At 42.1% G+C, this 144,179-nt stretch overlaps 2 protein-coding genes across 3 annotated transcripts in view; one reads left to right on the top strand and one right to left on the bottom strand.

The window, feature by feature from the left end:
• Window positions 1-35,309: 35,309 nt before the first annotated feature.
• Window positions 35,310-118,624, top strand: afap1 (actin filament associated protein 1). 2 transcript variants are annotated; one of them, XM_078275616.1, is made up of 17 exons: window positions 35,310-35,618; window positions 55,505-55,633; window positions 57,018-57,100; window positions 80,135-80,243; window positions 80,418-80,629; window positions 81,172-81,351; window positions 87,940-88,026; window positions 91,478-91,550; window positions 97,032-97,184; window positions 103,465-103,676; window positions 104,792-104,937; window positions 105,227-105,341; window positions 112,707-112,836; window positions 114,852-115,016; window positions 115,102-115,292; window positions 115,698-115,865; window positions 117,067-118,624. In XM_078275616.1, the coding sequence occupies exons 1-17, from the start codon at window positions 35,582-35,584 to the stop codon at window positions 117,091-117,093; spliced, it is 2,217 nt and encodes a 738-aa protein (XP_078131742.1). In that variant the 5' UTR covers window positions 35,310-35,581; the 3' UTR covers window positions 117,094-118,624. The 2 variants fall into 2 exon arrangements, with proteins under 2 accessions (XP_078131742.1, XP_078131741.1); XM_078275615.1 differs by having other exon boundaries at window positions 35,311-35,618; window positions 91,475-91,550.
• A 22,900-nt stretch (window positions 118,625-141,524) lies between these two features.
• c19h4orf54 (chromosome 19 C4orf54 homolog) overlaps window positions 141,525-144,179 on the bottom strand; it is a 4,617-nt gene continuing 1,962 nt past the window's right edge. The window contains exon 1 of the mRNA XM_078275546.1: window positions 141,525-144,179. This exon is cut by the window's right edge and continues 1,962 nt beyond it. Within this exon, the coding sequence (XP_078131672.1) occupies window positions 141,525-144,179 (2,655 nt within the window).

Here is a 144,179-nt window from a genome sequence, read left to right as displayed (position 1 = left end):
TCCTCTAGTGACTATGAATTTCATACCAAATGAGCTACAGTCACTAGCACGTTGTTCACCAGAACAAAGTGGACGGTTTGATGGACATTTCCCTCCCTAATGTCCTGCAAAACTGAAAATGATTGGCTCGTCCTCATTTTTTAAGTGTGACTATAGTTGCATCTTCACCCCCTTCCTTAGTCCCTTCCACCGAGGAGGAACGGGAGAGACGCGAGGAAATCATGGGAGGAGAGAGGAACCAAGGAAATGTGTTTTAGAGGGAGGAGACGTCCTTTCCTCTGAAGCATCGCATGAATTCGTCAGCTGTATGGGCTGAGTTAGCAACTCTTTCAGCTGCACGGCTTCCAGGAAGGCTACTCAGGGCAGAAATATGAGCTTTGAGACGGCCTTCACCGAGGAGGGACAGAACAACTTCTGCGTCAGCCGAGGACCGAGGAGTCGAGGAGCTATCAAATAAGGGACATGAGATGCAGCTTATGTATTTGACACTTTTACACTTGGGGCAGTAGCAGCGCTACAAGTAGCAGTATTTTCAGTAGCTTTGCTCTTTTATTAAGTCATGCAGTAGTGTCCACACAGGTCAGCTTAAGTTTACTTGATGGAAAGATGGCAAACTTAAATCAATTAACAATACAGTACATATCGGAGGGAAGAGGTGGGGGGAAATGAGGGAACCGAGGAAACATTTTTTCTTTCTTTTAAAACTGCTCTTCGAACCGAATACTTATGCCTGGAGGGAGATAATAACTGGTAGCTTAGCTCAATACATTTTCCAAATATCTAGCCCAACACTGCTCGTGCTACAATTTTGTGGCCTGTGCTACAAACCCTCCAACCTTTGTAGCAGTTCAAATATGACTAATGGCTATAATGCTAGCCCTTGTGTCGTCTTTTTTTTTTTTTTTTTATAATTTTTTCTCTCTGGTGGCTTGAAAAAACACAACACAGAAATGGGATTGGGATGGGAGAGAACCTTTTGGTTGGAGTGGGATGTGACAGGATTTAGATTTTCTCCTTCGTCACCCTCTGCTTGGCTGGTTTGTGTTCACTCAGCAACATTCAAGAGCTGTCTAAACGTTGGAAACAAATGCCATGAGCAGGCAAGCTGATCTCATTGGTCAGAAATGTTACCGTGAGGATTTGCCTCAAAACCCTTCTCCTCTTTCTTTCTTCTTAACTATGCAGCACCAGGAGCATGTATTGCGTAATGTTTTCATTGCGTTTATGTATTTATTAGGGCTGTCAGCGTTAACGCGTTAATCGCGATGCGATTAAGGGCCGACACAATGCGATACATTTTTTTTAATCACATGCCGGCATTTATTAATTTATTTTACACTTCACTCGGCTTCGTGTCGTGCCTAACAGGCTACTATTTTGACCCTTTGCTGCACCGTTACTTATCATCAAGCTGCCATACTTCCTCGTAACACATCCTGCTGCTGCAGGCTGCAGGCATGATGGAGAAACACCGGAGCAACACACTCTGAATGGCGCTTTTTATTTTCCAAAACTCCCAGACAGCTCGTAGACAAGTCGAAAGCCATACGCACATTGCGTAAAGCCGAATTAAAAATCCCCAAAAATTACTACAGCTCTTGCGAAATGGGTGGCAACTAACTGCAGACCTGTCAGCATTGTAGAGGACTCGGGTCTTAAAGACGTACTACAGTTGGCATGTTCTGACCTGTCTCGTTGCCGTCGAGGGGGGGCAGTAGTTTCACAATACACAGCCTGTACAACACGGAGAAAGCAGCCAAACTGGAACAGCTGCAAGGTGCTGCAAACGCTGTCTCATTAACCGGTGATCACTGGACGTCAGTGAGTAATCAACATTATTTAGGAGTTACTAAACACTATATTGACTCTAGTAAGGATAGGGAGTTTTAGTTTTTTTAGTTAGGTACTTGGAGGAATTGTGCAATATTGACAGATTCACACATTTTTCTTTTGTTTACAGTAAATAAATAATTATAAATCTTAAAATCAAGTTCATAAAGTAACTTTCTTTGCATTCATTTGATTCCCAATCAAGATCCACTGGTAAAAATTGCTTTCAATTGTTAATATATACTTAAAAACAGTTCTGAAATGCAAAATAATAGAATTTTATCATGTGATAAAATATGCGATTAATCGCGATTAACTATAGAAATTCAGCGATTAATCGTGATTAAAAATGTTTAATCGTTTGACAGCCCTAGTATTTAGTATTTAGAAGGTTTGATGCAAACAAACAGTACAAACAGAGTTCAGAAGAGGAGCCCTCACGGCTCCCGGGCCACTTGTTTCAATCCCTCCAGGATTTCGCTGCCTTTTTTTGAGATTGTTGCTGCCTAAAATGCCTGATTTTGCGGGAGCTTTTGTAAAAAAAAAAATGAGATAAAAGTTGTGTTGTCTTTTGTATTTTAGTTGCAATGAAGTTGCGAGAGACAATGAAAATTGCAAAAAAAAAGTTTTTTTTGTATACTTCTTTAAAAATAAAAAGGAAACTTGTTTCGGGGAGAATAGATCTAATCTGGGCTGAGTTTTCCTAGTAACCTTACCAAAAAGGCTCAAGATTCTGCAAATGTTGGTATAATATGAAAATGGCTCGTGTTAGTTACACTCAGAAATGGAGTAAGAATGGTTTTGATTGGACGCACACACAAACACAGCGTCACTGCAGGGGGTGAACACAGGGTCAATCAGTGCTGCAATGGCTTGTTCATTTCCTGTGTGCTGATTCATAACAGCCTTAAACCCAAGATCTCTCACACACACACACACACACACACACACACACACACACACACACACACACTGACGGCTCCAAATCCCCCTGTGCTGCCTGAACCTGAGACACCTTATACTGTCTGTTTTCACCATTAGCTACAACAAGCTATACAGTGATTTGTTAGCAGCTCAGCTACCAACCAAGATTTACTCCGAGGGGTCTGTTTAGACGAGAGAGAGTTGTTTTCAGTCAGGTGCGGGGGGAATTGAAGGTTAAAGTTTACTTAAGGTAGCAGTTTGTGAGGGTGTAGCAAGCTGTTGGCTGTTTGAGGAAGAAGAGGGAGATGTAGAGTTGTTTTGGAGGAGCTGAAGGCTACTCTGACAGGTTAGTTAGAGGTGCAGGTTGTTTTAAGCTGAGGTTTAGAGTTACAAGGAATTCTTTAGGTCAGGGTCAAAAGTTTTAAGATTATTTCGAGGCCCAGAGCAGTTTTAAGGAGGATTTAAAGGGTTTTTTGACAGTGTAGATTTAGTTTAAGAGCTAATTATCTGGGCTGTATGGAAGGTTAAGGTTATCTGAGGGAAAGTTAAGGCTATTTTGAAAGGTGTTTATTTTATTGAAGGACTCTTTGAGAGAAAAGAAGCCTCTGAGTCAGATTATTTACTCAGTTTGAGATGCAGGAGGGCTTGCAGGGTAAAGGCTAGTATTTTGTGCTTTTAAAGCGATCTACAACGGGGGTGGGGTGACTGGAGCCAGTGACCTTTAACCTCAAACGCACGCTTCCGACATCCACGCTTGACCTCTCCACACTCACTCCCAGCACCACTTCCAGCTGTGCTGGGACTATGGGTGTAGTTACGGAAGAAACAGACAGAAACAAACAACAGCAAAATACTATATTATATGTATGTAATAATATAAGAGTCCACCAATAACAAAGATAGGGATATTGGATGGCAGACAAAAGGGGATGGAAACTGAATGAAGTCAAACTGTAGGCCTACTATTTACATTTCCCTCTTTTCAGCAGGCTGACACTCATCTCTCCTCACATCTCTGTTTCACGTTTGATCAGGTAATTGTTTTCTATGCGGGGCCCCTCACTGTCACCTAGTAATTACAGGTGGATGCCACACAGCACTGTGATCCTGTCTTGGATTCCTGTTATTTCTAACCCTCACTACTTGACAGACAGACAGAGTGTGGAGAGATAGCTGGCTCCTGACAGTGTCGTTAGATGTGTAGGTGGTTGTAAATATTGTCTAGATCTTTGGTGTAAGGGAGAGAACTTCTAGGCTGTTCTCATAAACCATTCATACAAAAAATTAAGGAGAAAACGCAAGACTTTCACCCAGGAAACAGGTCCTGGAAGAAGTTAAACGTACAATATATAACTTTCTGCAGCTAGGGGTCTCTCAACCAAAACAATGGATTGTAAACACAGACTTTTGATGACGTTGGGAAGTTGCGTGGAATTATGGGAGTTGTAGTTTTAATTGTTAAACACCTTCGCTGGTTAGAATGCATCTGTTCACTGACAAGTTTACCCATTCAAGTTTATTCATGTCATTCTAATAAAATAGCTGCATTTTCCCCAACATAATTATGTTTTTCTTGTTTGGGTCTGTATTGGTAGCTGACCAGTTAGCTAGTGAGCCAGCAAACTAACATTAGCCAGCAGCTAAAACCACAGTGACTATCACAATATATTTCACATGTCAATTTCACCTTTTGGATGGTTTCAACACCGGGCGGACGGAGTTTGTTGTAACGCTAGCTAGCTACTCAACAAGGCTGATAGACGGATGTGGGTCGGAATTGCCAGAGGAATCTCCGGCCGGGACGGCGAGGACGGTCAATGGCCGTTGTGCAGCAGCAGAACATCTTTGAGCTGCCCGGAACAATCTCCCCCTTCACTTTTCTTTAATCTTAAAGGGATACTTCACCGATTTAGCATCAAGCTTTGTCTCAGTAGAAACACGGTAGTATTTTTGAATGACTGTGCTTCCCTCCCTCATGTCCCCCTGAGAGGAGAGATCTCTGTATTGTGGGTCTGGAAAAAATCTTCCAATGACGTAAAACGACGATTTTTGCATCATCGAAAGATTTTTTTGCCCAGAGGCAATGGACTACAGCCCTACTTCCGCATATTTCCAACCCGCCCATAGGGGCATGCTCTCAAATTTCACAAACCAAAACAAGAGTCGGCCATCTTGAATCCTCGTGTAGCTTAGTGGCTTCTCAGCATCAAAACGTTAGATTTATTCATCCCAAAGGAAATTTTAGAACAACAATTATGTGCATTCAAACTACCGCACACGTGTACCACCGGGATACATTGGTACAGATTGGAGAATATGCAGGACACTTTATTACAGACGGAACACTCGACACAGCTTCGCCCGCCTGCTATGGCGACCAGCGGTGTTGCTTGATGCCTCTGGCTGATAAAGGGACATCATCAGCGGGGAACGCTGAACGAGTTTGCCGGTGGAAAACTAACGCTAGTCGGCCACCTGTTCCATCAATCCTACTTGCAAGTGTCCACTCATTAGACAACAAACTGGACTACATCCAACTTCAACGAAACTCCCAATGCAAGTTCAGAGACTGCTGTGTTTTTGTTGTTGTGGAAACAGTTGCTGAATCAGACTATCCAGCTACCAGGCCGGCTGCTCTACGCCGGGTAAGGCTAGCTGGTGGAGGTGGGCTGTGTTAACATGGGCTGCCTGGTGCAGAAATGGGGGTGCTTGTATCCAACTAACTGCTAACTGCTGGTGGAGTTTGTGACTGTTAAATGCAGACCAATCATTCCACGCAGAATTTTATACTCGGTGATACAGCCCACCAAGCGCTAATGCTAGTAGCTATGTGTTAGCTGAACTTTATGGAGCATATCATCTGTGTGCACTAAATGTAGACTGTTTCGTATGTCGTTTTTATATAATGTCGTTTTTATATATTTTAATTGTGTAACCAATTGAGCCACAGTGAAACGTTGTTTCGTGTATATGGTTGAAATGACAATAAAACACACTAAAGTTAAGTTGACTGTCTCACTGTCTGTCTGTAAATGGTAGGCGTGGCTTGGGAGTAGACGCTAAAGCAGCGAAGCAAGTGCATTCTGGGATTTGGTGTCTTTCATCCACATGAGCAAAAAACACATTTTCTGGCTTTTCTCGGCCTAGAAGCCACCAATTTCTAAAAAAAAAATCACATTTCTACTACATAAGTGACTCAATTTAAAGATATATTCATCTTTCCAACGGTGAAATATCCCTTTAACTAACTCGTTTTGGTGCTTAACCCACCTTTTGTCGGGTTAATTGAGCTAACTGTAAAGACAGCTAAACGTGAAGGGGGGAGAAATTCGGCAGGGAGGAGATTTTCTAGGGGATACTTATTTTCGTACTTAGCACGCTGTTGGTTGGATGCTGTCCTCCTCTCCTACTTCAATGCCTAATTAATCTATCTCTTTCTCTCCCTTATCCTGTCTTTCACTGGTTTCAGACTGATACCTCCAGTTCAGGCTGGTCCTCATCCTCAACACGTGCCTTTTTCAGTCGCGAAAAATACTTTTCAATACTCATCTGGATTGAAGCAGCAAACATTCAGTGTAAGAGTAAAAAATGATATAACATTATTTATAATACGTTTATTTGATTCACAGCAGCTACATATAGTGTTTTGACTTCGACAACCCAACTGCATTTTACCGCAAACTTGCGATTAGTTAACTTTCTGAAGCAGGCGCAATCGGTTGTTTGCTAAGAGTCGGGTCGGGAATTTCGCCAGCCGTCTTCTCTCCTTATGGAGACAGATGCTGTGTGCACGGTCGGAGGAGCTGTGTGTGTGTGTATGTGAGCGAGACGCAAGTGACAGAGAGACGGAGGAGAGCAGGGAGAGGAAATCCAGCTGAACGTGTTTTTAAATACCGTTTTAAAAAAAAATAATAATATACACAGCAGACGATATTACAACTCTCCAAATCTCGAAGAACACAGATGGGAGGAGTTATATTTTGAATGTGCACAAAGTTGTAAACATGAGCAGAAGTCTTGCTGAAACACATCTGAACTATTGAAGTTCTAAATTAATTAAAATGAATTAATGTATGATTCACATGAATAAGTGCCACATGCACATGATGACAAAGATACTTCGCCAACAAAAGACGCAAAAGAGGAGGGAAGAGTAAATTAGGCCTACATGTTTGTTGACTCAGCAGAGATAACATTAAATTAGAAAAAGTTGAAAGTAATACAGAATGCCTGAGGGCCTTATTTTTCTATATTTTCAATTGTTTCCAGCATAAATTGATGTAGAAATAGGTGCATAAAAATTCAGTGTTTAATGCTCAAAATGATGTCTCCTCACAAAGTCTGGAAACAAAACTTATGCCATTGGGTTGCCAGGCCATGCAGCTGTGGCTGGTTCAGATGTTTGTGCCAGCTCACCAGGGGGGCAGATGCTGGGAAACATTGGGCCACTATTGTGCTTCTCTAACCTCTGTGCATCTCTAAATGTAACTGTAAATAATTCATTAAATGTTTCATAAAATGAACAAATAGTCTCTCTCTTTTCCAAAAAAATTACACAAGTGGGGCACAGAGGATGAGGGCCAAACATTACTGGGCCTTGGCACAAAAAAGGTTTGAGAAAGGCTGTGATATAACACATGCACAAAATGAGCCATGCTGTGTCTTTTGTCTTGCTGTTGGTATTTTTTTTGGGGGGGAAAGGCCTTGATTGAAGAATGAATTTCCCTCACTGCCTAACCTAATGAGGTTTGGTCTTTGGCCACCAGTGTGTGTATATATAGTGTGCTGTCAATCGATTAAAAAAATTAATCTAATTAATTACATACTCTGTGATTAATTAATCAAAATTAATTGCATACATAATTAACGGTGCCTGAACCTTTTTAAGAAAGTAAAAAAAGAAAAGAAAAAAAAGGGTACTAAACAACAGTTGGTGACATTAAAGAACGGCTTGTTTATTGCTAAGGCCATATAGTCAAAATTAAATGATTTAATAATAATGTATAACAATAACAATAACTTATTTCACTAGTAAATTCCTGTTGAACGATAAAAACAACAACCAGATAGGAAAAGGACATTTGAAATAACTTAAAATGCACCACGAGGCTGTAAATTACCAGTTTCATTGAACGCACCGTCTGTGTTTTTCCGACAACAGCAGCTGCAGATTGTTACATCCCGGTGTTGAATCCTCTACAGTAAAACACAGTCAAACTTTACACCGTTTAGCGTGAGCTGTCAGCATTTTAACCATGTTTAATCCAGCTACTAGCTAGCGGTAGGCTAACGTTAGCTGCTGTCGAGTATAGTGTTAACTAGCTAGCAGTAGGCTAACGTTAGCTGCTGTCGAGTATAGTGTTAACTAGCTAGCAGTAGGCTAACGTTAGCTGCTGTCGAGTATAGTGTTAACTAGCGTCACATGCAGCGGGGTTTGTGTTTCCTGTAACGTCTGTTTCAGAGCAGCAGAGAGAAGAGCAGACATATCAGTGGCACCAGATTTTCGTCGTATGCAAACGTCAATATGGAATGGATTAATCTGCGTTAATTTTTTTAATGCGATATTTTTTCTCAGATTAATTAATAAGCATTATTTTGACAGCCCTAAAGGGTGAAAGGTTATATGACGCCACTGACAGGCGACTGTGTCTGAAAATAAAATAACAGATTTCTCTGGGTTTGACATTTGGTGGAAACATTTGGGATAGTGTAACTACACAACTCAAAAAATATATAACATAGGTATGGTCATTTTTAGACATTTTAATGCAGATATGTTATATTGTACCTTTTAAGGAGAAAACATAAGACTTTCACCCAGGAAACGGGTGTTCATGTCCTGAAGAAGATAAGGAGAAAACACAAGACTTTCACCAGGAAACAGGTGGTTCATGTCCCAGGAGTAGGCTACTCTTTAAGGCAACCGGTGTTTTAATCCAAACCACAATGTGTTTTTCTACTCTTAACTAGTTGTTTTGGTGTCTAAACTTAACTGTGGTCGCTGCATGGGGGCCTCCCTTTGTCGGTTTAAATTCAACTGTGAAGGCACCCACCACCGTGACATCGTGGTGCTCTGTAGCCGGCCCACAGTCACCTTTTGTCGGCTAATCTCAACTGCAATGGCCTTTAAATCGACCGGCACCTCACATTGCAGGGCTTGTCAGTGAACTACTGTAGTAGAACGAACTGCTAATATGCTAGCAAGCCAGGAACATGCTAGCACTAGTTGATCACAATAGCTCTTCACCTTTGGCGTTTTCTTAATAACAAATTATTATAATTGCTTGGATTTTATAGCGCATTACAAGGGACTCAAGGACGCTTCATGAAGGCAGAACAAAACGATAATAAATAAATTTGTTGTGGCAACGTTAGCCAGGAATAACTTAGGATTTACTGAGTCAGTGGGCTGTAATGAACAGGTGGGTTTTGAGGAGTTTTTTGAATATATATATATATATATATATATATATCTATGGCAAAATGGGTTTCTCTTCTCCGGGAACCATCACCTTATCGTGGTGGAGAGGTTTGTGTGTCCCTATGAACCTGAGGGCTGTGTTGTCTGGAGCTTTGTGCTCCTGGTAGGGTCTCCCAAGGCAAAGTGGTCTCAGGTGAGGGGCCAGACAAAGAATGGTTCAAAAATCCTATGAAAAATCGAGGAAGGGATGAAGTGACCCTGCCCGGAGGAAGCCCGGGGCCCCCGTCTGGAGCCAGGCCCAGATGGAGGGCTCGTCAGCGAGCGTCTGGTGGCCGGGTTTGCCACGGAGCCCGGTCGGGCACAGCCCGAAAAAAGCTACGTGGCGGACATCCCTCCATCCCATGGGCCCACCACCTGTGGGAGGAACCGCTGGGGTCGGGTGCGCTGCCACATGGGTGGCAGTGAAGGTCAGGGGCCTCGACGGACCAGACCCGGGCAGCAGAGGCTGGCTCTGGGGGACGTGGAATGTCACCTCTCTGTGGGGGAAGGAGCCGGAACTTCAGCGGGAGGTGGAGCGCCACCGGTTAGATCTGGTGGGGCTTACCTCACGCACAGTCTTGGTTCTGGAACCATACTCCTGGATAGGGGTTGGACTCTTTTCTTCTCCGGAGTTGCCCAGGGTGTGAGGCGCCGGGCGGGTGTGGGGATACTCACAAGCCCCCGGCTGAGCGCCGCTACGTTGGAGTTTAACCCGGTGGACGAGAGGGTCGCCTCCCTACGCCTGCGGGTTGTGGGGGGGGAAAAACTCTGACTGTTGTTTGTGCATATGCACCAAACAAGAGTTCAGAGTATTCGGCCTTCTTGGAGACCTTGAGTGGAGTCCTGCATGGGGCTCCAGTTGGGGACTCCATAGTTCTGCTGGGGGGACTTCAACGCGCACGTGGGTAATGATGGAGACACATGGAGAGGCGTGATTGGGAGGAACGGCCTCCCTGATCTAAAACCAGAGTGGTTGTTTGTTGTTGGACTTCTGTGCTAGTCATGGATTGTCTATAACGAACACCATGTTCGAACATAGGGATGCTCATAAGTGTACTTGGTACCAGAGCACCCTAGGCCAAAGGTCAATGATCGATTTTATAATCGTTTCATCTGATCTGAGGCCATATGTTTTGGACACTCGGGTGAAGAGAGGGGCGGAGCTGTCAACCGATCACCATCTGGTGGTGAGTTGGGTCAGGGGTGGGGGAAGACTCTGGACAGACCTGGTAAGCCCAAACGGGTAGTGCGGGTAAATTGGGAACGTCTGAGGAGGCCCCTGTCCGACAGACTTTCAACTCACACCTCCGGGCGGAGCTTTTCGTGCATCCCTGTGGAGGCTGGGGGCATTGAACCCGAGTGGACAATGTTCAAAGTTTCCATTGCTGAAGCTGCGGTGAGGAGCTGTGGTCTTAGGGTCTTAGGTGCCTCAAGGGGCGGTAACCCACGAACACCGTGGTGGACACCGGTGGTCAGGGAAGCCGTCCGACTGAAGAAGGAGTCTTTCCGGGATATGTTATCCCAGACGACTCCGGAGGCAGTTGCAAGGTACCGAAGGGGCTCGAAGGGCTGCAGCCTCTGCCGTGAAAGAGGCAAAGCAGCGTGTGTGGGAGAAGTTCGGAGAAGACATGGAGAAGGACTTTCGGTCGGCACCAAGGTGCTTCTGGAAAACCGTTCGCCACCTCAGGAGGGGGAAGCGGGGAACCATCCAAGCTGTGTACAGTAAGGATGGGACGCTGTTGACCTCAACTGAGGAGGTAATAGGGCGGTGGAAGGAGCACTTTGAGGAACTCCTAAATCCGACTAATACGCCCTCTATGGTAGAGGCAGAGCTGGAGGATGAGGGGGGGATTGGCATCAATTTCCCTGGTGGAGGTTGCTGAGGTAGTTAAACAACTCCACAGTGGCAAAGCCCCAGGAATTGATGAGATCCGTCCAGAAATGCTTAAAGCTCTGGGTGTGGAGGGGTTGTCTTGGTTGACACGCCTCTTCAACATTGCGTGGAAGTCTGGGACGGTGCCTAAGGAGTGGCAGACCGGGGTGGTGGTTCCCCTTTTTTAAAAAGGGGGGACCAGAGGGTGTGTGCCAATTACAGGGGTATCACACTTCTCAGCCTCCCGGTAAAGTCTACTCCAAGGTGCTGGAAAGGAGGGTTCGGTCGATAGTCGAATCTCAGGTTGAAGAGGAACAATGCGGATTCCGTCCCTGGTCGTGGAACAACGGACCAGATCTTTACTCTCGCAAGGATCCTGGAGGGAGCCTGGGAGTATGCCCAACCAGTCTACATGTGTTTTGTGGATCTGGAGAAGGCGTATGACCGGGTGCCCCGGGAGATACTGTGGGAGGTGCTGCGGGAGTACGGGGTGAGGGGGTCCCTTCTCAGGGCCATCCAATCTCTGTACGACCAAAGCGAGAGCTGTGTCCGGGTTCTCGGCAGTAAGTCGGACTCGTTTCAGGTGAGAGTTGGCCTCCGCCAGGGCTGCGCTTTGTCACCAATCCTGTTTGTAGTATTTATGGACAGGATATCGAGGCGTAGTCGGGGTGGAGAGGGGTTGCAGTTCGGTGGGCTGGGGATCTCATCGCTGCTTTTTGCAGATGATGTGGTCCTGATGGCATCATCGGCCTGTGACCTTCAGCACTCACTGGATCGGTTCGCAGCCGAGTGTGAAGCGGCTGGGATGAGGATCAGCACCTCTAAATCGGAGGCCATGGTTCTCAGCAGGAAACCGATGGAGTGCCTTCTCCAGGTAGGGAATGAGTCCTTACCCCAAGTGAAGGAGTTCAAGTACCTTGGGGGTCTTGTTCGCGAGTGAGGGGACAATGGAGCGGGAGATTGGTCGGAGAATCGGCACAGCAGGTGCGGTATTACATTCAATTTATCGCACCGTTAGACGAAAAGAGAGCTGAGCCAGAAGGCAAAGCTCTCAATCTACCGGTCAGTTTTTGTTCCTACCCTCACCTATGGTCATGAAGGCTGGGTCATGACCGAAAGAACAAGATCCAGGGTACAAGCGGCCGAAATGGGTTTCCTCAGGAGGGTAGCTGGCGTCTCCCTTAGAGATAGGGTGAGAAGCTCAGTTATCCGTGAGGAGCTCGAGTAGAGCCGCTGCTCCTTTGCGTCGAAAGGAGCCAGTTGAGGTGGTTCGGGCATCTGGTAAGGATGCCCCCTGGGCGCCTCCCCTAGGGAGGTGTTCCAGGCACGTCCAGCTGGGAGGAGGCCTCGGGGGAGACCCAGGACTAGGTGGAGGGATTATATCTCTAACCTGGCCTGGGAACGCCTCGGGATCCCCCAGTCGGAGCTGGTTAATGTGGCCCGGGAAAGGGAAGTTTGGGGTCCCCTGCTGAGCTGCTACCCCCGCGACCCGACCCCGGATAAGCGGATGAAGATGGATGGATGAAAATGGGTTTCTGCCGGGAGAGAGTTCCAGAGGCTGGGTGCTGCCACACTGATGGCTCTGTCCCTGAAGGTCTGCAAGTTGGTGTATGGAAGGGTGAGCAGATCCATGTCAACGGGGAAAGAAAAGACTTATTTAAGAGAGGGAAAAGGCTTTCTGAGTATAGTTAGCTTGGACGCTAAGGAGACAAACATTTCACACAGTTTATTCAAGTGACATTTGTAGTATCGACTCCTGTCTCATAACTCTGTTATTTAACTTTCTTTTAATTTGCACAGAATTTTAAATAAAGTATGTGTGAATACACTGGAGAATATTGTTAGAACATTGGCTACCGCTCTGCAAAAGTTGACTTTAGGAGACAGGTGAATATCCGGGCACTTTTGCTGCCATCAGCAGACTTCGCTCATACCTAGGGCTGCGCAATTTTATCGAAATCGTAATATGGACTAGTGCAATATCCAAATCACAGGGAGTGCAAAATCCTATCCTACAGACTAAAGAAAAATCTTTGTTTTGGTACAGATCCTCCCAAAAACCACACTATCATTTTTTATTTTTGAAATGTTATTATTTTTTGATGAGCATGAGAATAATGATACAAAAATGATCATTGCCTCCAATATAGTGAACCATATTGCATAAACATATATAAATTAGCGTGTCCACCTGGGTGGCATGTTTCCATCACTGCCGATTGCAGCTGAAGCCGATAGATACCCACGAATGCATGCCGATTGTAAATTTTCCCACTAAAGACAAAAGCCAGATGTTAGTGGAGGTTTTAGCCAGTGGGAAAGGGGTGTAACATTGCTACCAGCACAGAGCTGCTATGTAAATGGGGTTGGGTATCGTTTGGATTTTAACGGTTTTAACCATTCAGTTTGTTGCAATCTGCAACCTGACGGCTAGATGCCACTAAATTCTACACACTGCTGCTTTAAGACAGGTTTCTATTGTGGAGAAATCACATGTTAAATGATATGCAAGAGTTGAGGAGTTTATACACAAACAACTAATAGCTTAAAGACAGCTAACGTAAGGTATACTTACTTATTTATTATTATTTTTTATTGAACAAGCTGCATATTGTCGCTTTACTTCATGGTGTTAAATAGGTCAACAGTACTGTCTGGTGTTTTCTTATCACCATATAATACTATAATTTCAAACACACACACACACACACACACACACACAGCTCACTCTGATGATGATGATGGGACTTCCAGGCCTGGACATAAGAGCTGGCTCGCTTTTCAGCTGTGACGCTGTGTGACTTGAGATTTATAATAGCTTGACGTCAGCAGCATTCCTCATCCACTTCCCGTTATGAAAGGTGAGCCTGCAGTGTGTGTGTGTGTGTGTGTGTGTGTGTGTGTGTGTGTGTGAAAAAATTATACTATGATACACTGCTATCCCAGTGATTTGAAGCCCAGTTGAGACAGAATTCCCTGCATCTCCCTGATCTTTGTTTTGTTTCCTAGCATTTCTGAGCCTTACAAAAGTTATTATTACTGGGTTGTGTTTGCTGATCCTCTACCATATGCAAAATAGGCTCAAGCCAGAATTAAAAGCGATAATGATTATGCTTGCGACTGAATGTGTTAGGAAAGCAACACACGTTTGATTTCTGTTGATTTCATCAACAGACAAAATATTTACCAAAAACTGTCTCAAACAAAGCCCAAAATGGTTCATCTCTGTAAATTATAGTGTGGTCTAGACCTACTCTATCTGTAAAGTGTCCTGAGATAACGTCTGTTACGATTTGACACTATAAATAAAATTTAATTAAAATGAATTGAATGACTCATTCAGTCCCATTTGTTTACATGTGAAAGTAAGACGGGTCCAGAGAGCCCCCCAGAGCCCAGCTTGGTGTGCACCACTGTCACTTTGTTTGTAGAAGTTACTACAGGAGGACCATGTCTTCATAAATGCAAAAGTAGACCCGCTGTACTATTTTACCACAAAATGCATCTGTTGGTAAGCTTTCATTGAAGTAGGGCTGCATTTAACTCTTGTTTTCATTGTCTGTTAATCTATCCATTATTTGCTCGATTAATCCATTAGTTGGTAGGGCGCTATTTTAAATAGTGTTTTATTATAGTAGTGAAATTATACTTACAACTTTTTATACAGACTGATATGAATTTTATTATTTTTAATGTTATAAGAATTTAGAACAATATCTGAAAAACAACAGTGATGCAAAAACTGATGCAAACAATGGGAGGAAAAAAATACAAAGTGGGGTCATTAAATACACACATACTGTGTCACAGACTCAGACTCAGGACACAGAATACCATCCGAATATCTTTAATGGAGGTCTTGGACAGGGTACAAAAAGTAACAATTACAGAAAAACTCTGGAAACTTCCACCCAGAAATCTAGGGAAAAAAACTCAGGAAACTTCAATTCAAAAATACAGAAAAGCTCAGGAAACTTCCAGTCAAAAACACAGGCTAGGAGATAAACTTAACTTCTCAGAAGATAAACACAGGAAGATCTGGCACAGCAATCAAAGTGGGCAAGTCCATATGACATGTGGAGTCCTATAGTGATGAGACCAGACAACAACTGAGCCATGGAGAGGGTTCTTGTAGATGAGATAACAAGTTCAAACAGGCAACAGGTGAGGAGTGCTAATAGGCTGGGGATAGTGAACGATGATACTGATTGAGAGGAGACTGTGTAGTGGGCGTGGCTGAGGGAGAGCCCAGTGCTGGTGTGACATACTGTCTGTCATATGTCTTTCATATCTAGGTTATATGCTAGCGCCATATGCTATGTGCTTAATTTATGTTACTCACCCTCGTAGTTGTGGACGTAACTGGATATGTCCCATTTCAAACCTTTTCTCCCGTTTCCTGATGGGTGCAGGTGAAAGTGCATCGACCATTCTGTGCACATTGTTGACATATACTAATAATAAAGCAATGGACGGCGGGGGTAAATGAACTCGGTTACAACGCAACGGACGTTCTAACGTAAAGCGAATGCACCCTCAACGGGGCAGGGATCATTTAATTGATGATCACCATTTAATTGATACACCTGGCATTCTATTGGTTGGGGGATTTTGACAGGATTGTAACAGAAAAAATCTGAGAGCACAGGAGAAATCTGAGAGAAGATTTGCAAGTGCGCAGAAACAGCCTGAGTGTGAGGAGAAGGGCCAAAGCTGAGAATAGGAAATCTGTCCAAGCAACAACATATCTGAGTCCAAGCAGAAAGTTTGAGCAGAAGCAGAACAAATCCAAGCGCAAGCAGTGGCTATTTGAGTGTGAGAGCAAGGTTTTGAGGGAAATTATTACTAAATCTGCACACGTAAAATGCTCTCAAATTGAAATAATGCGCTCTTGAATAAAGATCTGAATAAAACTCCATACGGCGCCGGGTTAGCTCACCTGGTTGAGCATGCGCCCCATGTACAGAGGCTCAGTCCTTGCCGCGGCGTCCGTGGGTTCGATTCTGACCTGCATGTTATTATGCACTCTCTCCCACTTTCCTGACTTAACCTGTCCTATCAATAAAAGCCAAAGAAATAATCTTAAAAAAATAAAAAATAAAGTTGCTCGGTGTTACCCAATGCTCAAGATGACGTCCTCAAATGTTTTGTTTTGTCCACAACTCAAAGATATTCAGTAGTAAATATCACAGAGGAGAGAAGAAACTAGAAAATATTTACATTTTACAAGCTGCAATAACAGAAGTTGTACTTTGTTTTTCTTAAAAAATTACTCAAATGTATTAACCGCAGTGGCAGTTTCGATCACGTGATTTCAACATTCAAAAAAATGAACCAGATGGTTGCCAGGTTGGGTGAAAATGACAACCTATGTAGCTACTGGGAGCAACACTCTCAACTTGAAAATAGTTATGGTTGCCAGGTTGGGTTAACGTCCCTCCCTCCTAGCGTGGGGAGCAGTCTTAAAGCACACACAAAGGGAATGAGTTACCCTCTGTAAATATAGAGAGGAATCAGTGGGGATTGCCAGTTTGGTAAGCATAAAAAAGTTTGACTTTGCAGCTCAGTGGCTTACCTTTACAGCATCTAGACAGACACAGTTAGTGGGAAAGCTGTCACTGCAACACTTCACCTTTGTATAACCTCAAACTGCAACAAGAAGACACACACACACACACACACACACACACACATGCACACACACACACACACACACACACACACATACCTGTGCAGTCATATTCACAATATTATTATTGTAGTATTACACAACAAAATTCAGAACAGCATGAGTCTCTCCACTCTTTTTGGCTTGACAGAGCTGTGTGTGTGTGTGTGTGTGTGTGTGTGTGTGTGTGTGTGTGTGTGTGTGTGTGTGTGTGTGTGCGTGTGCTGAGAGGTGTGCAGGTTGGCTGCTGTTTTGTCAGGCATGCCTTGAATACCAGCCTTTTTCTGGGAAGAGGGAAACACTCTGAATCCAAACATGCTGGCTAGCTCACACACACACACACACACACACACACACACACACACACACACAGTCATGCCTTTTCATTCCCTTTTTGTGTTGTGGCTCAAACACACACTGATGGCCTTGGTCCAGGAAAGTAAGTCCATTGACACTGATGAGGTTTAGGTGGTAGTGCTTTTGATGTATTAGATATCCCACAATGCATTGCTCTGCTATCTAGCCCTTCATAGGTGAATGTGTTTTTGTCCTTAAGACAAATACTCTTTGATATATGCACACACATCTGTTTAAATGGAATCTGGGGCCTGTTGCACATAAGTAGAATGAAGAAATCCAGGATAACTGAAAAAGCGCAGCTTGACTTAGTGTGGTCCGCTCATCACAGCTTAATCGGTTGCACGTTTGCCGAGCCAGGATGAGAAGGTGAAGCTGTGTCAGCCAGGATGAGAAGGTGAAGCTATGTCAAGCCAGGTGTAGATAGCTGGGATAAGTGCACGTTCACGGCTTTCTTAAATAGACCACGGTATCCATCACAGATTTACTGATGCAGAAATGGAGAAGACGCGTGCGGCATATGTTTCACCCACTGAGCAGCAGCTGTTAATGGAAAATTACGAGGTGGTGAAACATATAATATGCAAAAAGGGAAATAGGCTACGGCTCTTGTTATCAGACAGAGAGAAAAAGTCCAACAGACAAAACAATGCGTAAGGATTTAAAAAGATCTACTTAGGGCCTACTAGTCACTCCACATTTTTACAAAGTTTTAATGTTTTATTATTTAGCCTACTTTGCCTTAAAAGTGAGCAGAGGGAATTAATGTTCCTCGGGAAATTTACCCTAAGGACTAGGCTTAATTTCAAACCCTCCCACATATTCTCTCATTCATAATGAGAGAATATGTTTTACAACCATATCCACAAATCACTATAAGCTATAATTCTAAATATCTTTCTACAATTAATGTTCATACAGAACAAACATGACTTCAATACACACTGTAAGCATATCTGTAAAACAATATAGCCTATTATTCAGGGTTTTTTTCTCACTCCCAGATGCGTGACAGCACCAAAATAAAAAGATTAAGAAGCTTTGTGGCATTCCAACACATTCTCACTCCCATCTCGTAAAATACGGACGTTTGGTCAGGTGCCATTGTCGTCGTTATTGACGCTAAAAGTCTCCTTTAGAGTCCGCTGCACGGTGTGGGAGGACCCCCCTGCCTCCCCCCGCCTCTCCACGTTGCACGGGGCATATTCACGGGGAGAGCAGCGGAGGAAAAGCCCCTTTCCTCCGCATTGTCCCACTTTATCTCCGGTGCATGTGCAACAATTTCTTACCATCCAAACAACTGCAATAGTAGGATTTAAATCAAACTTGTGACCGCAATAGTGACAAGTAATGCATGTTAATAAAAATAAAGCAGAACACATTCAGAAGACAACGGAACAACTGTTAAACACGTTTATTTCGGATCAGAGCAGCAGCTGACTTAACACATCAGACTCCAGGATTAATGTTAGCCCCGGCTGTTAGCCCCGGCTGTTAGCCCCGGCTGTTAGCCCCGGCTGTTAGCCCCGGCTGTTAGCCCCGGCTGTTAGCCCCGGCTGTTAGCCCCGGCTGTTAGCCCCGGCTGTTAGCCCCGGCTGTTAGCCCCGGCTGTTAGCCTGCTCTGGAGCAGGCTAGCTGCAAAGAACAAATCTCCATGGTTACTTGGCTGGGTTTAATTCAACCTGCTTTTGTGCAACCAAATCAAAGCTAAATTCATCCAGGATAACTTGAATATCCCAGCTTAATCCTTTATCCTGGTTTTGTGCAACAGGCCCCAGGTCTTGTTCTGTTGAGTCTCGTCCCTTTGTTCCTACTTTATCTCTGCATCTACATTACAGGACAAAATATGAAGGGCACTCACTGTGTGTGTGTGTGTGTGTGTGTGTGTGTGTGTGTGTGTGTGCGCGCATATGCGTGTCTCTCTCTCTCTCTGTCCGTTCGTCGGTCGGTCTCTCTCGCCGTGTCTCGCTGTGAGAAATGTTTGAAATGTGTTTATTTTAGGGCTGTCAAATAATTAATGTAAAATAATTTTTAAAAACGCAGATTAATCCATTCCATATTGACGTTTGCATACAGACGAAAATCTGGTGCCACTGATATGTCTGCACTTTTCTCTGATGCTCTGAAACAGACGTTACAGGAAACACAAACCCCGCTGCATGTGACGCTAGTTAACACTATACTCAACAGCAGCTAACGTTAGCCTACTGCTAGCTAGTTAACACTATACTCGACAGCAGCTAACGTTAGCCTACTGCTAGCTAGTTAACACTATACTCGACAGCAGCTAACGTTAGCCTACTGCTAGCTAGTTAACACTATACTCAACAGCAGCTAACGTTAGCCTACCGCTAGCTAGTAGCTGGATTAAACACGGTTAAAATGCGGACAGCTAACGCTAAACGGTGTAAAGTGTGACTGTGTTTTACTGTAGAGGATTCAACACCGGGATGTAACATTCTGCAGCTGCCGTCGGAGAAACAACACAGACGGTGCGTTCAATGAAACTGGTAAACTACAGCCTCGTGGTGCATTTGAAGTTATTGTAAATGTCCTTTTCCTATCTGGTTGTTGTTTTTTTTTGTCGTTCAACAGAAATTTACTAGTGAAATAAGTTATTGTTATACATTATTATTAAATCATTTAATTTTGACCATATGGCCTTAGCAATAAACAAGCCGTTCTTTAATGACACCAACTGTTGTTTAGTACCCTTTTTTTTTTCTTTTCTTTTTTTACTTTCTTAAAAAGCATCGGTTCAGGCAATGTTAATTATGTATGCGATTAATTTCGATTAATTAATCACAGAGTATGTTATTTATTAGATACATTTTTTTAATCGATTGACAGGCCTAGTTTATTTTGGTAAAATATCCGGCTGCACTGTGGTCTTCCTGTATGTTATTAGCAGCCTGGCTTGACACATTCGCTCGCGTATCACACAAGAAATAGAGGAGACGCCGAAATTATCGCTGCAGCGACCGTACCTACGCGGGACGCTACGTGCCTGGTGTGGCCGAACATAGGCGCAGCGAAATAAAAATAGCTGTTTACATGTGCAGTGTGTTCCAGCTGTGATATACTATTCACAGCGCTGTGGAGATAGGTCTGGATATGGAGTCCGTGTTAACCCGCTGGCAAAACTCCTCTGAATGACTCGCTTTAGCTGGTTTAAGGTCGGAAAGTTTCACTCTTTAGCATTGAAACCATAGACAACAATGGCTTAGCCCGTCACCCCTCCCAGGTCCACCCTCTTGTCCAAATATGGTCACATCCGGTTTCAAAAAACCAAGATGGCAACACACCAACCAATGGGTGACGTCACTGAAGCTACATCCAGTATTTTCTACAGTGTAAACGACCGAGTAACGGGCTGTGATCATTGGGATCATTTGGACCTGGCTCTGCACTCTCTTGACTGTTCTTTGTTTTTAAGTGCCCTGAACTGATGGCCCCTTACATTACTTTTGTAGCAGTAATAACATTAATTCTAGGGTTGGGTTTTCCCTATATCGTCATGCTAAAATACAGTAAATCCACATTTTAAAAATAGTATTTAAAAAAAAAATCTTGATGAGTTTGCAACCCTGGAAGAAACACATATATATACACATATATATATATACACAAATAGGAAACACTCTGTGAAGATTATTCATTTATTAGAAATTGGTCACGGTTTTGGATAGAACCGAGCCCAACTAAGAGACATTTGAATTGTTTTGTGTAAACATTAAGTCAGTGCATTGCTATGCAACAATAATTAACTGTATCTACCAATTGATTTTCATATCATACCTAAATTAATGGAAACCTGTGGCTTCATGGAAAGCGCTGAAAAAATTAGACACAAATTAAACACCATAACCTGATTTGCTAATTGTTTAAAGGGATATTTCACCGCTAGAAAGATGAATATGTATTTAAATTGGGTCATTTATGTAGTAGAAATGGGAATTTTCAACTCCCAGAATGCACTTGCTTCGCTTCCCTACGAGGCCACTCGCAGTCAAGTCAAGTGGGTTTTATTGTCATTTCAACCACTGTATATAGTGAAACGAAACAACATTTCACCATGGCTCAGGTGGTGTTACACATTTAAAATATATAAAAACAACATTTTATAAAAACGACATTATATAAAAACGACATACGAGACAGGCTACATTTAGTGCACACACACATTACAGACTATACATAAAGTGCAATTGCTACTTAAAGTAGAGCATTTAAGACAGACAGGGGACAGGTCAGACAACAAAAGACAGGGCATAAGTAGACTTGTAACAGAGCACTGATTGTTATAAGTTAGGTTCACCGTGAGGTGAAGGTAGAATATAAGAACTTTCTTGAGATTTGCATGGTTGAAATCACCAGCAACAATAAATAGTCCATTCGGATGTGCGCTTTGGAGCTCACTGATAGCTCCGTAAAGTTCAGCTAACACATTGGTAGCATTAGCACTTGGTGGGATGTAAACACTGAGTATAAACACAGCCGTGAATTCACGTGGAATGTAGAATGGTCAGCATTTAACAGTCACAAACTCTGCCAGCGGTGAGCAGTAGTTGGATACAAGCACCGCATTTCTGCACCAGTCCATGTTAACATATATGCACAGCCCACTTCTACGAGTCTTACCCGACAGAGCGGCATCTCTATCTGCTCGGAAGGCTAGCAGGCCTGGTAGCTGGATAGCGGAGTCCGGTACACTGTTGTTCAGCCATGTTTCTACAAAAACAAAAACACAGCAGTCTCTGAACTCGCGTTTGGAGTTTTGTTGAAGTTGGATGTAGTCCAGTTTGTTGTCTAATGAGCAGACATTTGCAAGCAGGATGGATGGGACAGGTGGCCGGCTAGCGTTCGCTTTCCACCTAGCTCGAACTCCTGCCCTCATTCCGCATTCCCGCTTTCACGCACACGCTTTCGATGTCCCCTTCCCCAGCTAGCGGCACCAAGCGACACCGCAGGCTGAGGTGCTGGTCTGCGTCGCGTAATGTGTCGAGTATTCTGTCTTTAATAAAGTTTTCTCCGATCTGTACCAGTATCCCGTTGGTACACGTGCGGTAGTTTGAATGCACAAAATTGCAAGGTTGCTGCTGGAAAAAGTCTTTGCCAGACAAACATTTTATTATTATTTATTACATACTACTGCAGCAGCTGCTCTGGCCACCTCTGTATTGCGGCTCGTACAGGTAGCCACGAGTATCGTATTCTCGCACCAGATCTTCAAAATCCCCTTCTGCCATATCATCTTCAAAACTATCTTTTGCCATCGTGGTTAGCCTACTAAAGTATGAATTAATTACTCAGCTTTCTCCACGGAGCAATAGCTTGTTAGCTTAGCTTCAAGATGGCTGACACTATTTGGAAATTCTGGGTGTGAGGTCCCACCCCCTATGGGCAGGTTGAAAACATGCGGAACTAGCTCTGGTTGTAGTCTACCAAAAACAAAAAAGCCTCCGATAACGCAAAATGACGATTTTTGTGTCATCAGAGTTTTTTTCCAGACGCACAATACAGACATTTCTCGTCTCAGGGGGACATGAGGGAGGGAAGCACATTCAAAAATAGTACCGGGTTTCTACTGATAGAAAGCTTAATGCTAATCGGTGAAGTATCCCTTTAAATGTGATGTCATTTGTCAAGATATTTAAGTAAGGATTTGGTCAGGACTTGTTACTGTTTTGTAAAAAGCCATCCTGGATGAGTCCAGCTGGTTGGAAGGTTATATAGGCATTTGTTTTTCATGATTTGTTTCAATTAATGCTTTCAGTTAATCTCAATGCAGTGGCATAACATCATATTTTAGACATAGTATAATAGTGTTGGCAACAGTTTCCTGTTTCAACATTACAATCAGGGTTGTAGCCAGAAAACAAGGTCACAAGTCCTCATTCCCCAAGCTAAACTCCACTCAAAAAGACTTCAGTCCCACAACTCACGTTGGAAATGTTTATTGTAACTGCAGAACATAGTGTTTGATGGCCAGACTCCGACCTCATCACTCCCTGCAGATATGTTTCCATGAGATATTGAGGAGTGATGATAAAATTGCTATATTGACAAGGATAATTTCCGGGATTGTTTAGGTGCGGCCGGACGTCCCTCACCTTCTGCTTCTTTTGTGTTGGCATTCTAAACTCCGGTCAATTCGGGAAACGTCCTTTGAGCTAGAACCGACAATCAAATTATATTTATCTTTTTTTTGAGTAAAATTCTCATCACAAACTCAACAGCCATTTTGATTGCAGAGCACGCCTCCACACGTTCCACCAAAACAAGTTCCTTCATGATTTAGCAGAGGTACCGTGGCTCCGTCCGGCGCTTAGCACCGCCCAAAACGATTGTGATTGGTTTAAAGAAATGCCAATAAACCAGAGCACGTTTTTCTCCCGTCCAGGAATGTTGTGTGGACTAGCCAGACCATCCTTTGCAGCGCTGTGGAGGAAGGTCTGGCTATAAGAGACTACCAAGGCGATAATGCCCCTGTTCAGAGGTTGTCATGGACAGGATATAAAATATATTCAAGCATGTTGAATATGCAAAGCATAATGTGTTAACATGGATAATTGAGAAACAAAAAAACATGAAAAAGAAAAAAGGGATGGGGTACAGTATTATTAATTCAAATTAGTTTTGGGCAATAGTTTGCTCAGTGGGGTGTCTGAACAACATGACAGGTTGATAGCTGACCGGGGAAGGGAGGGTCCAAGTTATTACACTATCTTAATCTCTATTCCATTTCATCTCAGTCAGGGAGCCAAACGCTGATGTCACTGTTGACTTTATACAACAGAGCCAAACATCTATCCAGGATGAGATTTCACTGTGATCACACACACACACACACACACACACACACACACGCACATGCTTTTTCTCTGCAATGCATCCATTCTTTCATTGCTTATCATGTCGCCACACACTCCCTCTCCATCATCATATCTCACCCTGATAAGAGTCTCATAGCTCAGGCAGAAATCCTCCCACTATGATTAGCTGGCTGTAGGGTCATCTGGCCTGCATACTGCCTCACAGTGCAATACAATGAACATGGCTGTGAGGAATGTTACCGTCTTCTGACCATGAAAACAGCCCAAACCCAACCAGCCTCTTGTGTTTTAAGCTCAGGGCGTTTTTCCTGTCCTATTGTTTTCACATCGGCAAAGTGAGTTTTAATGGCTGAAGCAATTGTCTGTGACCACAATCCTTGTGCCACCCTTTGCTAGCCTGACATTGCCGGAACCAAATCACAAATGCAAGTTTGTCTGGAACCTCTGTTTATTTTTTAATTCCAAGGGGCATTATCAACAGGTTATCAACGTGAGGTAGTGCTGAGCGACCAGTGAAGTGGGGCCTCATTTATAAAACTGTGCGGCAAATTTGCGTCAGAAGTGGCGTACAGATGAAACATAGGATGTGAGTATGCACAGAAATATTCGGCTTTGGACTCTAAATGTGGTGCCGCTTTGGCGGCTTCATGTCACGCCCATAGTTTCCCTTAAATAGTCAGTGAAACGCCCCAAATTAATATTCATCCGTACCGACATCATGCGCACAGAGGAAAACAAAACAAAGGACTTGTACTCAATGTGAAGTTGTAGTTCTTGTTAGAGAGGTGGAAAAGAGGAAAATATGTTTGGAAGGCACAGTGTGGGCATTACTAACGCCAAAAAAACTGTAGAGTGACAACATGTTGCAGACGCAGTTAATGCCACAGCCTAAAATTAAAAAGAAATGGTCCGATATTAAAGTTGATGCAACAAAATGCCTTGCGCTACCCCGGGGGACACCAGAGCTGAACCATCTTGAAGTGGGACAGGCACGGCATGGTTTCTCCGAGTGCTTCTCTGTAACGCTGGGCCCAAAACAGCACAGAGATCCAACAGGACAGCTCCAGGCAGTCAGAACCGGCTCTGAGGCCACTCGTCCTCGTTTGCCAGCAAGTCTTCTTGCTGTCGGCCTCCATTTGCCACATCTCCCAACAGTGCAAAGCCAGCCATTGTGCGTCATTACGCATGGCATGCCTTTTTCTACCCATCAATTTGATTGTATCTAAAAAGCTAAGTGTGTGGGAAGTTATTTAATTGTAAATGACACATAGTTCTGCGCAAGGAGCATGTAATTAGTAAAACTTTATTTCTATTGCACCTTTCACAATGGTTAAAACTTGCTTTAGAACTACCATAAAAAGAAACATTTAAAACATAAATTAAACTATCTAAAGCCATAAAAATGAACACTGTATAAAACACTAAGATACTGTATATGATGACTATATTAAAACGACGTGCATACCCAGACGGAGGCATCAAACAGTAGTGTAAACATTATTTGTCCTGTTTATCATATTATTCATGAGATAAATTTCATAACATGCCAATATAATTACAGAACACATCTGCCAGAGCAAATAATAGCTGAGCTGGCAGATTGGTCTGGTTCCCAGACAACCCTCTGCTGTGCTGAACTCAAGCTCTTTGTTGCTGAGGAAATAGCAAGGCCATTGGCTGCCATATCGTCAGCTACAGTAAAGATGCATTCAAAAGCGCTAAATTATAGCTGCTCTATGGCTGGGCGATATGGAGAAAAACCTTTTGACCTGAAGTACCTCGATATCAATATTGCGACGATATTGTAGGCTTGACAATTGGTGCTTTTCACAAAATATCTTCACAATTAGATTTTAGATAAATAATAATCTGTAATGAGGATATACTAGTCCTGCATGTCCAGACAGCATTCCTGGATGCGCGAAACACGTGCTCTGGTTTATTGGCATTTCTTTAAAACATTCACAATCGTCTTGGCCGGTTGGAGCCACGGTGCCGCTGCTAAATAGCCTTGGGAAGAAACTTGTTTTGGTGGAACATGTGTATGTTCAAAAGTAGTTTTAGTCGTGCAACATAAAAATCTGATTGGACAGATAGTCTAGCTAGCTGTCTGGATTTACTCTGCAGAGATCTGAGGAGCAGGATCATGAATCCACCAATCCCAGAAGTGAGTGGTCGTTGATATAGACTATGGATATACCGTATTTTCCGGACTATAAGTCGCACTTTTTTTCATACTTTGGCTGGTCCTGCGACTTATAGTCAGGTGCGACTTATATATCAAAATATATATAATTTAACATGTTTTTAAATGTTATTTCATGCTGAAAACATTACCGTCTACAACCGCTCTAGGCGCTCTAGGCTTGTGACGACTATATGCTGCTCCTAAAGACAACCGAGAAAGAAAAGAAACTGCAGGTAGTGAAATACGCAGCCGAAAATGGTAATCGAGCAGCAGAACTAAAGTTTGGAGTGAGTGAGAAACTTGTGAGGGACTGGAGAAAAGGTTAGTTTTACTGCAATGAAGAAAACAAAGAAAGCTAGTCGCGCGCTGAAATCCAGATGGCCAGAGCTGGAGGAAGGAGTCCACAGATGGGTGCTTGAACAACGTGCTGCTGGGAGAGGCTCGTCAACAGTGCAGTTACGTTACGTTAACATAGCGGACACCTACCGTATTCAGCCCCTTGTTCTGGGGGCTGTTGGGGAGTTTAATAACTGTTAATGTGTTACGTTAACATAGAGGACACCTACCGTATTCAGCCCCTTGTTCTGTGTGCTATTGTGTAGTTTAATAACTTGCCTTTCCAGATTAAATGTCTGTTCTTGGTCTTAGATTTTGTGAAATAAATTTCTAAATAAATGCGATTTATAGTCCATTGCGACTTATATATGTTTTTTTTCCTCTTCATGACACATTTTTTGACTGATGCGACTTATAGTCCGGAAAATATGGTAATGACTAAGTGGGTAAAGGCAAATAAGAACAGTTAGAACAGTCTGTTGAGTTCAGAAAATGACATCACTTTACTAAACTTAAGCCATATTACATAATCTAAAATCTAAGACGATATATAGTCTCATATCGCGATAACAATATAATATTGATATATTGCCCAGCCCTAAGCTGCAGCAATCAATACTTTTATTTTAACCATGGCCTAAATGACTGTGTGTAATGTGAAAGCTCAACTTTGCTTATATTTATCAGATGGACAGAGACAACCTATAAATGAAGGTTAATGTTGCTCTGCGTCTGCTAGATGTCCACACAGGAAGCGATGAAAGAACACGACAAGCTTCTTCTAGCATAGGTGTGCAGTGTTCTCTAACCAGAGAAACTGGAAACACTATAGGTCCAACAGCTACTTGAGAGGTCAAGATAAAGCAGGTTTGCTATTGGTTAAGAAGCAGCCTGTGAAAATGCTGTAAAGTTCAATAAAGAATGGCGTGAACGAATAAGTTGATGGGAGCCTATCCACTGTAAGGAAGACTTTTCCAAAAGTTTCACCAACCCAAGCTATGAAACAGGTTGTTTGCCATTGTCTTCCAAAATAACTAATTTGGCTCCACTATTGGTCGCATGATCCTTTTTGTCAGAGCCTTCCAAAAACAATATGACCATATGAATGTTTTTCTGTTCTGCTGTCACTCTGGATAAAGTTTGGTTAAGGAAAGGCAACTAAAAGTATGTGGTTAGGGTTTGACATAGATTGGTAAAAGGAACCGGTGTTAACTGGTAGGAGGCGGGATAGAAGCACTTGTCCAATCAGCCCCGACCTCTTCCCCCACACTCCACATGTTGATGTCACAATTGTTAGTTTGCACTCAGAAGAAGGCAATAGGCATCACCAAGGTATTTTCTATCCATCTGGGAATTGCCCAGTTTTGATGGAAGATTAATAAGGTTAACTGTTGACTCTAAACTGCCTGGGTGTGAATGTGAGCATGAATGGTTGTCTGTCTCTATGTGTCAGCTCTGTGTCAGCCCTGTGTCACCCCCCCCACGTCTGCGACCCTACAGGATAAGCTGTTGTTTTTTTCTGTATGAATGGAAAATGACATAAGAAACTAGAATGTGCCTTAATAAACATAAACGGTTTGTCTTGTTTTAATGGGTAAAGACTAGGGCTGCATCTATCGATTATTTTAGTAATCGAGTATTCTACCGATTATTCCATCGATTAATCGAGTAATCGGATAAGAAATACTTTTGTTTTATTGAAGAGCAATAATAAACAATAGTGTGGTTAAATATACTCAATCTATTTTAATTTATATATTTGATTACAATGCTACACAGCTCTGTTACACTTATGCTAGTAGATCGTTGATCAGCTGTTCCTCCGTGAAGAGAGAGAGTGAGAGAAAATGGTGCGCAACAGTCAGCTGTTTCTCCGAAGGGATAGTCAACAAGTCGGCTCTTTAGATCAGACTGTGGTCACCGCTACGTATTTTCTTGTCTTTGTTTTTGGTAGTGGTTGTGTTTGGTGTAGTTTCATCGTCCATACGACTCTGTGATTTACTTTTGTCGGGTCCGCTTTGTGGAATTGTCGCTGTTGAGATGCTGAAGCATTGACGTTGTGCTATTATTGTGGTAAGCTAGTTCGGTTTTTCAGTAGACACACTGTACAGAGTTCTCGTTTTAATTACGTTTGAACTGATTCCAAACTTTGGACACTTTCTGTCGTTTTCTCCAGCCTGTCTCTTCTCTTAGCCCCTTACTATTTACGCTCTGGCATGTGTCGCCAGCAGACTGAGCAGCGTCTGGTGTGCGACAATAATAATGATCTGTGTGGAAACACCGTCGGTCAGCAATACAACGTTGGTAACATAGATTTAATGAAGCTTCGAGGCAAATCATTTTGCATCAAGGATTTTTTGTAATCTAATTATTTGAGTTATTCGAGGAATCGTTTCAGCCCTAGTAAAGACCCATGTGACTACTACGGCCGGAGCCACTATCCACAACATGCTAATTTCAACTTTACAAACCCCAAACTGAAAAATAAGCTCTTTGTCGAGTGAATCACAAAATGATGGTAACACACAAAATCTCTGTATTTTCATGGCATTGAGCATATCTTTCTACCAAGAGGATGAAATATGAGAGAATTTTTTTTTCAGAGGAAGCTTGTGTTGGATTCATTCTTAACCTACATGTAACAAACCAACGTTAATATGAGGATGATCCAGTGGGACAGTAAAAAGCTATAAGAGCCCTGATGCCCTGCAACATACCACAGAAAATGCATAATTAATACATTACTAGCAAAACAGAATGTCAGAAACGAAAATAGAGTTTCAAAAAAGTCGTTAGTGAGCACCACACACACACACACACACACACACACACAAACACACATACACACACACACACACAGGAGGTCAGTTACAGGAACATAATGGTGATTATCCTTGAGGGAAACCACTTTAAGAAACTCTGCCAGCCTGTGGTTCTACTGGTGGAACTGAAAGGTGAGCCAGGACATTATTCTCTTTCTCCACACTGTTCCCTCCCTCAGTCTCAGCTTCCTCGCTAAAAAGTGCAGTCCAGAGGAAAAAAGCCCTTCACTCTGCTCCTCCCTTGGTGGCAGATGGGATATTGAACTCTGACTGGCTCCTGTCCCTGGGGATGCTGGGAATCTGCAGCTTATGGTAATTGGGTGTAATTAGGAAAGCTAGCCTCTTACTCACTTGTATTGTTTCTTTCCTTCTATCCTGTATGTGTGTGTCCAAAGTGTGACTACAGCTGGTTAAGACCAATGTGAAGGAGTTTTAAAAGTTACAGGGTTAGAATTCTTGTTGATAGAACAAACTCCTGCAACAGTGCAGGAGGTTTATAGAAGCAGAATCATTCACATGCTTTTCTCCAGAGCAACATCCAAGCAGTGAAGGAGAAACTAAGCTTCAATGTGTAGATAGTAGGCCTTAGTGCAGTTACAATATCAATTAAAGAGGTCTCCTATAGCTAAAAAGACAGTGTTTAAGACTATTACTAAGGACACATTAAGACCACTGGAGTTTTGAAGTCCCAGCTCTCTGATATTTTGCAAAAGTCCTTTAAAAGTCCCGCTCACTCACCATCCATCCATCTTTGACCGCATCCCCGTGTGGCGGTCCGTCCCGTTGTCGCGGGCGTGTGGCGTTTAATTTCCCCGTTGTGGCCGCGTGTGGCGGTCCGGTGGTCCGTCCTGTTGTTGTCGCCGGCGTGCGTGTTTAATTTCCCCGTGGCAGTTTGTGAAATGGTAACGGTCAAAATTCGTGACCTGTACACGAAATAAACGAGAAAATCATGACCTGTACACGTATTAATAAACAAAAATAACGTGACTATTTACGAACTGGCATGAGACCGGGTTGCAGGACCATAGGTGAGGGTAGGAACGAAAACTGACCGGTAGATCGAGAGCTTTGCCTTCTGGCTCAGCTCTCTTTTCGTCACAACGGTGCGATAAATTGAATGTAATACCGCACCTGCTGCGCCGATTCTCCGACCAATCTCCCGCTCCCCTCACTCGTGAACAAGACCCCAAGGTATTTACTCTCCTTCACTTGGGGTAAGGACTCATTCCCTACCTGGAGAAGGCCCTCCATCGGTTTCCTGCTGAGAACCATGGCCTCAGATTTAGAGGTGCTGATCCTCATCCCAGCCGCTTCACACTCGGCTGCGAACCTATCCAGCGAGTGCTGAAGATCACAGGCCGATGATGCCATCAGGACCACATCATCTGCAAAAAGCAGCGATGAGATCCCCAGCCCACCGAACTGCAACCCCTCCCCACCCCAACTACGCCTCGATATCCTGTCCATAAGTACTACAAACAGGATTGGTGACAAAGTGCAGCCCTGGCGGAGGCCACTTCCACACAATGTTGAAGAGGCATGTCAACCAAGACAACCCCTCCACACCCAGAGCTTTAAGCATTTCTGGATGGAGCTCATCAATCCCTGGGGCTTTGCCACTGTGGAGTTGTTTAACTACCTCAGCGACTTCCACCAGGGAAATTGACGACAATCCCCCATCATCCTCCAGCTCTGCCTCTACCATAGAGGGCGTATTAGCTGGATTTAGGAGTTCCTCAAAGTGCTCCTTCCACCGTCCTATTACCTCCTCAGTTGAGGTCAGCAGCGTCCCATCCTTACTGTACACAGCTTAGATGATTCCCCGCTTCCCCCTCCTGAGGTGGCAAACGGTTTTCCAGAAGCACCTTGGTGCCGACCAAAAGTCCTTCTCCATGTCTTCTCCGAACTTCTCCCACACCCGCTGCTTTGCCTCTTTCACGGGAAGTACCTTGCAACTGCCTCTGGAGTCCTCTGGGATAACATATCCCGGAAAGATTCTTTCTTCAGTCGGACGGCTTCCCTGACCACCAGTGTCCACCATGGTGTTCGTGGGTTACCGCCCTTTGAGGCACCTAAGACCCTAAGACCACAGCTTCCCGCCGCAGCTTCAGCAATGGAAACTTTGAACATTGTCCACTCAGGTTCAATGCCCCCAGCCTGCACAGGGAGGCACAAAAAGCTCTACCAGATGGTGATCGGTTGACAGCTCCGGCCCTCTCTTCACCCGAGGAGTCAAAAACATACGGCCTCAGATCAGATGAAACGATTATAAAATTGATCATTGACCTTCGGCCTAGGGTGCTCTGGTACCAAGTCCACTTATGAGCATCCCTATGTTCGAACATGGTGTTTGCTATAGACAATCCATGACTAGCACAGAAGTCCAACAACAGACAACCACTCTGTTTTAGATCAAGGAGGCCGTTCCTCCCAATCATGCCTCTCCATGTATCTCCATCATTGCCCACATGCGCGTTGAAGTCCCCCAGCAGAACTATGGAGTCCCCGACTGGAGCCCCATACAGGACTCCATTCAAAGTCTCCAAGAAGACCGAATACTCCGAACTCTTGTTTGGTGCATATGCACAAACAACAGTCAGAGTTTTCCCCCCCACAACCCGCAGGCGTAAGGAGGTGACCCTCTCGTCCAGCGGGGTAAACTCCAACGTAGCGGAGCTCAGCCGGGGGTTTGTGAGTATCCCCACACCCGCATGGCGCCTCACACCCTGGGCAACTCCTGAGAAGAAAAGAGTCCAACCCTTATCCAGGAGTATGGTTCCAGAACCGAGACTGTGCGTAGAGGTAAGCCCCACCAGATCCAACTGGTAGCGCTCCACCTCCCGCACAATTTCCGGCTCCTTCCCCTACAGAGAGGTGACATTCCACGTCCCCAGAGCCAGCCTCTGCCGCCCGTGTCTGGTCCGTCGAGGCCCCTGACCTTCACTGCCACCCATGTGGCAGCGCACCCGACTGCAGCGGTTCCTCCCACAGGTGGTGAGCCCATAGGATGGAGAGAGAGGTGTCACGTAGCTTTTTCGGGCTGTGCCCGGCCGGGCTCCATGGCAAACCCGGCCACCAGGCGCTCGCTGACGGGCCCTCCATCTGGGCCCTCCAGACGGGCGCCCGGGCTTCCTCCGGGCAGGATCACTCTATCTCTTCCTCGTTCACTCATAGGGTTTTTGAACCATTCTTTGTCTGGCCCCTCACCTGAGACCACTTTGCCATGGGAGACCCTACCAGGAGCACAAAGCTCCAGACAACACAGCCCTCAGGTTCATAGGGACACACAAACCTCTCCACCACGATAAGGTGATGGTTCCCGGAGAGGCCGCTCACTCACCAATAATGGAAATTGAAAGACAAGACTCATTCTCATTCTTATCAGTTCAATTTTCTAAGCACAAACGGACATTTGGAAAAACAGAAAAATGGGTTCAAATATCCAATTTTTCATTTTTTTCCGCCTTGACAAATTAAAAAATTGGATCTTTAAACAGTTTTTCCAATTTTCAGTTTTTATTCAGAGGATCAGAAATTTATTATTCAATACTGCAATGTTATTCTCTCCCTCGTTCCGCCTAGCTACGCCCCGACCCCCACTCAAAACCATCAGTTGAGAGCACCTCTGTAACCCCAAAGTCTATCAGTTTTTCATTTTGGTCCTTATGCAGTTTATGACCTGCATACTCCGCATAGTACACATGAGGGTTAATCTGCCTCGCTAGCCTTCTCTCCTCATTTCAGTGTACACTGGGGTCATCTGTGCAAGTGCATGTCTGACACTTCTCTCACCTAACCGGAACCCTGCCGCTCTCAGTAAACCGGTCGTTATCCTGCGCCCATACACAGGACCACTTGAGGCTGCCGCAGACGCGACAAGTTGATGTGTCCCTTCCCTTCATAGTCTTGCATAATCAAGGCTGTGTATGTTGCGCTCTGTGCAAAACTTGTATAATGACGAGATGCTTGCCCCCCTGTTCAGTCCAAAGTTCGTCTGTAAGAAGTTTTGCACTTGCCCACAAGTATAACCTAAATTCTCAACAAGATTCAGAATTATATTCTCGTAATTATCCAGCGTCGACATGACTGCCCCAAGTTTTCTTGAATGCCTGCCTAAACACATACAGACACACCCACAATAATAGCCAACCAATCGTTGGTAACTAGGTGGAACGAGGAAGAGAATACCATTGCAGTATTGAGCCCAGAAGCAATTTTGTAATTTTCAAAATTTCTGATCCTCTGAATAAAAACAGAAAATTGGAAACAGGTTAAAGATCGAATTTTTTAATTTGTCAAGGCAGAAAATTTGAACCCATTTTTCTGTTTTTCCAAATGAACGTTTGTGCTTAGAAAATGTAACTGATAAGCGTTACACTGACCATTCTCAACAGTATTTGTCATTTAATTCTAAATATTTCTTTACATATTTGTGTGTTGCTATACTTGTGTTTCATCCTCTGGTCATGGTTTACATAGTCCATATCCACGACGTTCCACGTCCGGAATTGCTCCGTTGCCGCCGGATTTCACTCTTTTCGGCTGGATGTCCGTCCACTTCCTCTTTCTTTGTGTTGGCGTTCTAACCTCTGGTGGATTTATGAGGACTATGGTTAACTGCTCCTCAGATCTCTGCAGGGTAAATCCAGACAGCTAGCTAGACTATCTGTCCAATCTGAGGTTTCTGTTGCACGACTAAAACTACCTTTGAACATACACATGTTCCACCAAAACAAGTTCCTTCCCAAGGCTATTTTGCAGCGGCACCATGGCTCCGTCCGCCACTTAGCGCCACCCAAGACGATTGTGATTGTGCCAATAAACCAGAGCACGTTTTTCTCCCATCCAGGAATGCTGTGTGGACTAGCCAGACCTTCCTATGCAGCGCTGTGGAGGAAGGTCTGGAAATGCCAGACTATGGTTTACTGTACATAACACTGTCAGCTAATCAAATTTCCCTTAACGGTGCTGTAGGTAGGATTGCGAAGATCCAGGACTTTGCCAAAAAATTTGAACATTGACAACTTCTCAGTCCCTCCCTCTCCGCTAAAGCTCAAAACGGTCTCCTAAACCCCTCCCCCCACAAGGGAGAATGAATGTTTGTGCATGAGCAGTGATTAACACGCAGTTAGACACCCCCTTTGGCCCTGATTGGTGCATCTGAAAAGGGAGCTGTGGATTTTTGCAAATCGCACTACAGGCTGTAGGTGGTGCCAGAGGAGCCAGATTTTTTTTTTTACCTGCTTTATGTAGTTCTACTCGAACATAGGGTCAGTTTCAGCAAATATGACAGAAATTTAGTTGTATAAGTCTTACCTACTGCACCTTTAAAGTATATTCAATAAATGTTTCTAAATTATATTTTGAAAAATGAGCATAAACAAATGAAGATAGACTATCCACGAAGACAGAGAGGAGGAGAAGGAGGGAAGGGATAACAAAAGAGGAGGAAAAAGCTGCCTTCAGGTGCACTCAGGTAAATATAACTTAATCTGCCTTAGCCTGATATAGCCTGTAACAAAGAGGACCGTGTATTTTCTTGTTCAATATTGAAAATGAAGAAGAATGAATTAAAACCATGTAATATCAGATTTATTATTAATAGCGTTATTAATATTATTTTAATATTAATTCACATAACTTTGTATTAAAATATATTGTCTGTCTCACTGTCTTCACCCTAAACTACATTATTTTGACAGTAGGCTACGGCCATTGCTAGTACTTAATATAGTAATAAAACATGAAAAGAAATAACATTTCAAAAAACAAAAGCCTCCTTGTACTAATAAATTAGCCTATGTATTTGTATTTAATAGAATTTTAGCAGTTTAGGTATATATGTTAGGTATATTATTATAAAGACTTAATCAAACCAAATCGTTTTTTAATCCGCTAGTCCAACCTGTGATAAAGGGATAAATCCATATCCAGGCAGGGAGTTGTTTTATTTCCGAAGGTCTTTAAATGCAGCATTGGTGTCCATGTAAGCATTTAGCGAGAGAGAGAGCGAGAGGGAGAGACTTTTGAAGAACCAGAGGGGAGGAGGAGAGAAGGGAAAGGGAGGAGGAAGATCCGGAGAAAAAGTTTGAAAGGAAGAGAGAGACGTTTCAGTGGCTCGGGAGGAAAGAATAAGTGGAGGTTGAAACTGAAGGCACAAACGGCTCAAAGTGTCTCTGTCTCTCTGTGTGTGTGGATTGTACTGGTACCGGGTAGCCGCTCGCCTCGCCTTGCCTCGCGCCCGCTGCTGAGCGTTGTCGGGCGGGTTAGATGAGTTGGACTTCACGATGAGGAGCGACCCTGTTCTGTTCTCTTCCAGCAGGGGTGAGTGGCTCCACCTGGGGCGGGTTTTTCTGACCACAGAATCACTGGGCCGTTTGTTTCATTTAGCGCATTAGGAGTTTGCAGTGACTTAATTAGCCTAACCTTACTCTGTTTCTCACGTAGCATTGCCACATAGCCATATTCGAAAACAAACCTACGAAATCAGTTTTTTTCATGAGCCGCTAGCATCTAACGTTCCAGTTGAGTTCGCAGTGACTATTTGAACCTTGTATTCCCACCTATAGTGGGCTATTAGTCGATAACCGGTTTGGTTCGGTAACCCTGTGGTCGACTGTGGTAACGTTATTTCATAGCATAGCGTATAGTAGGTATTTTGAATACCTACTAGGCCTACTTGTAATTTTTTCCCATGTTCTAAAATATTTAGGCTAATAGTCTTATTTAAAGTGATTTGTGTAGGCCAATGATTTTAATTGCTAGAGCTAATTTATTTGACAATATGCGTGGATTAACATCAATAGGCTTCTGTATCTGAGATTTGTGCTGCATCGCTCAAAGCACGCACGCAAGCACACGCACACACACACACACCCACCCACCCACGCTCGCTCGCTCGCTGGAAATGCCCCATTAGGATGGAACTTTAGAGCACATCCACGCGACTCCCAGATTATGTTTTGTCAGCACTGTGTTTATAGAACAGCAAGTTGTCCCTTTTTTATTTCAGAAATCTGAAGAGCCAGTGGTGACTACACATCAAAATAAATTCTGGCTAACTGGCATGAGCTCAGAAATGTTACTAATATGCACTGTCATATAAAGTAATAAACCAAACAAATTTTCAGCTGACAAAGTTTCAAATGGGCAATGTTTATAAAAAAAACAAACATTTTCTCTACCACAATGGGAGGGAGTCTCTGTGGAGAGACAGTTGGCTCCTGACAGTGTCATTAGGGTTGTGGTCGGTATCAAGACGCCTGTATGTAGTATGAACTTCACGCCAAACTCCATTCAATCATCTGGTAATTTAATGTGGCCTTTCTGCACCAATGCACACCTCAGAAATGTGAGGTAGGAACATTTGTCTTCAGGAGTTAAGACCTTTTCCTTGCTTTATAAGCTGTGCATTCCATGTAGCACTGAGGGCGCTTTCACACCTATAGTTCGGGGGACTGCGATTGGGGGCTGAAGTTTCAACATTGTTGCATTTCTCATTTGGTTTGGTTTACTTTCACACTGCAGTTTGTCAAACACACCAAACACTGTAAACACACGTCACACGGTCGAGACGGTCGCTCGTTTATTGGACAGAATATCCAAAACTCGCCGACGCTTCTGCTCTCAGAAAAAGTGGAGCAACACCACATTTATAACGTCTTGGGTTTTCTGGTTCTGCTTTAGTTTAGGGCTGAAACGATTCCTCGAATAATTTGATTACTAAAAATCCTCGATGCAAAATAATTTGCCTCGAAGCTTTGTTTAATTAATGTTACCAACGTTGTATCGCTCACGGTGTTTCTGCACGTAGGATTATTACTGTCGCACACCGGGCTGACGCTTCTTGCGACACGTCATGAAGACCGATTTACAAAATGAGAGAGCGTAAGGGGCTAAGAGAAGAGACAGGCTGGAGAAAACGACAGTGTCCAAAGTTTGGAATCAGTTCAAACGTAATTAAAAATGAAAACTCTGTACAATGTGTCTACTGCAAAATTGAACTATCTTACCACAATAACAGCACAACGTCAGTGCTTCAGCATCTCAACAGAAAACATTGAGTCTATCTTAATCATCCATTCCACGAAGCGGACCCGACAAAAGTAAATCACAGAGTCATATGGACGATGAAACTACACCAAACACAACCACTACCAAAAACGAAGACAAGAAAATACATAGTGGTGACCACAATTTGATCTAAAGATCCGGAAAAACAGCTGATTGTTGCGCATAATTTTCTCACTCTCTCTCTCTTCACGGATAAACAGCTGATCAACGATCTTCTAGCATAAGTGTAACAGAGCTGTGTAGCATTGTAATCAAATATATAAATGAAAATAGGTTGAGTATAACTAATATTTACATATAGGCCTATATACAGATCAGTCTCAGGTTGAAACTTGTAGTTCTGAAAGTTAAGTTGCACAACTTAAGGTAATGTTTATGTATCTTTAATGTATGCCTTAGTTTGAGGTTGTTATTGTATTTCTGAAAATGTTTTCTTTAAAAACAATGTAATATGGTACTTAAATGTACTTAATATGTATAGTATTTTTAGATGATATGGTAAGCAATATGCAATAAAAATGTTGCAATAAAAATGTTGCTTTTTCCAAAAATTAAACCAAACTATTGTATAATATTGCTCTTCAGTAAGTAAGTATTTCTTTTCCGATTAATCGATTACTAAAATAATCGATAGCTGCAGCCCTACTTCAGTGTTTCTAATGTTTCAGAAGAAGGCGAGCAATGAGCAGCTGACAGACAGCGAGGGAAGGAGAGAGAGAGATGATGATGATGTCATGCAGATTGGTGATGTCACACAGACGACCAGCGATGTGTACTCAGAATAAGTTATGGATCTTAAAGTTATCAACCCTTAAATCACATATAAGTCAGTAAATTGTGTGCAAGGTTGAAATTGCAGGCTAGTAAATGCTCTGTTGTTGGTTCACTTCCTGTATTTGGGCTGGATCACGTTCTCACCTGAAGCAAACCGAACTCTAGTTAACTTGGAAGCTAGTCTTGCTTTGCCAGACCTTCCTCCACAGCTCTGCGGAGGAAGGTCTGGCTAGTCCACACAGCATTCTGGTATGAGAGAAGAATGTGCTCTGGTTTATTGGCATTTCTTTAAACCAATCACAATCGTCTTGGGCGGTGCTAAGCACGGGGAAAAAACGCTGAAAAAACACCTCTGCAAAATAGCCTCGGGAAGGAACTTGTTTTGGTGGAACATGTACGTTCAAAAGTAGTTTTAGTCGTGCAACAGAAAACTCCGATTGGACAGATAGTCTAGCTAGCTGTCTGGATTTACCCTGCAGAGATCTGAGGAGCAGTTAACCATAGTCCTCACAAATCCACCGGAGTTTAAAATGCCAACACAAAGGAAGCCCAAGGCAACGGATATCCGGCCTAAATGAGTGAAATCCGGCGGAATTTCCGGTGGCACCGGAGCAATCCCGGAAGTTGAACGGTGAGGATATAGACTACTTTGAAATGAACCGAAATTCCCGTTTTTAAGCGAACCAGAGTTTGGTTGTTTGATCCGCACCAGAGTTCATTTAAGCTTTCACACCAGCCCCAAACCAACCAGACTATTAGACCAAACGCTCCAGGGTTCGTTTTAAACGGACCAATCAAGGTAGGTGTGACACTTTAAGGCTAGTTCAGGCTGCTCATTGCTGCTACCTAGCACAGTGGAGTGTGGTGATATAGCCTAATCATTGGATTAACAAGGGGCAACATAAAGTTGCAAGTGTAGATGTTCTCTTGAACGATGATGGTACCACCCAAGACAGATTTCATTTCGGAATTCCACTTCAAAACAACAGAAATAGCGACATCTTTTGACTGAATGGATGGAAAAGATCCCCCTTTACCTTCACTGACCCCCAAGCGTAAAGTAATGTTTTCTATTTCCGGTGTTCAAGTTGTAATAATCTTGTATCCAGACATACTCCCTTATCACATATTGCAGAGCAACTCACTTTAAAAGCATGTAGCTGGTCCTTATATTAGTGCTAGGTATTAGTTTATCATTCCAGCTTTCTGACATAGCACTGTTCTGTAACTTAATTCTAGCATTGTGACCTTAAAACAAGTCTGGTTTTCATTACCTCATTGTTGCTAGACGACAGATCCAAATACGTCAACAACACATACAATATTATGTTGCATGCTTCACTGAAACATAAAATAAGGGTTCAGTAGGATTCTTAAAATTACTGTAAATAATGGTAAAAACTGCTGCAAGCTTCTGCTGGAGCTCCACTCTTTACAGTATAGCTTTGGCTGACGGTAAGGTATAAACATGGGGGTTCTGTCCTGTGAAATGATAAAAACTTGCTGACTTGGTAGTACCCAACAACAGGAGAAAGGTAGACTTATGCCTGGCCCACACTAATAGATTTTTCAAATCTTGTGTTGTTGAAAATGGGAGAGTCCCATGTATTGATACATGAAACAGTTGTGTTCCTATAGCAGGGGTCTTCAACGTTTTTTAAGCCAAGGACCCCTTAGCTTAAAGAGTCGGAGCAGGGGCCCCCACCACATATTGTATAAAATTGAGTTGCGTATTAAACTGGGCCTACAATAACGTGTAGTGTGGCCTAAAGCCTATACACATACCTTTTTTATGGTGCCCTACAATACTAAGCTATTAAAACAATATTATTTGCATATTCATATATCATCATGTTTAAATGTCAAACACACAGTGAATCCATAAGCTTGACTGATGGCTACCGTAGTGGCTACCATACAGGCCAGTAAGCCTATCATCAGTGTTGTTGAGGTTGTTGTTTTTTACGAATAGGCCGATTTATCTTTGCTAATAATATGTTGGATTCATGGTAATACTTTGACATATTTTAATTTTTTGGGGAAAACACTTTCAAATAGGGCTGCACGACATGAGGAAAATATCTAATTGCGATTATTTTGACTGATATTGCAATTAGGATATGATTCACGATATTGGAGGGATTGATCATTTTTGTATCTTTATCCTAATTTTCATTGAAAACTATATAAAAAATATATATATATTATAGTGTGTGAGGATCTGTACCAAACAAAAATGTTTTCTTTAGTCTGTAGGATAGGATTTTTAGGCTGGGACGTCTCTGCAGCACCACAATACTTCATTCAGAATGCTTTGACACACATTTTACATTCTTTTGTTGTGTGTACCCGGCATTAGTCAGTCTAACTCAGTCTGACCACCTTTTGGGTTTGGGATTAGACTTTTAGGCTGACTTCAATGCTAATTGAATGGAATTATTTTATTTTCAGGTCCATAGTCCATCCACCTCAACAGTCATATTAACAATAATGCTTAGTCACACATTACAAAGTCCAGGTCAACATTGACTCCACACCACAGCCAGAGGTTTCCTAACATGATCCTGGAATGACAACACAAATGCTCCTCCATATCTCTAATTTCCTCTGCCTGTAGCAGTGAATGGAGTCTTACAATAACAGGACCTGTGCTAGCAGCTGCAGGGTATCAGGTCGCCCAGCGGCGCTCCTCTGCCTGGCATTTGGTGTGCTTCTGACAGACATCCATTGTGAGAGGGGTTGTAATCACATCTCAGCAGCACACGAGAATGTAGCAGATCATGTGTTGGTTTTGGATTTGAACGAGGATTTAACCAATGTGAGTTTATGACAACCAATATGCAGGAATGTAATAGATGGTAACCCCAGCTAGTTTACCCAGTTTCCCAACACATTTTCTCAGAGGTACATTTATAGGAATCAGAAGAATCACTTTTAGGGTGAAAGCCATTTGTTAATGCTTTAGTGGTTGCCTAGTAAGGACTGAGGCCTTGAAGTTATAGTTTTAGGTAGGCTTGTGCTCCAATATGGGTGTAATACTACACAGAAGTCATGCCCCAGCTTTGGAGTCATGGTTCAGTGCAAGACAGTAGAGCAAGTGTCAAAGACACAAAATCCTCTTGCTGGAGACTGAGGTAACATATTGCCCACTGGTAACTTATTAAACTATTTTCATTATAAAACCATAAGTAACATGTCAAACACTTTTGTATTAAACTGTACAAACACTTAAAGGGATAGTTCACCGTTGGAAAGATGAATATATCTTTAAATTGGGGTCACTTATGTAATACAAATGTGAATTTTTTTTTTTTAATTAGTGGCTTCTAGGCTGAGAAAAGCCAGAAAATCAGTTTTTGGCTCATGTGGATTAGAATTGATGTTCTAAAATTTCCTTCGGGATGAATAAATCTATCTATCGATCTATCTATCGATCGATCGATCTAAAAGTTTTCTGCTGAGAAGCCAGTAAGCGACGATTCAAGATGGCTGACGCTCGTTTTGCCTCGGCAATCTTCGGAGAAAGACGACCTATGGGCTGGTTGAAAACATGCGGAAGTAGCTCCTACTACTGGCTGTAGTCCATTGCCTCTGGGCAAAAATGCCTCCGATGACGGAAAACAACGATTTTTGATCATCGGAGGCTTTTTCCAGACCCACAATACCGCGATCTCTCGTCTCGGGGACATGAGGGAGGGAAGCACGGTCTTTCAAAAATACTACCGTGTTTCTACTGATACAAAGCTTAATGCTAAATCGGTGAAGTATCCCTTTAACACTTGGAAAAAAAGGCAACAGGTCACAACAGACTGAAAAGCATCTGTCATACCAATATACATAGCATAATACGTGTTGATTGGCACATCTGGGTGATGCCTTCAAATGTGCGTTAGCCAAAGTGTGACTGACTTGCATGCCAATTGGCTTGTTGTGATAAATGTTGCTAACTGTGAACGGCTAAAAGTTCCCAGGCAGAACTCGTTCTTGAGACTTTTGGTTCCGCATTATGTCATTAATCACCATACTGTGTATTGCGTATTACTGTCTGTGCCACTGTTTGCGCAATGTAAAACCATCATATGTGTAAATTGGACTGGCAAAAAAATGGCCCATCAATACTTCTCTACTAACAAGGCCAATTAATGTAGCCTACTGGTCTATTGGACTCTGACATGCTTTTCTCTCCCCTTTGACTTGAGCTGGTGGTGTAAACACAGCAAGCTGCTTTGGCAAGTCAAGGATCCCATTCAGCAAGTCCATGCTCAAAAGCCCTCCCACTTATGGGGTGCCATGTTTTGGGGGCAAAAATGGCCAAGTGTTTAAGTGTTTATTGCCATTATTATTGCAGCTTTCCTCACGGAAACCCTGAGTCAGGAGCAATTAATTGGGGTGTGTGTGATGTGGGCAGAATGGGTACATGGTTTCACCGTTCTGGCCCACTTGGCCCATTTGGTTCTGCTTTAGAGTTGGGGGTCTGTTCGTCCCAATGATGATTTGAAGTTCAAAAGCTTTCACGTGCGAGCCCCTCCTTTCTGGTGGTGGAGGGGAAGACGGATCCCAGGAGAGGAGAGATGAGGAGAAATGAGTTTGTAATCTCTCTCGTGGTCCTTCCAAAAGCCAGCTAGTCAGTAAGCTGGCTTGTGGGAACAGAGACTTTAATTTTGAGCTGACTAATCATAGCCCTGCCGGCCTTCCCCCTGTGTCAATATTCATCTGGAAAAACGCAGGGGCAAGGAGGGGTATCTCTGGCCTAGCTCGAGCACAATTCAGAAAACCGGATTAATGCCAAATAGGACACTCTCAGTAGCCTACTGATTTAATCACCATCATCATCAACCTAGCATTTACCTTTGGACTCCTGCCTCAAAATGTAAAACTAACAGTTGAAATAGTTCTATTTAGTCTTAATGGTTACCTTGGTAATTTGGGTCTATTAGGAGAGGATCATTTAATAGGCTTAGAGTTGTAATAGGATGAGCCTATTAGCTTGTTAGTCTGTCTGTCTGTCTCTGTGTGTGTGTGTGTGTGTGTGTCTCTCTCTCTCTCTCTCTCTCTCTCTCTCTCTCTCTCTGTGTCTGGGACAAAGCTTTTTGGCTTACATGACCAAATCTGCATTGTAGCTAAGTGGTAGTGGGGGTAATGTGGAGTTTTTTTTTTTTCTTTTGGGGGGGGGGGTTAACACAGCAAGAGGTCTTTCAGGTTAAGGGAGGTCTTCCCACAACAACAAGAACATAGGAAGGGCCTGGGGTCTGGACAAATGGACTTGTGAGCACATAATATATTTATGTGTAATTTCCGTGTGTTTCTGTGAATTAGTTTATGTGGTGTTCTGACTTGTGTTTGGATCTGCCTGTCTAGCCACTGTCATTTAGCCACACAGGCTTACAATACACTCGCACACATGCAGATGAACCAACATGACATCATGACTTCGCGTAAACATACACGCTACACTTTCTAAAGTGTTATCTGTACGCATTTTGAGCTATCCGCGTGTATGTCTACGCCGTATACAGCGGACAGGTTGGGTTTAGGAAAAGAAGGGTCCAGGTATCGTTCGTTCGTTTGTTTTTGCTTTCACGTATGAAAACGAGAAAACTATTCCTTTTTCCGTTTTTTTTAGAAAAACGAAAACTAAATTATGACTTGATTTTTGGTTTTCCCGTTCTTGCACGGAAATCCGAAAAAACACTTGATATTCCGATTTTCCCCTGTGGGTGGTGCTAAATCTGATTGGCAGGATATGCATTCATTGTTTTTCAAATTAAGAGTTTACCCACACTGTATTTGTTAGCCTGTAAAATTAATAGTCTATATGCAACTTTGAAGGTAATTTGCTAACGCTAGCTAGCCTGAGCTAGAAGCCTTACTTTGGTGTTACAAGTCATGATCCGTCCTGCTTCAGGTTAGCCATGCTTTAAATAAAGTTTAAGCATGTGTATATACCTCTCACTTCATGTGTTTGTACTTTTATGAAAGCATCAGGTAAAAACAGGGCTACAAATGAGATCTCTGTGAGAGACCAGCACGTCGACGAATCGTCCCAGCCCTAATACGAATTGGCGTGTCATACATACGCCACTTATTGAGATCAGTCTGGATAAACGGCGCCCAGTTCCTCTCCATAACCAGTTATACTCTTAAGGTGCTAAGATTGACTCAACCCATCTGACAGCTCACTGTGGCTGCTCCTGACTGTTTCACATGGATCCGCTGTCAAAATATCCCGAAAATGTTGTCTTGTTCTGTAGACACATTTTTGATGGAGGTCAGTGTCAAGTTCACTGACAAACATTGCATGTCCTGTGACTCCTTCATAATAAAAGTCATATGGTGTTTGGACAGTTAAATGCTTTTAATGTGAAGCTGAAGCAGTAGGAAATGTTTGATGAGGACTTTGCAGGCCTCCATAACTGCAGAGCGCTGTCATCTCATGGCATCTCAAATGTTCACTGGACATTATGAGCAGAGATATTTAAATATGTTGGACTGATTATATGTATGTCTTAAAGTGAATAAAGGTTAATACCACATAAGGGACACCCTGAGCTAAGAAGGTCTGTCACATTGTACAGAAGTGTTTTATTAGTGAGTTATGGAAGTTGCATTCTTTTCTCACACCCAGGCAGCTACCATTTCCAGCCCAATCAAGGAAACCACGTCCTCTCTTCCCAGCAGAGGATAGAATCCCAGAGCTGGAGCTTCTATATAGTTCCTTTTCTCCCCTTTACCCATCTCCCTTTAGTTGGCCTGTGGTTTTAGCTGAGCATCCTCTAATTATCTTTTTAAAAGAGATACCAAAGGGGAGCATCATAGCTCTACACTAGCTGTCTTTAGCTTGCTATTGAAGGGCCTCTCCTCTTTCTCCCAAACTATTCCTTCCTCTTCTCTCATCTTCTGTAAACCCCTGTCAGCGCTGCCCTATCCTTTCTACCCGTGACCCTTCTCTCCCCCCTCTTCCTTCAGATCAAGGTTTTGCAGATGTGTATTTGCTGTCAGGGAAACATCTGCTTGCACGGTAAACCACCTGTACTGTTCAATAGCAGTGAGTCCTGCTCTGTGATGTTGGCGTTGCGTGTCCAATGGGAAGAAGAAAACACACAAACCTCATAATTACAGAGCAGAGAAATGGGGAGAGAGCAAGACGGCTTGTCTTTCATCATAAACTAATGCAGCATCGCCCGTCTTCTGATGTGTTCACAACTCTCCCTCTCTCCGCCAAGTGGAGGCTTTGCTAACCCTTTATGAAAAATTTCTGACTGGTAATATTGCATGTCTTTCACAGCTTTTCACCAGCAGTGCAGACCAAATGTGCCAGTACAAGGCCTTTTTGGATCGTAGAGTTATGTCGACTGAAAATTAAAATGTCTGAAAATATACATTAATATCAATCCAACATAGTTAAAGGCAGCTGCTATGGCAGCCATACAGTTAAGCTTAAAGATTCACTGTATGTTTAATGTTTAAAACATCATGTATAAATAATAACCATTTATTTTCATCCATTCGGCCCAGTTTAATATGCAACTCAATTGTATACAATATATGCAGTACACTCTAAGCAATATCTGTGTATTAACAGCAGTATGATTGTATATTTTAACAGAAATTGTCCATATAGAACATGATTCACAGTTGTATTTTAGTTTTATATAAATTTCAAATTGCATAATTTGTGCTTCTGGAACTTTTGTCGGCCACGGAGGTTGTTTTCCACGTTGTTGCTTTTTTTCCTGAAGTTTGTCGCTTTTTACGACATTTTTGAAGTTTTTTTTTAATTTATTTTTAATTTTTATTTTTTATTATTTCTTGTCACTTTCAACATGTTGGGCGTTTTTTTTAGACATTTTTGTCGTGTTTTAAAACTGTAGGTACACACATCATTTCCGTTTTTTATTTATGTGGCAAAAGTCCGGGTAATTAACCTTTTCTGTTATTTTAGGGATTTACTTCTTAGACTGTTACTACTTCTACTCAGTTTCTCTTTCAGCTAAGGGGTCCCTGGCCTAAAAAACATTGAAGACCCCTGCTTCAAAGTCATCTTGAAAATGCAAATGAGGAGCACTTCTTATCATGAATTGAGGTTCCAAGTTTCCTCTTGAGCTTGGAAAGCAGCTTGGAAGCAGTTGAAATTGGAACTTGGAACTTTCACATCGGAGATATTCAGTATACAGTACAATTATATCATTGTACTGTATATTGAATATCTCCGATGATATCTCATTGTACTGTATATTATTGATATATCATTGTACTGTATATTGAATATCTCCGAAAACAGAAAAGCAGCACATCCTCACATTTGAGAAGCTGGAACTAGGGAGTGTGTGGCATTTTTGCTCCATTAAACAACTGAAACAATTGGTTGATTAAAACAATTAGGGATGCCCTTATATGAACATTTTGGCTGATATGGATAACCAATAATAACATTGCTGTTATGGCCGATAAGCGATATATACCGATGTCTACATGATCAGAAACAAGTATCTATGATAATCATATTTTATACATACTGAAAACACATGTGAACACTGAATTTGAAAAAAGTAATGTCTTTCTTTATGTCTTTCTAACATTTGGAAAAGCCCATGAATTATAGCTTTAACGCATTGTTTTCTTCTCAAGTTACAGGGCCGCCATGTAAACAACAAGTTTAACTCGCACTGTGAAAAAGTTTAATGGATATCAATAAATCAATAACTAATGAACATAAAATTAAATATCCTGTTTAGGTTTTATGACTAATCAGGGTTTTCCCTGGGTTGGCGAGGGAGAGATCACTAAAGCAGAACTTTAATGAGAATAGCTGGTCCACCTTAAAACCAGCTCACCTTAAGTTAGTGAGCCTGAGCTGTATAGCAAAATATAGAACTAACTGTATGAAATGGTACACACTTCCTGTCACCTAAAGGGGCGGGGCCTCATTTGAAAATCTTGTGACCGTCCTGTGGATGGATGAAAAGTTATATTTGTATAATTTATTAATATTTTCTCTTGCTGACATTAGATATTTAATTTTAATATTTTTCAGTGAAAATTGGAATAATGATACAAAAATGATCATTCCCTCAAATTTCGTGAATCCTATCGCAATCGCAAGATCAGTCAAAAATAATCCCAATTACATATTTTCCTCATCGTGCAGCCCTAGTCCTAAAACAGAAATAGCTCTCAAACTAAGTAAATTTTCTCCTGATGTGTCCGTCTAAGAAATGTCATGTTAGTGTCAGAATGTTCTGGAGATATGTGGCTTGTTGAAGAATGGCTCCAGTATTTACTTTGGTGACTACGGGGCGAAAGTAATAATCTGTGTTCACTTTCACTTCTCCTGTTGGAATTAACACACTCGGGACCTGCTGCTAGTCTCCTAAAGAGGCGTGGACAAACCCACGGGACACAGAGACAGGAAACTACTCTGAGTTGGAGCGTCTCGGATCTAAACTGTACCCAGACTGTGCTGCTACATTCACAACTATAGCGTTACTGCTAACTTCCTACTCACCGACACACATCCCTCTCTTTCTCCCTCCCTCTCTCCCTCTGCACACTGGCTAATGTGTGTTCTGCCGCTGCCGCTGTGGGCCTTCAGGCTGCTTGCTAGAAGCTTGCTCCTGATATTGTGAAGTGGCAGTGGTGGAATGTAACTAAGTACATTTACTCCAGTACTGTACTTAAGTCCAAATGTTGAGGTACTTGTACTTCACTGGAGTCTTTTCTTTTCATGCCACTTTCTACTTCTACTCCGCTACATTTCAGAGAGAAATGTTGTACTTTTTACTCCACTACATTCATCTGACAGCTTTAGTGTAAAGTAACACATTAAGATTTCTGTACTGTAGTTTATAAAATCTAATGTTTTATTCTAAATGAAACTGTACAGCTGTAATGATTATCCGATTAAACACTTAGTTGACTGACACAACTGTTTGGATCGTTTCCAGTTTCTAAAATGGGAGGGTTTTTCTGCATTGAGTTACTTTTAATACTTTAAGAACATTTTCCTGATGATACTTACAGACTTTTACTTAAGTAAAATTTTTAATGCTGGTCTTTTGCTTGTAACAAAGTATTTTTACAGTGTGGTATTAGTACTTTTACTGAAGTACAGAATGTGAATACTTCTGTGACCACTGACTTCTGGATGGCGGTTCTTCATATGAGTGGTGTTGAGGGATTTGACACGGCATCCCTCAGGCATTACTCTGACTTTAGTATAAGTAACTGATTAAGTATTGCATACTGCACGTGTGTCTTACGTTTTCTTGAAAAACGTCCCCACTTACATTGCTTCGTCTTCAGCATTTAAATCCTGTGCGTCACTGTGTCAAAAACTTTGTGTGACCACACTAAAGAAAGTAAAGCACAAAGTGACTCTCTGGGTGTTTTTCAGCTGATATTCATTAGATGTTTTCACTGATAAACGTGTGTGTGTGTGTGTGATCACGTGTCTATTGCCCAAATGAATGCTTTCCAGCAATGCCCTGCTGTGTTTTGGGGGCTCATTGGAGGTAGTAACCATGACGATGCCAGACCATAAACCAACCTCAATTAACAACAACCACCATCTTACTGTAACTGTCAGCCCACGATGCAATTAAGCTTCCCAGAAGCACAGAAAGTGCTCAGCGAAGATGATTGGGCGGTTGGCTCATTAAACGCTTTGGGCTTCTCATGCATCTCTTTGCTACGTCAGCAGGCTGTTACACTTGGGTGGGGGGTCAATCACCTGCAACAGAGAAGGACAATACAGCTAAAGCTTAGAATAAGAAATAGAAAAGGTATTTGTACCTGGACATTTAATTTTGGCTGGATGTTTCCCGAATAGATTTGATGTCAGATTTTAATTTGATCTGGCATGGCATGCAATAGAGATGACATGCCATCTGCTGATCTGGTTCTGTAGCTTTACTGTAACAAAGAATATAACTACCTGAACAGGCCGTTTGGCAGAGGACTGTATTTTGTTAGTATGAAAACAGGAAAACTGAAGAATCGAGAGGATTTCCTGTATTTGTCACCCAAACCAGATTGACTTGTTTATTGTTTTTGCACAGGTTTTGCTGTCTGTATGCTTACAGTCATGTGAACAAATTAGGACACCCATGCTAAAGTTGACTAAAAAGAGGAATAAAAAAAATCATCTTTAGGAAATTGATCTTAATGCCTTAATTTAAAAAAATGAGGAAAAATCCAATCTTTAAGGCCACCAATTTTCTCAATTTTCTTTGTGAATGAATAATGGTAATAGTGTGGCTATTTTAATTCCAAAGGCCAAGGGAACTTCATCAGGATGCATAGTATCCTGGATCCATGAAATAACTGGCCTTTAAAAACAAAAATCTGCCTGCCTCTATGGGAATTTAACATAGAGGTGTACTGACTTATGCCCCCTGTATTTTATGGAAGAACATTTATTTATTTACGATACATTATTCATTCACAACGAAAATTGGTGTCCTTAAAGATTGGATTTTTCCTCATTTTTTTTTAATTAAGGCATTAAGATCAATTTCCAAAAGATGATTTTTTTTTTTATTCTTCTTTTTAGTCAACTTTAGCATGGGTGTCCTAATTTTTTCACATGACTGTATGTCAGTGTCACTTCATGTTACAGCATGGCGTGCCATGTATTGTTAACTTTAGAACAAGCAAGGTCATTGGGTCAACAGTATCGTGATATTTGATTTTCTCCGTATCGCCCAGCCCTACAGCCAGTTTTAGCTTAAACATGCCTCCGATATTAAAACAAGCAAACTGGGCGCCTGGTTAGCTCACCTGGTAGAGTGGGCGCCCATATATAGAGGTTTACTCCTTGACGCAGCAGTTCGGGTTCGGGAAAAAAAAAAAGGGGAACAAAACCGAAATGTTCTCACCATGCTACCAGCAATCATGTTTGACATGTACTGTATGATGGCTGAGTGGGATGGCTTCACGATGATGATGGTTTAATAGCAGGACCCATTTTGTCAAGTGCAAAACCTGTGTGAATGCAGTGAAAGAAAGTGAATAACTGTTATCATGTGTGTAGACCCCACTGATATGTGATGCTGCAATATTTTAAGCCCTGATTGTGTGTGTTTAGAGACAGATCCTGACCTGAAGGCTTGTCAAATGCTGTTGGTAACAAAAAACAGACCCCTAAAACACACACACACACACACACACACACACACAGAGTGAGTGGGATAGCGTCTGTCTGTACTGTCAATCACAACAGCTGTATTCTGGGAAGAGGGCAGAAACCCCTCCTTCCTCCAACCTGGCTAAGCATTTTTGCTCTCACAACAACAACGGAGCCGCAGGGTCTCAAGTTCTCTCCGAGACCCAACATGATCCCGCTGCTTCGTGCAAACACATACTTCACCCAGGAAAACCCCCTTTGTTCTTCGCTCTGGGAAGTGTGAATATGGTACCTTGCAGTGAAAACATCCCTCTGACATGTCTAGGTGTTTTTAATGGTTAGTGTCTTTGTGTGTGTGTGGGTGGAGTGATTCATTGTGAAAGAGCTCTTATCATTTGTCTGCAAGCCTAGTGTTGACACTGCAAACGGGGTTAGAAGCAAGTTAAACTGCTGAGAATACATCTCATGTAGTACAATTGAAAGTGTTTTGTGAAAAATGTATTTGCACTATCCAAAGTGCACACATGCAAAGATGTATATTGTATATTTTCATGTACAATTGAATCAGTGTGAAGGACTGACACTTGAGCGCACTTGAAGGCAGCTTGATTTCCTCAAAACACACCCACAAGTCTGATCCACGCTTACATGACTGGCCACCGCAGCGTGACGTGGGGTTGCGTTCCTCCAAAAGTTGATTCTGTCTCAAAATTTCGTAGCATGCCGCTGCGGGCTTTTGCGCGTCCGTCCCCCCACCTCCACCCCCGCGCTACCCCCCCCATTCAAAATAAATGGAGAGACCTGCATTAATGCTGCACCGTCTGACGGCCGACGCAGGCAGTGTGAATTCCGACAAAGGAGTGAGCTTTTGAAGAAAGGGAGTGGGTGGTTTGTTTGCATGACAAGGTATTTTCTGCTCGCCCCCTTGGGCCTTCTTTGAGGGTGGTCCTTCTCGCTCCGTGCCATTTCATTTTCCCTCCATGTGACGTCTTTGGGGACCTAGAGAGCTTGCTTTAGGTTTTAATGACACACACACACACACACACACACACACACATACACACACATACACAGGGTTCGTTTTCTGACCACCCCAGAGAGGTAAAGTATTGCACAGGTTGCACAAAGCTCTATGAAACCGTAAATGGAGCAGTAAAGAGCACTTGGCTGTTCTCTGTGTATTATAAAAACAGGCATGGTGAAAGTGATCCAGGGTGTGTGTGAGTGACTGGCTGTTCAGTGGGGATGCTTTGAGGAATTGTTCTTCTTTTAAATAGAGACTGAAAAATTGGTTGAAATGATTAATGATGCTTCCATCTGACCATGAAGTCAAGTTTCAAGATGTTTCCAAAGTCCGCTGTGAGGAGATGCTATGAGGTGTCTTATTGTTGCTGCTATTAGAGGCAATAGCGTTGGATGAATGTAGATGACTTAATGACGCTTATTGCTCTACCTTCCGACAGCCATCGCTGAAATAGTGTTTGATCAGTAACATTGGCCTCCAAGTCCCTCTGCTCTGCAGTAAAACGGAGAATACATTTTCCGTTTCCACTCTATCCAATCAGGAGAGAGAGCGCTACACAGAGGAGGTGCTCTGTGTTCTCGGCCCCGGCAGCAGCGCTACAGTGTGACTGACGATGGCGGAATAGGCAAAGCTAACGCTACCTAATCCGATTATGTGAGGAATGTGTAAAAGCGGTTGTTTATCCAGCCTCAGAGCTGCTGTCTCATACCCAAACCCCTCCTGCTGCTATGATCATGAATTATTGTTGCATTGGAAACTTGCATAATGTCTTTGGGAGAATTCCTTATCATAAGAATGACTTACTCTGATGAAAAGATTTGGGATGAATCTCCTCCATCATGTGCCAGTTACCTGTGGTCTCACCTGTTGTTGGTTAATGGGAGATGCTTGTGCGATAGGCACGTTGAAATATGATCAGATCTGATATTCCTTGGTATTATGTTTATAAGAAAATATAAGATTCTGATGCGTCATCCCAAATACTTTGGCATTAAGTAGAAGAACATCTAGTCCCTGGTGAAAAAAAATGTATTGGTACATTGTAATCCCTAACCTGAGTCCAACATGTGGTTGGAGGGCTGATTAGTGTACTACTGGCTCTGTAAGGAATCAACCTCAACTTATGACAACATATTAGAGCTGCACATTTTGAACAGTCTCATGTCACTCCTTATTCAGTGTCAGATTGTTTGTTGTTTCAACTTTCTGTTACTGTTTTGGTGTGAAGTGGAGGGGGCAAGGAGCGTGTGAATGTGCTCTTGAGTCTTCTGGACCCACAGGCCGCTGCTCTGCAGCCTGGCATCACCACACAACTAATGTTAGCATATGGTTCTGTTTTCATGACTTCACCTGGAACTCCCAGACAGCAAGCAAGTCTGTTTCTCTCTGCCGTCGTTGACATTATAGAGGTCCGCTAAAACAAGCATTAAAGTTAGCTAATGTCAGTAGCTAGCGTAGCTAACGTTAGGCAGGGGAGAAACAGACTGTACTTTCTGTATGGGAGCTCCAGGTGAAGTCGGGAAAGCCGTTGCTGTAGATGTAACGTTACGGTAAAGCCAAGGGCTGACTGCGTTTACAGAGATGATTTTTCTGTGCTGGTGGGGCGTTCTTCTTCTTCTTCTCCAGCATTTAGTGACTAGAATACTAGAACACTTGTGGCGTATACTGCCCCCGTACCTACAGTACTGTTGAAAAACGAGTACCGTCACGTTTTCAGAATTTTGGTACCGACTTGGTACTGAAGTAATGGGTCTCGTGAGTCGTGACATCCCTATTCTGGGATATTGACCAGCATGGATGCTGGGAAACAGGAAAGTGGCACATCCTGACTCGATGCCGCTGGTCTCTGAGCAAAGATTTAAACATGGCGTGTGTGTTTTCATCATGTGCCACTGATGTGTGCTGCCCTTAAGGAACCCAAGCGTCTATAACACAGGGTCCCCACAGATGTCAGGAATTGTAGGAGAGAATTAATTAAATTTGATCAGGGGCAGAATAAATCAACGAAAGAGTTTGTTATATCCCACAACAATGACCATTTCTGCAACATCCAATACCTATTTGTTTGTACGTTAAATAGGTTGGGGTAAGACGTTTGTGTGGCTGTGGCCTAGAAGAAGAATGTGTTTATCCAGCCTGATTTGAGGGCTGTGGCGAGAAAAAGGTAAAAACCAAGAACACAGTGACTGTGTCGCAGAGGCAAGGTTCTCCGACTGCTTTCATTATGCACGGCTGGAGCGTCCGTATCGCTAATTCATCACATTATAATACAATAATCCAGTCAGTGAACTTGGGAAACAATCTAAAAGCAATTGACTTATATTCAATCTCCTCCTCATCAGCCGCAGCTATCTTAGCTATGTGAAGAATGCGTGAAGTGACATGTTCTTCCTTCATAAATAGCAGTTTATGTGTGGGGAAAGGTGTAGCATGGTTTTGGTGTTGCACATCTTGCACACCTGGAGTCCATAGATAAACAACTGTATGGATGGAGTTTTTTTTTTTTAAGGGTTTCCCCCAGAAAAGTTGTTTAGCCCGGTGGCAAGTGTCTTTTTTCGACGAGTCCCTGACATCAAGTCAGTGCTAATAACAATGTATACTCTAGTCTAGTTTGTCGATTTCTTTTGCCGCAGTAATGGTAATTTTCCTTTTTAAAAGTATTAAAAAGGTCATAAAAGTTATACAATTTGTACCAAAAATGTGGCAAAACATTTCTTGTGAACAGTTTCGACTGTTACATTATGTATTGATGTGCTGATTATTGTTCTTAATTTATTGAATAATTGTTTGGCCTATAAAATGACAGAATTGTAGTGAAACATTTTCAAGAGCCCATGATGATGTCTTTAAATGTCTTTTCAACAACTGTCCAGAACCCAAAGATCATCAATTTACTGTTATATACTGTACATAAGACAAAGAAAAGCAGCAAATCCTCCCGCTTGAGAAAATGGTATTAAAGAATATTTGGCCTTTTGCTTAAAAAAAACTAATTTTCTGCTCATAAAGTAAGTGGTGTTAAACTGTGTTTGTGATTGTTATTTATTCCCTTTAGTATGACTGAATGTGACTCATTTTTGTTTTGATTGGAATTTGGTTAAATTAATGAATTTCTTCTTCACTTGTTGAATTTAGTTGATCTGAGCAAAGGGCCCTTTGCTGCATGTGGCTGTAGCTCAGTCCGGGGGGGCTTGGCTTGGGAACCGGAGCACTGGAGCAGCTGGAGAGATGCCAGGGAGCAAGGCATCGAACCATGAGCTGAACCGAACCTGCGCTACTCCTTGATTTGCGAAAAGATACATTTCAACTGGCAATTACCTAGATGATTGTGTGGATTGACAAATATAAAATTGCCAGTAAAGAACATGGAGCTCCGTCAGCTTTTCCTGACTACTCAGAGGTTAAATAAATCAAAATAAACTCCACCTGCCCCTTCAATCTGCAGTTTCATTCCAGCATGTCTTCACCTTCGATACCATCACATATTGACAATAAGCTTGAGTTGCACTGAAACAGGCCAGGACCCTGAGCTTGCTTGTTATCTGGGTGCCTTTGCATTGCTGTGCAGAGCGTGGCGATGAGCTCAATGTGATCCATATCACAGCCAGCTCTGATAGGAGGATGTGAAGTTTTGTAGACGTATGTAAAGTCAAACACTGCACACATATACCTCTAGGCCTGGGTACCCAATTCAATACTTTTTAGGCACCGACCGAATTGCCTCTAAAGTAGGGGTGTGAATCTTCACTGGTCTCAGGATTCGATTCCGATTATCCTGTCAACGATTCCAATCGATTCAATATCACAAAGCATCACGATACTTCACCTCCTCAATACTATTAGTATATTAGTATAATTTATACAATTAAATCCTTGATTATTTACATTTTTTAAATTTTTTTTATTTAAGATTATTTTTTTGGGTATTTTCGGCATTTATTTTGACAGGACAGCTGAAGACATGAAAGGGGAGAGAGGGGGGAATGACATGCAGCAAAGGGCCGCAGGTCTGAGTCGAACCCGGGCGTCGAGGAGTAAACCTCTATATATGCATGCTCTACCAACTGAGCTATCCGGGCGCCCATCCATGATTATTTTTTTGGCAATTAATCATGACAGCACTAACAGATGTGATAAGTGTGTGTATATTTATAGTGTGTGTGTGTGTGTGTGTGTGTGTGTGTGTGTGTGTGTGTGTGTGTGTGTGTGTTGCAGCGATGGAGGAGCTGGTGTGTGAGCTGCGTCTGTTCCTGGACCTGTTGGACCGGGAGTATCTAAGCGCCGGGGTTAGAGAGAAGAAGATGCACCTCTCCAACATCCTGCACAGAGTCCTCTCAGAGAAAGGTGAGAGAACGCGCTGCCCTGCACCGTAACACATCAGAAACTGTTTGGAGAGACCCGGAGGTGATGACACGTTAGAGACCTGACATAACCTGTGTGCAGGGATATTTTGGAAATGGTAAAATCCAATTGAATTGAATATGGACACAAAGTTTGTACGTTGGGTCTCATCGGATTTTCTCTTAATCGGTGTATGTGATAATGCTGATGGAAACGTTATTTGCCGAATAAATAATGAATTGCGATTACGTTTCATGTCATTTTATGGTTGCAACCCGGCATAAAACGAAGAAAAAGTTGTATTCATTTCCGCTTTTTTTGCCGACATGGTGTCAACAAAGACACAGATAAGTGGACAAAAGACGAGACAAGAGACTTTTAAAATTTATTTCACGATCGAAATGTAATGATATTTTAGATAGCAAAAATCGTTGTCGTCTGGCATTTACGTGCATCTGCATCATCATAGCAATATTTTGATAGCGTCGTTGTTCTCTTATTATAGCTTGATATGTCGCTATCAGCTGGCACATAACTAAGGGATCACATTTGCTGAAGCCTGATGTGATCCCTTAGTTACATCTTAATGTTACCGTACATAAGAATGATCCCAATGAGTTCCAGACAGTGAGGTATATGGTTCTACATTTTGAAAAACAAGATCACTGGCATCATGTTGGTACTGTGTATCAGATCATTGCATTGCAAGTATAAACACGTGTTAACACAGTTGTTTTAATAAATATCTTAACACTTTGCAACATTCAGGGGGTCATTCACATCTTGACTAATTTGCTGTTATCAGTACTCTGTACTTGTTCCTCTAGTGGACAGAATATGTAACAACAACCACATGCTTATAGTGGCATTGACAATGCATAAGCCTGAGTAGTGTAGTACATATTAATAACAGGCTGCATTTGAGCATTAAATATTTGAATATTATTCGAGTAATGGCATAGCAACCTGTGCTTTAAAAAAAATAATTAAAAAATCGAGAATCTAATCGAACCGTGCCCTTAGAATCGAAAATGTAATTGAATCGAGGATTTGGAGAATCGTGACACCCCTAGTAATATTGGTATTGGCCAAAAATTCATATCTGTGCATTCCTACTCTCACACTATCACAAATTGAACTTCAGTCAATTCACATAAGGTCTCATCAACATGTGATGTAATTTTCATATTTATGTTGACAGAAAAACATCTTCCCAATGATGAAGAGGTCACTTCCTGTTTTAATATCAAGGAGCCAAAGTTTAGCCCACATTTTTTACTACTTTTAACTACTGAAATCTAAAATACAAAATATCAAAGTTCCTCCTCCTCATGCCCACTGTATATGCGTAATTAAACATGTTCTGATACTTACTCCTCTCTCCCAGAGCCTTCATTCAAGTCAGAGATCCACAGTGGTCTGCCAGCCCCCCCTCAGATGCCCCTGCCCGAGATCCCTCACCCCTGGCTGGTAAGACTTTCACCGTAACCCCATGACCTTTAAAGGGCCTCCTACAGAAGCGGAAGAGTTACCTGGCAAACATTTGTCCTACATGGAACACCATAATCCTTCAGCCTCAGTTTGAATAATAGATGTGTGTGTGTGTGTGTGTGTGTGTTTAATTCATTATTTATTTAGAGTCATCCAGCTCTATTTTTCACTCTCACAGTCTGTCTGCATGCAGCTGCTCCTTCACTCCTTTTGCTGTATTTATCTGCCTCTATATGTACAGACACTTTGCCTGTAGTTCACCATCATAAGGGGGTCAGGTCACATATTCATCAACACGGATACACTGAGATATCACAAAAAACAATCCATCTAACTTAGCTCAGTTTCAAGTAATGATAGAATTACATCGGAGCAGATGCCTCTGATGTAAGGTGACCAGATATCTGAGACAAAATCCGGGGACATTTTCAGCTCAGAAGCGTAAATACCTCCAAAAGCGGGTAATGTTTTTTATCTTTGTAAAACTTAAAAGGGGGGACACTGCCCTTGACCTACAGCTGCACTGGGGCACCAGTAAGAAAATTGTGTCTATTTTAACGTTTAAATGCATCAATCTGGTGCACTTTGAAAAAGAAATTCAGAGGTTAGACTTGATTATTCTTATCTATGGATGGAAATATTTGTGCTGTAGCCTGAACTATTTTGCACTTCAGAATTTTAACCATGCACACACAGGTGGAATAGTTTTTTCTTCATATTTTTGCATTAATATTACTAGGAAGCATACCAGTAGAAATATGTATTCATATTTATAAGTGGGATATATATATATATATATATATATATATATATATATATGCGTGTGTGCAGAAGATAACAAGTTTGCAATATTCAACACCTGCAAGGAAAAAGTAGGGCGTGGAGGGACGACACCAAAAACCAAAATCAAATTTTCTTTAGTTGGATATTGGAATTGAAAAGAAGGAAATGGTTCTAACATTGCACTTTAGATGTGTGTGAATTTTATATAGTTCTATTTTATAGTGATCCATTATCTGTTCAAAAAATGTTCTATGTTCTGTGCAAAATGTTCTATTAAAGAAAAGAGAGAAAATAAATATTTGTGTGTGCTGTAAAGAGGTTAGAAAAAATGAAATCGGAATCGGCTAAAATCGGTATCGGCTGGCTAAACTCAAAGAAAATCGGAAATCGGAATCGGCCTAGAAAATTGTAATCGGTGCATCTCTAATAAAAAGTCCGCGAATTTGCGTTCGCTTAACCCACCAGACCCACCAGAAATATGGGCATTCTAGAACATCTCTGAGCTCTGAGCAGCGCTTGCTCTGGCTGTCTTGAGCCTGCATGTGTAGGGTGTGCGTTTGGTCAATGTTTTCTTTCTTTCATTCCAATTTTGGGTCTGTCAGTCCCAGTGAAAACCGGGGACATTTCCGTGGACAGCTCCAGCCGGGGACAGGTCACCGAAACCGGGGACGTCTGGTCACCCCACTCTGATGGAAAGCAGTTGGGTGTGATGGCTCCCAAAGCCTTCTCACCGTAATAATAAGCCTCAACACCTTGTTCTACATCCTCTCTCTCTCTCTCTCACACACACACACACACACACACACACACACACACACACACACACACACACTGAGACACAAGGCCTTACAGTGCAGTTTGTAATTAGAAGCAGTCCACAGCCTCCTCCGGTGACCCCAGTGTGTGTCTGGAAATCACAGCCGAGGTTTTCCCGGAAAACTAGACGAGAGAGGAGTGAGGAGGAGTGATGTCCCTCTACATTTTGTTCTTGTTATTGTAGCAACCTTTGTAGTCTTTGTAGCAATGTTTCCATCCTGCAATCAAAACAACTGTTGAAAAGTGAAAAGTAAAATGCTTCATAAACAGCGCACACAACCACAACACAAATGATGGATTTTCAAAAACCTCCTTGAGAAAGTTGTTGTTATAAGCCCTAACCCTATCCCTCGCCTAAAATAACATACCCAAAATGAATCAGCAATAGTTCATCAACCATGAGGCCTATATGCATATATGTGGTCTGCTTTGATAGGTAAGATGCTAAGGAATATGAATATGTTGTAATATTGTTTCTATTACCATTCCAGGGTAAATAGAGATGCAATGAAGTAAAAGTATAACATCTTAATTTCAAAGGCACTATCACCATCATACTGAAGATCCTGTGGACAATGATACAACTGAATGTCTTTCCCTACTGCAACTCTAACTGTAAATTTGATTTTAAATTTATAAAGATCTAATCAGGGAGTCTCCATGTTTTGCCCATGCTTACTGTTTACATGTTGACTGTTTACTGGGAGTTTTACTTCAAAGCACTATTTATTTCCATAAAGCCATGTTACAAATAGCATGGCCTGCATGGCTGAAACAGATTTCAGGAGATTCCAATGAATCTGAAAGCGTTTCAGTAGTGTGTGGGAGAGGTTTTTGACCTGCTTAATATATTAACTGTGATATTAACTGTTTGCAGTTAAATCTATAAGCTGTCAATGCATGTGCTATCTATTCACAAATCGTCATCCAAATCCGCTTAAATCAGCCATCTGCCACACACCCGAGTGGTGTCTTGTGCGAGTATAAACAAAGCACCAGCATGGACATTTCACTCCACTCTACCAGTTTCTGTCCATGCATACAGTAGAGCTGTCAATCTTCCTCTATAATACCATTCAAATTTTATTTGTTATTTTTTAAAATATTTGAATAATATTTAATGCTCAAATGCAACCTGTTATTAATATGTACACACTACTCAGGCTTATGCATTGTCAATGCCACTATCAGCATGTAGTGGTGGTTGCACGTTCTGTCCACTAGAGAGACTTCCAACATCAGTCTGGCCTTGAAGGGGACCTACGTCATGGCGCATTGCACGTAACCAAACCAAAATCAACAGAGAACTCTGTAATGAAACATTATCTAACAAGTGTAGTGAAGCGGCTCTGTTGTAAAGGTTAACAGTGCTCGGTTAGCACAATGACATCATGTTAGAAAGCACAGCCGAAACGATTTGTCATAAACTAAGTAACAATAGTGTTAGCACACGAAGCTAACGACATTGATAACTAAGCCAGCAGTGCTGGTGCAACCTGTTTCTTGCAGATTGTCATGTTACTGAGAATACAGCTATTAGAAGTTAATATATGAAGTCGAAAACTAACTCTGACAGCTGTAGGGCAGCTAACATTTAAGGAGAATTCCGGCCATTTTTTACGTTAATCTTGATTGCTATAAACATGCGTGTACTTTCGAAAAAAAAAAAAAACCTACCCGAATCAGTGCAGGCAACACGGAGAAGCTGCAGCTACGTGTATGAGCTTCCACTGAGCTAAAACAGCAGTTGTCGGGGCAAGTTTTAGAGGGCCTTTGTGCCTCTTAACAGACATAAAATGCAATTAAAATGTCTGTGCCACATGAACAGGGCCATAATGTCCAGTTTGCTAGGACCGATCCAGGTTGGGTTTTTTTCAATCAAGATCGATCAAGATTAATGTAAAAATTGGCCGGAATTCTCCTTTAACTTTAGCTGTCTCCAAGGAGCTCCCAGCTAAGCTAACGTTACTATAACTCGCGACGCAGTTAGGAAACAAGAATGAGCTAACTAATGATAACATAAGCACTTTGGCTCAGTGGATGCCGATTTTAAAGTTTTGTTCAAGCTATTTCCCATCCTTCTTCTGATTTCCAGCCGCAGCCTGTCACTCTCCCCTGTACTAACATTACTCCGTACATAACGTTAGCTTAGACCGTTAGGTATTTGTTCCAACAGCCCTAGCGCACAGTAATGTCACTGCAGCACATATTGTGGGATATTTAAGCAGCAAAACTAAAAACTATGTATAAACTTGACAGAGGGAACAAATCTGAACATTTAGCTTCTGAAATAATCAATCAGGTTTGGCCTGTTGTTCCTCGTCTGTCATTGTGCACTGCGTTTCTCTTAATGGGGACTCACTTGTCAGACGAAAAATTAAGCTGGGGAAATAAACTGCAATCCGTGTATGCTACCTATAGATAAGGAGGATGTGGTCATAATTTTATAATCAGCGTGCTGCTGCCGCCTTTTATGTTTACATTCGGCCCACTCACGGAAATCATATGCCCGCCCACGGATTTATGCCTGCTGCCAAGTCTGAGATTAATTGGCAAAAGTTGCAGCCATAGTGACGACAAAGCTAAGCTAACTAGCTGCTGGTATTTGCTTCCTATTTAGTGGTAAAATGAGTGATATTAACCCAATCACCCAACTCTCAATTATTTTCTAAATGTATAATTCTTATCGGTTAACTATGGATGTTAGCAGTTTAAATCAGGGGTTAAATAGTTTTCCTCAACCTAGGACTTATGTTTGTGGCCCATCACCTTATCATTTCCAATGATAACATTTTACTCACCAAGTTACTGACTGAGTAATAAAGTATAATTCTCATAAATACACTTGGATGGAGACCCAGTTACTGTCTTATTTTCTTCCAGCTCTTTGTCTCTGTGCTCTGAAATTACCATTCAAGACATTTCCACACTGACCTCTGGATAAGCTGTCAAGGCTGCTCCCTCTCTCCACTCCTTTTAAGTTGTATAAAGTTCAGCCTGCGGGAACGGACAACAAGATAGATGGGTAAAAGGAAAAGAGGGGAGGAAACTTAAAAAAGGGAAATGGTAAACAGGGTAGGGAGTTAAAGAAACAAAGAAGAACAAGATTAAGTGCAGATGAACCACTCAAACCCAGTCAGCTTTTAACGCGTCAGATGCAGTTAGTTAGCAGAATGGATGTTTTATAAAGCAGGAGTTGCTGTACGTTTTGTAAAGAGAGATCTGGTGGAAGAATGAGAGAGTATAGAGGAGAAAGAGACGGCATTCGCCACGGTCTGTCTGTGACCTTTCAAGGCTCCATGCCGAGCCAAACCAACACTCTGCGGCTTCAGACGCTACATCAATGCTCTCCAACCCCAAATTCTGTGGCAGCCATTTTGATTACTCACTGTTATATATGGAATAATTAGTAGTAGTCTTGTGGATTTATAATGCTTTTGTAAATGTTTAGGATTGTGACAGTGTTATTGCACTAATCGTAAATTACTCAAACATAAAATGAAATGGATGAATGGATGTTTGCAGTTGCAATGTTCTGCTTGTGTATTAAACAAAAAAGAGGAAGTAGTCAAATTATAGGGACCTCCATGATGGGTTTACTCAATGGGCAATTGTTGTGCAGTTAGTCACACACACCCCTTTACCTCCTGCCAAGCTCTTAAAGACCTCATATTATGCTCATTTTTAGTTTCATAATTGTATTTAGAAGTTGTACCAGAATAGGTTTACATGGTTTAATACACCATATTTTTGTTGTACTGCAGCTCCTCTTTTCACCCTGTGTGTTGAGCTCTCTGTTTTAGCTACAGAGTGAGGCATCTCACTTCTGTTCCATCTTTGTTGGGAGTCGCACATGCGTAGTACCTAGGTAAGGACTACTAGCCAGTCAGAAGCAGAGTAGGGCGGGCCCTGACAAGCAAGCTAGTGTGATCCAAAACAAACCCGCTTCAGCTGGTAACCATGGCTACGGCTCAGCTGTACATGTTGGAACCCAAAGCCTGATCCCGAAACACAGGCAGAACAACCCGAACCAGCTTCGCAACCTAGACTGGAGCAAGGCGTTTCAGAGCGGGAAGTTACTTAAATGTTAGGGGTGATAGAATGCAAAACCGTTTTTACCTTGTCATAGTTGAAAAACGACAGTTTGGAGGGTAAATAGGACATACATAGAACCTCAAAATCCCATTGACACCCCTTTCCTCTGCAGATCTCACAATTTGAAACTGCTGCTGAAAACGGGCGAATCTCAACAAAGCTAAAAGTTGAAGTCAACTCCTATTCTTTGTCACGCCCCCGACATTTGCATAGGCTACACCACTGACCTGAGGTCAGCTTAGTCTTCTGAATCTAGCTAGGTCATGCAGATCTCCAGGGGTCCGCTATTTAATTACTAAATTCACTTCTGAGACTTTTTTATGCAATAAATCAACTATGTAGAGGTCAAATATGGGCCGTTTTACGAAACTTGATGGCTAATTGCAAATTTTGTGTGTCGCAGTTCAGCAGGAGCTCAGCAAGCGAACGTGACAGCGGCCGAATGCCGAGGCCCTGACGGAGCTCCAGGGCCTGCAGCTGGCCTCGATCTTTACCCATAGGATTGAAGGGACACCAGCTGCTAACGAAACCCCTCCTATTCACAAAAATGCATTAATTTGAAATCGGACACAAGCGTTAGCTTTGTAAGACCTTAGTGTAGCTGTTCTATAAGTGGTGTGACGAAATTCAAACTGTAATTATATTACAGTTATGCCAATGTGTGGCTAGCTAGCCTCGATCTTTAGCTACCCATAGGATTGAATGGACACTAGCAGCTAACGAAACCCCTCCTATTCACAAAAATGCATTAATTTGAAATCGGACACAAGCGTTAGCTTTGTAAGACCTTAGTGTAGCTGTTCTATAAGTGGTGTGACGAAATTCAAACTGTAATTAAAGCTGCAAGCAGTGTTGGACGGGCCCTCGCGCCTCTGCGCGCATTGGGGTTACTGGCGGACGCCGCTCCTTGCAACCGTGCATTTGCGCGGCACTCAGACACCGCAAATCGTCACCAATGAAAAGGGAACTCTGTGCTGACTTCAATGATACCTCACACAATAGTGTACAAGAAATGTCATTAGTTATTAAAGAGTGAGTGGCTTAAGAATATGGGGCGGGGCAAATCGTCACCAATGAAAAGGGAACTCTATGCTGAGTTCAACGATACCTCACACAAGACTTTACCTTAAATGGGTCACCAGTTATGAAAAGGGCCGTGGATTAAACATAGGGGGCGGGCCAAACCATGACCAATGACAAACAAACTCTCTGCTGACTTCATTGACACCTCACACAAGACTACATCAAACAGGTCATTAATTATGAAAAGGGGTGTGACTAATGCATAGGGGGTGGGTCAAACCATCACAATCAAAAAGGAACTGTCTGCTGAGTTCAATGATACCTCACACAAGACTCTACGCCATACAGTTCGTTAGCTATGAAAGGGGGTGTGGCTTACACATAGGGGGCGGGCAAAACCATGACCAATGACAAACTCTCTGCTGAGTTCAATGATACCTCACACAAGGGTCTACCTTAAACGATTAAAATGTTATGAAAGGGGGTGTGGCTTAAGCGTAGGGGGGCGGGCCAAACATCACCAATGAAGAAGGAACTCTGCTGAGTTCAATGACACCTCACACAAAACTCTACCTTAAACGGTTCAAATGTTATGAAAGGGGGCGTGGTCTTAGTAAGTGGGCGTGGTTAAAGTATAGGGGGCGGCTCAGTATCACCACACAAGTTTTATATAAATCCGATGAGGTTTGTCATATAAGGCGCATTTCCTGTTGCCAGCGGGGGGCACTATGACCAAAAATCAATTTTGGCCTGTAGATGTCCTCAGGCCTGGACCCTTGTCAATCGTGAGAAATTTCGGGCAGATACGACAACGTACACTCAAGTTACAACAACTTCTTTGTTCATCGCTAAACACTCAAAATGGCCGCCCTGCCACGCCCACACCGTTTGACAAAAAGTTTTTCTTTTAATAACTTTTCATCTTTAAGGTGTTGAGATGGTACAAAACAAATTTGAAGTCCATCGGATGAAATCTCTAGGAGGAGTTCGTTAAAGTACGACATGTGGAAATGGCCAAAATCGCAGTAATTGAATTTGAACTTTTAAATAAAAATGGCGGACTTCCGGTTGGGTTTAGGTATGGCTACAATGACGTTTTTTGTTTGTTTTGACATGCTTCATATGTGTAGCAAGTTTCATGAGTCTACGTTAAACGCACTGCAGGGGCTCAATTTTTTTTAACTTTGTAGGGAGAGCTAGTGAGCCATTTTTGTGTGCCTATTCCCGAAACCCTTAAAATACGTACATTTTCACCTTGATAGACTTGATGCAACCGCCAATTTTGGTGAGTTTTTGAATATGTTAAGCCCCTCAAAAGGCAATTAATTTGCCGTAATAATAATAATTCCTTCAGTTTCAATAGGGCCTTTGTCGCTGTCGGTGCTCGGGCTCAAATTTGCAATTAGCCATACATTTTCGTAAAACGGCCCATATTTGAGCTTTATATAGTTGATTTCTCGCATAAAAAAAGTCTCAGAAGTGAATTTAGTAACGAAACATTGCAGTGTCTGAAATATGAGACCTGCTCTCTCGTCTCTGTGTTTGTATGTGGTTCGCTCAAACCAATCAGGGCGCAGCTCATCTAAATATTCATGAGCATACCATATTTGGAAGAAAAACTCTTGTTACAAATAGGGCCATATTCACAGGGTAGTTAAGGGCCCATAAAATAGCATTCAGGCAATTTTCAGTCCAACCAATGTTACATACCCTTTTAGGAGACCTTAAGGAACAGTGTGAAATACCCGATATAATCATTCTATCACCCCTTTAAAAAATGAGTCTTTCATACGTAACATTTTAATTCTGCACTGTCGGTTTGAATTTGATATTTAAAGCTTTTAGCTCTGGTAAAAGACATCCTTTCATTCTGTTTTTCAGTCATATGCTGGCACATTCTCTTGTAAAGCGCTTGATAATCAATTATCAAATTGATGTTGATTCAATTCCTGTAAATCGACTGACAAAAACATAGTTTTAGCACTAACAAAATGACTTACTTTTACAAGTAATTTGAAGAAGAAAAAAATCTCATATTTGTAGTAGTATTATAATAAGGTATTGATGGATTTCAAATGATAATGATGGAGATCCGCCGTACATCAGTACAAGTAGCCAGTGTGTGCGTGTTCAAGAGTTTTTAAATGACCAAGACTGGTGGCTTTGCTCAGACACACACACTGTATAAGCTCCCAGAGAAGCAGGATCTTTACAAGTCAGTTTGATCCTCTCCACACCCCTCACCCCATAAATCACTTGATCTCAGGAAGAGGATCACTGCACCATTTTACAATGTGTTATATGCCACGCTTGAATACATACACACATGTATTTAAGCACACAAAAAACAAGGTCTGGCTCTAATTACATCATAATCACCACTAAGTGGGACAAAATCCCACTGAACTCCTGCAGGACTACAATAATCCCTTTCCCTCTTTCTGTCTCTTTTCATATCCAAGATTTATGCTACACTAATATTGCTCTTTCATCTTTGGCATGAAATACATTCCTGTCATCAACAAGTTTACTGCCTCAGCCACATGAACCGTTTCCATACAGCTGTCAAGTAGTTTGAACAAAAGTCCTGACAAATAAACTGTAAATTATGCGTGTTTCCATTCAGCTTTATTAAAGCAAACAAATGGACATCCAGATGGAGAATGGAGCTGCGTCACTGCATCACCCAGGAAAACAGCAAGCATTTTGCAAGGATTGATTAGTCAATGGAAAATTGTTGATTGATTGTTAGACAGCAATTTACTTTTCTTTAGTTTTCATACTTCATGCTGTCACAAGATGAAAACAAACAAGTAAATGAACATTGTAAGATGTTTAAATACACCAGCTAATGCCCATGCACCATTGATTGGTGTCTCGCTCATGGGAGTAGTGACATTTCACACACACAAACACACACACACACACACACCCCCCATTTGGGGGAATCAATTTTTGTAATTTTCCGAAACCAACAGCCTGACAAATCCAGTTTCCGACTTCTCTCTCAAGCTCTCTTCTTTCCGTTCTTCACTCCCTCTTCACACTTCTGTTACTTTTTCTATATATTTAAATGTATATATATATATATATATATATTAGAGATGCACCGATTACAACTTTCTAGGCCGATTCCGATTTTCTTTGAGTTTAGCCAGCCGATACCGATTTTAGCCGATTCCGATTTCATTTTTTCTAACCTCTTTACACACACACAAATATACTTTTCTTTAATAGAACATTTTGCACAGAACATAGAACATTTTTTGAACAGATAATGGATCACTATAAAATAGAACTATATAAAATTCACACACATCTAAAGTGCAATGTTAGAACCATTTCCTTCTTTTCAATTCCAATATCCAACTAAAGAAAATTTGATTTTGGTTTTTGGTGTCGTCCCTCCACGCCCTACTTTTTCCTTGCAGGTGTTGAATATTGCAAACTTGTTATCTTCTGCACACACGGTGAAGATTTTCCAAACAGCTGACATGTTGCAGGTTAATTCACGAGGTTCCCTACATGTGCGAGAATAGCGCGGACACACGCGACACACGGTGGAAAAGTTGAGAAAAAGGAAAAAGAGACTGTGCTGTCACGTCCGTGTGTGCGTGCGTCCTTGAAAACTGTAACTCGTATAACTTATGTTGTCCGTTAATTGTAGCGTTGACCGGCATGAAATCGGCATATGTCAGACTGACCTGCCGGTCATGGCTGAGCATGTGAAAACCGGCCAATTCTGTTTTTTTATATATATATATATATACTTGAAAATCTCATTTCAAAAGAAGTCAATATTGTATTTGGTTGTCTCCGTAAAGTTTGTCCTCAACACAACATTTCAGCTGTTGTGCGACCGCTTTCCACACACGCATTTGCAGTGATATGATACGGGCAATGAAATTTTCTGTTCACCTTAAAGGCGCGTGTTAAAACCTGGTGCTAATATGGCACCGGTGCCCAGTATCTACTGGACAGAATAGCAACGCGGATTTCGGTGCCTAATTACGGTGCCACCTAAGGCTACGTTCAGACTGCAGGCAAAAGTGGCCCAAATCTGTTTGGTTTTTTTTGGGGTCAAGTGACCAGGTCAGACTTCTTCAGAAGTAGTGTGAACACTCAAATCTTGCCCAGATCTGATTTTTTTCAAATCAGATTTAGACCACTTCCATATGTGGTCCTGAATCAGACCCAGGTCTGATTCCTCAATGCGGCCGCAGTGTGAACAACCAAGGCGGATTTGATGCGACTTTTACGTCAATCTACATCGACATTTGTCACAATTAAGCGCCAGCGGGAGTTAGCTCTAGACACAGACAGTAACTTAAAACTTGACTAGGCCTACAACATGGAGCAAGTCAATGGAGGGAGAGTGACTAGGCGTCTTGAGGAGAGGCGTTGACAGAGATAATCAAAAGTTGCCCTCGACATCCAAAAGTTTTGAATAAACTGTCTCTGTGAAGCTATTCATAACGCAGTCCCACCACTCCTGGCTTCGTCTCTGCATCCAAACAAAAAATCGGATCTGAGCAAAAAAATCTGAATTAAGCATTAAGACTTGCGGTGTGAACTAAATGTCTGCGCTGCTCTCTGATGCTGCAAAACAGATGTTAGAGGCAGCAGAAACATCGCTGCATGTCACACTAGTAAACACTAATAACACGTTACACTTGGCAGCAGGTAACGTTAGCCTACCATTAGCTACAGTAGTAACTGGATTACACAGGGTTAAAATGCTGACAGCTAAACGGTGTAAAAGTGTGACTGTATTTCACTGTAGAGGATTCCAACAGCGGGATGTACAACAGTCTGCCACTAAAGCTATGAGCTAAAAGACACAAACACAGCCGGCACTAAATGTTGCATTTACTTAAAACTGGTAAACCTTGTGTTGCATTCAAAGTTATTGTAAAATACCATTTTCTCATTTTTGTCTTTTAACAGCAATTTACTGGTGAAAGTTTACTATTGTCAAAATGTATTATTACATTTTTAATAATCATTTAAATTTCCCCCTTTTTTGTGCTGATCTGAAAATTGATCCGATCCGTGACTCAAAACCGTTATCCAATCTGTGAGTTTTGTGATCCGTTGTACCCCTATTTGAGAGGGATGGGAAATTATATTGCAAGCCATTATCTCATTGTTTCATTATTAAAATGTGTGGTATAGTTCCCAAAGAAATGAATTGCTCAAAATATAGGCAGTTTAAAACATGGCAACTAGGGGTGGGAATCCCCAGATGCCCCACAATACGATATTATGATAGTTATGTCACAATACGATTGCGATATTCTGCCATATATTGCAATTCATTACCTTTTTTCCAACTTCAAATTATGTCCCCAAACCAACACTTTGTCACATTTGTTTTGTCTAAAGAAAAAAAACGTCTGGTTTGTTCATCTCACTTCAATTTTCCATCTAGTGGACTGAAAAAGCAATTGATCTTATTATTATATTACCAAAAAGTTAAATTCTCATGTGCAATTTATATAATAAAATATTGATTCTTGGCATCCCTGTATCGATACAGTATTACCATGGAAAATATCGCGATACTATGCTGTATCGATTTCCCCCCCACCACTAATGGCAACCATATTGTCAATTTCGGCAACCAAAAGCTGATGCCTGGATGCCACCCTGGCAACCTTTTTAAAAAGTTAGCGTTGAGCCCTGTGCTTATTCTCATTTCTGATTCTATTCAAATCAAATTTGTTAATTATTTATATAACAAATGTAAGAAAAAAGGTGAAAACTTCTCAAAGTGACGTCTTTTAATTGCTTGCTTTGTCTGACCATCAAAATTCACCAAAATAATCCATTTACAGATATAAACCAGAGAAAAGAAGCAAATCCTCACATGTAGGAGGCTGCGTCCCGCGAATGTTTGGAAGTTTTTGCTAATTGTTTTAGCTCTAATGCTTTCTGCATTGCCAGTATTCCAGTCACATATGCATCCTATGGGCTGTGCGAGCTCCACCTCAGCGAGAACGTGGACCAGTCCTTTTGTTGGAACACAAATGATTTCCATCTGTGTTGATGTTGGAAACCAGTAACCCCCCCCCCCCAACCCCTTCCTCCTCTCCTCCCTCGTCTTCCCCCTAACAGACCCTCCCTCGCTTTGCAAGTCAACCAGGGTACAACAGTGTGTTCATGTGATGGATATACTGTATACACACTAGCCAGGTTGCCTTATCCGTAACAGTCTGGGTCCCATTTGGAATTCATTTCCTCCCCTTCTCATTTTGAATCAGACCCCCCCTCCCTCCTCCTCCCCAGCCCTTTCGAAGATAAATATGTGTCTCGGCTCAAGCTTTGTATTCAGATATAGCCAATACTGTACACACAAAGTCTAAATGAACTCTTATGTATTGTAAGGTATCACTAGTGGTTTGGAAGGATCTCTCTTCTTTGAACACATCTTCTCAAAGCATTTCTTACCCATCGCAAGTCATCGCCATGTTTGTGGCCGTAGACCAGCAGCTTTGTATTTGGAATAAATGTAGGCCTGCTGTATTTTGCCAAACCAAATGTTTTCTAGGAAAAAAGGAAAACGCATTGTATCAAGCAAATGTGTCACTGTGCTGTGTCAAGCTACAGATTGCATGCACAGCAAGAGTTGGCTCCCAATCACACAATTTCAGTTGAGTCAGTCCTCCTTTGGTCCTTCTTAACAAATGATTTGCCTTTGGGAGGAAGTTGCACTACATGTTTTGGTCTCCATTTGGGGCTGATGAATCTGTTTTTTTTAAAGATTATTTTTTGGGCTTTTCCGCCTTTATTTGACAGGACAGCTAGGTGAGAAAGGGGATAGTGAGGGGGAAGACATGCAGGAAATCGTCACAGGTTGGATTTGAACCCTGGACCTCTACGTCGAGGCTTAAACCTCTAAATATGTGCGCCTGCTCTACCCACTGAGCCAACCCGGCCACAATGTATCTGTTTTCATGTTTTACTTAATTCCTCAGTGGGGTTCCCCTACTTTGTGGCTTGGTCAACCACAGCAAACTATACAGTGACATCAGTACTATTGTGTCATTGATTTGAGACAGGAAATGAGGTTGTTTAACAGACCATATTGAAATGCATCACACTTTATCACTGGGGAAACCAAATAAGTGGCAAATTGGACATGATTAAGTCTTAACTGTGGTGAGCAGCGGGACTTTGCTAAGTGACACATGCCCACAGCATGGTTAATCCTTAGGACCAGCAGCCTTTCAGCCTACTTATACTAACACTCTTTGGAAAAAGTCCCCGCTGAGAAACTGGTCCACGAATGGAAAACCTATTTCACAACTTTTTCCTCCACTCAAGTGCTTTTGAAGGCTTTTTACAATGCCAAGATTTTTTTCCTGACACATGATGTGATCGCAGTGACTTAATAAAGCACTGGGGGAAAATTGTAAGTATTTCTACAGTCTGGTAGAGAACTAGTGCAGTTTGCTGTTGAACCGAATGTAATCTATGCGGTGGTTGATCGGTGTTATTCTTGCTCTATAATGAAATACTGATTTATGAGAAAGATCATTCAATCTACAAAGATAAAAGTTAATTTTTTAGATCTTGCTGTCTGATGTTAGTGTTTCAGGTCAGTGTGTTCTGAGTGACGATGTTTGCTTTCTGAGTGAGACGTGTTGCCAGGGTTTTGGTCCAACGAGCTGATTTTGAGACATGTATGAAGTGTTTTGGTGGTTGGAGTGAGTTTTGGAGGTGAGATTAACTGTTTGGCCAAGATGCATGTTGGTAATGCGGACTGTTAGCCTGACAAGCCAGACCCACATCAAGATGTTGGGTCTGGGAACTCCCCATTGGCAGGGCTCAATCCAAGGGGCGGGATAAACGGTTGTCTTTCAAATTCCCTCTGCACTCATAGCCAACCAGAGCAATGCTAGTTGATAGATTAAACTTTTGCCGTATCCGGTCTGCAAAACTCCGAACACATCTTCCTTTTTTTAGAATGACTTCAGTGCTTAACTCCAAGTCTTCCAGAGTCGCGGCCAAAGCCGGTTTGAAAGACCGCTGTTCGCCAGCAGCAGCCATCTTCTTTGTTTTCAAGTAGCAGGAAATTCACACGGAACCGTCCTTGTGCCGTACTTATGTCAAGCCCACCCACCGACTCTATACACGATGTGATTGGCCTGACCAGAATTTGTTTTTCCAGCTCGCAAGCCAACGGAGAGTTGCTAGATGACCCTAGCTGCAAATTACATGGGCTGCCGCTAGGGTGCGTCTAGATTTCCAGGCTGTATGAAGAGTTTTGAAAAAGTGGCTTTAGTATTACCTGATGCTTGTTAGCAATCGGAAAACCAACTGCACTATGCAAATGTGAGGGATAATTTTATTCTTTAAGGAATCACAATGTGTAGTCTGGAACAATGATGTAGAGTTCTGTAGTGTTTGCCACTCCCACAAAATATGATCAGTCACATTTCCATTAAGTTCCGCTGTAGGATGGCTGTGTGTGTGTGTGTGTGTGTGTGTGTGTGTGTGTGTGTGTGTGTGTGTGTGTGTGTGTGTGTGTGTGTGTGTGTGTGTGTGTGTGTGTGTGTGTGTGTGTGTGTGTGTGTGTCCCAGCTCCTGCTGACCCATATTTACACCTCATTGTGAGGTCAGAGAAATGCAGGAAATGCCCGACCCAGTCTCACTTCCCAGGTTTTTTTTTTTCAGTATAGCCTGCACATCCACCAGCACTCTGGTGAATGCACCTGTCCCGCAAAATGCACACAAAAACACACTTAACGTGCCAGCCTGAGGCAGGAAGGAAGGAAAATGATGGAGGGGAAGTGAAGAATGGAGTTGAAAATGAGAGCTGTGAGAACGGTTTCGTCGGCGGTAACACTAGCATGGGTGGTTCATGTACAAACATAGAGGTGGAACACTTAGATGTGAGTCCTGCAGAGAGGGGATATTTTTTAATATATATTTTGTGTGTGTTAGCATTAGCCTACCTCTAGTTTGTCTTTTGTTTTCTTGTTTGTTCCCATTCTAGTGCTGTCTCTGTTTGAATGTTTTTGAATACATAGGCTAGTATGTCAGTTTGTACGGTGTTAAATATGGGTCTTATGTAAAAAGTGCGTGTTGGCTAATCAGATGACATCCAGGTTGAGTTCCTCTCCCGCACAATGTAGCTTTCAGTAGTGCTGCTGGACAGCTGCCACTGTTGTAACCACATGCTTTGGTTTGTTACACATATTCCAACTATTAGGATTGATAAACAGTTGGTGTCCTGGTACGTCTAAATGTTGGTGTATGATTAGCCGACATCATGCAATTGCTTTTGTTTCTTGTGAAGACTAACTTGGACATTCATTTAAAATGAATGAAATGAACTTAAGTGACCAGAATATACCATGGAAACGTTTGCTCTTTGTGCTTTCATCTTCTTCTGCAGTCTGGCATTCATTTATAACTCATTGTTTTAGCTTGACCTCATGCTTAAGCTTCGAAGAATGTATGGGGGAAAGGGGTGCCTGCATATCTGTCCACATTTTGTCCCATCTGCCCTTTCTATGCTTTGCTGTTTTACGACAGAGTTCGTAACATTTGACAAGGATCATACATAAGGGATAAAGTAAAGTGAGCCAGTAGAGATGTATTCTAGGCCGATTCCGATTTTTCATTGAGTTTGAACTGCCGATACCTTGAAACAGACTTTGAAAATGGCCGTAACCTCCGCTCCTCTGACGCAAACCACCACTCAGGACCACGCACCGTACCTGAGGTGACAGAGCTTTCACCATTGCAGCCCCCTCCCTCTGGAACTCCCTACCCATACACATCCGTGACTGTACTGACCTGGACACATTCAAAACACTAATCAAAACACACCTATTCAGATTAGCTTTCCACATACAATAGTCTTACATTTCTCACCTGATAGTTACTGATTTTATTGTTTTTAATTGCTTTGTATATGCTTGTTTTATGTGTTGCTTTTATTGTTTATCTGTATTAATGTGATATATGTGCTGGTTTTTACTGTAAAGTGTCTTTGAGTACCATGAAAAGCGCTGTATAAATAAAATGTATTATTATTATTATTATTATTATTATTATTATTATTTATTGTTATTATTATTACAAGCTCCCAGAATGTGTAGAACTGTGAAGCAGGCAAGAGCGTAGGTCTCAGCGAAATAAAGCTTTGAGCAAATCCTTTTCTTAGGGGAACTGAAGGTCCAGACAACATTCATTTCTTTATAGTGATCACAGGTGATCATAATCAGTGATGATTATATCGACATTTTGAGAAAAAAAGTCATATATACCGCTTACTGGCCACTCCTCAAATCATACTGGGATATAGATTTTAGGCCGTATCGCCCAGCTCTACCTTACAGCTCTATATTACAACTATTTTTTAAAATACATCACAAATCCCCCCCGGTGACGTCACTCACTAATATATAATACTGACCAGTTAGGAGTCAAACTGGTTTTATTCAGCATTGTTCCATTGTTTGCCTTCAAATCAAATGTAAAATTTCTGTTAGGATTTGCAGCAATAACATACAGTATGTGCTTCCACATTGGGTAATTTGCCAAGAATCATTGGAAATGCAGTTTCCCCCTTCCAAAGCCTCTCCTAAGGGAGTGGCTTTCCTGTGTCCACTCAGTTTATCCATTCCAACGTACCATTGGCACTGTGTCAGATACATTTATTCAGGTCCAGTCCTCCTACGCAGGGCAAAAATTGATACTTGGCATACATGTTTGGATGTGAGTTTCAGGCCAAGGGCAGGAGCAGCAGACATACCTCCCACTCAAAGTAGTCCAAACCAAGGTCAGGACTCCTTTATAACTACATAATTACACATTATGACGTGGAGTTCTGGCATTTCTGATATGCATCCATGCACATGACCTGTACATATTCTGTTCATATGGTTGGAGCAGTGCTTCCTCTAGAAATCTATTCTTGTCAAGGATCAACAGCATTCAGACCATGACGGCAGATGGAAACCTCCTTGAAACTCTAAATGTAATTACTTGAACTGGGTTAGGAGTTTACTTGCATTTTTATTTATACATTTTTCTTTTACTTTACAACTTTGGCGAGAATAATTCTCAAAAAAACTCAAGAAGGCAGATACAAGTAGCACATAAACTATTCAATGTCTGCATGTAATCAAATGAATACGTAACAATGCACACTTAAACATTCTTCCATTCATCCAGTTATTTGTGTCAAGAACATTTTTACAGCAGGGCCAGTTGTACTTCACTGCCAAGTTGGTAAAAGTGTGGAAAATGTTATATATCTGGACAAAGTCCTGGACTATCATTTGAAATTTTCTGAAAATACCAACTAGTTTTTGATAAAGCATTTCACATCATCGTCTTTGGGTAATTGACGACTTTGGAGTGAGTCTGGATATCTTGGATATCGTTTCCAAAACTCTGATTCACACTGATTGTGTGTGATAGCATTTTATTTGGCATCATGGTTTGTTCAACTGAACTGAAGTCTAAGGACTGGCTTGTTAAAGCAACACTAGAGAACTTTTCCTGCTTCGGTCCCCCTACAGGTTGAAAGCGGAATTGTCCATTACATTACATTATGCAAGTTTGCCAGATCAGGTAGTGGATCTGTAGTTCGGATGAACTGGACAATGTAATGTAATGGACAATTCCGCTTCCAACCTGTAGGGGGACCGAAGCGGGAAAAGTTCTCGTTGGCATGGCCATCAAAATAATTGGGAAACCTTGGACAAATCTGAGTGACTTGTATCCTGTTAGGACTAGGGATGCTAGTTTAGAGTTTTCTTCTGACCGATCGCCGACCCTCCTCAACCGGTCATTATTTGTTAACCGACAAGCAGGCAGCGGAGTCCCAGTTCTGCTCTAAATGTACTTTAAAATGGAAAATTTTCAATCTTTTAAGGCTCAAGTGGTATCTGAGACTCCGTTGGTAACTCAGTTCACATCCACAGTACATGCAGATAATTTTATTCTTGTGGAGAGAACCATCTGGAAGGGCTTTGAAACTCAACTTGCCATTCAAAAGACGCTTTTCTTTATCCATTTCTGCTCAAGGAGGTTTGTTTATTTGTTGGGGGGGTCTTGAGCTGCTTTTTAATGATCATTGATTTAGTTAAAATGTAAGTTTTTTTTCAGGATCAGGTTTAACCTCTGAAGCCGTACAGGGTGCAGCCTTGTCTCTTATTTCAAAGCAAAAGAAGTCAGCTAAAAATCTTTCTTCACATTATTGTAATGTATTTTATGTTTAGGTTTCAGACCAAATGCTAAAGTGACACATCGTAAAATGAAGTGCAGCACATTATCCAACAAACCAACTAGGAAGCTAAACGACAATGGAATGTAAGGAATCACAATATTCATTTTCTAACATAGTATCCTCATCCTCTTAACTTTTTCAGGTCCGGTAGAACCGAAGATGGAGAGGATTTTATCATATTTGGGGTCAAAGTTCAATTTAGTTGAACTTAAATGCTAAACCTGGGGGGAGAGAGCTCTGTCTCACAAGGATAATTAAAGTTCCATCTAATCTAATCTCATTTGACTGGTTTGTGAAGGATGACTGCTGAGCCCCTACCAGATCTGTACTGGATAGGATACTGCTATATGAAGACAGTCAACAGATGTTTTAGAGATCTGCAGAGCATATGAAGCTGATCTGAGAAATACTGACCTTTTGCGTATGCGCGTTTTGTGCAGTTTGTGTTTATGGTCAACACAGATGCATTGTAACTGCGGTGAACGGTTTCACTGTGTTGCAGCGTCATTGATCCGCAGATCCCCAAGTGATAGGGCCGACCTGTTGTTTCAGGGAAAGCAAAGGGAAAAGTCTGACTGTGTGTTTAAAGGCATCTGTATACACAAGTGCGTGCATGCACCCCAGTGCCTCTAAGCTCTGAGTCATTAAATAGCAGAGCAATGGGATCACATTCTCTGAAGTGTAATGTATTCTGCGGCACACAGGGAAAAATGCTTACCCAAACAATCGGCTTCTGCTAAATTATTAATGGTGTTGTTGCTTAAAGTCTTGGAAAGGAAGTCATTGTGATGTGAGAGATGAAGCTGCAGACCTCATATCAACAACAGTCCTCCACCAACACAAACACGTCTACTTTAACATCCACTTCTAAAACCTGATATTGTGCCGTACTTTCTGACAGCTTTCATTCTTTTCTGCCATTCTTTCCCTCTGTCTTTCTCTCCTGGGGATTTTTTTTCTTTTTAGGGCTGGGGTAGGGAGGAGAACGCTGGCGGCGCTGGAGTTTAGCAGGGCAGCATATCCCTGCCAAGAAATGAGTTCACCGAAGCGCTCTTTCCCCCAAAGGAGATGCAATAAGGTTTCTGCTAAGGGCCTGGCCTGCCACTCGACTTCTAGAAAACAGAGAAATGGGTGGGATGCATTAATGGAGGAGAGGGGATGTATTGACAGGACAAGAAAAAGAATAAACTTAACTTTGCATAGGACACAGTGAAACAAGAATGCCTTAGATGACAATTTAGTTTGGCTAACTATGTTAAGTCTTGACAATTTAAAGACAAATTTTAAAGCTGGAGTTAACACACAGGGCCAGTTGCCACAGTAACCACTACACTATTACTTTGATTACCTTTGTACGTTTATAAGGTGTCTTTTTATCAGAAATAATTACCTGACTTTTCAAATCTTTTCACATCTTCAGTTTACTTTCCACCCCCACATCCTGTTATCACAGTTAATGTACAATACTAAACTATATTCTACACGTAAGCTTCTCTTCACAACAAATGCTTTCTTCAAGGGCTGTGAAGGTCATTTCTCACAAATGTCCATGTAAAGACAAATATAAAACCGTTTGTATGTTTACGATTTACTAGGGGTGTGATGAAACACTCAGCTCAGAGGAGCTGCTCATCATCAGAGGAGACGAGATTTTAACACTATTTTAAAGAAAACTTCAATGACGAAATATGACTGGAAATGACTGGTCTTTTATTCAATCGAAAAAATGTCCGTGCAAAATTGTCTGAAAAAGTGGCAAAAACATCAGAAAGTGCCGAAAACATCGTAAAAAGCGCCAAAAACTTTAGAAAAATTGGCAAAACATTGAGTAAAGCGTCCAAAATGTTAAAACAAAGTGCCTAAAGCACTGAAAAAAGTGCATAAATGTAAAAAACAAACAAACAAAAAAAACACTAAAAACTTTGGAAAAAGCGACAAAAACTAGGTGGGCCTAAATTTATTGTGAACCTAAATTGAAATGTGGGCCGTATCAAAACCCGCAAGGGGCCGGATTTGGCCCTCGGGCCCTGAGTTTGACACATGTGCCTTAGCAGTTTGATGTGTGTAGAGGTCTGTGTGGTTATACTGTAGCGCCTGGTAATCTCCCCAGTTTTTTATATTTGGGGTTGATGAGTACCAAAGCTCCAATTACTGAAAATGGTATTCAGGACAGCCTCTACAGTGGCCTTGAAGGCTTCCCATACAGTAGACCGAGACGGTGCTTGTTGGTGTTAACAATGAGGGTTGCAGGGTAAGTCACTCCAATTCTGACTTCATGGAGCAGTTTCTAGGTCGTTGTACTGGGCGACCAAGAATCGCTTACCTTAGTTCTTTTTTTCTTAGCAGCGGCTCTAATAATGCCCTGTTTATCTCTTTTTTGAGAAAAAGTCACATTTTCTTTAACTAAGTAGCAACATAATGATTCATGATATTTAGACTAAAACTAATTTAATGTATTCTGTTTATTGATCCCCAGTGGGGAAATTACAATTTACAGGTTTTTTTTGGTTAGAAATCACTACACACAGGCCTGAAATACACACACACGCTCAGGACCTATTCATGCACAAATGGAGAGATGTCAGAGTGAGTGGGCTGCCAGTGCTAGACCAGCGCCCTGAGCAGTTGGGGGGGGGGTGTACGGTGCCTTGCTCAAGAGCACCTGGCAGTGCCCAGGAGGTGAACTGGCATAGAGAAAGTGTAGACATCATCAGTTAAAAAAGATGCAGTGAAGGATGGAGGACTGACGGACTCACAGGCTCTTATTTCCAATCAGATTCCCATTCCATCATTCCCATCACATTTATCAACTGCCCACTCAAAGCTATCCTAGATGCATGCTACATCTAGCATTTTTCCAAAGAATAACCAAATAATAATGAAATACCAAATGGAAATGTAACTGAATTCTAACATTCAGAATAGCATTCTAGGCCAAAAGGGATGTAGCAATAAGAAAATCACAGTCAATCTCAAGTGTAGTCTCTAATTTGGTGCTTTTTTTGCGAAGTGCTAGTTCAAACTAAATTCAATAGTTCCATAATTATGGCAGAATGACTGTAATGTTGGACTGACACATACTTTCTACGCTTAGAAGAAGTTAGCCATTGAGGCTGCACGTCAGCCAAACCCATTTATGAGTGTTCCATGTTGTTCCAGCAGTGGATGCTGACATCACTGCTGCGCTGACGCCTGATTGGGTCAGCTGTAACCAATGGCCCATAGCACATAGAGTTTCATAACAGCTATGGAGTTTCTCCCCTTATTAATGGCTTGGCAGTGGAAAATCAGTGATGCCACCAGTAAATAAAATAAAAAGAGAAATCAAATGGGTTTTCCATTAGAGGAAAAAAAAAAGTCTGCAGCCATCACAGCTTGTTCATGGTCCTTGCAGAGAGACTTAGAGTATGGCCTCATAAGGTCTTAACAGTTTTACATTCCATGCACTTTGAGCTTGTCTGGTACTGGATGGACTTATTAGAATGAGGCTCCAGAAGAAATATTGCTTTAATGGTCCATGCTACACACCACTGAGCTGCTGTAAGCTGTGATTTAAGAGCAATATTTTATGTTAATTTACATCCATAAAAAATCCTTATTTCCACTGGTCTGCTGGAACGTCACATCACACATTGTCTTTCTTGGGACAAACCCAATCACAAAATCAATGACAAACACTGTGGGTCCTTTTGCACGGAAGACATTGTAATATATCAAAGTAGGAAAAGCATGGGTGCAAAAAATACAATCGATCTTCAGTTTCAGGGTCCTGGTATCTTTTATGCCGACTCGCTGTCACAGCTAAATAAAGTGGGGATATACAGTATTGCTTTAGTCTGTTTGCTGTGGTCTGTCGGTTTGTATAGTAAATAAAATATATGATTTCTTCAAATGTTAGTTCTTTGCTGGTGTAATGTTGTGTGGGAGTCCCAGTTCAAACACACACGAAGGAGTTAAAGTGTTAGTTAAAATGTAAATGATGAGAGCTGTTTTCATTTGATATGCTTTGAACCTGTCACTAGTGGAAGTTTGTGTTCTTTCTGCAGCCTCCAAACAGCGCCCCCCCCCCTCTGCCCAGCTCCTCTCTACCAGAAGGCTACTATGAGGAAGCAGTTCCTTTAAGTCCTGGAAAGGCTCCTGAATACATTACTGCCAGTGAGTGGCAGGACTCATTTGCAATTCATATCACTTATATAATGCATTTACTCATAGCCATACATACAGACAGACAGTAGCTAATGGACACGCTGCTGAAAAGAAATGTGTAGCTTTTTAAGTTCAATTGTCATTTAATGATAGAAAATTCTGCCTTGTTTACCTCCCTCTCAGACTATGACTCGGACGCCATGAGCAGCTCCTACGAGTCGTATGACGAGGAAGAGGAGGATGGGAAGGGCCAGAAGATGCGTCACCAGTGGCCGTCTGCAGAGGCGTCCATGGATCTGGTGAAGGACGCTCGGATCTGTGCATTCCTTCTGCGCAAAAAGCGCTTTGGCCAGTGGACCAAGCTCCTGTGTGTCATCAAAGATAACAAACTGCTGGTGAGGGACACTAATGTACATGTTCGCACAGCAAGGCACACTTTAAAGGGTTCCCACAGAAGATCTATGCACATACTTGCATGCAGCATGTGTGAAAATGTTGAAATAAAAGTTCTTAGTCTAATAATGACTAGGGTGTGGAATGTCCCGGCGGTGTTTCTCTGACAATTCGGACAGCGGCAGTGTCCACGGTGTCTCAAAGCTTAGCTAGTCTACTCTGTGTCTTTGGCTGCAGACTGTTGAATGTCTCGCTGTTGGAATCCTTTCCAGTAAAATACAGACACGTTAGAGCGTTTAGCTGTCAACATTTTAACCGTGTTTAAGCCAGCTTCTAGCTAACTGTACCTGCTGCCAAGTGTAATATTAACTAGCCTCACATGCAGCGATTCGGGCATTTAAAGCCAAAATATGTGTTGTCATTCAGTCCTGTAGATAACGGTCGTTAGGTACCGGTTTTCAGTAGCCAACCCTACCTGAGAAAACTTTACAGCAACAACGTTTGGCTCATCCAGTTTAACCTGACCCCTTTTCTCTCCCTCCAGTGTTACAAGTCGTCCAAAGACCACACCCCCCAGATGGAGCTGACCCTGTCAGGGTGCAGCATCACTCACATCCCAAAAGACGGCAAGAAGAAGAGGCACGAACTGAAGATCGTCCACCAGGGGGCAGACGCACTGGTGCTAGCTGTTCAGAGCAAAGAACAGGCAGAGGAGTGGCTCAAGGTAACACAATAAACCCTCAAACTACTCTTACAGCAGATTGCATTAATATGCAGAATAAGAGCAGTCTGAGATGTGGCTCCACCAAATTAAGTCATTTAAATTCTACTAACACCACTGTCCATGGGTTATGCTTAATGAAAACGTGTTTGGATCACTTGTCAAAACAATCTGCCCTCATGGTCCACTTGCTTCTTCTGGATCTTTCACCCAGATCACCTGGTCTTCATCAGCAGATAAATGTTTCACAGCCATCATGGATGCGATGTAAACATGTACAGATTTGTGACTACTGAACAATCTTCACTTGCTGATGAAGACCATGTGATACTGTATGGTCAGCAGCCCCAGGACAAACAATAAGTGGCCCTTGAGTGGAGTCGGTTTTGTCAAGTTCTCCAATTATTTTTAAGTTAACCATTAAGACCCATTTGACCAAAGAGAGTGGTATTAAAGAGTAATGTAACCCTATATGGGAAATGTGCGTTGTCAATTTTGTCCACTAAAAGTTCTGTTTTTGCCATTGACAGGCTCAGATTATTATTCTAAGTGTCTGAAAACATTACGGAAAGGATCCCTACAGAGAGAGACCTTTTTAAAACCTCTTTAAGACATTTCTGTTTAACCAGAAACAGAAACATTTAACCTTTTATATGTGTATAGAGCCAACATATTTTCACATGTAAATCGGTAAACTATGTGTTTATTTCAACCAAAGGTGGAATTTGTAGGCAACTGTCAGTGACAAACTGTAAAGTCATATCTTATATTCTTGTCGATGTACTCAAAGTTAATATTAGAGCTAGCCTGAGCTAACATGGCTATTGTTAGCCTTGCTACCGTATGGCTTATGCCCACAGACTGTGCTTATGCCACAAACCATTTAACATTACTCATTTAAAGTAGCCTTATGGTATATTAAATAACCTTATGCCTAGGCCTGTCACGATAGTCAATAAATCAATTAATCGCACAATAAAAAAAATTAGCTCGTTCATCCATTTGCATGCTTGTTTGTTTTCCTTGTGTGTCTCTCTCTCTCTACCAAAGAGACTGGAGGACCACTCTCGGTTCCTTAGCGTAACGAGGAGTGAACCCTCTTGTTAGTCGCATGGTCTTTGTGTGGGCGGGACTCCTGGCGGAGAGAGAGAGAGAGACAGAAACGCTAGTTGAGAGTTGGAGCACGGTTTCCCGCAGCACTTTGCAGTTAAGGCGCCGTCAAGTATATGAGCGATATCCGCCGTGTTACTCGGCGTCCCGTTTTCTCCCTTTCATTCCAAAGCACACAGTTGACAACCTACCGGTGGAGACAGGCTCGGACATACACGCCGCTGTGGATTTGTCAGTCTCGCAAGCGGTTTCAGGAAAGTGGCTGCATGTCTCCGACAATGCACAGAACGTTAACGGTACAAGCCTACAGCTGTCCGTGGACACGGAGTGCGGAAAGTGTGTCAGAGTTGCGACAATATTATCGTTTATCGCAATAATTTCTGGGACAATTTATTGTCCAGCAAAATTTGTTATCGTGACAGGCCTACTTATGCCATGCGTATGCCTGGTTAACGTTACGCGATGTGGAGTTTTATATGATGGAATGTGTGATCGTGTTCTACTATTAAACATGCCAAAAGTAATACGTTTTATTGTAGTGTATAGTTTGACTTTGCTCTAAAGTTGTTGGCTTTGTATCTCTGCTATGGATTAGTCAGACTAGCTAAGGCAGCTCTAATATTAATTTAGCGTTCATCGGTAATGATGATATATGAAATTACTTTACTGTCATTTTAAAAGCATCGCTCATGTCCCAGCACCAGAACGGATGAGAGAAACGCATACATCTGGTTAACGTTAGTTGGCTTTATATTTCTGTTATTGATTAGTTATACCGGCTACGGCACTGAGGCTGGCAATAGCCATGTTAGCTCAGGCTAGCTCTAATATTAACTTTGATACTTGATCTGCAAGTATATAAGATACTTTACTGTTTGTCACTGACAGTAGCTACCACTTCCACCTGCTGTTAAACGGCGTGCCGGTGGAACACTCGGACCCCCGGCACTGGCCGCTGTAGTGAGCCACATAAGCCGCCAGGAGATCGGCTATACCGCTGTACCACAGTGGCAGACCATCAGTCACTTTTCCATCTCAGCGCTACTGGAATTATTAGTTCTAAATGGTTGAATCTCATTCAGTGCTATTGTAAAATACTAGAAGAATAGACTACTTTGACTGCATTACAGTTACAGTCACTAATTTAACCATTGGTACTTGTGTATTTTAAGATTTAAAAATAACATCTAATCACTAAAAAATATTTGTATTATGTTTTAAATGAAGCAGCATTTCTTAAAGAATGACGAAACTAAAAGATCTGCTTGTTGAACAGTGAAGAGGCCTAAAACCCTGTTAGCTGTTCTAAAATGACTTTAACTCATAAAACAAAGAGCTGTCAAACACAATAAAGGGTCCCGTTCACCAGTGTCAGAGGTGCTCACCATAGATCACAGCAAAGTTCGGACTGGGCTGACATTAGGGCTGGGCGATATATCGATATTATATCCACGTCGATATATGAGGCTAGATCTCGTCTTAGATCTGAGTGGATTAGACAGATTAGATTTTGGATATCGAAATATCATATGACACAAGTATTTTCCTGGTTTTACAGTGTGCATTACAGGAAAGTGATGTCATTTTCTGAATTTACCAGACATTTAAAGCTGTTCTGTTATTTGTCTTTTGTCTTTACATTATTGGTGATTTATCAAAATCACTCTCATTTTGTTAATACTTTTGTGAAAGCGACCAATTGTCAACCCTACAATATCGCCGCAATATCGACGTCAATGTATTTGATCCAAAAATTTCGTGATATTTGATTTTTTTCCATATCGCCCAGCTCTAGGTGACGTTCTTGGGATCAGCCTGAAAGTTTCATTTTGGATGTTGTTGTCACGGAGGTGAAATTAGATGCAGTGTAACTTCCATTGTGTTGCTAGTATTAAAGAATAAAGGGTGTAGCTGTCAGTATGAGAAGAGCTTGGCTTTTGTTCTCCAGGACGGCCCGTTTCCTGACATTGTATGACTAGGTGCTTTGTTATGGACAGGTGGTTCTGCTGGTTTCACTCAGATGTGAAGACGTTTGTAATCCTCTGTGATCCCTCTCTCTCTCTGACCATCACACATTCTTTCAATGCCTCTCCACCCCCCGTCTTCTCTTTCTCTCTCTGATCTTTCCCTCTGGCTATTCGACAAGTCTGCAAAACAAACCCTCCCTCCCGACATCAAATAGTCACCCCTGTGTCCGTTTGTTGTTGGTGCGGAGCCAGCACCTCTGGGCTCTTTCAGTTTCAATCACCGGAGGAAAGACGGGCCTCATCTGGTCTTTGGATTCAAAGGAAAGCCCACAGCCCCCTCTTCCTCCTCACCTCTGCTCTTCCTCACTCTTCTGAGAATCTCCTGGAATTCCTTGTTTGTCCTTGACTACATAATTTGCGCTATTTTAAGCTCCCTCCTCATCCATTTGTGTGATGCTATTTGTGTAACCATTTCTGCCTGCTAGCCTCTGTCAACTCAGTTCCCCTGTGCTACAGTTTTACCAACAGACTCTTAGACTCGCACTTTGAGGCACCCTTTTTTTGTCATTACTCACCGAGGGTCTTGTTAAAGAATAAAGTGTGGAGCAAGTTTGGCCCTTAGACCACTGATGGAAACACCAGTCTTGTTATTAGCAGTGTCTGCTTTCGTCTGTCTTTGTCTCTTTTCAACTATTTCCTGTTTATGGCTGTCAAGAAACAAAGATTAAAAGTTTTTCTTCTTGATTTAATTATGTGTCCGGCAGGGTGATTAGCAGTTGTTTATTGATGAGCTGAGGTAGGTAACCTGGTCGGGGCCAAGGTATCTGCAGGCAGTCGCAACCAGAGCCGTGAAAATATACACATCTCTGTAGCAGCCACACTTTGGTAACAACTGCACTAATTGTTGCTTGGAGCAACTGTTTCTCTTTGCGTATTTAGTCAGGTGCTTGGATATTGGAAACATATTGAACTGATAACACAAGGGCAGTCTGTTTTCACGGTGTATAAGATAGTGTAGTAGCGTGTCTGCGTTTGGAGATTGTGTTGCTGGGACCATCGGGCATTCAGCAGTCACTCATTTATTTATTATTCCCTCACTTTCTCTTTTGTCCCATGACCTCTTTTTCTTCAGCTATTCTTACTTTCTGTCCACCTCTCTTGAACTCGTCTTCTTCTCAGAGGCATACAACTTCAATAACAGTCCTTGCATTTCTTATTACCGATTTAGATAATGGAAATACAGATTTCTTGATGAGGGACGGAAATAGGAAGAGCTGGTAAAGAGTGAGCAGAAAAGGAAGGAGAGAGGAGGAAAAAGAAGGAGAAAGACAGTAATGAAAGGGAAAGCTAAGAGATTTCCCAAAGCCTGCTAGTTACACTAATGATTCTCCCAGATGTTGTCTGCTAATGATGTGTTTATGGAATACCCATGTCTATATTGTGTCCTATTCTCCTCAACCTTTCCATTGCTTTTTTATTGTATGTATTGTATATCTATTGTCTTCTGCTACAGTATGACCTGGTTTTCTTTGTCTCTGGCTAATATCTTCCCTCTTAACTTCTATTTTCTTGTTCTTTTTCTGCACTAATTTTGGGAAAAGTGAGTTTGTGTATTCACAGTTTATCTGCTCAAGTGTGCTTTTACACGGCTTCTCTACAATCCTGAGTTCATCATTGTTGTTTACTGCACACTGACAGTGCATGGCCATCCTACACCACCTACCACAGCATTTATTCTCAAGCTCAATGGCGTCCCTCGATGGGCCTTTAAATACACACAAACTCAACAATAAAACATACAGCACAGCTCAAAACTCAAACAATGATACATTGGAATACATAAATCATTGGAGGGGGAGGTGGGGGGCCTTACAGCCATCCTGATCCTGATTGACACACCCCATGTTACTGAGCCAGAAATAAGTCTGTGCAGGAGGGAAACATAGCAAGAACAATGACGGAATGATTTACATTTTTGAATCACAAAGCCCAATGGCGTCGGCTCTGGCGGTTCTAGTGTTAAAGGTCACTTTGAATGATTTTAATTGATGATACTGTAGAAAAACAAAGATTTTAAATTTGAGACGGTCCACATTTATTTCGGGACGGCTTCGGCAGGATGGTTAAAAAATCACTGAAGACCCACGGGTCAATTGTGTATGCTAAGTGCAGCCAAGGGCAAATGGTCCGAGCCCAAAGAGCATGGAGAACCATTTTTATGGAAATGATCAGAATTACGTCCAACAAAAAGCCCTATTATATGCAGTCACATGAGTAAAGCTCTTAATAATGGTTGGTTATAAAGACTGAATCCGTTTTTTGATGTTTTGCCAAATATATCTCAACTGGGTAGAGGCATCACATACTTTTTTGAACTATGTAGTCTGCTGTTACTGGAATACAATATGTTTTCACATCTTCACTACACTTTGGTTAAAATAGTTCTGTGCATGTAGGCTTTGTGAATATGTATTAAAACCACTTCAATATCTAATGCATGCAAGAGTAGCTGTCCATCACCAGCATATTCTTTTATTGAATATAGTGTTTAAGCACCCAAGACTACCACACACAGCCCCACTACCTCCTCAAGTTTGATTTGTAGTACATCATCAGACCTACATAGCACCCTCTGCCAACGTAGCTCTCCAGTGGAAGATAGACATGATGTTGCAGTCTGTCCCACTCTCCGGCCTCTGAGCTGCTCTCTGAGCCAAACCCATGGAGCCACAGTCTGTCATTTCCACCACAAAACCCAATTATGCTCCCTCCGAGCCAAAACCAATGAGCTGAGGAGCTCTGCATGGCAAGAGATTCTTCAAAATGCTTGTGGAGATGACGTGTGTGTGTGTGTGTGTGTGTGTGTGTGTGTGTGTGTGTGTGTGTGTGTGTGTGTGTGTGACACTGCCCACCGCTCATCTCCATACAGTCCTGTCACTGCCACACGCCTCTAATTGGCCGATCTGATGCTGGGTTGCCAGATCCAGCAAGGTCTCGGTAATGCACGCTGGCGCCCCGTCCAGAGACCTGCAGATCTCATTCCCCCCTACTAGACCTTATTGCAATAAGGATTCCATGCACACTGTAAAACTCTGTGGTGTCTAATGTGTGTAGCAGACACCCCCGTCCCTCCATCGGCCCCTGCCTCACATGCATGCTTGCTCTCTGCCTCCTGTAGTTCCTCCACTGCATGCTCTGTATTGCCTTATGATCCCTTGGCTTCCATTCAGTAGCATGATGGGATATGAGAGAGGAGGGAGTGGAGTTGAGCACATGTGTACATGTGGCCTGCATTACCCAAGGCATGCCTCCCAGGCTGAAGCAATCAGCTGCTTAATTATGTGGCAATGGTGTGAGGAAATATTTTAGGATTTTTAAATAAGGGATCCACCCATGTCTTCTGATCACGGTTAGGACCTAACATTCCACCGCCCAGTTAGACAGGGTGATCAAGATGAGTGGGGACTTTCTGTTAGCCTCATAAGATAATGCTGTATTGCCTTGTGTTTTCCAGGTGATGAGAGAGGTGTGTGTTAATGGGGGTGTAGACCTGGATGGAGCTGGATCTGGATCACCAGTGCACAAACCTGAACTGGAAAAGGTAAACGCACACATACACTGATCAGTGCTGTAAACTTAGAATAGAATACACTTTATTGTCCCCCGACGGGAAATTTGTCTTGGGCATAGTGCTACAATCTGTTGATTCACAACACAAACATTCTAAAATTGACATAAAATCAACATAAGATCCTTAGTGGTAATAAGTATCTTAGGACATAAAGGAAGGACACACATGACTGTACGACATCTTAAAAAGTGACTGTAATAATTAAAGTGCAAAAAGTGCTGGTGTATCTATTGGACTTTTGCTCTGTTGTGCTAATATTTCCTATTGGAGTGCAGCAGCTTGATAGACGTTAGAATAAATGATAACTTAAGTCTGTTTGTTTTGCACACGGATTCTTCTCCCTGATGGCAGAAGTTCATATTCAGGAAAGAGAGGGTTTTTTTTCCCGCTTGTTTTTGTATCTTAAGTTGTACATTCCCATAAATGATTTCTGTAGTAGGATATGGTTCTGATGGATGGTCCCATCTTTTACATTACATGTCATTTAGCTGACGCTTTTTATCCAAAGCGACTTACAATTGTTATATATGTCAGAGGTCGCACACCTCTGGAGCAACTAGGGGTTAAGTGTCTTGCTCAGGGAGACATTGGTTGATCGAACCCAAGTCGTCCACACCAAAGGCATGTGTCATATCCACTGCGCCATCACCACCATCTTGGATCTGGCTCTAGGTTGGCTAGATTTGCTAAACTCAAATCCTTTTCTGCTCTGTTTTTGTAGAAAAAAGCAATGTAAACAAAACATTCTTGTGCAGGCTTACTGTACCAGAGTTGACTGTCTCTTGAAATGACAAATATTGCGAGCAGCACATTACTGTATATCAGCTGTGGCTAGTAATCGTTAACATGTGTTGTTGTGATTTTGTAATCACACTCTGACAACGAGGAATGAGACGAAAATCTACAACAGTATTGTCACCCTTTTAATGTTTAGAGCATGGCACACAAGATGAATTTTAGTTTGTAAAGTGCACCCTGATGGGAAGCTCTTCTCTCCTAATACATTGGCCTGGTCCTACCCTCTGGTCCAGGTTGGATTTTTTTTCAGTTAGTTCTCAAGACAAAGGGCTAGAGATGCACCCATGCATCGGCAGAACATCGGTATCAGCCAATGTTTGCCTCGTTGACTGCCATCGGCATATTGGCAAATAAGATGGCATTCACTGATGATAGTGGCAGATGTTTGTGTGTTGTTTAGCGGTCCGCTTGGACAACAGTCTGCTAGCATATGCTGCTACTGCAGCTGCTGATTCGAAGAATCGAAGAGGTCAAAGGGGGCCATTTATTTACAGTAAAAGAAAATGTGGGACATGTGGGAGTGTTACACCGTGTCCGGGAGACTACAGCATTGAGAAAGGGGGGGAAAAAATCCCCCACGGACAGCGCCACATCTGAATGAATTACTAACGAGGTGATGGACTTCATTGTGTTAGGTGACCAGCTGTTCAAGCCTACACACAGTCCAGTCATCATTTTGCTGACGTCTGTCTCCCCAAAATCTACAACCTCCACACACATTCATGAGCTGCTAGCTCGTGTATGCTTAGCCTCACTGGAGTGTGGACAATGGATTTGAACTTGATAAAAGCAGTGTTACTCTCTCTAAGGATAATATATTAATATTTTATTGCTTTTGTAATGGCTTTTACATTTACATTTTATTTGTTTAACAAAAGATGTGTAATGAAGGGATAAATGACTTTAAAAAGCATAATTGAACACAATCCCACCGGGTGAGAAAAGCTATTTGCTAAATAAGACTACAGTATATTTAGTTTGCCTGAGGTGAAAACACTGGCTTATTGGTTTTTCATTGGGAAAAGCAGGTAACATACCACTGCAGACATACTGTACCCACTGCATATGTGTGTGCCTGTATGTTTAGTGGTGGAAAATGAGTTCTATCAGAAGCTCCTTAATGACAAACTGCTCCCAACTTGGCACAGCCAACGCAGCTCCGCCTAATTATTCATCTAGAACGTGTTGCAGATGCTCTTAAAGGGATATTTCACCATTGGAAAGATGAATATATCTTTAAATTGGGTCACTTATGTAGTAGAAATGTGAATTATTTTTAGAAATTGGTGGCTTCTAAGCCGAGAAAAGCCAGAAAATCTGTTTTTGGCTCATGTGGATGAAAGACACCAAATCCCAGAATGCACTTGCTTCGCTGCTTTAGTGTCTACTCCCAAGCCACGCCTACCGTTTACAGACAGACAGTGAGACGATCAACTCAACAAGTGTGTTTTATTGTCATTTCAACCATATATACGAAACAACGTTTCACCGTGGCGTTACACATTTAAAATATATAAAAATTACCTTATATAAAAACAACATACGAAACAGGCTACATTTAGTGCACACACATATGCTCCGTAAAGTTCAGCTAACACATAGCTACTAGCATTAGCGCTTGGTGGGCTGTGGTATAAACACAGAGTATAAACGCAGCCGTAAATTTGCGTGGGATGTAGAATGGTTGGCATTTAACAGTAACAAACTCCACCAGCAGTTAGTTGGATAAAAGCACCCCATTTCTGCAACAGGCAGTCCGTGTTAACACAGCACACCTCGACTAGTCTTACCCGGCGACAGAGCGGCAGGCTCGATAGTCCGGTACAGCAATATTTCCACAACAACAAAAACACAGCAGTCTCTGAACTCGCGTTGGGAGTTTTGTTGAAATTGGATGTAGTCCAATTTGTTGTCTAATGAGCGGACACTTGCAAGCAGGATGGATGGGACAGGTGGCCGGTTAGCGTCAGCTTTCCACCGACACATTCATTCAACGTTACCCGCTGATGATGTCCCTTTACCGGCCAGATACATCGAGCAACACCGCTGGTCTCGATAGCTGGCGGACGAAGCTCGCGTAGTGTGTTGAGTATTCTGTCTGTAATAAAGTGTCCTGTATATTCTACGATCTGTACCAATGTATCCCGGTGGTACACATGTGCGGTAGTTTGAATGCACATAATGTTGTTCTAAAATTTCCTTCGGGATGAATAAATCTATCTAACAGTTTCTGCTGAGAAGCTAAGCGATGATTCAAGATGGCTGACACTCGTTTTTACCTCGGAAATCTCCGGAAAAAGCCAACAGTCCAACTCCCTATGGGCTATGAGGAAGTAGCTCCTAGTACTGGCTGTAGTCCTTTGCCTCTTTCCAGACCCACAATACAGAGATCTCTCCTCTCAGGGGGACATGAGGGAGGGAAGCACGGTCATTCAAAAATACTATCGTGTTTCTGCTGATACAAAGTTTAATGCTAAATCGGTGAAGTATCCCTTTAAGGGTTTTTTTACAATGTACATTGTAATTGGACAGCTGTGTGCATTATTTCATTAGTCTTTAGTCTTTTTTCGGGAAAGTACAGTTTTGTTCACTTTGTACCTTCTTGTGCCCTAACTGCCAGAAGGCATCGTGTGACAGACCGAGCTCCGACGGTGAAGCCCCACATGAGAACGGACACAGCGACTGCAAGGACCAAGGTAAGACTCCACAGCAGCAATAAACTCATCATTTTTTATATTTACTTGGACATGAACATCTGTTGCTAACAGAAGAAAGTCACTTGCATCCAGTTCATGAGAGCGTTTGTTTTTGTGGTAAATACCAAATGTCTGGAAGGACTTTCGTGGGAAAACTCTCTAGTACGTAAAAAATTAAGATTTCTGGTTATTTAAACTCACAAGAAGAACTGGGTAATTAAAATGAGCAACAACAGCAACCATGGATAAGAGATCATGTAGAGGCAACAGGAAAGAGGTTGGTTACTAAACACACTCTGTTTTATTGACACTCCATGTAAAGGAATTACATTAAAAGATGTTGCAGGGTTTTCCACTGCGTTGGAAAGCAGAAGCAGTCCACCTTGCTTCTACTACCATCAGAAAAGTTGTATTTATGTTTAGACCACCAAAGAGAGGCTTACCACCTGTGCGGTCCAAAATAAATCATACACACTTAAAATATTACCTTCTAAGGAATAGATTGATAATGTGTTATCTCTAGCTAACTCATATTCTGAAAATGTAATGTTGTAGCATCTGTTGTGTCGTCGAGAAATTTTGGGCGCACCCAAAGAGGTTTTAGCCAGCGCCAAAGGAATATCACCAGCTCCAAAACGTCTTTACTTCCAGCAGTCAACTCCCCTCTGATTTCACACACCCGGCTGGCGCTGAAAGCCAGCTAAGCTGCATCGTTTTGACTGGACCTCTTTCCTCTGCAAATCTCACAATTTCAAACTGCCTCTGAAAACAGGCAAATCTCAACGAAGCTCATAGTTGACATCAACAATGTGGCTGTACCTTTGGCTCTGGTCTCTATCTTTGTCACGCCCCAACATTTACATGGCTACACCACTGATCTGAGATCAGGTCTTCTGAATAGGTCGCACATATCTCAGAAATTGTATACATTGTTCATCTTTTATTTTATTACTAAATTCACTTCTGAGACTTTTTTATGCAAGAAATCAACTATGTAGAGGTCAAATATGGGCCGTTTTACGAAAATTGATGGCTAATTGCAAATTTTGTCCGACTGTGTGTCGTAATTCAGCGCCCGGTGCTGCTTGGGTTGCTGCCTCGCCGCCCGGCCTGTCCTCCTTCACAGACCCCAGCCCGCCGTGAGCTAGATGGAGCTCCGTCACGGCCGGCAGCCGTGCTCCATACCAAAGTCACTGTTTCTGGGTTCCTGGACTACCAAACGGCGCTGCCCTGACAGAGCTCCAGGGCCTGCAGCTCGCTGCTCTCCCTCCCCTCTTGCTGCTAAATGGCCGGTGTGTGTGAGTGAGAGCGCGGTCAGCGAGCTTGTTACGCCCGCAATCTTTTACCACAGGTTCCAGTTAATCTTATAATGGATATGTGTGTTGAGTTACAAACGATCGGGGAAATAAACGCCTCTTGTCCGCGAGTGAGCTGGATGGAGCTCTATCAATGAGAGCTAGATTGCCTCCTCCTAACGAGACCTCTGAAATTCACAAAAATGCATTAAATTGAAATCGGACAAAGTGTTCGCTGCATGTATATCACAGCTAGCCTAAGGTCTTACAAAGGTAAGACCTTACGGTAGCTGTGATATACATGCCGTGATGAAATTCAAGGTGTAAATATACTATAGTTATGCCGAAAGTGTAGCGGCGATCTTTTCCCATAGGATTGAATGGGACACATAGCCTAGCTAGCCGCTCCTCCTAACGAGACCCCTCAAATTCACAAAAATGCCTTAAATTGAAATCGGACAAAAGTGTTAGTTTTGTAAGACCTTAGGGTAGCTGTGATATACATGCCGTGACGAAATTCAAACTGTAAATATACGATAGTTATGCCGGCAGCCGGCCAGCTCCGCATAGTCCAGTAACCCAGAAATGGTGACTTTACCGTGGGTATGGAGCCCAGCAGGTTTCCGCTTTCTCGTCCGACTGTGTGGAGCTCCTGAAGTCCGACACGTCTTACCAAATTTGCAATTAGCCATCAATTTTCGTAAAACGGCCCATATTTGAGCTCTATATAGTTGATTTCCCGCATAAAAAAGTCTCAGAAGTGAATTTAGTAACGAAATAGGAGACAAACAACGTATTACATTGCAGTGTCTGAAATATGAGACCTGCTGTCTCGTCTCCAATGTATGTGTATGTGGTTCGCTCAACCAATCAGCGCGTAGCTCATCTAAATATTCATGAGCATACCATATTTGGAAGAAAAGCTATTGTTCCAAATAGGGCCATATTCACAGGGTAGTTAAGGGCCCATAGAATAGCACTCGGGCCATTTGCAGCCCTACCAATGTGACATACCCTATTAGGAGACCTTAAGGAACAGTGTGAAATACCCTATATAATCATTCTCTCACCCCTTTAAACTGTATCATACAGTCTTCATCAGCGATTTTCAGAGCTTTCAAATGTATTATACATTCTCATCAAATCAGTCTTCAGGACAAATAACCAAACTACAAAGATTGTAGATATAGTTGAAAGCTCCTGACAAAGCTAGTTATTGGACCATAAGTTGAGATTTTTTAAATCAAATTTGTATGATGTTTCAACATATGTGAATGGTTAGGTTGTTTTTATAGATGGAAATCCCCTTCATAAAACACTGCAGTCACCCAGTGCTGTGTTGTAAATACCATTAATTTCAGCCCAAAAGCACAAGACCAATAGTTAATTTAAATGAGGGGTAGGACATCTTGAATTGTTCTCAACTTGGACCCAGTTCTGAATCCTGAGATATTTCAGCTGCTGGATTCCTTTAACATGGGTTTTATACGGAGATGGTCTTCCCCTGCTGAACCAGACGCCAAAACAAAGAGATACAGATGAAGTCTCTGATTAGTAACTGTTTGTTTGCTCAGCAGGCAAAATTCCATGGGGAGAGAAATTTCATTTTACTTGTCAGCTCAGTTGTTTGGATTGTCAACTAAAATGTAACACCTATTTTTTTTTCCTTGTTAAGATTAGTTCATTTTTCCAACATAATGTCTGAAACAGATTTCCCACTAGCAGTTCATTTTGACATCCAGTTGGGTTTTAAGGAGTTAGCACAGAGCTGTGATTCATGGACTCTGTCACGTTTGTGTCATTGCTGTGAAACTATGGGGAGTGTAGAAATGGGATCAGTAACGATCTCCCAGATGAGCTGAATTTAATCATATAAAATTGTTGAGTTCTTCTCCAGTGAGGTAGGTCTTGACCTTTCTGGCCTTTTACATGTAGAAATGTATAGATCCAAAAGAAAGGGGGCAATTTGTCACTGAAATACTGCTGACTGGGTATTGTTTACTTTGTTTCCAGAGTCAGTATAAATAATAATAAATTAATATAAATGTGGTAACTTCAGCAACCCTTCTAAATACAAAAGCTTATGGTTTCAGTTATATTCTCCAACTGGGAGTAGTCAGGGGCCAGTGTGCAATAAGTAGCATTAGCAGCTAATGCTAACTTAAAACGTTTCCGCCAGTGTCCACCTTGCCTTCCTGTATTAATAGCTGGATTTGTGGTACAGCTACACATTTTGCAGACTGTAAATCCAATCTTTCAAGCAGCATTGTGTGTGGTAGAAGTGTGTGGTAGAAAGGATTGGGGGTTTTGTCAGACATTGATTTTTGACCGATTTGACAGAATTTGGTTTGGATCTGTGGTTGTATATCGACAAAGCTGTATCTCTGACTCTTCGTATGTGTTTTCTGATGCGTACTGGTTAATTTTTACATCTATATTAGACCACGTAAGATCTGTCACATGATGTCAATCTGAATAAGAACACTTATTATTAGCTATGTGAACTTATTTTTGGATCACTTAAGCTAAGACATCTCTGCTACCTTTTATTATCATCCAGTAAACATAACAAGTGAAATAAACATGGCAAATGTACTGCAGTTATAAAGGGCTTTTCTAGTCTTAGCGACCACTCAGTGCTACCATATAAGGTGCTATGGTACCTGTATCAACTGGGGAGGGACACACATTCACAGAACACTCCCAGTTTGGGGTTCAGTCTCTTGCACAAGCCCACTTTGACATGTAGACTGCAGGGGCCAGGGATTGAACCACGCCGACCTGTGCACTGGTCGGCGAGCATGGCCTGCAGCGGGATGTAAAAATCGACCAGAATGAATGAATGGAACTCACGGGGTGAATAAAAAGGCTTGTAGTTTATGGTGAAATATTCCAGGTCAGGAGAACAGTGCTGCTGGGTCGCTGTCACATCGTTGCACCAGCCGCTGTTGATGTAGAAACAGATTCCTCCACCTTTAGTTTTTCCGGAGAGGTCCGTGTCTCTGTCCACTCTGTAGAGTTGGAAGCCTGCCAGCTGCAGCGCAGAGTCCGGTATTAATCCACAAAGCCACGTCTCCGTGAAGCACCAAACAGCAGATGAAGAAAAGTCTCTGTTTCTCGCCAACAGCAGTTGTAATTCCTCCAGTTTGTTGGGACGTTAGAGAGGAATATTCCCGGTAACGGTGTGCGTAATCCTCGCTGGCGGAGACGCACAAGCGCACCAGCCCGTTTCCCTCTCCTCCGGCGTTTCGCTGCATGAGCAAAGGTGAGCGCACCTTTGACCAGACTGTCCAAAATTTCCAGTGAAGGGAGAAGAAAAGTTGGAAATAAGTCAGATGGTGGTGTTCCCCTGATGTTCACGAGCTCTTCTCTGGTGAATGAGATCCGGGTACCATCACAAGAAACCGTTAAAACACAAAACAAAACAAAGCACAACAACACACCCTTCTTCGGCGCCATCTTCGTTTTAAATGTTTGAAAGATCTGTGTGTCTGCTTTCACCTCAGGCCTGCATTGTGTGTTTGTATACTTTCTCTCTTCTGAGAAAAAACCCTGCGACTGAAATAGTTTGCAGACAGCTTCCTATTAATTAAGGCACTCGCCTACTGGACATGAGGAAAATAATGTTAAAACAGAAGTTTATGAATTTTTGTTTTTCATTCTTTTTGAATATAAAAATGCATACACTTCTGTTTTGTTTTAACATTTTTAAGATCATTAACTTATAAGTTTGGACTGCTATTCGTTACTAGTTATTTCTGTGTGCATGTGTCCAGAATCACTCGCTCCAGACATTCAGGGCCAGATGTACGTACATTTGCAAATGTAGCGTTATCAGCACCATGGCCAACCCGCAGAACGCGCACGCTGTGATACTTCAGTTAACGTCATATTTACCAAACCTTCATCGGGTAATCAGCGCCTTTCTCCGCCCACTATACCGTAAATTGCGCCGTAGCAAAGTACTTGTGCTATAAAACAGTGTACAGTATTACAAAAGCATCCAAACATAATTGAATCAACATAAATTAACACGTAACATCTCTCTTATATAATGACGGTGGAGCACATTAAGTCTGCAGGGATCCTTCAAGAAATACATTTCTACACAGTGTTTTACTAATTTCCCTTTCATTTAAAGTTATGAATTCAATTCAGAATCTCAGTCTCTCTCTTTCTCGCTTAGGAAAAGGAAAGAAGAACTCAAAGTCGGAGCAGAAGACTGGGACGGTGGGGAAGGGAGCAGGGAAGAAGATCACTAAAATCATCGGGCTGGGTAAGAAGAAGCCATCCACAGATGAGCAGACCTCGTCAGCAGAAGAAGATGTACCCACATGTGGTAAGACAAAGACATTAAAGTTGTTATCCTTAAGGTCTCAGTATGCTTCAAACAAATCAAACCAAGTGTTAAGGAAAACGTGTTTCTACATGCTCCCAATGACTACAGTCAAAGGCAGGGCTGATCCCCACTGAAGACCTCGGCCTTAATACATGGGGAAGGGTGCGTGTTTGATCATGCACAACAAAACATGCAAGAATCAAATCCCCCTTCCAATACCATGGATATAGAGCCACTCGGCCAGCCGTGCCAAAACACTTCAATATTCAATGTAAAATAATCCCCAAATGAAATAGCACAATGTGGTGTCAACATAAAACACAGCGCTTTCAAGCTGGAGAGAAGAGTTCACTTTGCGGAAAAAAAAAAATACTTTCACCCAGGAAACGCTCGTTCGTTCCTCTGGAGTGTTAATCCAAACCACAATCTTTTTCCTAAACTTAAAGGTCCAGTGTGTAACGTGTTTAGTTGTTCATTATCAGAATCTGTGTTGCCCGTTCACAAACTTGTCCTTTTTATGAATATTTACCACCACCATCAATTCCAAGTATTCCTATTGGCTTGAAATTTTACATTTGCATTTGCATGAACTGGGGTAGACGCTCCATATTCATGCTCCATCTTGAAATACGTTAGCCGGTAAGGGACATACAGGACATACTGCTCCACCTTTTGTGTTTTCGCTGTCACATGATAAACTCACAGGTGCTGCTAATGCTGCTAATGGGTATAATAGCTTCCCGGCCCCGGCAAGTTTGAAGAAGGAAACATGGAGGACCACACGTATTCAAAATCCAAATTTCAGGAACAGGAGTCTTCTTCTTCGCCCAGAAAAAGAAAAAGGATATTGAAAAGAGCAAGAGATCGGCGTCATCAGAAAAAAGCGTGAAGGCAACTGTAGCTGTTAACGTACTTTGAACTTTGTGGTGCGAAATAGTTGATTGCGATATATGATCTCAACGCTAGATGGGAGAAATCCCCACACATTGGACCTTTAACTAGTCGTTTTGGTTCCTAAACTTAACTGTCATCGCTGCATGACGCTCACTTTTTCTGGCTAAACTCCACTACCACGGCCCCAACTAGTCTACATGTGTTTTGTGGATCTGGAGAAGGCGTATGACCGGGTGCCCCGGGAGATACTGTGGGAGGTGCTGCGGGAGTACGGGGTGAGGGGGTCCCTTCTCAGGGCCATCCAATCTCTGTACGACCAAAGCGAGAGCTGTGTCCGGGTTCTCGGCAGTAAGTCGGACTCGTTTCAGGTGAGAGTTGGCCTCCGCCAGGGCTGCGCTTTGTCACCAATCCTGTTTGTAGTATTTATGGACAGGATATCGAGGCGAGTCGGTGAGAGGGGTTGCAGTTCGTGGGCTGGGATCTCATTGCTGCTTTTGCAGATGATGGGTCCTGATGGCATCATCGGCCTGTGACCTTCAGCACTCACTGGATCGGCTCGCAGCCAGGTGTGAAGCGGTTGGGATGAGGACTGCACTCTAAATCGGAGGCCATGGTACTCTCTCCAGGGTAGGAATGAGTCTCACTCCTATGAAGGAGTTCAAGCAATTTTGGGGTCTTGTTCAGCGAAAGTGAGGGGACAATGGAGCGGGAGATTGTCGAGAACACACAGCAGGTGCGGTATTTACATTCAATTTATCGCACCGTTAGACGAAAGAGAGCTGAGCCAGAAGGCAAAGCTCAATCTACTGGTCAGTTTGTCTTACCTCACCTATGGTCATACATGGGTCATGACCGAAAGAACAAGATCCAGGTTACAAGCGGTCAAATGGGTTTCCTCAGGAGGGCAGCTACGCCTCCTTAGATAGGGTGAGAAGCTCAGTTATCCGTGGAGGAGCCTCGGAGAGAGCCGCTGCCCTTTGCGCCGAAAGGAGCCAGTTGAGGTGGTTCGGCATCTGGTAAGGATGCCCCCTGGGTGCCTCCCTAGGGAGGTGTTCCAGGCACGTCCAGCTGGGAGGAGGCCTCGGGGGAGACCCAGGACTAGGTAGAGGGATTATATCTCTAACCTGGCCTGGGAACGCCTCGGGATCCCCCAGTCGGAGCTGGTTAATGTGGCCCGGGAAAGTGGAAGCTGGGGTCCCTGCTGAGCTACCGCGACCGCCCCGGATGTTTAGGGATGAAGATGGATGGATGGATGGGGCACTACATTACAGCGCTTTACTTAGTTTAAAATACTTCTATTTTAGGTACATAATATATGGTCTATTGGTGAAGTAGCACTGATCACTTTACATTTTGTCTCCACCGGGGATAAAAGTAATTCAACAGAGGCAGAAAGGGGGAAGGTATTACAGCTACTAAGTGCTATGCTAATGTGATGGGATGACGTCAGCAATATGACATTATCTGCCACCTTATTAAGCTAGTAAGTAAGTAAGTACATTTTATTTATACAGCGCTTTTCACAGACGAGGTCAAAGTGCTTTACAATGTGCATAGATAATAAAAACATAGTAAAAATAGTCAGTAGAATAAAATACAAATACAACAGATACAATTATCAATAAATAAAAGATATAGGCTACCTAAAAGCTAGTCTGAACAAGTGAGTCTTCACTTGTCCCTTAAAACAGTCCACATTCTCAGCAAACCTAATGCTGGTTGGCAGAGCATTCCAGAGTCTGGGTGCCGGTGGGGGGGGGGTGATATGGTTGCACCTGTTTGATCTAGTAAGAAGCCTAGCGCAGCGTTTTGAATGGATTGCAGGCGGTGAAGGACAGATTTGTTGAGTGAGGAGAAAAGTGAATTGCAATAGTCAATACGGGAGGAAATGAAGGCATGGATGAGCATCTCTAGTTCTGACTGACAGACCACAGCCCTTAATTTGCTAATGTTGCGTAAGTGGAAAAAAAAAAGTTTAAGTAAAGTAGCTAGTGCTAGCTGCTTTCAATTATAAATAGCTGGCAACACTGAAGAGAAGGTGTTTGAAGCAGAGGTTCCCAACTCCTGGGCTCTGGACCAGTACCAGGCCTCTGATTATTTGCAACCAGCCAAAAAATGCTCAGTAGAAATCATATAACTTTAGAGGCTATTTTTATAGTAAATAACTTAAACTTGGCGCAGTCTGGGCTGCATTTTTCCTCATGACTCCCTGCCACGTCCCCAACAATAAAATCCTGATTTGAAATTAAAGTAGTCGTCAACTCCATATATTCAACAGTACACGGAATCTGTGTTGCTGAGTGATCTGAGTTTTTTGTGAATGTGATGGAATATGCGGGATATTTATGCAATTTTATGCGATGAAATTGCGGGAACTTGCAAAAATTGCAGTTTGATGAAAAAAGAGAAAAAAGTAATTCCCCCAACACCCTGCTTTTCGATGATGTTCACGTCGCGTAATTATGTCGCTTCATAACGTTCCCATGGCAACAGGGAAAAATGGCTGCTCTTGTGTGAAGTAAACGCAACATTTTTCAACTTTCTGCTAAGATATATGTGCAACGAAAATGCGGAGATTATGAAATCATGCAAGCCCCGCATATTTTGGGCGGAAATTGGCAATTTATGCGGCAAAAGTGCGGCGTATTTGAAAAAATACGGCCCCTGAAATAAATATGCGGAATTTGGCTGATTATGCATTGAATTCTGCGATCGCATAATCGCGTTTTTCTGGAGGGACTGATCTGTATAACCACAATCAAATACAAATATAAATGGTTTCTGTTTAGTTTGGTTTTTTGGCTTATTGTGTGTTAGGATGATAAATAGAAACACCCCAGACTTCCTGTCTAACTTTATCTACTGATGGGGTAGGAAGAACAATTAAACTTGCCAATGACACGCATCCAGTTTGCCGCTCCACAGTGAATTCAAAATGGTCTGTGGTGCAAAGAAGTTTGGGGCCCTCTGGTCTAAAACATACTAATGCTTTTACTGGTTACTGGGAAAAACAGCAAGTGAATTTTAATAATTTCGTCCCAGAGTTCAAAATGGCCCAAGCAGTGACTATTCAGGGCAGCAATCACGCCTTGAGAGGCTACTCTGTAAAAATACAAAAATTGAAGATCAACTGGTGTATCTCTTTACAGCACAGCCAAACAAACATGGCTTAATAGATTCATAGTGCCACAGAAGACAACAATGTCAAATACAGGCTGTTGTGCAATGCACACGTGCCACATCACTTAGTGATCACGTATTAGTACAAGCATTTTGTGAGGAAATAAAGGGTGAATAATTAAGCTTAATCTCCCACATATTGCAACCGAAAATCTGACAAATGTTTATTAAGCAAAAAAGTGGAGCGAGGGTATGGTTAAGAAACACCTTTATTTATGCAAATTAGGACATTTAATTAGATAATTTGTCTGATTTGCATAATTAAGCATAAAAGTTGAGAAAACTTGTAATACAAAAAGTAATTGTCTTAATGTAAATAATCAACTGGGGAAGTTTCATCGGGATATCTGTTAGTGGGAAATAGAAAGTTGAACACTGATTACAGTATTTTTTAATACTTTCTACCACCATACTTTCCATCTCTTAGGACTTTTTATATGTGATAGAGGAGACTTGTATGAGACTAGATCAGTTGAAAGAGTTGCTTTTGCAATTTATGTGTGGTCATGTTGCATAATGCCTGTACTATATGTACATGCAGTGTTTCCCACAGATTGAAAATTTACTTGTGGTGGTGGGTGGTGCAGGATGTGACGGCACGGCGCGTGATGGCTGGGTTCAGTAATAAACTAGTCAAACGAAAGTGTAAAAAATGACCATATAACATTATCAGATAATTTAGAAATTCAATAACTACATATTAAACAAATTAGACTAAAAGATGATACAAATAAAAATGAAAATATTGTTGGACAATGCTGCTTCTGACACAATTTCAGGGTATTTATTAGGGCTAAACGATATGAGGAAAATATGCAATATGCTCTAACGTTGTTGAATTTCGCAATAATGATAAAAATGACTTGCGATAAACAGATTAAAATCTACTCATTTTCAGTAGAAGGTGGTTGGATTGGAACCAAAGTTGAATAGCATTAAAGTTAGATTGCAGTGAGGATTGAATATTAGAGACAGACACAGTAGATGTGTAGATCACTGTGTCATCTGCATATAGATATAGATAATAATCCATTATTAAGGACTGTGATACACAACCATGAAAAGAGACGTCTCAGTGAAAATAAGAATTAAACCAGAGAAGAGAATGTTTAGAAAAGCCTATTGCATGTAATTTGTCAAGAAGCATATAATGATCAATCATATCGAAGGCTTTAGTGAGATCTATGAATATTGCACCAGTCGACATGTTATTGTACTAATAGCTAAGTACTTCTGTAGATCCAGACTATATATGTGTATCAGCTATGAGCAGGTGAGTCCTTACCATTCCGTTAATGGGCACATCATCATAGTCACATCATCTAAGAGAGGGTTAAGGTAAGGAGGATGAAATATCATTGGTAAATTTTAGAAGAGCAGTAGTTGTAGAAAAATTTGGTCTGAAACCAGATTGATTTGGTGACAGAATGGAGAAATCATTAATATATTTGAATAATTGTTTAAATATTAGTTTTTCAAACACCTTTGCTATACTACTGATGATGGAAATAGGTCTATAGTTGTTAAGATCAAGTGCATCGCCACCCTTGTGCATTGGTGTAACTCTGGCAGACTTCCACATTGATGGAACCACACAGGTGGATAACGATAAATTAAATAAATCCGATGAAGGAAATGCCAGTACACGAGACAATGAACTTGATCTTCAAGCTTGACTTTAATTCAGAAATTGCCTGCTGAACGTCATTAGGATTTATTATAGCAAATGAGTTTAAAACTCGTCCAGCCAATTTAATATAATTAGGGTTTTATTCTGTCTTGAGTCCATAAATACAGTTAATGGATACAGGCACGGAGAACTGAAGGCTCTGTTAGCAACAATTAGCTCCGTTAGTGGTTAGCTATAGTTAGCTCCATTATAGAGATATGGAGTAGAGGAGACTTCCGCGGACAGGGGTAAACCAGACTGATAAAAGGCTTTCGGCTAGCTTTCACAGCGGTATGGCTGTGGTCCTTCTACGGTTTTATTAGTACAGTTAATCCCATTGCAAGACCACCAGCAGCATTCTAATAAAGGGACTGCGTGGGTAGGCCAGTAGGTGGACCAGTAAACCATACAATACATTGGGCAGCTACTGCTGAAAAATGGCACCCATAAATCGTGTTATAAACAGAGATTAATATTGTTAAATGAATGAGTTCTTTCTGACTTTGTTTTTCTGACTGTATTTGCTCTGCTCGACAGGCTACCTGAACGTGTTGTCCAATAACCGTTGGAGGGAGCGCTGGTGCCGCCTGAAAGACAACCAGCTGCTCCTTCATAAGGACCGAGACGACCTGAAGAGCCACATCGCTTCACTGCCCCTCGGAGGCTGCGAGGTCAGCCCCGGCCTGGATCACAAACACCCCTTTGCCTTCCGCCTGCTGCGTAACGGCCAAGAGGTCGCTGTCCTGGAGGTGAGCTCTATTCAGAGAATCCTGTTGGGATGGTCTATTTGATTCTGTATATGAGGAGCTGTGTACTCCTGTGTTAAAGTCAGCTACTAACACTCCACTGTCAACCATTAACTGAGGCCGAAATGCCAGGAAATATATTATTAATATTATTATTATTCATGTGGTAAAAGGTCTCCTCCACCCACCGGTGACTGTCTGTGTGTTGGCGTACAGTACCAGTCAAAGGTTTGGACACACTTTACCATTCACTTGAATGAGAAAATGTTTCCAACTTTTGACTGATACTATATATCAACTTCCTCCATTTGCCATTTTGTTTGTTTTGATTCTATTTCCTCACATAGTCTGCATGCTATCCTCTGCTATCTGATCCCTGTAAAACCATATCATTACTGAACCTTTGATGGATACTAGTATGTAATAACTGGCCAGTTCCTACAAACCAAAATAGCTCTAAATTTGAAGAAACTGTATATGTGTATAATTTAAAGTTAATAATGAAATAGAAAACTGGGTAATGCTTTGTATTAAGGTCCTTGTAATAAGCGTTAGTTAATAGGTAATAAGGGCCTTATAAGTCCTTTTATAAGATGCTTATTAGAATTAGTATGTGTTAATATAATAGTGGTCATAAAACCATTAAAAACATGTTTATTGTTAGGTTATAAGACCAGTCATAAGCACTGTAAGAAACTCATTATTGTGCATTAATTAACAGTTAACTATGCACCAAGCAGCAACCTTCAGTGCAGAACAATGAGGCCAACTGCAGTTCATTGAGTGGCCACTTAAGAATGGCTCCAAAAGGGAGTCCATCCCTATGGAGACTATGTCCATATTTTATACAGTCTATGCTATGCGCTCATTGACAGTTAACTATGCTTTTTACAGCTACCAAAACTAAAGCAAGAACAATGTCTAGTTAGGGTTAATAAAGCAAACTATAGACTGTTAACTACAAATTAACACTTATTACAAGGACCTTAATGAAAAGCTTTATCGAAAACTGTCCTGAACTCTAATCAGAAGCTATTTTAGGTTTGGTTTTACCTAAAGGAGAAGCAGCTATGGATTTCATCTCAACTTTGGTTTGGCCAATCTGTGTTTTCCTCCAGGCCTCGTCCTCTGAGGAGATGGGGCGCTGGTTGGGGATTTTACTGGCTGAGACGGGCTCCACCACCGACCCCGCCACCCTGCACTACGACTACATTGACGTCGAGACCACCGCCAATGTCATCCAGCTGGCCAAGCAGTCCTTCTGGTGAGGGACGCACACATTTCCTCTAGTGATGAAAACGTAAACCTGACAAGCTTTTGTTTTCTCTTTAGCATTAAAATGGCTCATATAGTGAACCTTGCTTTTTTCCATGGCGTCATTTTCTTATTAGAACCAAGGCTTTCCGTTACTGCTGTTTTTGCTCCGTGTACAGTGTAGTTTATAGACTACTGTGTTTGTTTGAGCACTGTGGTAGAACATCTGAGGTTTTAGAAGTTCTTTATTAAAGAAATTTGCATTCTTTTGAATGAACCTTTATGTTTTCTCCTCCCAGTTTCACCAGTAAGCGCGCTGTCTCTCCTAACCCGTACCTGGACAACCCAGTCAACGGCTACGCCTGCCCCACTGGTATGGCTCTGCACTATGATGATGTGCCCATTAACGGAATGGTAAGGACTCACCTGCTCATAGCTGATACACATACATAGTCTGGATCAACAGAAGTACATTTCCATGATAATTGCCTGACGTGCCACATGTCCCTCACCTTCCACTCTCTGTGTTTCCGTTCTCAAACTCTGTTTGCTTGGGGAAACAACCCATATCACCCACCCCTAGTATGATATATTACATCATACTAGACTTACTACATTACATGTAGCACCTTTAGTCTTATATTGTAATGACACTTGCTATGGCGGAGTATTGCTTTACACTGCTATCGTCTCTCCCTTTCTCACCTTCTTTGAGCTTTTTATTTCTGTTATGTATTATGTCTCTCTCCTCTCCTTTTTCCTCTCCTGTCCCGCCCTCTCTCTGCTTGCTTGCATGCCTGTTCGATCTAACCCAGGACCCGGAGGCGCAGTACTCCCGTCCCAGCACAGGGGGGCGCCAGCTGAAAGAGGAGCTGCACTATGAGAATGCTGAGCTCTATGAGAACATGCCCTTGCCAAAGCGGGACACTCGCCTTCCTCCCAAGTCTTCCTCTTCTACTTCTTCCTCCTCCACCTCTGCCAGTCACTACAAAAGCCCTGTTTCTAAAATCTCTTCTAAGTTCCTCACTGCTGATACTAAAACTAAAGCCACTGCTCAGGTGACTAACACTCTGCTCCCTAACCCCTCACTTTTTGCCTTTTCTACACTTGGTCTATAATTCACCGTGTTGTGTGTGTAATTTAAGTGATTTTCCTTTGTCAACATCTATATGTATAATTTACAGTTAATGATTAGATAATGTTCAGTTATGGATTTTTTTATGTTCCTTAATGGATTGATAACTCAGAAAATGATGTGAACTTAAGAAAAAGTCCTTTCTTCCCCAAAAAGATTTCTCTGTATGACTTTGTAAAAGTCATGCGCTTATACTTGTAACTGAACAACAAGAACAACAACAACAACAGCATATAGCTAATAGGCATAAAAATGTTTAAAGGAAAGCTTCTGCCATGGTCGGATTAGTGTTTGGGAGGTGATACAGAACCACGGACAGCTTCAGGAGGGGAGGAAGAGAAATAGGGATCTTCCTCACTAAGTGCACCATGGATTATGAATGAAGATTTGTTCACAAAGCCAGCATCATATGTCCAGACATCCTCTGCCACACTTGAGGGGAAACGTCCCGACATCTTGAGAAAAAGCAGCCGAATAGCTCTCTTGGCTGCAAGATTCAGGCATCAAATTGGTTTAATTTTAAAAGTATTTGGTTTTAATATTTCACTCCGTGATAACATCATATATCAGTATCAGTATGAGATATGGTCAGACTTCAAAGTAAAATGTGATCGTTAATCAGTGCTTATGCCGGTAAAAATATCTAATACCTACCAGAGATGTTCACAAGTCATTTTTTGGAGCTCCCCCGTCCTGGGAGGTTCAGACACGCTGCTGCTGTCTGCTCATAGATAGGCTATACAGTATATACTCAGTCAGTATAGGTATATCTATTGTGTCTGCTGGCGTGGGGGGGTTCCAGGCTACATCCCGATCCTGCAGTGTTTTTTTTTTGGCAGCGCCACACCAGTTACAGAACAACATGCATCTCAGTGTCAGTCCAAATTACGCACAATAAGCAGTTTGAACTCACTGATGTAATGCCATTTATTTTCTAAGTGTTAGTACGCTCCGTGAAACTGAGTCCAGCGCGAGAGAGATCCGACTCAGAGGAGGAGAGGTTAGTGGGGCCAGCGTCTCCATGGCAGGTGACGTATTGTAACTCCAGATTCTATGAGTATAGGCGTAGCCCTCTAGGGCTGTCGCTATTGGGTTTATCCCATTTGTTTATCACAGTTGTGAAGATTTATTACGTGCCCTGTGCCCCGCACGGGCCTCTCTTACGTCTGCAGATACTGTATATTATAGTGGCGCGACCAGAGATTTGCTCCCAACATCAGCATTTTTCTAAAGCCAATGTTAGTGGGGCAGGTGGCCCGAACCTTAGAGGGCTACGCCTATTACTCATAGAATCTGGAGTTACAATACGTAACTATCGTTCTACTTTATATAGGCTTCGCCCTCTAAGGGCTGTCGCTATTGGGTTAGGGTGAAGCTGATGTAGTCAGTTCTATGCGACACAAGGTCCACAAGCAGAACATAGACTAATTCATCTTCCTATTCCCACTGAACAAGGTTTAATGAATCAAAACACACATTATTTTGATGAGAAAATCCTGTCATTGTGGATTGTGAAAATGTTTTATGTGACAAAAAATGTATCCAAGCCACTCAAGTGCAGGAGGATGGAGACAGCAGCAAAACCAAACCTGACAGCGCATGATCTGCCGTCAAGTGCGGGTAAAACTGCATGAGTCATGGGGGACTCAGACACACCGTGCAGATAAAAACGGATGAACAGGCACGGGGATGCCCAGTAAGCCGTTGCGCAAACGTCGGCCACCGTCATGCCTCTGAGGAGGCCGCGGATGCTGGCAGCGCTCTCATGGAGTACGCCCGAATGTTCTGAGGGGTGGTTCCACCTGGGTGAAGCTATCACCCAGGGTGAAGCTATCAACCAGGTCTATGACCTGGGTGATAGCTTCACACAGTCAATGAGACAGACGCTGCTCCAAAAGAGCACTACAGAGACCCTGTGGGCGTTCTGTGAGCGAACAGCCACTGTGTTCGTCCGATGTCTGCCGTGCGTAAATCATACTAGAATAATGTGCGCACCGGGCAAGTCGGTGAGACGCCTCCTCCGTGTCGTTGTTATGAGGTGGAGGGAAAAAGTCCCTTGCCCGAAAAGGATTGTCAAAACTTTCGGTGTAATGATGGATTTGGCTGTAATTCCCATCCCCTCTAATGGAGAGGCAGGATGATGAAACCGTCAGCGTGCATAAATCACTCCCCCTCTTAGCCGACATCAAGGCGAGGAGGAGCGCTGTTGTCAGTGACAGCGTCCTGAGAGGGGCTTGCGCCAGAGGCTCGAAAGGAGGATTCCCCAGAGCTCGGAGCACCAGGGCTAAAACCCATTGAGGTGTGACATTGAGGTGTGCACAGCAGGTTTCCGTCGGTTTCGTCTGACCCCCTTCGAAAAACGTTTTACCAGGGGGTGCACAACAACTGACCTCTCTCCATAGCGGACCCACCGCCCCGCGTAACATGCCGTAGTGGTGGGCACACAACGGCAGGGGGCAAGCCTAGCCTCTCCAAGCGCTCTCGCTCAGCGGCCAGGCCCATAGCCGCTGGCTTATCACCGGGGGGTGGAATATCGCACCGATCAGCTGCGACAGTGTGTCCCCTTGTCACGGCAGATGCCATTGGGACCCCGCCAGTAATTGAACTAGAGTCGGGAACCATAATGCACTCGCGCGTTCCGGTACCACCATAATGACCGATAGGCTCTCCTCCTGGTTGCGTGCCTGGAGGCGAGGAATCAGAGGGACCGGGGGAAAAGAGTATAGGAGGGCCCTGGGCCATGGTCGGTGAGAAACCCTGGGAGGTGGGTTGTCCCGTGTGTTCATAGAAAAACCACAGTGTGCACTGTGTATTTTCTCGTGAGGCGAACAGATCCACCTTCGCTCTCCCAAACCTGGTCCATAGCCTCTGACAAGAGTGGATTCCATTTGAGTCACAGACAGTGCCGACACGGTCGTGTGAGGCGCGATGCGTGACAACAGAGAGCTTAGTGCGTCCAGCCTTGGCGCTGACAGTTTGGCTCCCATAGTGGTTGTCTGTGAGGCGAGCTCTTTTGCCAGTTTATAGCAAAGCTCAGTGTTTGTAGGTGATTCACGAACTCCATTGTGTGGAGCGCAGCCCTCTCCTGGGAAGGAGCCATAATGATTAAATTGTCCAAATAAAAAGGACTTTGATCCCTTTTCTGCGTAACGGAATGGTTGCTTCATAATGCAATTGAATTGAGACAGGTCGAGAAGGGTCTCATTCCGCCCGTCTTTCCCGGTGTGAGTAACGGGAATAAAAACCATCGTTCTCTTCTCCTGGAGGGACGTGGGAAAAAGGCATCCTTTTTCCAGCAGCTCTGACATGTCAGAGCGACTATCTCCCTGAGATGACGCGGCTGTTTCCAACACACCGTCGAAAGGAGGTGGAGGGCTGGTAAACTGGGGCGTATAGCCTTTTTTGTGATAAGCTTTGACAGCCATGCATTCCTGGGTGGCAAGTTTTCCCACATTGCGCCCCGCTCCAAGGGGCGGCCGCGTGCACATCCGTGTGTTGTATGTTGCCATAGCAACAGAGAGCGCGCCGCTATGCTGTGGATGCATGGCGAGGCAGTCCTCTAGTCAGAGTTCTCCCTGTCCTGCTAGACGGTCGGGGGAGGGTGACTGTGTAGCACGCACATACTGAGTGGGCGCTCTGTTTACACAGTACGGGAATGACCGGGCTCCGTCTACGGCACCACATGTGTGCAAGGCGTCAGAGCCGTTATCTGAACTTGAGATAGCATGATAGCTTTTACCACGCCGGTAAGGGAAGGCTGGCTGGGGGGAGGTGAGCGCTGAGCCTTCCACGCTGCGAGAAGCGAGTGCCCGGTCATCACAGCCCATGATAGAGCCGCATGCCTGTGTGTCGGCTGTTTACACAGCAGTGAGTATCACGCGCCACCAGGTGCTGTTTGGTGCTGAGCAGGTAGAATACACAGGCTGTTGTGAACAGTTAGAATGCCATCTGTAGGTATGTGGGAGAAGTAGCAATCAAGAGTAAGAAGTCCGAAGAGGATTTGGAGAGTGCTCCATTGACTTTAATGTGAAAACAAAAATTGAAAAAAAGCATAATATTTTAAAAAGTATAAATAGCAGAAAAAAAGTTTAAGAAATCCCATCATGTGCAGAGCTAAACATTTTGATATTTGAATGGATTTTGTAGCTGAACGTACATGCATAATTTAGAGGTGACCGCAGAAAGTTGAAGAATAAGATAATACTGCGAATGCTGCTGAATCACCATTCACACGCTGATCAATAATACCTGGAACACACCAACAGTTGGGTTCTGAGCTGAAACACCACTTCCTCTCTTTTGCCCTGGTCTTTCTATCTTTGTGTTGTGTGTAGAGTGTGTATGTCTGGACTGTTTGAGTGTGGTTGTCCTTCCTCTCCTGAGTGAGTGTCAGCTGTGTGTGTAATTTATATTTTTACAGCCGTGCTCTGAGAGCCACATAGTCACCATATTGTGTTGCGTGTTGCTCCAAATCCTCCCCACCCCCTCTTTGATGTGTGTGCTGTGGTCGAGGGGTGCTAACATGGCCTCCGACACCACAAAGTACTGCTTCAATATAAGAAGTAGATTTTCATCCAATGAGGTGTACAACAGCACTGCCCGCCTGAAAATCCAAAGTCAACTATTAGGAGTGTTTTAACTATAGATCCCTGTTGCTTGGATACGTTGGTTTAGGAGAATATTTGTAATTTATTTTTTAGGTTTCCTGCTACGACTGTATCCTTTTCATCAAGACAAAACCACTGCCATACGTCTCATTACAATCAAATTCAGACAGGATAACCACTATAATTATATATTCAGTTGTTGAATATGTAATGTGCGTTAGCAATATGAAAATAGACATTCAGATTAAGTATCAGGACATAAAAAATGTTTATGTAATTAAACTAGGGCTGTCAATGGATTCAAAAAATTAATCTAATTAATTACATAATGTTTGCCCAGTGCCTTAACCGAAAAAAAAGGGGGGAAAAAAGAAGGGTAAAACAACAGTCTGCAACATTAAAAGAACGGCTTGTTAATTGATTGAATGATTTAATAATAATGTAATAACTATTTACAATAACTTATTTCACTAGTAAATTGCTGTTGAATGAGAAAAACAGCCACCAGATTGGAAAAGGGCCTTTAACAACAACTTTGAATGCACCACGAGGCTGTAGGTTACCAGTTTCAGGGAACGTGTTTTTCCGACAACGGCAGCTGCAGATTGTTACATCCAATGTTGAATCGTCTACAGTAAAATACAGTCACACTTTACACCGTTTAGCGTTAGCTGTCAGCATTGTAACCGTGTTTAATCCAGCTACTAGCTAGGGGTAGGCTAACGTTAGCTGCTGTTGAGTATAGTGTTAACTAGCGTCACGTGCAGCGATGTTTCTGTTGTCTGTAACGTCTATTTCAGAGCATCAGAGAGAAGCGCAGGCATATGAGTGGCACCGGAATGAAGCACCGAAATCCACGTTGCTATTCGGTCTGGTAGATACAGGTCGTGAAGGCACCTGTGCCATATTAGCACCGGATTTCGGTACCCAACCCTTCAGGAAGAAGATTTTTATAAGTAAATGTTCCAATTAATGATCCAGGCAGCACATTCTCGTCTCCCTCTTTCAAATGGTGGCTAGAACGGCTCCGTGGCAAAGTTCAATATAGAATGGAACAAACCAGAGCTAAAAGGATATCAGGAGAACACCAACAGGACTACAACAGAGCTAGCTCTGTGTTTTTTGGATGTGTAATTGGCAATTGTTTGCTAATACGTTTGCTATAATATACCCGTGTTAAACAAAAAAAATAACCGCAGCATGAGGAAGCCATCTTATATTTGAATAAGAAGGAAAATACTAAATTAAAATGTAAATAAACTTTAATAATACATAATAGCCTATTACACAAGTATCATTTTTTAGTGGTGTAGCATGGGCTAATGAAGAAGCCGTTGCATGTTGGAGCGGATCCGAACCACGGGGAGGAAACACAAATTATTTTTCACTTTCGTTACCCTTGCGAGATAGGGCGTTTGTGCTGCATTCATGTGGTGTCTGAATAATCAGAAATATCTGTTCCTGACTGGGAAGATTCCCACTGCATTAACATTATGAGATAGGACATGCCATGGCAAAGGTCTGCGTTCTCCAAGTGCCCTTCTAGGTGATGAATTGGCGTACGTGTGTGTGTTATAACGGATTATACAATGTGGCTATTATATTCTATCGAAAAACGTCTGATCTTTGACCATAAACAGGAGTGGCCACCCATGAAAACCCTGTGCCCGCTTGCTGATAACAAGCTTGGGCTCTAACAAGCTGAACAAATATAAATATAAAAAGATATATATATATATATATATATATATATATACAATATACCATGTATACAATAAACATAGAACTATTATGTACATACAAATTGTTGAAACTGTACATAAATGTATGTAAAAAGCAACAATGACCAAAATACAATGTCTATATACAAGGCAAGTGTTCTGTAGTGTGTAAACAAGTGGAATACAAAACTAAAGTCATTCAAAGAGCACCATATCTATCATGTTTAGAGGTTTGTTATGGTACGATTTTACATGTATTTAATTGTTATACAGTACAGTATTTACGTTTCTTTCCTTCTTGTTCTTCTCCAATCAGCTGAAGGGAAAGAAGGGAACAGGGCCCAATGGGACGGCATCCAAACAGAAGGCAGAGCCAAAGAACCAGCCCAAGAAGAATGGAGTCAATGGAACCAATGGGACAGCTTCCCTGAAACGCAACAGCTCCAGTAAGTAGCAACAAAAAGAGAGTTCACATTATTTTCATTGGGTGAATAAAGTGTTGACATCAAGACAAGAGCTTATCATACTAATACAGTAAAAAGTAGGACAGAAAGTCAACTTTTCTGTAAATTCTTCTCAAATCAAAATTGAAATGTCATTAAAATGGTAACTTGTGAGAGTAGTCAATTCTGGTAAAGTATCAGACCATGTGTCTGGCTCCCCAGCCTCCTCACCACCGCTGATTGCTCCACAGCAGTTTGGAAAATACAGGATGTCCAAATTACAGTTGGTTTAAATAGGGGGGAGTAAATAACTCCAAAACCTAAAAGCTATGCTACCCTCGAGAAAATCCATGTGATGCACGTGGGCCAGACTGGAACCTCCTGCCAACGTTGAGGTAACACTCAAACCGACGCGATAGCAGAAGCCCAGATCGCTGGGAGAGGGTGAAATACGGTCCTGTTAATCCTTGTGGTTTCTCAATAGTATTTTTTGCCTAATGTGTGAACGAGCAGGGTTGTAACCGCTTGTGTAGCTTGCCATTCCTCCAAATTCACCAAGTATATTGAATTTGAAACTGTCAGCGACAGTTTGATTGAGTGAACTCTCATGAGCAAAGTTCACATGCATGCACATACACACCCAGATGCTGGATGGTTACCCTCAGTGTATTTTCCAGGAACGGAAGGCACGCTCCTGGTGTAATGAAGAAATGCTTAGGCCTGTGGCTGAGAGTTCAGTGGGTTTCTTACCAGTGCCCTGGTGCTCTCCTTTTCCTGCATGTGTTGGTCTTGTCCTACAAAATCTCTTCTTGTCAGACAGGCAATGCACCATCACACATGAGTTCAGAGCTCACATCCTTGAGGTTGGTCTTCAAAATACAATTTTTGTATTAGGAAGCAAAGCATTCAGTAAGGCCTTAGCTTGTCTCTGCTCGTTCATTAAATAAATCAACAGTCTAGTAAGACATCGCCAGTGCCAGTATTGAATTCCTTCTGAAATCTATTTAGGTTTAACTTTAAACAATTAAGTTTTAAATAACCGCAATTTTCAGAACCTTGATTGCATATTTGCAATGTAGCGGACTATCTGAATGACACCAAACACAGAGGAATCTGAAGTTAAAGAATAATTTAAGTTTATCAAAGCATGAGTCTCATTTTTCATATTTTGGAAATGATTCCTAGTAGTAATATTAACCCTTTTTACTCGCCAAGTTAACTAAGTTAACTAACACTGAGATGTGGGGATGTGGCGACGTTGCTAAGACGGGCTAAGAAACAAGAAAGCCAAGGCAAACGCTTTAATGATTACTCAAACTGTTGATGTGAACCTCCAGACTCTCCAGGCACTGCCACGCCTGGCCAGACGGCAGTCACATGACATGCAGACACACAGCTGAGGGCTAGCTTTAAGAAGATAATAATACCATTGAATAGCATTGATTCAAGCAAGTATTTTCCAGATTAAAAGATTTACAAAATACAATTAAAAGAATGAGAAATCCATGTAACCCCCCCGTATGACATACAAAAATGAGAACATGAGCGCACATATTTCAAACAGCACTGAGCCTGAACATAAACCAGTGGAAGTGCAAGATAGGATGTCAATAAAAGAACAAACTCTTGAATTCAAAACCGATTGAAATGGAAGATGTAAGGAAGTGCATCTAAAAATACTAAAATGATGATACAAATCAAGCATAATTTAAATATGTAATGACAGTGAAGTTTGAATTAAATACCATAAAAAAGTAATAAAGTGATGCAATAAAGGAAAAGAAAACAAGGTGAAGTGTAGGCCATCTTGTAAAAGTGAGTGTTATGGAGGCAGTGGAATCAGAAAAGACTTGAGGAAGACCAGATAAGAAAGAGGACACAGCTTTAAGGAAAAACGTACTTTAAACAGACAAACCTTGGACAGAACCAGACTCTTGGTGCTGGCTCTTGGTTAGCGCTGTCAGTCATGTGATGATTTGCACCACCTCAACCTCTTCACATGGATCTTTGTTGTTTAGATGCAGAGCAGTGTAAGTACGGTAAGAACCGCGTGGAGGCGGATGCCAAGCGGCTGCAGGGCAGGGAGGAGGAGCTGATGAAGAAGAAGCAGGAGATCAGGAACCACCTGAGCGTGCTGAAGAAGGACAGGAGAGAGCTGCGCACGGCGGTGGAAGCTGCTGCCGGTACCAGTAACAAACGGGCAATGTCTGTAATTTAAAGTGCCAAGGTACAAGTTTATCAAAGTGATAATCATTCCTCCTCCATTAGGCAAACGGTCACTGGCCTCACTGTCGGAGCGCCTGAAGAAGGTAGAGGAGGACTGCAAACGGAGGGAGGAGGAGCGGGTGAACCTGGAACTGGAGCTGACGGAGGTGAAGGAGAGCCTGAAGAAAGCCCTGAGCGGTGGGGTCACCCTGGGCCTCACCATCGAACCGAAGGCTGGCTCCTCTGGAGTCCAGGTCAGACCCCTGTACTGTCATTCCACAGTGGTTCCGAGAGGATATGTTGTTACTTGCGTGGCACCATCAGCTGTCTGGAGTAGGGCTGCACAAATAATTGCAATTTTATCAAAAACGCAATATGTATGATTCAGAATGTCAAACCATTCTGAATGAAGTATTGTGGTGCTGCTGAGACGTCCCAGCCTACAAATCCTATCCTATAGACTAAAGAAAAAAATCTTGATTGGTACAGATTGCAAAAATCTGTCATTTAAAATGAGATTAAGGATACCAAAATTAGCATTCCCTTCAATATCATGAATCATATCGTGATTGCAATATCAGTCAAACATAATTGCAATTAGATATTTTCCTCATATGGGGCAGCCCTAGTCTGAAGTCTCTCCCTGTCTGTGTGTGCAGTCGCCGGCGATGTTGCGGCGGACCCAGGAGTCTTCTCCCTTCTCCAGCTGCGACACCAGTGACACGGAGTCCTGCTCCCTGCCGGTCAACAGCGCCTCGCTGCTGCGCCGGCAGCCGGGCAGCCAGAAGGCCTCGTCTGTCCGGGGACACGTCCTAAGGAAGGCCAAGGTCCGAGCTCACAGGGCAGACTACAGGGGGCTACAGCCATGTTTCAGTTTGCTCATTTCAGGCTAGTTGTGGCAGTCACATCCAGTTAAGATATTAGATATCACAAACCCCAGTTCCAATGAAGTTGGGATGTTGTGTAAAAAAAAAAACTGAATACAATGATTTGCAAATCCTTTTCAACATATATTCAGTACACTACAAATACAAGATATTTAATGTTCAAACTGATACACTTACTGATACACGTTCCAAAAAAGCTGCGACGGGCAAGTTTTCAATTCAATTTTATTTATTTCATTTCAATTTTATTTATAGTATCAAATCATAACAAGAGTTATCTCAAGACACTTTACAGATAGAGTAGGTCTAGACCACACTCTATAATTTACAAAGACCCAACAATTCCAGTTATTCCCCCAAGAGCAAGCATTTAGTGCGACAGTGGTGAGGAAAACTTCCTTTTAAGGAGAAACCTTGGACAGACCCAGGCTCTTGGTAGGCGGTGTCTGACCGTGCCAGTTGGGGGTGTGATGAACAGTGGCAATTATTGTCACAATAAATATAATGGAACTATGACTAGAACTAGTAGTTGTAGTAGTTCACTGCAGGGCACTGCAGGGCGTCTCTGTTGTCTTATTTTGCGTTTCATAATGCGCCACACATTTTAAATGGAAGACAGGTCTGGACTGCAGGCAGGCCAGTCTAGTACCTATACTATATACACTACCGGTCAAATGTTTGGGGTCACTTAGAAATTTCCATTCCACTCCATTACAGACGGAATATCAGCTGAGATCAGTTGCATTGTATCAGGGCAGCAGTTTTCAGATTACATTATGCGCTTACATAATTGCAAAGGGTTCTTGACTGTTGTAGAAAGAAGTGGCTGATCTTCAATGCAATATCTACATTGCCCATTATCAGCAACTATTCATCCAATGTTCCAAAGACACATTCTGTTTACTAATCTGATATCATTTTTAAAGGCTAACTGAGGAAACATTGGAGAACTCTTTTGCAATTATGGAAGCACATAATGTAATCTAATCTATGTAATAAAAATGTTTTATTAGATTTTTATTATTTATTTTACTTGATCGAGAATGATTGCACATGTCCTGGTTGTACTGATTAAGATGATTGTATTTATTCTAAAACTCTGATAGTGGGAGAAACTGATGAGTCTCTGTTTGTTTTGCAGGAATGGGAGCAGAAGACCGGCACATAATACGCCCAACCCCTCACAGCACACTTATTTTCATTTCTTTTTTCTTTTTAAGAAATTGTGTATATATTTATTTAAAACTGTCCATACAGTCTGAGATTGTGTTGAGGAGCACACAACCATGAACAAAGCCAGTTGCTGCTTTTAGTATACTGTTAGTACCGCAACATACAGACGAAGCAACCTTTTTAAACTGTTTGACCAATGAGCATGCTTAACCCTCGTGTTGTCTTCCTGTCGACCTGCAACTTTTTGTTTTTCTGAGTCAAAAGTTTTGGTCTTATTTTTCAACACTTCTGTGGCTTTCCTCGATGTTTTTGTCACTTTTTTCAACGTTTGCCAACTTTTTCTGAGCCTTTTGAAGTTATTGTGTTTTTTTCCCCAAATTTTTAAAGCTTTTTTTTACATTTGTCACTTTTTTCGACATTTTTGTCACTTTTTTGTACTTTTTTGTCACTTTTGTCACTTTTTTGACTTTTGTCACTTTTTTTCTGACATTTTTGTCACTTTTCTTAATGTTTGTCACTGTTCTAAACTATCAATAGTTTTTTCTTCAAATGCTATAAAATTGAGTAAAGCACCCAAATTCAATGAAAGTAGTGAACTGATTATTTATTTAACTTGTTAAGAGCGTTGTAGTGAACCATCCACGAAATTTTTTTTGGACAATTTGTTTGAAAGAAAACCCAAATTTCTGATATAGAAACTTTTTGAAAATGGGTCAAATTTGACCCGAGGACAACAGGAGGGTACTAAGTTGTGCAACTTGTGTTGTTCGCTGTACTTTCTTTTCAAGCAACCCCCTTATTCTCCCTTTTTTTCACTCAAATCTGATCCAGGAGATTGACAGTTTGGGTTCAAAAAGGGCTACGGTCAAAAGTATTTATTTGTAAATGTTTAGAGGAAATAGTAGCTTCCCTTTATTTATGTTGATATATTTAAAGTTTTTTTTCCTTGAACTTGTGGTGCTCCACACACACTGTCATAGGTGTTAGCATCACAAAGTGCATCACAATAATCCTAACAGCTATGCAGCTATAGTCTATAGCTATGTCTCAAAGCCATATTTATAGAAGCAGAAATATTCTCTAGATCATTCAAACTCTAAAAAACACAAAGGATTGTGGAGGTTGATCTGTACGGCTGTGAGACATGTTGAGGACTGATTTATGCAAAGCAGAATAGTTGGAAAATCAATTTTCCAACTATCACTAATTATCAATTATTGCAGATCACCAATTGTGACTGTAATACATATGGATTCTACAGAGTGTCCCATCCCAATAACAAATATGCCATTCATTGTTTTGTTTTGACTTGGTCATGGTTGGAAGAGTTTGAGGACACATAGACATTGATTTATTATTAAATTCATTAATAATGAGTTATGTATTTTTTAACCTACTTGTTAACTTCACCCTTCCAGGACATATTTTCTGTATCTGCGGCGGTGACTGAAGTGTAGAAAATAATTTTTGACTCATAAATGTTACATTTACACAAACTAAATAAAGGCAGTATTCACAAAAATTAAGATGTACGATAATCATCGTATTTACAAGACTATTTTGCCCTCTGTATATCTGATGTCAATAATGCCAAAAGTGTCATAATGTACCATAATTTGACAATTTTGTGACACCTACCATTAGTGCGCTGTCTCATTTTAATTAATTTCCCGACATGATCAGGATAGCAGTTACGTATTTAATTAGCTTACCTTATGGCCTTAACTGTTTTGATGCAGAATATGAACAGGCTTCCAGATGCGTCTTGTTTGGTTACAAAAAGTGTCGGACTGACGGACACATACTCCCTTCCACACATCAGAGCTACGTCAGCTTGCTTCAAAATAAAACAAATCGGGTAGATTTGTAGGCGTGTCAAAAAAGTTGTTTAAATACATATTTTGTAAAATTACACATTTACGCCTACTTGTTCTTGTGGTTAATACGAGATCATTTTCCTCAAAACAGGATCATTTTAAGCCTCTGCTATGACAGCTTCACATTTCCCATCTGGCAACGCTGATCAGAATAGAGAGGCTCTTGTAGTATAGGAAAAACTAAATATAGTCACAACTTAGCCTGGTTCCAGAAGTTTGACTTAGTCCTGTGCTTGCTGATGTCTGCTTCCCCCTGGTTGGAAAAATTCACCAATACCATGTTAGCTAGCTAGCTACATTCATAAAAAAAGCTACTGAAAAATGGCAACAAACATGAATGATATGGACACAACTCTATGACTTGATGACAGAAACTCATAAGTGGAAATCTTTCATGATCGATGGAAGCTAGCAACAACTACCATAGCTTCCATGGTACCGAATGGTTAGAGCAAAACAAACAACAACCCGCCGAAACAGAAAACCGCTAACATGAACACAATGTCAGACTGATGAAATGGTAATCAGCTAGCAGGCTACAACTGCAAATTCAGTGTTAAAAAGAACATTTTAGGGCACCCAGATAGCTCAGCTGGTAGAGCAGGAGCCCATATATAGAGGTTTACTCCTCGACGCAGCGGGCCCGGGTTCGACTCCGACCTGTGGCCCTTTGCTGCATGTCACTCCCCTTCTCTCTCCCCTTTCATGTCTTCATCTGTCCTGTCAAAAATAAAGGCCGAAAATGCCCAAAAAATAATCTTCAAAAAAAGAAAGAGCATTTTAATCTAGCAATTAAATGGCTTTATCCTGGAAATGTACATTTGTTGATCCAGACTAGACAACTAGTGTGCTTCTAAGGGCGTTTTCACACATGAAAGTCCAGACCAAGGTTCATGTTTTTGTTACATTGTCTACATTTGATCCAGTAAGTTTTGGTTTCACACTGCAGTTATGCAAGCGTACTAAAGATCTATACGTGACAAAACTACATCCTGCCATCATCACATAGGTGAGCTGCGTCTCCAGATACTTATAATTGATTGGTTTGTAGACGGGCTTCCTCCCCTCGTATCCTCTCTCTGTGTCGGAGTTTTTTCAGCTGACTGCTGCTCTCACCTACTGCCTCTCGTGATGTTGAGAAGCAAGACACGGGAACTTTCTTTCTGGAGAATTTATTCAGAGACAAACGGAAAACTTTTACTACATTAACATTTACTACCACTTAACAAATAAACTGCTGATGTATTCTCAGCTCTGATAGCCAACAGCTGTCTGCTCTGAGTGCATTCATACTCATGTAGCCTACACACTAAGCACCAAGCTATTCTTTAAAGGAGCTTCTTGTCTTCCTCGTCAAGGAGAGCCTGCTTCTTGTATTTGGTCCGAAAGTCCGAACCATCCAAAAAATGCTTTCACACTATAAACAAACCGGACCGTGGTTTAGTTTGGTCTGGACCGAGACCACCTCTTTTTATCGGACCAAATTTGGTCTTTTGATCCGAACCGTGGTCCGGGGGAGGTTTCACACCTGTAATTTTGGTTCGGATCAAACTGAAAAGTCCAAAAGTCCGGACCAAATGAGGTATGTGTGAAAACGCCCTAAAACTTTCCAGGTAAAACTCGCACTTCAGAATTTCTGTTCCATGTGTTTGAGTAGTTTTGATGTGTGTACAGAACCAATGTTGCATACCGAATCCAACGTCCTGCACCAAAACGGTTCAGGAGGAATACACATACCGTTACAGCCATGCAAACAAAAATGATGTACATGTTTGCATATAGAGCGCCAAGTAAGATCCGATCACAAGTGGTCACTCAGGATGCATCTTCACATGCTACTGCCAGGTGGCTCTAGGTATGGTACATACCTAGAGCTGTCCACTCAGCTCAGATCACTCAGGACAGATGTTAAAACCAGGTCAAAACAGAACCAGAGGTATCTTTGTAAGGGAGTAATTGTGCTTCTTTAAAGCTGCAGTGGATAAAAAGTGAAAAAAATGAATTTAAAGTACAGAGAACCGCAAATAAGAATGATCTCTCTCGCTCTCTCTCTGAAATGACCTGTGATTGGCCAGTCTTCCGTCACGAGCCAGATTTTCTAAAGCCTGAAAACAGAGCTGGAGGTGCAGAAGTCTAGTTTTCTCTCAAACCACTTGAATTACAAATTTCTTTAAATAGTCCCTTAAGCTGCTTGCACACCTTCGCACGACAGCAATAGTGTCCTGCAAAAAAGCAAAGCGTTTTAAAAAGTTCTCTGCCCTGCAGAGCGAACTCTGTGCGCATTCACATGGGCAGCAACCGCTTCATACCCCTACCACCACGATCCAAACAAACGCTTCCCCTCTGCCACCTTCCCTCATTGAAATGAGGAGGTGAGGAAAGCAGCGGTGTGAAAGCCCGTTTGGTGTGATGTTGATGGCTGTCATAGGCTGTAGCAGGACTCCAGCTACAGCCTATGTGTGTTAGTGCTCAGAAAACCTGGCAGGTCATCCTGAGGCGTGGCAGCCCTTAGATTTGGCGCTTGTAGTTGGAAAACTCTGAACCTCAACCGCTGTGGCTGACGTTAGACCCTGATCCAAGAGCCTCGGTCCAGCTCCTCTAATCACGCCACTGGTTTACTGTAGTCCTGTGATCTGAGAGTGTGTGTGTGTGTTCAAATACCTCCGACGCACATTCCAAACCCAGAAACAGACTGACTGAAATAGAAGCACTTGCTGTAAACTCAAATGACTGTTCTGCCAAATTAAAGACTGTGACTTCGATTTTCAGACTGCTTTATATACACACACACACACACACATCAATGTTACATTTTATGGTGTTTTTCTAATGGCTTTATGTTCCGCTGCTTTGTGCCGCTGTGTTCCACTTGTTGTCATGTTGACACTGCTAAGTATACATGGTGTTTTATCGGGATTGTTGACAGAAGTAGCATAACAGAAGTTATTATTAGAGTTTGGAAATCAATGCTACAATATTTTCAGTCTACCTGCCCATCAACAACAGATGCAAGTTAGCTGCGAGTTAACTCTGGTGCATTTACTTTCAATTGTGCGCTGTCCCTGTAAAAAATGTAACAATAAAAGAAATAATAAATAAAAACATACAGCACATGGGCGCCAACTGCTCCTCCCTCTTGTAAATATGTTCTATCCCTTCCTGTTTTCATACCGATACCCCACAGGTCTGTGAGCTAGAGTGTAGTCAGCATGTTAGCATGAGGACGTATGGGGAGTTATATCAATAAGTATTTAGTTCATTGTGATTCCCTGTTGGCTCAGCGTGGCTCATAACTGAGCAAGATGTCTGATGTCAGTAAATGTGAACCTGCTGTACATAGCTTGGGGTGTTCATGCATTAGTGTTTGTTTTTGCACCTTATACGTTTTCTACTCTGTATCTTCGACAGTCTCCGCCTCGGTGACAGATATGCTTGTATATAAACTAATAAACCTCCTGACAAACCCTCTCAGTGACTATGTGCTTTATTGCTGGGGTGTGGTGGAATATTCATTAAAACAAAATAGATAACTATCCTTTAATATTTCCAAGCCTGTGTATGAACTTAGCTTTGCCTGCAGTGTTTTCGCCTCCCCTGCAGGTAGTGGGCTCACCTGTATGAAGTGCGAGAGCTTGTAGACTTTATGTGAGCACAATCTCTACTTGTAGGTTGAAATTTTCACTCGTAGAAAATATTCACACACCCGTGTCCTGAATGTGAAGTCACAGAAAAAATATTCACAAATGTGTCGATTGATATTTAAATAATACAATGAGAGCTGCAAACCTTTAATCCAACATTACTCAAAAACATTTTTTTACTTGAGTCCTTTTTCCAGGACAACCATAGTCTTGCAGCGCTGCGGAGGAAGGTCTGGCTAGTCCACACAGCATTCCAGGATTGGAGAAAAACGTGCTCTGGTTTATTGGCATTTCTTTAAACCAATCATAATCGTCTTAGGCGGCACTAAGCGTTGGACGGAGCCACGGTGCCTCTACTAAATAGTCTCAGGAAGGAACTTGTTTTGGTGGAAACCTGTACGTGCAAAAGTAGTAGTAGTAGTTTAGAACGCCAACACAAAGAAAGAGGAAGGGGACGGACATCCAGCTGAAATGAGGGAGTTCTGGCGGCACCGGAGCAATCCCAGAAGTGGAATGTCGTGGATATAGTACAATCACTACTCTGTGCTCCCATCCTCTGGAATCTCTACAGCTTCACATTATGTGCTCTCCACATCACAAAGGGACCAATCTGCACCTTGTATTCTGCAATACATGTGGAGCAAAACAAAGTTGTAGCTGAGGAAGTGAGAGCAGAGCAGGGTGAAAGCCTCGACGCAGCAGTGACTGCGCTGTGATTGGCTAGTAGTTGCTGCCGCAGTTTGAAAAAGAAAAAGATTTTCAGATTTTTCCATTTACATGAATAATTATGATGTACCCATGCTGTTTTAATTGTTATGATGTTGACAATATCCGTTATATAGTCACTTCTTTAGAGATGTTATCTTTGTACAGTATATTAGAATTTGTTGTGCATCAAATAGTCGACATTTTGTTGTGTTGAGGTTCTCTCCATCGCCTGACCATATGGTAGTACATAAAAGAGGACCTATTTGGGCTGATCTTGTATGGAAAAGGAACCACAAGTAACTCCGCATTCTGGGAGCGCAGTGCTCTAGTGGGACAATAAGCTATGAGCTCTTTAAGATATGATGGTGCTTGACAATTTAGAGTTTTGTAGGTCAGGAGAAGGATTTTAAATTAATCCTGGATTTTACAGGAAGCAAATGCAGAGAAGGTAATACAGGAAAAATATGATCTCTTTTCTTAGTTCTTGTCAGAACACGTGCTGCAGTATTCTGGATCAGCTGGAGAGTCTTAAGGGACTTATTTGGGCAACCTGATAATAAGGAATTACAGTATGATAAAAACTAAATAATAAAAAAATGTTTTCCATGTTGGATGTTGAAGATTAAGAAAAAGGCTTTCAAACGAGTAATAATTTAGTTTAGGATTAATTAACAGGCTTGAATCAAATATGGCTGCAACTCCACCTCCTCAGCCTGAGCGTCTAGGAATTAGAGTATTAAGACTGGGAGGAGTGGCTTCATTTAGACTAACATATTCTTCATGGCCCAGCCATGTTTCGGTAAGACAGAATAGATCAATTTGATTATCTGATATCAAATTGTTTACTAAAATTGCTTTAGAAGACAGAGACCTAATATTTAATAGTCCACATCTAATTTTCTATTCCGTTGCAGTGTTAGTTTTAATTCCAATTAGGTTGTTAAGTATAGCCACTCTTCAGTCAGTCAGGGGACAGACACCGTGGTTATGGGACGTCAGTGCTCTCTCTCTCTCTCTCTCTCTCTCTCTCTCTCTCTCTGATCTAAAGTTGTAATAAAATATTTTACCTTAAAAGTAATTTGTTTAAATGTTGTTCTTTATTACAAATTTCAGTCCCTCCAAGATTTCCTGATGTCGCGATCGCGCCAATTCAACCAATCACCGCGAATTTGGTGCGACTCGCAATTTTGACCAATCACCGCAACTTTTCTGCAAATTTGACCAATAACCTGAAGTTACGCGACTTCAACCAATCCCAGCAGTCCCACGTGCACTCTGAGAGCCAAACTCCAAGCGGGAGTGAGAACTGGTTGCTCCGTTCCTCCCAAGACTGACGCTTGCACACAAACACACAGACACACACACAAACAACACGGTGGATGCAGGAAAAAAAGGAGATGAGACGACACGATGACCTAAATTGAGGACAGCTGCGCTTGTTGTTGTAAGTGCAATGATAAGTTAAAGTCAGTAGGCTACTTTATCAAACCGTATGAATGTGTGTCCCAGGCCAGGTTAGGAAATTAACTAACAATGTAAAGATCAACAAGCCACTGACACATATGTTCACATATGTCTCCCGTAAGTTCATTGCAACAAACATACAAAAGACATCGCAACTTTTATCGCAATTTTTTAGAAAATCAGGCATTTTGGGCCACAACAATCTAAAAGAAAAAAAGGCGAAAATCCTGGAGGGACTGACAAATGCCATTTTTGATGTTGAGGTCAAATGACCAGAGTTTAGCGAAACCTGTTGCATTGTGGGTAAAAGGAATACAGAGAGAGCCAACGTGGCTGCAGAGGAAAAATGTACGGCCTCAAATAAAGATGTTGCACGGTCAAAGAGGCACACACGGTAATTGTGCTTTTATATTTCAGCCTTGTCATATTTGTGTATAATATTTGTTGTAATTTCTTTGCATTTAATGCACTTTCTGTACTTTTGTGACGCTAACATTGTGGGGCCGTCTACTTAAGGCAACGTGCTTAAGAGACTGTAAAATGACTGAAAGAAGTATATTTGACTCATTGTATTTTATGTGTTTACGACGAAAATGTGGAAATAAATGATCAAAAAAGGACATCTGTATGATGCGTGGCCTTATTTAATTGGACCAGTGTAATTACATTCTGAGATCCTGTCTTGTTTCATACCTGAGACATATGGAATATGGTCAGATTATCCTCGCTGCTGGGAAGAAGGCCATCACACCACTTCCTTATACTGCCATCTAGTGGTCAAACAGAAGAAGTACAGAATCTGATAAAGTAGGCAAACACAGCAGTATGGTGATATTGTACTTTGTAAGTACTGTCTTTTTTTTTCCAATAACATTGGTAGTGTTTTTACCACACCTGCTGTCCTAACGCTCTTTTCTTTAGGGTGCACTAATTTACAGTGGGTAATAACCCACTGTAAATTAGTGTTACCATGAGGTCATATAGTCACGATGAATGTTTTGCTCAGACAGAAAAACATTCATTTACAATAAGAGAATAACTTACAGATCGCTTGCATCGCTGCATTTCAAGTGTTACATACGGTAATTTAGTCTACTTTGGATGTCTCGTGAGATAAACCGGGTAACTGTCACGACACAGTGACAGCCAAAGCATTAAGAGATTGTTGTAGCAACCAACATAATAGTAACTAAGATTAATATAACATTTAATGAAACCCAAGGCAGCTTTACACATGTACATGGGGACAAGGAAAAAAAATAAAATAGTAGGCCAACACAAACACGGATTATAAGGAATAGAAATTGGGTGCTAAATGGAAGAGGGACGTAATTTAATGTTGGCTACTGACCACATCGCGCAATCTAAAGTTATTTTATGAATGAAATAGACATTATTGCCTGAAGGGCAATTCGGGGACATTTTTGAATCATTTACAATCCCGTAAATGTCTCCATCTGTTGAAAGCCCAACCGAGATTGACAAAAAAAGTCATAGTAAACTATGTCGAAAAAAGTGATGTCATAATATTGTGTTGGAGCCATTACACCACTTTGTTTTGTTTATATACCACGTTGGTTATGCTAATTAATCTTCAATTTTAATGTTTGAGCACTGGGTGGAGCATTGCCTTTGGGAAGGCATAAAAGGTAATCAGCCACAGGTACACAGGTGTGTGGGAAAAGGGGAAAGCATACAGCTTTTTACCGTGTCAAGTTTGTGTGTTATGGTTTGATTTGTGTGCAAAGAAAATGAATGGAACTCCAGAAACAAAATGAAATGGACTGTATTGCTTGTGCGACGGTGAGCAGGCCATCAGGAGAATAAATGGGTCACAAAAATACAGACAGATTGTGGACATTGATTATTGGCACGCAAAACACGCGTCCAAGCAAGTTCTCCCCTGGTTGGGACCTCATGGCCTAATTTGGAGTTGGTAACAGACTGATAAAATAGTCATAGTATAGTGTGTCGAAAAAAGTCATAGTTTGTCAAAAAAAAGTGATAAAGTCAAAGTATAATATGTCTATAAAATTGACATATAGATGTCGAAAAAAGTCATAGTATGTTGAAAAAGTGATGAAATAGTCATAGTATAGTTTGTCAAAAAAAGTGATAGTTTAGTGTATCAAAAAAAAGTGACAAAAAGTCATAGTACAGTGATAAAGGCATAGTATGTTCAAAAATCCTATGAAAAATCGAGGAAGGGATGAAGTGACCCTGCCCGGAGGAAGCCCGGGGCCCCCGTCTGGAGCCAGGCCCAGATGGAGGGCTCGTCAGCGAGCGTCTGGTGGCCGGGTTTGCCACGGAGCCCGGCTGGGCACAGCCCGAAAAAGCTACGTGGCGGACATCTCTCCATCCCATGGGCCCACCACCTGTGGGAGGAACCGCTGGGGTCGGGTGCGCTGCCACATGGGTGGCAGTGAAGGTCAGGGGCCTCGACGGACCAGACCCGGGCAGCAGAGGCTGGCTCTGGGGACGTGGAATGTCACCTCTCTGTGGGGGAAGGAGCCGGAACTTGTGCGGGAGGTGGAGCGCTACCGGTTAGATCTGGTGGGGCTTACCTCTACGCACAGTCTTGGTTCTGGAACCATACTCCTGGATAGGGGTTGGACTCTTCTCCGGAGTTGCCCAGGGTGTGAGGCGCCGGGCGGGTGTGGGGATACTCACAAGCCCCCGGCTGAGCGCCGCTACGTTGGAGTTTAACCCGTGGACGAGAGGGTCGCTCCCCTACGCCTGCGGGTTGTGGGGGGGAAAAACTCTGACTGTTGTTTGTGCATATGCACCAAACAAGAGTTCGGAGTATTCGGCCTTCTTGGAGACCTTGAGTGGAGTCCTGCATGGGGCTCCAGTCGGGGACTCCATAGTTCTGCTGGGGGACTTCAACGCGCACGTGGGTAATGATGGAGACACATGGAGAGGCGTGATTGGGAGGAACGGCCTCCTGATCTAAACCAGAGTGGTTGTTTGTTGTTGGACTTCTGTGCTAGTCATGGATTGTCTATAACGAACACCATGTTCGAACATAGGGATGCTCATAAGTGTACTTGGTACCAGAGCACCCTAGGCCAAAGGTCAATGATCGATTTTATAATAGTTTCATCTGATCTGAGGCCGTATGTTTTGGACACTCGGGTGAAGAGAGGGGCGGAGCTGTCAACCGATCACCATCTGGTGGTGAGTTGGGTCAGGGGTTGGGGGAAGACTCTGGACAGACCTGGTAAGCCCAAACGGGTAGTGCGGGTAAATTGGGAACGTCTGAGGAGGCCCCCTGTCCGACAGACTTTCAACTCACACCTCCGGGCGGAGCTTTTCGTGCATCCCTGTGGAGGCTGGGGGCATTGAACCCGAGTGGACAATGTTCAAAGTTTCCATTGCTGAAGCTGCGGTGAGGAGCTGTGGTCTTAGGGTCTTAGGTGCCTCAAGGGGCGGTAACCCACGAACACCGTGGTGGACACCGGTGGTCAGGGAAGCCGTCCGACTGAAGAAGGAGTCTTTCTGGGATATGTTATCCCAGGCGACTCCGAGGCAGTTGCAAGGTACCGAAGGGGCTCGAAGGGCTGCAGCCTCTGCCGTGAAAGAGGCAAAGCAGCGTGTGTGGGAGAAGTTCGGGAGAAGACATGGAGAAGGACTATCGGGTCGGCACCAAGGTGCTTCTGGAAAACCGTTCGCCACCTCAGGAGGGGAAGCGGTAAACCATCCAAGCTGTGTACAGTAAGGATGGGACGCTGTTGACCTCAACTGAGGAGGTAATAGGGCGGTGGAAGGAGCACTTTGAGGAACTCCTAAATCCGACTAATACGCCCTCTATGGTAGAGGCAGAGCTGGAGGATGAGGGGGGATTGGCATCAATTTCACTGGTGGAGGTTGCTGAGGTAGTTAAACAACTCCACAGTGGCAAAGCCCCAGGAATTGATGAGATCCGTCCAGAAATGCTTAAAGCTCTGGGTGTGGAGGGGTTGTCTTGGTTGACACGCCTCTTCAACATTGCGTGGAAGTCTGGGACGGTGCCTAAGGAGTGGCAGACCAGGGTGGTGGTTCCCCTTTTTAAAAAGGGGGACCAGAGGGTGTGTGCCAATTACAGGGGTATCACACTTCTCAGCCTCCCCGGTAAAGTCTACTCCAAGGTGCTGGAAAGGAGGGTTCGGTCGATAGTCGAATCTCAGGTTGAAGAGGAACAATGCGGATTCCGTCCTGGTCGTGGAACAACGGACCAGATCTTTACTCTCTCAAGGATCCTGGAGGGAGCCTGGGAGTATGCCCAACCAGTCTACATGTGTTTTGTGGATCTGGAGAAGGCGTATGACCGGGTGCCCCGGGAGATACTGTGGGAGGTGCTGCGGGAGTACAGGGTGAGGGGGTCCCTTCTCAGGGCCATCCAATCTCTGTACGACCAAGCGAGAGCTGTGTCCGGGTTCTCGGCAGTAAGTTGGACTCGTTTTCAGGTGAGAGTTGGCCTCCGCCAGGGCTGCGCTTTGTCACCAATCCTGTTTGTAGTATTTATGGACAGGATATCGAGGCGTAGTAGGGGTGGAGAGGGGTTGCAGTTCGGTGGGCTGGGGGACCTCATTGCTGCTTTTTGCAGATGATGTGGTCCTGATGGCATCATCGGCCTGTGACCTTCAGCACTCACTGGATCGGTTCGCAGCCGAGTGTGAAGCGGCTGGGATGAGGATCAGCACCTCTAAATCGGGAGGCCATGGTTCTCAGCTCCTTTGCGTCGAAAGGAGCCAGTTGAGGTGGTTCGGGCATCTGGTAAGGATGCCCCCTGGGCGCCTCCCTAGGGAGGTGTTCCAGGCACGTCCCAGCTGGGAGGAGGCCTCGGGGAGACCCAGGACTAGGTGGAGGGATTATATCTCTAACCTGGCCTGGGAACACCTCGGGATCCCCAGTCGGAGCTGGTTAATGTGGCCCGGGAAAGGGAAGTTTGGGGTCCCCTGCTGGAGCTGCTACCCCGCGACCCGACCCCGGATAAGCGGATGAAGATGGATGGATGGATGGATACTATACTATGACTTTTTCAGCAAAAATACTGTTGTTACTTTTAAAAATTCAAACTGTACACTTATCTTAAGAGGGCATGAAATCTAAAGGCTGAAAAACATGGAATGAAATATAAAATGTATAAAGGCAAGGGGAAACTAACAAAATTAAAGTCTTTCTTCAGCTACAGTAATGTGAAAAAATTAGGACACCCATGCTTAAGTTGACTAAAAAGAGGAATAAAAAAATTCATCAATTGATCTTAATGCCTTAATTAAGAAAACGAGGAAAAATCCAATCTTTAAGGACACCAATCTTCTTTGTGAATGAATAATGTATCGTAAATAAATAAATGTTTTTCCTTAAAATACAGGGGCATAAGTAAGTGATAAAAAGTCATAGTATTCCCATAGAGGCAGGCAGATTTTTGTTTTTAAAGGCCAGTTATTTCATGGATCCAGGATACTATGCATCCTGATGAAGTTCCCTTTGGCCTTTGGAATTAAAATAGCCCCACATCCTCACATACCATTCACTATTCCTAGAGATTGGCATGGGGTACTTTCCTCATCTCTCAATGCAAATCAAACCAGCTATTAGGCTAACTGAAATAAAACCATGCAATCTCTAGGTATGGTGAAGGGGATGTGATGATGTGGGGCTATTTTAATTCCAAAGGCCAAGGAAACTTTATCAGGATGCATAGTATCCTGGATCCATGAAATAACTGTCCTTTAAAAATAAAAATCTGCCTGCCTCTATGGGAATTTAACATAGGGGTGTATGACTACTACTTATGCCCCCTGTATTTTAAGGAAGAACATTTATTTATTTACGATACATTATTCATTCACAAAGTAAATTGGTGTCCTTAAAGATTGGATTTTTCCTAATCTTTTTAATTAAGGCATTAAGATCAATTTCCTAAAGATGATTTTTTTATTCCTCTTTTTAGTCAACTTTAGCATGGGTGTCCTAATTTGTTCACGACTGTACATGTGCCTGTGCTTTATTGTAGGTCATATATTAACAATCAACATGTGAAAAACATAATAGAGAGGTCTGAAAAAGGCTTTTATGTTTATTACATGTTCACAAATTTAACAATAGCATCTGATAAAACATCCGCTGCAATATCGGTGACAGTTTTTAACTGACACTGTACATTTGCAAAAACACATAAAAATACAAACCTAAACTAAGCCATCGTTTCAGCATTACTTTCACTTTTGACAAGGTTTTTCATTGTTTAATTTCAACATCTATACCCACCTTTCCCTGCGGTGCGTTTACCGTTTAATTCCAAATAAAAGTGCCCTCATTCCAAAGTCCCAAACTTACTCACTTTTTCTCTTGTGTCACGTCAACTTTCTTTTACCTTAACAATATTTACTGTCCAGAAAGCAGCAAGGTGGTCTGGCTTCAAACCTCCACCCTGTTTCAGTGTCCTTGTGCAAGGCTTTAATAACAGTGATGCATCAAAACATCAGGCCATGAGACCTGTAAAAAGTATTTACACAAAACAAGCTGTACTTTTCCTGAAAAGAGGAACACTTCTCCATGCACATTCAGAAACGGCTGCGATATGATCTGCAAAGTACTGCAACAAGCCAAAAACAAGGCAATTAAAGATTTTTCTGATTAAATGATCATTTAAAAGACCAAACCCCATCAGTGGGACCAGTTAGGCAAACTATTCAAGTGGTTAAATGGAAAAGCACACATTAAAGTAGATAAAACAGTATTATTTGTGGATTGTTTAAAAAAATATACATAATTTTGGAAAAACTCAACAGCATCATCTGCGGACGGAACGGAGCCTGTCTGGGGTAATATGGTTGAAGAAAATATTTGCAAGAAATCTGTGTGCGCAGATTGGTAAATGAAATTAATGGCTTAATGAACTGTACAAACAGAGTGCTAAACCAAACAGAGTATATACAGTAGGGGAAACAAGTTCAGACATCTGTTCAGAATAAAAATGGGGATTTATCATTTATTAGAGAAACAGCTTTTAAGTCATTTAGTGTAGTTTTTTAGTAATTGTATAAGCTAAATGAAAGCTAGAACTAGTGTCACAATTCCTCTTTGATTGTTAGTTGTACTTCAATGGCTGGCTGAATAACCTGCAAACAATTACTAATCTGTGCACTCGTTAGAACAGACTTCCATATTAATTTTTTCTGCCATATGACCCCCATACAATTTGTATAAAATCTGTCTACCAGTAAGAGCAAATCAGAATGTTTTCGTACATTTGGACGGACTGACCCTTTAATTTAGACTTGCTCCCAGTCTGAATGTACAATCTACTCCTGAAATAAGTGAAATAAGTTGATAGACTGCAGTAGGGGCAGTGATGGAGAAACATTTAAATGAAAAACATTTAATGAAAACATTTCAGCAGCTCAGAAGGCAGCAAACATCATCATTCATTTCATACAATACCTTTCAACATAAAACACTTTAATACGACAGCAAAAAATGTGGTGGTATTCTTTCATAACAACATCATTGTTCCTGTAGTTAAAGGTACAATATGTAACATTTCTGCATTAAAATGTCTAAAAACGACCATACCTGTTATATATTTTTTTGAGTTGCGTAGTTACACTATCCCAAATGTTTCCACCAAATATCAAACCCAGAGAAATCTGTTATTTTATTTCTGACACGAGACGTTTCCTTTAGTCGCCTGTCAGTGCCGTCATATAACCTTTCACCCTCTGTTACTCGTAACTTCCGTCAAAACACGGCACCAAGATGATACGTTCGAGCGTAATTGTAAATCATACGTCACAGAAAAAAATACTCCTAACCGTAATACTGCTTTTTGTGCCACAAGGAATCATTTTGTGATTAATTACATGCCACTTTGCAACACAGTAATACAGCAGAGATCTTATTGATTGATTATGTATCAATATTGATCCAACAATGTGTTGGCTAACGTTAATGCTAATGCTTGGTGGATAACATTATAGGGTTACAACATCTTTCAACACAATCATAAAGTTATTAGTAGCATGACTGTTTTCACCACGGATAAAAGCAGCGCTGGGCTAACCCACAAATGAGTTCACCAGTAATGTTAACGTTAGCTGTTATAGATAATGCTAATTTAGGCAGCTAGCACACCCTGGTCTGTTTGCCTCACTCCCCCGGCGCAAAGAGACTTCATTCGGGATGAGAGCTGACAACACAGCCGGGACATGTAGCCAGTTACCGTTACAGCAGTACTTAACTCCGGTGCTGGGTGCTTACGACGCTAACAGCAGTTTAATAAAGCGTCGGGAAACAGACCTTATCAGACTCAGACCCCGATCCGAGTCACAACAGTGGTCTCCGTTAGCGCTACGTCTCCGTTAGCGCTAACTAAAAAAAAATGTTTTCCCCCCTTCGCGTCTTTACAGTTAGCTAAATTAACCCGACAAAAGGAGAGTTAAGCGCCAAAACGAAAAGTTAAGATTAAAGAAAAGTGAAGGGGGAGATTGTTCCGGGCAGCTTGGAGATGTTCTGCTGCTGCACAACGGCCATCAACCGTCCTCGCTGTCCCGGCCGGAGATTCCCCCATCTCTCAGCCTCATTGAGTAGCTAGCTACTCCAACAAACTCCGTAACCAACAAACCCTGTCCCGTCCGTTGAAACCATCCAAAAGGTGACATTGACATGTGAAATATATTGTGATAGTCACTGTGGTTTTAGCACCTGGCTAATGTTAGCTTGTTGGTTCACTAGCTAACTGGTCAGCTACCAATACAGATCGAATCAAAAGAAATAATAATGTTGTGGAAAATGCAGCTATTTTATTAGAATGACATGAATAAACGTTACTAAATGTAACGTGAATAAACTTGAATGGGTGAACTCATCCGTGAACAGATGCATTCTAACCAGCAAAGGTGTTTAACAATAAAAACTACAACTCCCATAATTCCATGCAACTTCCCAACGTCATCAAAAGTCCGCGTTTACAATCCATTGTTTTGGTTGAGAGACCCCTAGCGGCAGAAAGTTACATATTGTACGTTTAATATAAAAGGATGTTTGCTGCTGGGTTATGTTTCTAGTCCTAGCATAAAGACAGTAAAGCAACAAACAGCTGATTCAAAACCAAATGATGGCCTGGCCAGCAGATCCACAGTCTCAGCTATTTGAAGTACAAAACAATAAGTCAGTGTCAAAAGAATGACTTAGAAACAGTGATACGCATGAAAATACATGTCAAACGGGGCCAAAAAGAGTCTGCAGCTCACATCATCCTGTAGCTGCTCTGCTCTTAAAACCTTTCAGAGCTGCTTGGAAAACTAAAACTCCATTCTTTACATTACAGTGAGACGGAGGAAGGATTGGCCAGTTTTATGTTGATGTGATCAGGGAATAATTATTAAACCTAACACAAACTGTCTTCATGTTAGATCAAAACGTAATCCATTATAATGTGATACAGCATTTTAAAGAACAAATTGAATATTCTGCTTCACAGTATAAGCAGGCCAATGCATGATGGGAGATCTCCAGGATGTCTACCATTGTATTGGTTCAACACACACATTGCATCAATAGTATCATGTTCATTAACTCAGCAGGGTTGAATACCTAACTATGACATTTCCAAGTACAAAAAAACACATTGGTAAGTGCATTTTAAAGCAATATGGACACTGCATACAATCTAACACAAGAGATGGTGAGAAAATGTTATAGATAATATGCTATAATCATTATAAAAGTTATTTTGCAATAATGGGTTGTAAAATGTAACTTATTACAAAACTACATAATGTGACAATTAACAAAGAGTTAAACCCTGATTGGTTTAGGGAGTAATTGATTACTGTGCTAGCAAAGACAATATAGGCCTACACATTAAGTGAGTCTTTACAATGTGATGTTATAAATCAAGAAATACATACTTTATACACATCTTGTACACATTAGAAAAGGTGAGACAGGATGTAAAGGAGCCCTTGTTACCAGGCCCTGACCCATCAGCTCCCGCCTCCTGCCAATGGAAAAACGCATTCGTTCAGAGACAGAAGGCCAGAGCAGTCAGCATCACTCAGGGTTCAGCCCTGTTAGAAACCAAGAAAATCAAACAGAACACACCATTAACAACTGAAATCCTAATACACTGTCTGACCAGTGAATGAAATGTTCCATTGGTGCACAACGGATGGTAGTCACATTTTCCCACCAATAAACCTTGTGCTCTAAGGAAACAAATCTGAAGGCTTTTCTCGTTAATGACTCACAGCTAACACTTTATAATAACTAACATTACTGTATTGTTACAGTTAACCTGTAAGAGGTTTTAAAGGGTTTAATATGTTTTAAGAGGGGCAACAGAAGCAAAAGACAAACTTTTTCTGCAGGTTGATGAAGGTGAAGTTTCTTTGTGTTGATCAGCCCTGCAGATGGTTCAGTGGGGAAGGACGCAGACTGACGTCTAGGAGACGCCTGTTAAAACCCTGCCTAAGCTGTGTGGCGTACACAGGAGTGTTTGTGATGAATGGATGTGCTCAACTTGCAAATTAACGAATTTCCAACATCGATTTGAACTTGCGAATTTCCGACATCAACTTGTGAACTTACGAATTTCCACCTGCTAATTTACAACATTGACTTCAACTTGCAAATCTACGAATTTCCATTTTTAAAAATATTTAGTTATCACTTTAAATGTGTTTCCTGTCTGCAGACTGTTCAGCTACAATTATTAAAGTACTAATATTATATTAATACTAACCCTTGTGTGGTGTTCATATTTTTGTAACACAGACTTAATACTTAACAGATTTAGCTCAATTAGCAATTATATTTACATCATTTATGGTTCATATTTGCCATTTACCCCTGTGAGATCACATGTATGATTATATGATCATTTTCATTTTTTGTGAGAAAACAAGGAAATTCAATTATAAAAAAGGTAAAAAATAGAAACAAGATTTTTGATAATTATTGGTGTATTTCTTAGAACTGGTGAAAGTGCTTGAAATGCAACAATTTTGTAACTTTGTGTGAATAGCAGGTGCAGAAAGACATTTCCCACACACAGACACCTACAATCAGACACGCCCACATACAGACGCAGTTAGGAGGAGGACACAGTTAAGTTTCATAGCACCTAAAATTATTACACTCGGGTCCAGTAGACTCGAACACCTTATATGTAATAGTTATGTGTACGGGGTTGTACCGTGTGCAGTCATTGAAAATAAGTTATTTGGTATGTTCTTCACAGAGTTTGAGTTAGAAGAAATAATAAGGGACCGTTCGGTATTTATGGAATGGATGATAACATAATGACTTATTTTGAAAAAGTGTCCCCATATAAAAGAAATACAATACTTTTGTACACTTGTTAAATTAGCTGATCATAATGTAAATTAGTGAGGCACTAGTAAAGCTGATCAAATATGAATTAGGTTCATAGGTTCACCACTCGGTCATATTATAATTATAAAATGATCTTGCGTCCTCCACATAAATATTAGGTTTCATCTGGGACAGAGGATATATATTTAACTGCAGCAAACCCACTGATCAGCCACTTCAAACAACTGTAGATCTTCAATATTAACCCTAATGTCAGTTCACACACATAACGTTAGGCTTATCGCCGTGGTTGTAGTGGGTGCATTTCTATCCAACAAGCTATTAAACAAGCTAGCTAACGTTACATTATATTACACTAACATAGCAAACTTTTTGTCATAACTAATTCATTAATTACTCTGCATCATTTCTATTTGAGAAAAGAACAACTTCATCCGATGTTTAATGTGAATAAAACAGACTTGAACTGACTACTTACTACATTCCTGTCACTACACGATGTGACTGTGTGAGTCGAGTGCAGATCCGATTCCTAACATACAGCAGGCCAAACCACTGTGAGGCAAGGGAGGGGGGACTCAAAATGTTTCTAAACTTAAAAAGCATTTTCTGGGGTTTGTATTGTTTTACTACTTAGACAGATATTTTAAGTATACATCATTATGTTATTTACAATACACAGCATTGTTTTAATGATATTTCTAGGGGGGTGACAACCCTTAGAAGGGGGGGGTCCTGACCCCCCCGAGCCCCCTAGGATTTACGCCCTTGCATCCAACATTTTTTAGTCTGGGCGAGGGGGTCACCCAACTTTTGTATTCATGAAAAGAGCAAAATTTCAAAGTGGCTCGTTTGGTGCATATTTATCCATGTAGCTCTCAGTCTCGGCCCCCTAGTTGATGGGGCAGGAGGAGCACTGCCCCCCTAGTGGCTCAAACGGGTAATTGCATTGTTTAAAAAATGAGTGGAATAATTACGTCTGGCATGACCAGATATTTTATAAATATCTTAAATAACACAAAACAACTAAATGGTGGTAGGTAATACATCAGATTTCATATACTGCTTTAGTAAAAAAAAATATTACCTGGCTGACGATGGGAGCAGCAGGACGCAAAAAACGAAACTTACTTTTGCACTAGTCTGGACATCTTGCCATGCCAACCTTGCAATAAAGGTTTCCTAAATGCCATGCATATAAATGTGATGTCAGCTTACTAATTGTTAGTAATTGATTGTTCATTGTTACATTTTAGTTGAATTTAAGTGTCAGGGCATTCCGCCACCGTCTGTCTATTGCGTTCCAAGACAGCTGTGCCGCGATTGGATTTCATATGGGCGAATTGTTAAATTGTTACAATGTAATTTAAAATCTGCTTTAAAAATAAACATAATATATGTTTTGGAATATAATGTTCAGCTTCGGCAGCTTTACCTATGTGCTAAAATATACAATGACTGAGGAAGCCTAGTGACGAGTCCATAGCAACCAGTGTTGAATGTGAATACTAGTTTACTAGAGGAGTAACTTAGTATTTGAAGTAATGCAGTAATGCAGGAAGTGTGCATTTAGTTTTCATGCTTATTGTGTTTCCACAACTATGTTAGTGAGTAAATCTACTGAAATGGCCACCACACCATAACAGAGGAGTGTGATGTGTAAGATGAGAATGCAGAGGTTAACTTGTGTATGTCATGGCTATAAAAACTCAACTGGCATCTGTACACCTTTGCTAAGTGCAAACTAGCACATAAGGGGAGAGTCATGCCTCTTTTTCAAATCATTTTGGAGGGTCATAGAAAAATGATTACTGGCGAGGGGAGGGTCAAGTCTTTTTAGCCTGAAGGTCCCAAAACTCCTCCGGTGGCCCCTGAAATAAATAACGAACAGTCCCTTAATTAAATAACGAACAGTCCCTAAATAGCATAATATTTCTTTATTATTAAAATGTAGAGTGTGCTCACATGCAGGCTGTGCGCTATGCATCCAGAGTACTTTATCGATGTGATATTTCGTGTTACCATCGGAGTTCACTAAAACGCAGTCTACAAAACCTTGGGAGCATTACGCACGATCACACGCATGGTCAAAAGGTTGCGGAAAACTGGGCACATTTTTACGCATGGAAATTCTTTATAAATCCCGACTTTTGCGATGAATGTTGCGACGGCAAATTTCACCCTGCTTCACACAACTTTTTCTTGCGTAACAGGTTTTATAAATGAGGCCCCTGCACAGCAATTCATTTCCCCTTGCATGTCAGTCTTTTTTGGTATCCCAAAAAATCCAGCCATATGCCAAAATCTTAAAACTAAAGGTGGATGATCTCTCATATCCACCTTTAGTTTTAAGATTTTGGCATTTAAGATTTTGTATTATTGCAAACAATCTGTATTTTTAGCATTGTCTATTCTAAGTAAGGAAAATGAGAGCAAAATCAATCTTGACCTAATTGTGTTTTGAACCCCTGGCTCCCTTAAGAGCCCTAAGGGATCGTCCACGATACGGTACCGTACGAAACGACACCTCTGATTAATATTTATATAATTTGATAACGGTTTAATTTAGCCACTTACCGATTTTTCCTGCTAAAAGCTAAGGAGGTGTCTTTGGTGTCTTTGTAGCTTTTACAGAAGGTTTTCTATCCAGCCTGGAAATTGTGCTTCTTTTCGGAGTTGTTCAGCAATAAATCCAAACGCTTATATCCAAGATTTATCCACTTGATGTCCATAATTTATCAATTTTCTGTCATTTTTGCCGCTAGCTCGATGCTAGCTGCCATTTTGAATATCCCATGATGCTTTGCGAGATTGTGTTGACGTCCTTCAACCAATGGGAAGGCAGGTCCGTCATACAAAGAGTTTATGGAGTGGAAAGATGGATCACTCCAGCGAATCCGAGCGAGAACAAAGGCAAGATAGGTCACTCCAGTCTATTACCGTTCTACAGAGAAGAATGTTTTGAGATGTGGCACACATTTGGGCCTTTTTTGAAGAAATGTAAATAGTTTGTCTTTTACATGAGTTATAATGTTCATTATGTTTATTTCTGCACTGCAAGACTCCAAATATATAGGAGAACTGTTTTAGAACATTGCTGTGTGTGTGATTTCAATAAATATGACATTATTATTTGATTATTGGCATAAGTGAATGTCAGGGGCAGAGGGCAAAAGCGTCTGGACTTTTTTTGAAAAAATATATATATTTTGTCAATTGTATAAGTTATGTTTATTTCTTCACAGTGTGACTCCTAATACATATGGGAACTAATTTAGACAGGAGATTGGCTTAGCTTATTGATATGTGTGTGATATCAATACATATCTGTGAGATTCATGTTCCGTTTTATTTATTTATTTGTCTTTAAGGTCATAAAACCTTTTGTTACATTCAAGTGACCTCACTGCAGCACAAATATTCTAATAGCCCAGTTTTTCCTGAAAAAAATGATAAATTGACTGTACAGCAGGGTTGATGTTTTACAAGCTTTTTTAGAAAATAAAACCAGACGGACAATGAACTGTAAAAATGACCTTAGGTATCTGAGCGTTAATAGTCCTCTGTTGGTCCCTGGAGCCCAAACTCCACTCCACTGATTAGTGGGACCCTTTTTTTGACAAACTTGGGAGTTCATTGCTATTCTCGATGGCATGACAATAGTTCTTGAGGTACATGATCATTATTCATTGATGTTCCCCACACAGTTTTGCATCCCGTCTGTAAGATTTCAATTACCTTCCAATCAAAAGCCCATTTCTCCATCCTCTATACTATCAGACTAGAGACTATCAGATTTCTTTAGAAATATAATGGAGCCCTCTGGTATGTGGGTCTCAGACGAGAAGGGGAACTCCAAATGCTCTGCTGCTGTTGCATGTTGTGTTTATGTAATTGCTAGTTAGAGGCATGTGAACCTGGCTTCTCACTCTCTCTGTTTTTAAATGACTGGTCCTATAAAAAGCCGATTGACCCCACTGCGACTCTGAGCTGCCAGGCAGCTTCTTGATGTCCAGTGGCAGCTGAAGCAGTCAGTGTATACACATAACAAAAACCTGCCATCGCCTGACCTTTTCCTCCTGCAAACACTATGGCCACCATACACATTCAAACGAAAAAAGAATCTTATATCAATATCTTCTATACCTCTGCTGTGATATCAGAATTCCCAGCTTGTAGGTGCTAGCGCCTGCTGAGGTGCTCAGTTGCAAACTTTACAATCACATGGCGTCTCTTCCTTTGGCATGCATGTTGAATCCTGTTGCATGATTGGTTGCATGCTTAATGCCCCTATCCAATTGACGTGATACTAGAAAATTCATAAATAGACTGACCTGACCTGAAGTTGACTTTAGGGTAGGTGTTAAATTGTCACATAGAGAGAGTGTGCCACCAATCCACTATGTACTTATAGGAATTTTTAGGTGAAGACCTCTATGGAGACACAAAGACTTCAGTATAAATTAATAAGATATTGTTAAATAAATAATCATATGAAGACTTAAAATAAACAATGAATGTCACAATCATAATGAAATTGTAAAATAATGAAGACAAAAACTGATGGAGACTAACATGTCATTTAGAATTAAACAATAAATATATTAAATAATGACATAATAATGTCCTCTGTCAAAGTCTGTTTTTATTTCATGATGCCACTTTTTATCACAAGTCTTTATGTGTTAATCAAGACAAACAGAGGAGAGCCATTAAGAAATTGGCTGTTGTTTTGGCAATAGGGAAAATTGTTTAAAAACTGACTTGAATGAAAGAAACATTTTAAAACAAAAAAATGCTGAAATTAAATTAAATAACAATGTGTGCACACCACTGAGACTCCTAAAATCTCATTCTACTTTCAAAGAGTGTCAATATTAATGTATCTCTTTCTTTCTTTTTTTGTTTCATTTGTCTTTGTGTGAAACTTCTTTCTGTCTTTGTGTTTAAGTGTCACTTTTCAGCAAAGCACTTTCTACCCAACTGACCTTGCACTAAATTATTTTGCTTACATGAGCAGTTTTACACTGTGATATCAATATCAGCATTACTGGCAGTGGTGCAAAGCAACTTAGTACATCTACTCAAGTACTGTTCTAAAGTAGAATATTGCAGTACTTACTCTTATTTGAGTATTTCCACTACATTTCAGAGGAAAATATTGTCATATCACTTCTGTGCCTATTACTTTATTTGTCTGTCTAATAACTCCAACGCTGCAGGTGCAATTGTAAACGCTATGAAAAAAAATGCTTTGAATGTAAAAATGTAATGTATGTAACTTCATAACTGCTTAATAAAAAAATATTTGAAAAAATCCTGGTTCATTCAGATCTACTCAAACATTCTAACTAACCTACATACACAAACAACACAGTCAGAACTACTCACCTGTCCAGGGAAGCTGCCGTTTATCTGTGCTCCACCACGAAGCTCATGGTGGTCCCATCAAACGAGGGCGGCGCTATGATCCGGGGGCCCTGCTGGGAGGTGATGCTGATGACCGGCTGCTTGACGCTGGAGAAGCCCTGCAGTGGACTGTTGGCGGTGGCCTGCTGTGGAGCCCCGTAGGCAGCCTGGGGAGACTTGCCAGTGGCCATATAGAAGGGACTCTCCATGTACATGCCCTCAGTCTGCTGCGACAAGCCTTTCTCTCCGCTCTCCGCCTCTGACTGCACTGACATGTGCGACTGCACCAGCGTCCGGGCCGGGATCACGGACGGTGTCGGCATGAAGCCTGGGTAGATCATGTAGGTGTGTCCGTATGCTCCTGAACTGAGGGCCAAAGGTGACATCGGCATGGGCACCGGGGTCTTTGGAAGTTGCGGCATGGGCACGTCCACATACTGGCCTGTTTCGGGGTCAAAGAGGCGCTTGGTGGCCGGCTGCACAGGGGTGTCCACCAGGTAGTAGTTTCCAGTGGTGGGATCCAGGAGCATCTTCCTCTGGGTGGCCTGGAAGGGGTCCAGGGTGGGAGCAGGGGTGATTGCCGGAGAGAAGCAGTACACCTGAGGCTGATTGGTGGACATGCCCAATGGCAAAGAGTGGTAGATGGTGGCTGAAGGGGTATCTGGTGAGCGTGTGTCCATCACAATGCTGGAGCGTTTAGGGGCCTGGTTGGGGTCTGCTAAGCCCCTGTTGCCCCAGTGTCCTAACTGAGTTGGTTGTGTCTGGGTGGTAAATGTGTACACTGATGTTTTATCAGCAGATGAGGCTTGTTTGTTGCTAGTGGTGTGAGACTTGAGCGGAATGGTTAGGTAGTTCTCGTTATCAGCTGAGGTGCTCAATAGCTCCTCTGTGGACCTCTCTACATCCTTTGATTCACCTTCTTTATTTCCACTTAGCTTCGTCTGGCTGACTTGTAAGGACATCGGCAATTTTGGGGACTTTGGGAGGAAGCGTTTGGTGCTGAAAGGTGTTTGTGTGATGGCTTTTGGCTGGGCCTTTGCTGATGTGGAGGCCTGAAGGCTAGAGCCGAGGCTGAACATGTTTTTGTTCCCTGTGGGTAGCATTGACCTAGCAACCAGAATGTCATCATGGCTGCTGGGAGTCTGACAGACCATGGGGGTGTCTTTGTCCTCTCGCCTGAGCAGGCTGTCAGTGCCAGGGGCTACTGCTGGAGGCATCTTTTCATTGTTGGGATAGGAGTCTCTTCTGACTGTCTTGTCCATGTTGGACCCTCTCGCTCCTTCCTCCTCAGGTCCTCCATGCTCTTCACTGGCTATCACTGAAAGCACATGGCTGTCTGTCAGGATATGGGGCTCATTCCTCCTTTTCCATTCATTTTTTTCAAATTTATAGAGCTGCTCCATGGTTTTCACAGCAGCCTGGAGTTTTTCCAGAGCACCCTGGTTTGCCATTTTTGACTCAGGTTTCTTATCTGTGATGTCTGATATTTTTTCCTGCGTATTTGAAGCTGTTCTGCTTTCAATTCTCAATCCAATGACTCCATCTAAGGAATTATTGGAGTTACATATGGGTGCTCTTCCTGCTGCTCTTTGCAGTGGAGCATTTTTAGCGCCTGCTGGAGACGATCTGCCCACGTCAAACGGCTCCACTTTAGATAACTCAGTAAGATTTTCAAAATATTTTCCATTACTATTTGTATTCACAGACTGACATTTGATCACTATAGGGGACACAGAATTAGGATTTTGATAAGACATTTTCTTCTTCTGTTCTAAATGGCTGTCAGCAGATGAAAAGTTGGATTTATTTTCGTTGTTATCCAAAGAAACAAAGTGATAGGAACTTTTAACCAATTTACGCACGTCTCTCACTTGGTGTATGGGTGTCTGCAGCTTTCCTTTATTATCTCTGATGTCTCTAACCATGAAATGCGGCACTTTATCTGACGACTCACCCTTCAAAGCTGTAGCCAGCGCCTGGCATTTGAAGTCATCTGTTCTGATGAGGCTGGCTGCGTTACAGCCTATATTAGGAGCGCGCAGTTTTGAAACGCCAAACGACTCCGTTTTATTGTCTCTGACGCTCCTTAAATTAATTTTAATTTCCGGAGATTTAGATGTAGCCACATTCCTGGAGCCTGCGATGTATAAGGTGTTGTCAGAGCGCAGTTGTATCCCTCCTCTATCTCCATATGGATAATAATTCCTGCTCTGCAGCTGCTGTCCGACTTCTCTGTCACTGGACAGCAGTTGAATGCTTGGCACAAACAAATGGGACATTTTAGTCAGTTTGCCGCTGCCCGCTGAGTAATGATCCCCCTCGCCGCCGTCCTCGTTAGCTGAAGCCGACTTCCTCGGAGTTTGATCGTTTTTATTATCCTTTTGAAACTCTAGCTCCTCGTCCTTCCAGCATCTGAACGCGCTATTTTGGCTGCGAAGCAGTATGCTTTTGGACGCTTCCAATGCACCTTTTTTAGTATCGATTCCAGCTTCCTTTGCCGGTTTCAAATTAGTTTCTGGTATAATGTCTCTGATTGGAGCGGCCGTGTCTTGTCTTCGAGAGTCGCTCTTGGTATCACATGAGCCGCTGTCCAATATGTCCCCTAATTCATCCACGCACATTATGGTATAGTCAGAGCTGCCCTCAGAAAACCTGGA

Source organism: Sander vitreus, chromosome 19 (assembly GCF_031162955.1).
Source record: "Sander vitreus isolate 19-12246 chromosome 19, sanVit1, whole genome shotgun sequence".
In the NCBI taxonomy this organism is placed as follows: Eukaryota; Metazoa; Chordata; class Actinopteri; order Perciformes; family Percidae; genus Sander; species Sander vitreus.
This window is presented reverse-complemented; position numbering and strand designations above follow the sequence as displayed.

Coding starts and splice junctions, on each gene's coding strand:
- afap1 (XM_078275615.1), top strand. CDS start 35,582: ATGAGGAGCGACCCTGTTCTGTTCTCTTCCAGCAGGG. Junction 35,619..55,504: donor TCTGTTCTCTTCCAGCAGGG/GTGAGTGGCTCC, acceptor TGTGTGTTGCAG/CGATGGAGGAGCTGGTGTGT. Junction 115,017..115,101: donor GGCGGTGGAAGCTGCTGCCG/GTACCAGTAACA, acceptor CTCCTCCATTAG/GCAAACGGTCACTGGCCTCA.